The sequence below is a fragment of the Thunnus albacares genome, chromosome 21, assembly GCF_914725855.1.
Source record: "Thunnus albacares chromosome 21, fThuAlb1.1, whole genome shotgun sequence".
NCBI lineage: Eukaryota > Metazoa > Chordata > Actinopteri > Scombriformes > Scombridae > Thunnus > Thunnus albacares.
This window is the reverse complement of record NC_058126.1, coordinates 15238451-15360346: the sequence shown is the minus strand read 5'-3', so window position 1 is coordinate 15360346 and position 121896 is coordinate 15238451. Positions and strand designations below refer to the sequence as shown.

The following is a 121896-nucleotide window of genomic DNA, read 5'->3' as shown; positions in this document are numbered from 1 at the left end:
TGTTTTGTAAGTCTAAATAATTTCTTTAAACAGCTGGATGCTTTGGTTTTTAGCAAATGTTACCCAAACAGCAGTAAATAGTGCATTTTTGGGGGACTATTTTTTAGCAGCGGATTAATACAAATTTCATGCACAAGTGAATATTTACAACTGCAGGATGGTGTGTGTGGAGTCAAAAATTAACTAGTGCCCATGTTCATGGTAATGAAGTAATATGTCACCCATGGCAACAATGTGGCCCACTAATACTTTTTTTTATAGCTGTTTTGGACAGCAATAACACTGAATGGCAGAAAGGAATAAGCTGAATCAGGCTTTGGTTTAACAGGTCACTTGTTTTTCATGGGATTTGTTGACAATAACAAACATATAGACTATCACCAGACCTATCCTTAAAGTACAATTTTGATTACTTCTTTGTGGTACTTCTACTTTACTTTGAGTATTTATATTTAATGCTACTTGATAATTCAACTTCACTTGATTCAGCAGCAAACGTTCTTACTTCAAAATATTTGTGATTTCTGATCATCTTTTCTCAACAATATGAGTTATTGACTGCACTACTCAATAGTAATGAAGTAGGTAAAATCTGCTCTATCAAGACCAGCTGTAATATTAAAATGCTGCAAACATATTGATGTTTCAGTAATAAGCCAACAGTATATTATATGTAACCATACAGCACTAAAAGGGGTCAACTGATTTTACTTTTAATACTTTAAGTACATTTTCTGTACACTTCTGTAGTTTTGAATGCGCTTTGTTACTAATTGTAACAGTATTTTTTATATTATCATATTGCTACTTTCACACCAGCAAAGAATAAATAAGATTTATGTAACCATATTGTAGCTGTTGTTTCTCTGAAGTGCTGCTCGGAACACACGTCATACACAAGTCAAGGCAAAAGAAATAACACTTGCAAGATTATGAACAACAGTTTAATACAGAAGACGGATTTCCCCCAAATCAGAAAGAAAAAAAAAAAATTCCCCTTAACTCACAAAGCTACTCACTGGAGATCTGATATGTCAACCACTGTGGGAATGAATATGAAGTTAACGAACAGGACGTACATTACAGCAGAAGCCTGTGACACTGTGGTTTAGCTCATCGATCATCATGCTGCCACTATGTTAGTGATGTCAACTGAGTTCAAAGCTACATTTGTACCTTGCAGGCTCTTGGTTGCATCCTTCAGATTGTAAAAACCACAGGAACAATTTTCTAAAAGGCATCAGTGTCAGATGCTCCACAATTTATCATCACAATACAAAGGATTATCATTAAAACACATGACATTTTAACCTCTGATTCTCCAATCAAGACCCTGTTTACATGCTTCCCCGAAGTCCCAAAATACATTAACACAGCATTAATGTTGTTTTTCCTTTCTCTTTTTTTTTTTTCTTCATATGTTCAGAAACTGTACACAGATTATATTGTTGCTGAAACAAACATGGAAGGTGGATCGTTTGGGAGCATCTTCTTACAGTGCTATTTCCGGATTATCTGAAATGCAGTGACACAAAAAGCACACAGCACAGTAATAACCTTTCCCAAAGCAATACTATTCCAGAAAATACAACAAAGGTTGGCTGATTTCTACCAGCCTGTGGCAGATTAACATGAAGATTACAAGGAACAGAAGCTGTTGTTAAGAATGTTTTTTGGTTAGTCTTCATTTTGCAATATTTATGGAAAAAAAAAAATAAACAACTGAGTTTTGACACTGAATTCTTATCAACTGCATAAGCTGCAGCCTTTAGCTCCAAACATGTTTTGAGCCTTAGCTGTAACTATTTTTTACCCCGGGATTCTTCCACATTTTTCATTTCAAAATACATTTTTTCATCGCAGCCTTCAGCTCAACATTACAAATTAAAACATCAATTATCTGATTATCTTACAGCAGGGTGTACAACTACATCAAATGGGTTGTCAAGCGCTCAAGGACGGAACAATTTTCCCCATACTTCTGAACACCGTTTGTCTTAATTCTGGACTTATTTTAAAATTCATGTTAGCACAGGACCTTGCAATCTGGCATATATGTGCTAATGTAGAGCAGCAATAGACAGCAGTAAAAGTGATAATCAACAGAGAAGAATCTCTTGACTACTGCCGTAAAGTGTTTATTTCATTGTCTTCCCCTTTTCCTCAGTCACTTCCATTCACAGATCTAATAGGCACTTGAACTACCTAATGTCCCAGTATACTCACCATGATATAATAAACACAGCTAGTTACACTAACGAGGTCATTACTTAAGACAATTAGCACATTATCAAATACTTCTTTGTCAACACTCTTTGTCTTCACATAACACATGTGCAGTATTATTGAGTAATAACAGTTTGAAGAAGTTGAAACACTTACAATTTATTCAATATGCACTCCTAAACAGCAAGGTGCTCTGAAATCTAATTAGATTGTCTACTCTTTAAATTTTCTATCAGTCAATGCTGTTAAGTTACTGCAATCATAACAATGTCTATGGACCCATGTGCAAAGAAGCCATGTTGACAAAGTCATGTCCCACATACTTTGCATCACTGTAGCAGGAACTAAAAACAACATTTACTCATTTACAATGAATCAGTTGTTTTAGATCTGTGAGCGGAAGGACGTACAACGGGGGGAAAAAACTTAACAACACACACTTGAAAGTATCTGCCTCTCTGCTTATCTCCATCTCGCTGAATCCCTTTGAGCTTTAGAGGTCAGGGGTGTTATGCTCATCCTAGCTGGGGGGCAGGTTCTGCGGTCCTGGCTGAGGCACACAGGCTTGCGGATGTCATCTGTTATTGCCAAACTCATCAGATGACCACGTTTTAAACAATACAAAGTAGAAAAACAACTTGGTTCTAAAAACCACTGAACACACACGCATACACACATACACGCTTGCATCAAAATAAACATCTGCTCTCATGTGATAAGAGTTAGGCTGGCAACGATCACTGAGGTTGAATGTAGGAAGGCAGTGCATGGAAAAGGCAAACTGGCATCAGGGATTGATTAGACGGGCCTGTTCTCTGACTGGGACTCGCTGTGGCTCACAAGGCCTTCTTGTTGACTGACTTGTGTAGGAGGAGATGGTGTGTAAGGAGGTGGGGCTTCATTTACACTAATTGAGTCTCCTCCCTCAGAAATGAGAGGAGTGTGATATGAAGGACGAGGAGCGTCTGCCTCACCACCATGGGCACACTCGCTGTAGGGAGGGGGCTTCAGATCATCCTCTGAAAGGAAAGGAGAAGAGAGGTCAAACTGGTCCATCAGCTTTATTCAAGTCTAAATATATGCAAGAGGCCAAATGAAAGCTTCAACATAAAGAAAACAGTTTTTTAAAAAGGGAAATATCATAATTTTATGTGATTTTCTGTTGTTTTTTTTTACTGTTATAATGTCGGATGTCTATGTTAAACATGTCAAAGTTCTAAAACTTGAGGTGAACATATGTAAAAATGCTCCCTGAAAGTCAAAAGCCAGGATTTCAGCCTGCTTTGAATGCTTCTTTTGCAAAGTTACTTCTACTTCCTCCTCGTGATGACAAATTGTTTGTGCATGCCCAAAAATGGCCGTATCTTCCATAACCTTTATTGCTAAGGTTGTTTTATGGATTATTGGCATTGTCTACTTGCATATTTTGGATCGGATTCCAGCTCAAACATGTACGGATGTATTTGAGAAGTTTCATTTGAAGTAAATAAAGAGGAAAAAGAAGTGAAATCCGACTACTATTGGGCTCATCGGGAGGGGGGCCTTAAAGAAACAGGAGCTAAAATGGCCTGTTTCAGACAGAGGCTGAACTGAGGGGCTGCATAAATGTGTAGAACTGGAAATGTGCATGACATGTCCCATTTAAACAATATTGTATGGCTGCAAGAACTACCTTCTTATTACCATTTCATGCATGAACACAATCAAAATATGTCTATTAGAGCAAGTCCTGAAACACACACACATTACTATTTGAGATATTAAAAAAAAAGATCTGATGTGATGACGAAAATGAGGCTGTATTAAATAGTGTAAGGCTGTATTCAGACCAAATTAGGCAGTGCGCCCACCACCGCAGGGTTGAGCAGAGGTGTGTGGGGGTGTGTTTATTTGTGCTCCATCACGTATTATTTTCTGATTATTTCACAGCGGTTAAGTTCTAGAGAACAAATATCCACGCCCACTCCTCCACTTGATCCTGCAGTGGTGGGCTGCACTGGCTGATTTGGTCTGATACGGCCTCATACAGTTAGTGGTGAAATGTCCCCATTTCAACCCCTTATAACCACATCCTGCTGTCAGACTGAACAAGCACTTCAGATCAAATGAGATACTGTATGCAAAAGAGGAGACTGAAACTCAGAATGAAACATTTGGCCTCTGCTACTTTGTGCCCTGTAAGACAAACTCTTTCACAAACTTGCAATGCTATCGGACACACAAATCTATAGTTAGTCTTGTGAGAGACAGAGAAGGTTGAATGTAATGTGAGCACTATACCCAGCTCTGTTCTCATTTAAATATTACTGTGAAGAAGAAGGGAGAGCAACGGAGCGATTAGGAATAGAAATACAATATGAAAAATGGATTGGGGTGATGTAGGGGAAACATGGCGTAATAAAGAAAAAAAAAAAAAAAGTAGGCAAAATGTGACAGCTCCCCAAGTACAAGTAGTCTGCTGGGGGATGTGGGCTTTTCTTAGTTAAGAGACAATTTCCTCTTACAAGCTTTGTTTCTGCCTACACAGCCAAAAACAAGGAAGAGAAATTAGTTAACTTATACTGACACATGGTGTATAAAGAAAAACTGTTGAAACAGTTTGTTTCATTATGATTACATTATTTTTGCTTTATAAAGCAAATGGAGCACTGTGTTTGCATTCGTGTGAGACTAGTTTACAAATGTAAGTACTGTAGACTACTGTAATATTTTAGTTCAACCTGGTTGTGGTGATGACCACTATAAATCAGTACAGCACCAGGCTGACCATCATCACACTGATTCTGACAGAGTATTGATGCTCGCAGTGTTGGCGAAGGTGCATTTTGTTATGAGGCCCTTTGACCTGTACACTATAAGTGAAGCTAATTGGATTAGTCAAGTGTATGCCAATAAGTGAACAAGTCATAACTTTAGGCATACTTTACTGGATGCTGTGAACCATTTAAGAAACGCCTTTTATATTTTAACCGAGAGACAGTATGTGAATGTACTGCAGCCAAGAGCTGTGGCTTACAGGAAGTTATGAATGAAGAAGTGGAAGTGATCAGTTTGATGAATGAGGAAGCAAAGGACAACTGATATATTACTGGGTGAGAATGTGTGAAAGTGCTACCTCCAGAGACTGCCTCATATGGTGGTGGCATGTCCAGGTTGGAGAAGGATGCAGCTGGTGGCAGGGCTGTGGAGGGCTCCTCTATTGAGAGGTCATCCTGGACACCATACCAACTCGGCCAGACAGAGGTTTGCTACAGCGGAACAGAAACACAATTATGGTCAATGACGCATACAGAAAAGCAGAAGCATACATAAACACGAGCGCTTATACACGTACACTCACACTTGCAGCAAAAAGAGGCAGTTGAAACAGTCAGAAATCAATCAGGTAAAGCCAACTGCATAAATGTCAACACTGCTAACACAATAAGGACACCAACTAGGCTGGTTTTACTGTACACATCTCTGGAGAAGACACTGCTGCTGGTTATGATAATATTGAATTTCTTTGTCTGCCCCTCCAGTGAGCCTTCCCTTTAACTCTTTGCTTCTTTGCCTTGATCGACATACACCAGTTTAAACACACTTCAGTACAAACATCACTAAACAAACAGCAAGACAATATTCTTGGAAAAGACTGAGATCATGTGTGGTGATAAGGGCTGCCCCTCTTAAACTACTTCTCTGTATTTAAACAAGTGTTTTCCAACATGGGGCTGACCAGCATGGACATTTTCATCCAAAACCTGACGAACCGTGTAAACTCCCCATAAAGCCGTTTACACAAAACGCAAGAGTGAGACGTCAGCTAGTGCATCACATAAATAGGCAGCTGATGAACATGATACACTAGATTGTGACATTTGCAGTTTTAATTCTATTTTCAGTCTCTTTAAGTAAATAGGGAGACGGGGAAAAAAGATACAGCCTACATGACTAATATCGCACATAAACAAGGGTGTTTAATCACCTGAATAGATCTAATGTGTTGGTTGCTATAAACAGTTAGGCCTCTGATCCCACCTACATCTTCTGAAAAAGCCGTCTTAAACTCTCAGCTAGCTAATTGCAAAAGTAACAGGAAAAAGCCACATGAGGTTATCGAGTAGGGAAGTCAGCGATGATGGACAGATGACCTCGCAGCCTGATGACTTAATTAGTTCAAAATCAGCATCCTGTTGTGGGCGTGATGTGGAGAGATGAGGAAACACACAGCTCCGACAGACCACGCCAACCAAATCTATTTACTGCACCAAGCATATAGCGGTCTATACAGTTATATAAGTACTGTTACATGTTTATGGCAGATCGAATTGCATCCTTGCAGTCTGGCTAAAAAAAAAGAAAAGAAAAAAAAATGTTTTAAAGAAATGGTCCAAAAACAATTAAAATGAAATCTAATCATCTATAAACTATTAATCTCTTCCATCTCTCATCTCTCTCTCTCTCTCTCTCTTTCTCTCTCGAGGGCCTACATGCATCAAAAGTTTTTCCTTATAGCTCTTATGGGTACACTTTGTCTTTTCAGGTAACCATGAATAAGATTATCCGGGAGGCTTAGTAAGTGATACTATATCAAGACTTTTTCCCCCCACTATGTTTGATTCATTTAAGCCCAGAACTCGAGTCGTCTTGGCGTCTCTCCAGAAAACTTTCAGGGTGCCGGGTTATGGATGACCATGGGGCCTCCCTGCTGCACATTCCATTAAAATCTAAACAGGGAACATTATACACCAGAGACGGCAGAGGGAACAAGGGGGAGAGGTAAGAAGAGCAGGAAAAAGAAGGAAAAGGATTGAAGACAGGGATGCAGAAAAGGTAGGAGTAAACAGAAGAGTTGCAGGACAAGAATATATTAGGAAACAGAGTGTGAGGGAGAAAAGATGAGCACAGGAAGGTGGGAGGGTTTCAGTTATGAAATTAAGTCTGTGATTGTCATCATATGAGCAATGTGTCATTATAAATAACACCGGATCTGTAGCCAATAAATGTCTGATAAGAAATGACATCTGGCAAACTTAAGCTGGGCTGGACTTTCTCTCAAATCATGCAAACATTTCAGATAGCACACAGGATGTTATAACTGGTCTAAGGGAAATCCAAGGCCAAAAGCCCGGGCACCTCTCAGTTTCAATTGCATCATTTATATTTTTAAAAATGGGGCATTTCCTGTTGCACAAATATTCCAAACAATGCTAAAAATATCACAAGTTGGGCTCCTTAGATGTGACTAGTACAATGATAAAAACGCAAAAGCTGGGGCAGTGTGAAGACTAACAGGAGGTTTACTTTTTATACCAACTTCCACTTAAATTGAGTCAGTTCTTAGAAAAATGTGGTCATACTTTCATCATCCATAACACATCTTTTGCACTAAGTCATGATAAGTGGGCTATAGTTAAAAATGAGTTGGAAAAATGTCCAAAAATCTGTTTTATATGATTCACGGAGCATATTTTGGGCGGGTTCTGAATCATGGAGATTGCTTCCAGGTGTTTTAGAGAGGCAGTAAAGCATAAAGGCCCTGGGGGAAGCACAAACATGAGGACGGTCTAAACCTGTGGCATAGCCCACAGAAAGGACTCCATACAAACTGATGTTAAGGAAAGACATAACTGTTCTCGACGTATCACCGAAAACATCAACACAAATTAAACCACATTCAACTACCACTTGAAGGCAGCAATAAAAGAAGCCTGCACTCTTTAACAAACTTCGAAATATATAAGAAAAGCAAGTGTAACATCCACAAAATGTAAGAAGTGTTTTAAACTGAACAATTAATAATGATCTGTTAGAAAGCAGTGTAACAAGCTCCATAGACTTATCTCAATCTAAAGCAAATGAAAAGGCAAGAGGAGGATATCATTTGTTCCAGTTTACATGTGATAAGAGATTGCTATATCAAGATTTGGGCTATTACAAAAAAAACTCCAGTTACAGAAACATTTTTTAAATGTAGAGAAATATCGAGTCATTTGAGCAGCATGTATTGCTTTCTGTAAATCACTCTGCTCCTGTCTTGCTGTCAACATCTTTACTGATGATATTTGCACAAAAAGATCTCACATCTATTGGTGAAATTTTACAATCGTGCTTTAAAAAAAAAAAAAAAAAAAAAAAAAGGGGCCACCTACGCACTCAACCTTACATATTAACTGAAGAACTGTCAGACCTCTGATGTCAACAAGGTCAAACAAACTGAACAGAAAAATGCAAGCATGCACGTGCATGCAAACCAGCAGCATGTAACTATTAATGTCCACAAGCAAGCAGTACGTCACTGAAAGTGAAATGTGGCCTGTCTTGTCATTCTGTTTGAAGTGAGAGTGACTGACTCAAAACCACATGCCCTCTCCAAAGAGCAAACAACTCCTCTGCAAAAATGTAACACATCAGTGACCTTATTTGGCTTTTACTTACTCACCGTACCATACTCTAGTCTCTCAGCCTATGTAAAGCAATCCTCTTTATAACCAAAATCCTTAAACCCATGTATACATTGCCTCAGCCATAATGAAAACATGTCCTGGAGGCACAGAAACTTCTTCTTCTGTAGTTGACAGCTAGCTTATGTTTTACAAATGTAGGATGTGAGGGTTTACACTTACACTTTGTCTCTCACACATTTGATGAAGGTATGCCCTTCCTCCAACAATTACTATCTGAGCATTGCGTGGGTTGCTCAGGTATGCTGCCAGTTGCCTCTGTCTTGATCGGTACCAGCACACATAGAAGAATATCTTGATGATGATGAATATAATAACAACTCTGTGAAGCAGAAAAGGAAAGCAAGAAAGCAGATTAATGGGAAATGTGTGGGCAACTTTACAGATCAGTTCCAAAGTCCACCTCAGTTTCTAAAAAATGCTGTAATTATCCCACTAGACAGGTTATACTCACATGTACCAGTACAGCTCCATTTTTGTGAGATGTCGATCACTGGCCAGAGGCTCTCATAGTTGAGGAACAACTTGGCTGATACCTGGCCAAAAACACAACTTGTCAGAATTTTTGGAAATTTTCTAACTAAATGACGAAATCCATTACCTCACCTTTATTTAATCAGTTAATAAGATAAGTCACTTTTATAAACACAGAAGCTCAAAACATCCAACATGCCTTAACTGGCTAGGTTAAGTTAAATGTTTAACCACTTTCAGTAACTTGAAACAGATGTTTAGCACAACAGCTCCTCCGTTTAGTGAGTGAGTGAGCTAGCAACCAAAATTTGCTAAAAGCAAACATAAGAAAATGATGGTGGACTTACTTTTTCGCGACAACTTCGCCTTCTGACTTAGCTGGCGAGCTGTGCCATTTCCCTTGTCGTTCCGGGGATGTGATGCGAGTAGAGCTCCAGGAACCAGCTGAGGCTATAGGCTAGTTTAGCTCGGCTATCATGTAACGTTAGCAGGCCACAACAATAACAACAGCCGCTTCTCTATTCACCCACGCCGCCGAAAAAAAACTACTGTAACTGACCTGCTTTATTAACATGCCTTCTTGGGAGTATATACAAGGAAGAGCACTAGCTACTTATTCGGCAAGTTGTTTGTGAACTTTGTGAAAAATCTAAACTAGTCCTGAGTTTTAGCTAGCATTATAGGCTTCACCTAGCACATCCCTGTGCGTTCAATGCTGCCTTGGATTTTACAGTGGGCGGTGTTCTGCTCTTGTTGCCTTCTGTGCTTCCCCTAAACTACCCCCTCTCGCCACAGACGTCAATTACGTAATAATTACATTTTATCAGTTTCGTTGTAAGCTCAAATGCCGTCGTTGCTGTAAGAAATAACAGCGTTATCTCGAAACTGTTGTTGCTTTGTTACTTTGAACGTTGCTTTTATAACCAAGCGCCACAGAGCTACTTTGTAATGCCTTAGGATAATGTAAACGCGAAGAGCTATCTCAAGTAGGTTCATATTATTTTATTTTCTGTATGGCACCAAGAAAATTTTAATTCACCCCCCCAACCCAAGATTACATTTCAGCAACAGCGTTATCACACACACACACACACACACACACAAAAAAAAAGAAAAAAAAAGATCTTTCCGTGGTGACTTTGGGGTGCGTTTCTTTGGGCTCCATCACAAATGTTAACATTTCTGATGGTCATGGAAGGTAGCAAAGGCTCGTCGAACAAAAGGGTAAAAATAAACAAAATAACAGCATATTTCTATAAACTAAGCCATCATAATATCATACGCATACAAATACTGTTGTAGAATAAGCTTTGTGTTCATTGTTAATAATCTTCAATGATCATACATGTGTTTAGTTAATGTTGAGTCTTCAAAGTCAATTTCCCCGTGATACCTTTGATAAGCCATTCACAGACAGCCATTCAAATACTGATGATGGTGACAGGACTTTCACAGGACATAAAAGACGTAAATGAAACTGAAATCATTCAATAATCTAAAAGGTCATGTCAGGTTGTTCCTACATCCCCTGATGCTTTGCCGCCATCTAGTGGCCATTGTTGCATAATGCAATGAACCAAAGAGAGAATTAATTACAGATTGCGCAGGACACAAAAACTAAAATAAACGTGCAATAAAATAAAGGTGTAATTGATATAAATTGATGAAGTCAAAAAAACTCATCAGAATATAAAGGTGAATGTGATTGATCTAATTTCCAAGCAGAACACCAGTAATCAGCAACATCTCTCAAATGACAGAGATATGACATAGAGATGTGACATAGTACTTTAAACAAAAATATCTAAAGGTTTAAACAAAACAACCAACTAGCAACACCCAAATTTAACCACACATACAATTCAACAAAACTGAAAGATCAATCATTGTGTCATCCATAGTTTCAGTCCAACATTTTCAGAATAAAGAAAACACTGATATTTTTGTTGGATATTATGTTGCTGTGCACATAACAAAAACACTTTTTTATTTATTTATTTTAAAAAGTATTTCAGACCTGGCAAGAGTATTTGATTAGTTACTTCGAAATATGGATTATCTTTTAGTAAACACAAAACAAAACAAATCCATGCTACCTTATCCTGAATATGTGCATTTGCCCCTGCCATTGAAACCCTATTTGTAGCAAATTTGTGTGATTTGTAAAACAGTAACACATTAGAGTCAAATCATCATTTTATAATCAGTGAAAGTGATGCTTTGCAAAGCTCTTCACCAAATGCTGGTCAGTATACTGCTGTGTCAAAGTTTATATCAACTATACTTGTTGATATTTACCATAACAGCTTTTAATCGTAACTTAAATTTAAATTTACACCCTCAGCTATTTTTGCAATAACACAAACCTGCTTTTAAGAGACATTCTTCACATTATCAATATTTTGTCAATGACATAACACTTCTGAGTGGCTTAGTCCATTCTCTTTCTTATCGGTTATCTTCCACAATGATGGTGCGTCTTGGGTAGGTGTCCATTTCCACAAATATGTAACGGAACTCGTATTTTCCAGTTTCAGGATTCTGTAAAATGACAAGTAATTAGATATTTCTATGATAAAACAGTGTCTCAATATTGCCAGAGAAAAAAATTTGGAATTACATCTAACTCTCACCTCTGTAAATTTACAGTCTCTGCTTTACAATTTCTTTTACTGGCCTTTGGTATTTTACACATGTTTAATACATTGTCATGGACCAAAGGATTGGAGAAAGACCAACCTCTTTTGACTCTGAATGTACGGTTCCTTTGCGGCCTGGCTCTGAGCCTTCGATGTAAAACTTAAGTCTCATATGCTTCAGTCCGTCCTTCAGGTACTCCAAATGACTAAGTGGAAACACACACACAATTTAAAAATACTGTAATACCTCATTATTACCTCCACATACATATTTGCTTATGTGTAATGCAACCTATTTAAAACACTGATATATATAATATAATAATATTTTGCAATAGTGCTGAATGCTTTAACTTTTGACTTGACTGAAGGCACATATTGATACAAGGAATAAAAGCATATGACAACTAAAAATGTCATACCTATAAAGAAATGTGCAATTTATTCATTTACCCTCATGTACTAACAATCAGCAGCTTGCTTGGACATTCGCTTTCTAATCAATGTTCACAGTAAGAAAATTCAAACCTGACTTGCTGCCTCCTTCCTCGACGGGTCGTCTCACCATAACACTTGATTGGTTCTCCAAAAGCACCAATAACCTGCAAAAATGTTTTAATGCAGTTTACTTTACAACATAACATCAAGAATCGAATTACTGTCATCCTTAGCAGGCAACTCTTATGTAGCATTAGTTAAAGCCACCAGATTTAGAATTACTTTGTAAATTGTCAGATTAGGTATAGGTAGAGTACAGTAAATGTACAATATGTAGTTATGTACTGTTAGCGGGCAAGTTATCTGTATGTTGTTGAATTGTTTAGGAGAGAGATACTGTTTGGGCTCAACAACCTGTGATCTCATTCTTACCTCTGGGTGCAACCTGACTTTGTCGAAAGCTTTCCCATAGATTTTATTTGGACTCGAGGTGGAAAACAGCTCCTGGAAGACCACATATAACAGACCACCTGAAACACACACACATACAGGACAAAAACAAGTTAGGATGCACTATAACTGAACAAGAGCTTCAGTTTGAATGAGAAGCAATAAATCTGCAATTGTTTGTGATAGCATCTCTTGGCGTCTTGACGTACTCACCTGTCACTCCAAGCCCGATGAGTACAACTATCAGGTAGGTGAAGTCTCGGCCAGCATCTTTCACTGGAAGACATTTGGGAGTGCAAGGGTGTTATAGAAATTATAATTCTGACCCAAAATAATACAAATAATTTGTTTCTGAAATGATTAGCCAACTCTAACTAACTGTCCTGGTGCTTTATAAAGTCACTTGTGAAAGATATACGTCATGTTTGTCATGATATGTAGAGACTTGGAGGACAAAACACTGGATTAGTGAATAATGAAAACAGATGGTTACTGCTGTACTATAGTTCCTGGCATGAGCTGTGAGAGGTGCTAGGAAAAGGACAATCTTGCCACCTCCAATATATAGTAATATCATAAGTTTTACACTCATATTCATCTATGTGCAGTACATCATCATTACTGTTTTGTTGCTCATACTGTGCAGTTTCTTTGACTTTGATACCAATATTGATATCGGATACTGGTCCAACATTGACTCAAATATCATTGACTATGGGCTGATCAGGTATTGGATACCATTGTTTTAATAAATAACAATTCAGTAAATGTATATCTATGTATTTATTTGTTACATTTTGTTTTACAAAGTTAGGAAAGCAAATGTTTAAAGCTGGAATGCGGGACTTTTGTCTCCCCCTTCTGGCAGTGAGAACTTACACTTTTCCTAGACATTAATAAGCTGCATACAGCTTATTAATTAAACACTGGTATCGGTTTCGTTATCGGGACTTAAAAAGTCGGATCAGTGCATCCCTATTTAAGAGACGAATTAAATCAAATCTGTGTCAGTGTGATGTCTTACCTTTCTGTGCAGCTGAAGGCTTTGGGCTCCCACTCTGATACTTGGAAACTGATGTCTGCCCGCCGTCTCTCTCCTCAGGACTGCTTTTATTTCTGGTTGTAGAGTGCAGAGAAATGCCCCTCCGTGTCTGTGCCTGTGCGAAGCAGCTCAGTACTGGCAGGACAGAAGAAGGAGCCTGAACTCCTTTGTGAAAGCTCAGTCTCGACATTGTTGACACTGTCCTGTGTGTGTGCATGAGCAAGCTAACATGTGTCAGTTTGCATGTCTGTACAGCGTATTGTGTCGCTGTCTGTTGAAGATTCCGGTGTAAAGCTTTCAATATCTGCCTATAAGCCATGATAGTGTCCTCTGTGGGTCAGCTTAAAACTCTTATGTTGCCTACACAACCAGCTAGCAAAGTCGAGCTAGTGTTTTAGTGTTAGAAAGCAAAAACAGTAACCTACCGTAGTCTATAATAGTATGAAAAGCAAGTTATTATACATGAATGCGCAACTTACAACAGAAACTAACCCAAACAAACAGACTGTGCTACAACCATGGTCAAACCAACAGTGCTATTTGAAGTCTTTGAGGCGCATACTTGTGTCGTCACGCACAACGCACAGGATTCATGGGAGATTGAGTTTATGATGTGGCACCAAACCTGCTTGCACCACCCACAGTCTACACACCTTCACACGATTTTTAATCGTTGTTAATGACACTGAAAAGGTTCAATTATTTAAACTTAAGCTTTTAAATGAAAGAAACACACAAGAGTTATAGTTCCAGCTCATATTTTTTAAATTAATAATGGCAGCTATGTGCTGCACAATGATAACCAAATGGATATGGGAATCAATTTTAGGTAACACTTTATAATACTGTTACCATTTTTGGTAACACTTTATAATACAGCCCGCGTTTTACGGTGTAACTTCCTCGTATGAATCCGTACATATAAAATACTCTCCGGTTCTTACTCGTACTTAACTGTAGATACAGCGGACGAAAACAAAACAACGAGAAACAAGGGAGTAACAATTAGGGTTTTAAAGTGTAACTTCCCAACATTTACCATGTAACTTCCCGAAACTTATGGTGTAACTTCCTCGTATGAATCAGTACGTTACATGTGTATATGTGTACTAAGATCAAATATTTTTGCTCATGGCAGTTATGACAATCATTTTTTATGCATGTGTGTTTGACAGGCAAGCTTCACCCACTCTCAAGAGATTTATTATGCTTATGTCTTCTACTTCATTGTATGAATTTGAATAGAACAAGTCATGAAATGGGTCTATACTTTTGAAAATAAGCTCCTAGCACCCATGTTGGTCCAGCACTGCAGCAGCTCATAACAGGCAAACTTACCTCTCTCCAGTGCACAGCTATGAAAGGCTTGTATTGTCATCCGAGGATGAAAAAACAACAATAAAGTAATGTAATAATATACATAGTATATCTTTGATTACACAATAATAAGGTACGCAGGAAGTTATGAAAAATGATTTTATTCTTTAATTACACATAAATCACAACGTATGTGTTGTTCTCCCAGTCTTACTCTGTAGGTACAGACTACTTACCCTATAAGTACATGGTAACAACAGGGAGGAGGCTGGATTATTAAGTTCACACTGTTCCCCAGTCCTTACTCTGTAGGTACAGACTAGTTACCCTATAAGTACATGGTAACGACAGGGAGCGGGCTGGATTATGTTCTCCCGTCCTTACTGAGCTGTTTGGTTCTGTTACCTTTCATGTCACAATCTAACAACATGCAATGTGTCATTAACAACACACCAGACCAACATTTTGAACAGACAATGAGAAAACGTTATTGAACATGATTAAATAGAATATTTTTCATTTATAACTTCTTAACTATATAAACTACTATTATACAATATAAATATTCTATAAGAAGAACAAAACAGGAAACTATGTTTAAATTGTAAATGTAACAGACCAAGGAGACACCAAAGTTTTCCCCTCCTGAAGCTATATCCATCTGTAATTGCAATTATTGAAGTGTATTACAGTATAGTGAAGTCTAAAACACACATGCACACAATTGTTACATAACAGCATTCATTACATTAACCACACCCCCCCAATCCACACACCCACAATTAAAATTGATAGTTACATGTTATTCTGATGTTACGTAATTTGTAGTAGTGAATAACAGTTTAAAATAAAAAGCACAATGGCACCAGAAATACAGGTATAACATTTTCACGTACAGTGCACATACTGTACCTCGGCAATGATGCTTGTCAGAGCCATCGTTGTTCTGTCCACATGATCCATGGTTTCAAGGCCTGGGACACACAGATTGATTGATTTTGTTTTCAGATTTGATTCTGTATGTTTTTCAGGACGTACTCATACCTGTGTATGACCCGCTCAGGTGAAGTCAAGTGTTATATTTCTTTCCCATACTTGTTAGGTGTTAGGTAATAAACAGTACTGTGCTCTTGGTTTAATAAACAGTACAAACTATAACTCACTATATATTAAATAAAAACAGACATTAACGTTACTCCCTAAAGTAGAGTGAACTATGTAGAGTAAATGTGGGCTGTATTGTAAAGTGTTATCCAATTTTATTCACTATATTATTTTTGATTATGATAGGAAAATAATTAGGGCCATAGTTTTGCAAGTACTGTTGTCTCAAAAATACCAAATAAAATCTCTGAATTTTTAAAAATTATTTGTATTTGTTTTATGTTATTTAACTGTTTAATAATATTTTCTGTAGGTTTTATTTCCTAACATGAGGGTCTAAACAGGGTTTTAAAACCATCTTCACACTGGCCAGGAATACAGTTGTGGTGGGGAAATACCATGCCTTTAATGTCCGAATAATCATTTGCTAGCTTAAAAGCTGTCACCTTTAAACATGCCTAGTCTAAAAATATGGGAATCAGCATATACTAAAAAAACCCACATTAACTTGTGGAATATTTCCCCCAGATTGCTAAAACCCACAAATTCCCAGAGGAAATATTGAGGACATGATTTTGTGGTCCTTAGGTAGCTACGGCTCTGAATAAAAGAAGATGGAATAGAATAGAAAATTTGCCATTACTGACAAAATAAAACATCACAATAGAATCAGTAAACATTCGTTTATTGAAAACATTCTGTCCAGCATTTTCTTAATGTGTTATATGCAAATGACTTGAAAAAAAAGATAAAATGCAATGAAATTTGACAAAGAGAAAGACAGATAAACAAATAAATAATAATGCTCAGACATCTTTGAAAGTATAAATAAAGGTTAGTTGATGGGTCAGTAGGATCATGTATGCACCCATTGATGAAATTTAATCTCATTTTATTTCATACATCCTGTCATTTTGTCATCTCAACAGGGCTTTCAGCAATCATTTAGATATAAAAACAATCTGATATTCTACTGTAAAGACATCAATAAAAAGAAATGTAATGTGAATTCAGCAGCTGAAATATGGACTTTCATATCTTTGTGGTTACATGAAAATGATTTTAAAAAACCTGATTCTGTTTTTTTTTCTTCCATTAACAACTTTACATTAAAGGTATTCTATTTTTCAAAAGACAAAGTTTCAGTCCCATATCTGAAATTATCAGTGTTCCATGGCTCGTCAATCCTTGCCAGGTGTGGAGCACCGGTTGGGGAAATGCACCTCTGCGGTCCAAAGCAAAGAAAAAAACTTGATGCATACACCACAAACTTTTTAAAAAAATGTTTCTCATCACAACACTCTACATTGGTAAAGTTTCTCAGAGCAACAGTTCACTCAAGATGCACAAGGGGGAGAAACCTTAGCTCCGAATGTTGTCAAACTTGGCAAGATGCAGAGGAATGATGCATCTGTCTGATGTATCTGCAGAGAAATGAAAACACTATTACTTTAAGTCTGTTCTAGGTCCTACACTTTTCTCATCTGCTGCCTGGGCTGCTTGTGATCGAATTGGTTCAGACTTACTTAATTACTGATGTGTCTGCATCCATTTATTTACTGGCAGATGAGTTTGTGAGAGAGAAAGTGAAAAACAGAGTGAAAGATAGGAGTGTGCATGTGTGCATTGTTTTGGACAGTTTTAATACCTATAATAGAAGTGTTCACACAGTTGGAAAACAGAGAGACAACTCACAGACATCAGCACAATGTGTCTTAAGAAAAGAAAAATATTTTATTCAAAATCTGCAGGAATACGGTTCTGTGTATGGATTGTGTGAATGAAGAGGTAAAAGTGCAGAGAGTATGGATGTGAATAATACATATAGGGCATTGAATACAGAATAAATAATGTACACATAGATGGCATATACGTTGAAACTGACACAGAAAGAAGAAAATAAGTACTTGGACAAGAGAATTTGCAGAAGAGGAGTTGTACCAAAAATAAGCTCATGAATCTCAAACTTGGACCTAAAAAAGTGGGACATTTTTAGTAGTAATAGTAGGGTTTTTTTGTTTTTTGCCAGTGTTAGTGTAGACTAGAAAAGCTAGCAAAGTAAATAGTTAGCCTAGCTCCCCTTGGAGTAAACAAGTAAATAAGTGGTCACCATGGACACTGGTCAGCAGGCAGCTAACACCATGTCTTAACTGAATGTGACACGAGCGATCGTCAGCGACAAGATCAGTTTGTTCGCTTTGTTTTCTATTGGAATGTCCTTACTGGCCGTGAGCAATGAAGTGATGCAGTGCTGTGCAGCGTGATGCGGCATGCCGTTTTGAGCTGAACTTTTGTTGGATGCCCTGTTTCTATTTATTCCCTGTCGCTCATGTTGAAAGCGTGTCATGGATGAGGAACAGCTGATTCATTTAGTTGAAATGAGGAGTTATCTCTATGATACCTCTTCATTTCACTGCAAAAACCTAAATAAGGTAGCAGCTGGCTGGAGGGAGATTGCCAGGGAGCTGGTTAAGTTGCTGTTGGCTATATGTTGTCATTTCCAGTAAAGAAACATCTAAATATTACAATATAAAAGATGTGTTTTCTGTTTAAAAAGTACAAACGTAGGATAGCAAGGTCTCACCCATCTTTTACTTGAGTGGTTACGTCTCTAATCTGATCTTGAGTGCATAGCTAATAGATACGTGGTTTGTTAACTTGGCATAACAGAAGTGCATATTTAATGGATTCAGTGTGGATTCAGTGTATCTGATGTTACTTGATGCAATGTGATAGTCAGACGCTCGCTTGCTGTTAGGACACGGTGTAAGCACAGCACAACTCTCAGAGTGAAGAGCAGGGAGATTGAATACCCTGTTAAATGTAAGAGTGGAACAGCTAGGCAGAAACACAAGGAGAAGACACTGTGTGAAAACCCAGCGGTGCTTTTCACTGACTATGCCCAACAAAGGAAGGAAGACGAACAACCTCATAATCTTCTCTGATTCCATCTAAATCTGGAAAGATACTCTTTGCAGCAATCACGCATACATATTGAGCAAGGGTATCAGCTCAGGAGGCAGATTAAAGATCTGTAAAGATGAACAACTTGACAAGGATGACCCCCTGCTTAACATCACATATTACACCAAAGGAAAGGTCATGGTCCCAGGGAATGAAGCAAACCTGAAGTCCTTTGAAGAGGCTTTTCCCCTGTTGAAAACTAAGGTGAACACCAAGAGGATCAGTGTCCCTTCTGGCAGTGAAGATGATGAGAGCCCTGTAGAAAACCCCACCACCTTGTCCATCTCTGCCCCTCCCACACCTGCTAGCTCCACCAACCAGCTGAAGGAGAGAATAGCCGTGCTGGAACTGGACTTTGCTGAATTCAAAGAGCTGACCCACGCCAGGCTGTCTGACCCCTGAGACAATACTCTGAAGCACCTTTAAGAGGAACTCCAGCAGCTCAAGACAATCAGGCCTTGGCATCTGACTTCAGAGGAAGTCTAGAGGCACTCAAACAGGAGAACAGTGTGATCCTTACTCAGTTAGCCAAAGTGAAGGAGGATGCTGAAAAGAGAGAAGGGAGCTTCACCAGGCAAGTGCAATGCCTGACAAACTAACTTTAATCAGTCCCCACAATGACAAGTACAGAGACACAGACTCTCCCTGCCAGTGTCCCAAACTCCTACCTTTTCTCTGTCCCACCCTCTCTGCTCTGCACCCAGCCCAACAACACCCTGGCACCTCCTGATACATCCACACAGCCAGCTGCCAACTGCCACCCCCACAAATGGTCCTGCTGGGTGATTCTAATGGGAAACCAAGCCTTTTCTTGGTAAGAAAGTGCTGTCTAAATGCTGCAGTACCACAGTTAAGGCAATGAAGCTGTTGAAAGAGGAGACCCTCTGGAGCCCTCAGTGCCTGGTGATCCACACAAGAACAAATGACCCGCACAGTCTCCATAAGGACACTGCTGAGGCAGTGAGGAATATGGCTCAGCAGGCCAGTAGGGAGTTCCCTGACCCCTGTATGATGATCTCCACTCTGCTGCTTAGGACAGACACCCCTCCTCATGTCATCCATGACATTAATATGGAGATCAGAAGATGATGTGCCACCTTACCTAATGTCTACCTTTCCCTCCTCACAACCATTAGCACCTGGGACCTCTATGATGGACCTTCAAAGACATGGCCCATGGACACAGCCCTTTCACCCCCTCCTCTACTAAGAGATTTAGAGGTCATCCCTGACCTCCTCCTCCCCATCACCACCCCAGGATCATCCCCCCTGCTGTGAGGAGACACAACATTCCAGCCTGGATGTCCCACTCCCTATTTGCCCACCACCTCACCACTGTGAAACACAGCCAGAGGAGGCTACCTTCCCCCTCCTCAACCCCCCAGTCCCATTTACAGCATCAGCAGCAGAGATATGCAGCCACACCTGCCCCTTGTCCTCTTGTCCCACCCACAGCAGTGGAGCTATGAAGCAGTAGCTGCCCCTTGTCCCTCTCCCCACCTACAGCAGCAAAGCTATGCTGCAGTTGTAGCCCAGCCTACTGCCACAGTCCCTCTCCCTGCTACCTCTGAGCTGGGAGACATCAGGGAGATTCTGCACACCCTGTGCACCTAGATTCTGTTCAGCTAAGATGTACATACTCAATAAATAGTACATGCCTCCATGGAATTTATGCCATATTATTATTTAGTATTGTAAATGTATAGACAGTTGTAGGTGCTTTCATATTTGTCTCACTAATGTGTTCATTTCATATAAGCTGCTGGAATATTAAGGCTCTCCACCTCTGAACCTTTGAACTTAATGGTGGAAACTCTGAATTCATGAAATCTATCAAAGACATTGATATAATTGTGTTGACAGAAATATGGTGTCAAAATGCTCTGCTCACTCACTGCCCTCCAGGATATAATGAAGTCATGGTGCCCTTTTAAATTAAAAAAATATATGTAAGGGCAGAACATCGAGGGTGATCCTGTACCAATGAAATCTTAAGCAAATATAAAGGTACAATTAGGAACAAAAAACAAAATTATACCCACATGAAACTATCAAGATAATGAGAATGCCGTTAATCAAAATCAAATCTGGGATGTGGAACAATTTCAACACAAAGCAACCACAAGCATTACCCATCCAAAATGGTGACATCTGCAGAGCACATTTTGAAAATCTGTACAAAGACATACCAGTAAATCTAATTAATTCAGATCAATGGATTATAAAGAAAAACTCCAAACATTAAGAGAAATAATTAAAGACAACCCAAACCCCCTTGATTTCCCAATCACTTGGGAAGAATTGACCACACAGACAAAATCTCTCCAACCAAGGAAAACTTGTGGTCCAGACAGCATTAAATATGAAATGCTCAAATGCAGCATCCCAGAGATGCAGGGTGCAGTGTTGAAGTTATTCAATGTAGTATTACAGTCGGAATGTTTTCCTGACATCTGGTGCAAAAGGCTCACTTCCACCAATCACAAGAGTGAGGACAAATCAGAACCTAGTAACTACTGTGGCATCTGTGTCAGCAGTTGTTTAGGTAAATTATTCTGTAGTATTCTAAATAAAAGAATACCAGATTTCTTTGACCAACACTCCATCTAGAGTAAGAATTAAATTGGCTTCCTCCCAAAACACCGCACCACCGATCGATCATGTATATACCCTTCAGACTTTAATTAACATGTACACCAAACAAAAAGTGGTAAGATATTCACTAGTTTTATTGATTTAAAGAAAACTTTTGACTCTATTTAGCATGAAGGCTTCTACATTGTGATATGGGGGCAAAATGTATGATCTGGTTAAATCAACGTATTTGGAAAATAGGTGTGCTGTTAAAATTGGAGACAAACGAACTGAATTCTTCACCCAGAGAAGAGGTATTTGTCAGGGTTGCAATTTAAGTCTGGCTGTATTTAATGTGTATACAAATGAACTTGCTACTCAGTTGGATCAATGTGCTGTTCCTGGCCTCTCCCTCCTAGATAGAGAGGTGACGTCTCTGTTTTATGCTGATGACCTTGTTCTATTGTCTCCCGCTGAAGAAGGACTACAGCAACAGCTGAACATAGAAGAAAAGTACTGTCAGAACTGGGCCCTGGTAGTAAATATGAAAAAGAAAGAAAACTAATGTCGAATGACTAATGTAATGATTTTTCAAAAACGCTCCAGATGTCAGGAGAGAACAGTATGAATTATACCTACCTTGGAATAACCATCACAACATCAAGGAGTTTCAACTTGGCAGTTTATGCACTAAAAGAAAATGTTTGAAGAGCTCTCGATGCAATTAAGAGACAATTTTATAATTTCCAAATTCCAATTAAAATCTGCCTTATTATATTTGACAGTGTCATTCTGTCCATTGCGCTGTATGGTAGGGAAGTATGGAGTCCACTCAGTCTTCATAGCTCTACCCATTGGGACAAACATCCAACTGAATCTTTACATGCAGAATTCTGCAGATACATTTTACAAGTACACAGAAAAACACCAACAAATGCATGTAGATCAGAATCAGGAAGATACCCACCGATAATTAACATTCAAAGGAGAGCAATCAATTTTTTTAATCACCTTAAATCCAGCCCCTTAGACACCCTCTATTCCAAAGCCCTCTAAATCCAAGAGCTGAGCCCAGAAAAGAGTCCTCTATGTTGGTTGTTGCTGAGATTAACTGCCCTGTCTCAGACACACTCTGACCAGTCTCACACCAACACTGCCTTCCAAACACCAATCAGAGTAAACCAAATTATAGAAAATTAGAATGTGATCTGGCCCTAAAAAGAGATTATGAACTGGCAGAATATCTCTGTCAGAGATAAAAAGCAGAGACAGATCCTAACCAAGTACAGGCTCAGTGACCACAAATTGGCAATTGAAAAAGGACGACACAAAAAATCATGGCAACCAAAAGAAAACAGAATATGTGGTCACTGTTTGACAGGTGAGGCTGAGACAGAGATGCGCTTCATCCTACAACGTAAAACATTCAATGAAATAAGGAACATTTACTTTAACAAGTTCAACTCTGTAATTTCAGATTTCTTAATGAACTTAATGACTTCTCAAAATTAAAAATACTCCTTGGAGAAGGAGACAGGGCAAATCTTGCTGCCCGATATTTAGTAACATGCCACAACCTGAGGGACAGTGAATGACTTAGACTCACACTCTCTCTCTCTCACACACACACACAAATACATGAATAGGATATACTGTATATATATATATGTATAATTAATATATATCAATCTTAACTTTGTGTTAATGTTTCATTTAATCTTGATGCTTTGGCAATATTGTTGTTGTGATATTCATGCCAATAAAGCAAATTTTAATTTGAAGAAAAAAAAATTGAGTAAGAAAAAATTTGCATATGCAGTTATGTATGAATTGTATGTGTTTATGTCATGTGCTTGCAGCTCATCCACTCTTCCCACTCTTCACATGATGCAGCCTGTTTTTCGGTTTTAATTCCAAAACCCACCTCACAACATTGAGGGCTATTAGAGTGTGAGGCTAATTATTCCTTTCTGTAGTACCATAATGGGTTGATTTCATCAGGAGGGACACAAAAAGTGAATGAACTTGTCTGTCAGATACCTGTGATTATTTAAACTGTCTAGAAGTCATTGTATTCTCCTGACTGGTAAAACAAATCTCTCTGGCACTTACAATTCAGTTTGGGTCTGCTCTTCCTTCAAAGCAAATCAGCCACAACAAACAGACATCTAAAAAATATATGATTGTGAGACATGGATGGCATGTGCTGACAGTTTAATGACACACTTAAGGGACAGAGGAACTGCTGACCAAAAGCCAATAAATCAAAGAAAAAAGGTGAAGCTTTATTGTTATTTATTTTACAAAGCATCAGTAAAATCAGCCCTGAAAGATAATTTGATAACGTTAAAAATCATCTTTTCAATTTGCCCTAGTAGAAAAGTCTGATTTAATACAAAGATATTAAGCTTCTACAGTAGAAGACAGTTAGAAGACAAACAGACTTGAAGTAAATATGTTTGACAAAGAAAAAGGACTCTTTTTCAAAGAAAAGATGCCTGTCAAAAAGTTAGTCTGTGATAAAATGAAAATGGTGAAATTTATTTGAGCAGTGCCCTGTACCTAATGATTTAGCTAAGCAACAGCATGCAATGCAATTAATTAATTTCAACGAGGCTTTTTTCCCATTTCTTATGTCCATATGACTCATGTATTAGTAGATGGGGGACTTTCATATTTTAATGTTAGTATGTTAATGTTTTAATGGATATAAAAGAAGCATGCATAAGCCATACACCTGGGCCTTATATTGTTATTCAAATTAAATTGCCTTTGGATATTTCAACAATATTAAATTGGATTATGTTAGTAATTAGATTGAGTTCAATTCCAATTTTCACTAATAAAACAAAATATATTATCTTAAATTTGACAAACGGCAAGCATCTATAATTTGCTATTAAAATCATAATATGTATGCTACTAATTAGAAAAATGCATGCTTAAAAAGTAAATTGAAGATGTTTGATCACATTAATTTTGTTATCAGTGAGGAATCTATGACAATGACAATGTTTCTGACTATCATCCCAAATTCACTTCAGTAATCATTTTCATCTAAAGATCTATATCTTTCCACTGAGACAAAAAAATCTGGATTGACTACAGTACGTACAGTATAGAGCTGACTGATTTTCATAACTTCCCCTGTTCACAGCATAGCAGCTGGAGTATTTTCATCTAGTCCTTTGTGTTCATCTTTGCACATGAATACATATTTAATATCCTTTTCGTCAAAGTGTCCCTTCATCATCATCAGCAGCATCATGCTGGTGTAAATCTTCGCTCCGCTTTTTCATATGTCAGTGACGCCCGTTCGTACTGATCCAGGATTGCACTATTCTCAAGAAGTCTACATGATAGAGACAATGCAACGTAATGTAGAACATAAGCAGACACACACACGCACACACAACAGAACACATTTTTCACACTAAACGACAAAACAATAGGTAGCACTTTATGTGACTGCTCCATTATTTATAAGCATGAGCTTCTGCAGCTCTACTTTGCGTCAAACTTTTTAATTAACAGTTAAATCTCACATAAATATAATATATTGGGCTTATTATGTCCTCATGACAGCAGTATCGTGGAGCATACACATGAAATGTTACACACAGGCGTAAATACTATGCTTCACAATTAACCAAACACAAAATCAAACACTACAAGAGACATAAACCATGCAAAACTACAGAGGAATTCTGTATAAGTTTATGATCAATGAAGATTTGTATATTACAAAGAGATTAATAGGATATTTCAATTATCCCAGTGTGCTATCTTTAATTTTTGGTTCAGTGCAAAAATCCCACTGATGTTATATGATGAAAACATCAGGGATTTTGTCTGCTTTCAATTTTGTTCTTTGTGTGGAAGTTTCTTTACATTATTAATGTAATTTTTTGTTGTAGGCCTACTGGGAGAAAAGTGAAAAGGTTAGACATATTAACTGATAACAGCTTCAACTTAAGATGACTGAAAAAGTCCATGCCAATGAATATCCACTGAGTAATACAATGTATGTCCTCGGGAAAATAGGACATACAGTAAACTTGAGCATCACAGAGACTTCAAACAAACTCACTAGGAGGACAAGATGGCTGCAAGCAGGAAAACCATCTTGGTGAAAATGAACAATTAAAAAACATAAAAAAAATTATATATATAAGCCCGCGCAAAAATCACAGAAAAGGAAAAATAACTTACATAAAAGTATATACTGACTGGGCAAATGATGACTACACAATAACATATAAAGATGTTGATTGTTGGATAAGGGTGCTTACCTTGAGATTGTCTCTTAGACCCTAGTTGTGTTGTACTCTGATTCATGTTTGCTCAAAGAGCCAATGAGGCAGAACCTGAAATGTCATGGCTCTTTTGTTTAATATCAAATTCCTTTTGCATAGAGAGGTTATAATGCATAATGTGCTACATAACAGCAAAATATGTCATTAGTTATGTGCTAATCTCTAAGAGCCTTGCATGCAGACTTGTAGAAAATTAATAAACAGTCAAGAACACTCTGAAAGAGCACATTAAAAGTGCATGCAGGAGAAGGTTGAAGTATTTTTTTTTCCAAAAATGTACTCTGATACCTTCACATAGTGTTTTTGTAAACATATACAGTTACTTTTCAAGCAGTTATGATGCAAGTACACAGTAAAATACTTCTTTTTTTTTAATAGAAAATCTTGTTCATGCCAAAATATTGAGCTATATAGAATATAAGTCATATATTTTCAGTATAACAGTTGGGAATACAAATGCATATTTTATGATAATTTGCATTCATGTTCGTCATGTCTATGAATATCAGGCACCGATTCAAAGCCCTTGCGTTAACAGTCAAAATCAGACTGATTGCAGAAATAATATCTGCTAAAATGAGGTTTGTATTTGCTTAAAGTACTCTGACAAACCCCAATGTACAATAGAGTCTTAGATGTATGCTATACATCATCATTTGAGGAAAGCTAGCAGGGGGCTAATTTACATATTCAAGGCTGAGCATGCAAGAGGGGGCCAATTTGTCTATCATAATTTAGCCCTTTGTGAAAATTTGAAAAAAAAAGTTTTTAATGATAGAAAGAAGAGAAAGAACAAGGATCAAAGCAAAAAAGAAGCTTCATAATCTTGAAAATAATGAGAGGAAGAGGAAGAACAAAGCTAAAATAAGAGGTAAACAAAAATATAATGTAAACATCCCACACACATTTCAAACATCCCCATAGTTAACTCTAGGGTTGTTGCTCTTGTCTCATCAGAAATCTATGGATACTGACCGCTGTACTGCCTTCTCGTGGCGTGAAAGCCGGTGGCTGGTGGTGGGAACTTCTTCCAGGTCATCATCCAGGTCACATCCATTGTCCGCTGCCTCTTGTGAGTAGCTGTGCTTCATGACCAAAATGCTCCTGCGGTTTCCCGTGGCTGGCAGCAAGGGCCGCACTGCCATAGGCGGCTGTGGAAGGTCTGTGAGCAGAGTGGCGGCCGCTGCATCACGAGCGCTCAAGTTTCCACGGCTTCCTCGTCCACTGAGAGACAGCTGGGATATGTGGGCTGAGCCGGGGTTGGAGGATGAACCACAGTGGTGATCATGGACGCAGCGTGAGGAGGCACGTCGAAGGGCGTGGTAGTTCTCGAAGTCTTCCGCCAGGTCAACTAAGTCTGCTGAGGCTGCCGCTGCTGTGGTGGCACTACGTAAAGTACACAGCTCATAGTGAGGTGGCTCAAAGACCTCTTGAAACATGGTGGGGTCAAAGTCCTCACGCCGCAGGATGTACTTTTTACGTGGCTGCTTGATCTGGACAATGACGGAGACGATGAGGAGAATGAGGACGATGCAACAAGTGACACCAATTATGGTCCCGTTTGTGTTGTTCAGGTTGTCCAGGATGTTTGCTTTCCTTTTCTCTGTACAGGGTAGAGAAACATAAAGGGAACATTTATAAGAATATAACTTATATGGCCTTGTATGATGTCATGGAAGATGATTATTAGAAAACAAAATACATACAAGTGTGCTACAGAACTGTGAAAATCAACTGTATTCCCAGTTAACTGACTGTTTGCCAAACCTCTTTCTGCTTAGCAACTGTAATTAGGCACAGCAGGCCTGTCAAACAGATTTCTCTGCATGTTTAAGTGATCTGCATTGGGCAAAAGTTGAAGGAATGGATCAAACAGTGTGTCTATCTACTCTAATGTAAGTTGCAAATGATAGCATGTCCAGCTAACTAGCTTACCACATGCAGTAGAGAAGTTACCAAACCAAGCATTACTTCCAAGGCCAGGGGCATGTCGTGCTACATAATTTGGTGAGGTTGCGGGTTACGTTTCATAAAAGCCCCGATCATGACCAGCACATTTACCATGTAGTGCTCCTCCACTGTGTGGATGCTAGTCCTGGATGCTATTATATCATCTAGCTGTTTTGCTGTATTGTATTTTGGGAAGTTTTCACTAAAGCAAGGCCACTCATTTGTTACTCGAGATAGTGTTCACTAAACATATTGCTTAGTCCTCATCCTAAAAGCTTTTTCTCTCATTATGTTAAAAGTAATCATACTGTTTCAAAGTACATACTTTGAAGCAGGAACACCTGTCTTGCTTTGTTCAAGAATGTAAGTTAAGCAGCTAAACATGGTACAAAATAACAGCCTGGCCTTCCATTCTTCCTTTATACTTATAATACTACGATCAACTACCTCTAAACTGCAATACAAGAGCAACGTTTCTTTATTTCCATGTCTTGTAGGTGGGTCATGAACTGGTGAGGATGCTGACTTTTTTGGGACCTATCAGCTTTAGCATTGTTCTTTTATACGATATCATGAATCAACTGCATATTTAGGAACTCTTGACAGGATCCTTTTTTTAAGACGAGTCAGCTTGAAACATTAAAAAGTAAGCTGGCGACAATGTCCTCAATGAACTCAGGTAAGTAATGTTACCTTAATTTGTTAGCTAGCTACAGCTGATAAAATCTGCCACTGACAGTTGTCATTTCAGCTGAAAAAAATCACAGTATATCTATATGAAATAAAAGACCCAATCTTTCAAATGTTACCAAGAATTTCTAATGATAATCCACCACTATTATCACTGTAAACTGCATAGGTGCAAATAGTAAGCTTGACAGGCTTAGCACTTGGCGGTGAGCCTTAGTGAACAGTTAATTGTAAAAAAAAAATAAAAAATCCTTAGCACAAGCTAAAAGAAAGAAAAAGCATAGTTCCTAACAAATGGACCAAAATTAAGGCCACAACTTTCATGAGCTATCAAACGGACGGACGAAAAGGTCTTTCTGGGTTACAGCTATAGTCTATTTATCACAAGGGAAACTACAGAGAGCAGCAGAGACTAAGAGTGTGTAGAGAAGCAATCTGTGGGGAGATCTCTGACATTTAAATGCTGGATGAACTTGTAGCACAGCACACAAGGCTTCAGTGACAGTACATGGTTACATTCAGAAGCGTAAAGGAGACAGGAATAAAACTTGACATTTTACAGCTAATGAGGACAAATGTGGGCACTGCGTTGGCCCTATGCATTACTAGAGCGGAGAGAAGGCAGAAGACAGAGTAACATGATGAGAAACATGGTCCTCTCTTGCTGAGTTCTGCACAATTTCAAACTCAGACTGTAGGGTGAAAAGGTATCTTAGTCTGAGTGAGGAATAGGCCATGCGGAATTTAATTGATGCAATTTGTCATTGGCATACATACTACACAGGAATCTTCTCTGTACAACATTTCAATCTGATCTGGAAGAAGGAAAAACAAACTAGAACACATTTACTGAAAGACAAGCACAATGGCGTAATGGTCATCAAATACACATTGTATTTATTGACGAGAGTTCAGGGCAGCTGAAGTATAGATCTCATCTTATGTACTTGGAATACAGTGATGAAAGGTCAAATAACAGCAGACAAATTAATTGGCAATATAATACAATAAAAAAACTGGCTTATCCCCCTGGTCTTCAGACATCTCAGTTAATTATTGGAATGGCATCATATACGAATATGCTGCAATAAGGAAATCTCAGTCAGAGAAGTAGATAAATTATGAAGCTGCCAGTATCAAGACACTGGGGATCAATGCATAGATCAAGCGGAGTGAATGATTGAAGTACAAAACAAATTAAGAAATTGGCAGTATCTTCAGGGTCTTGCTTACTTCAGGGCCAAAAAAAGGGAAACGAAAACAAAGAGCATGAGAGACCAACTCTTGGACATCAACCTGGACCAAGACCAGGATCAGTTAGAGGGTGAATTCAGATTGTGAAAGTTTCATTCCTGTTTTACCTCAAACCACATCCAGGATAACTGATGGGTGTGGTTAAATGTAGTCAGAAGTGTGTTGTTATATCTATAACCACACCTGACAGTGATGTCACAGGGTCCTGGAGTACATCTGTATATCACTCCAGCAAGGTGAGAAGGTAAACCACTGGAGGACAGTAATATCAAGATTTTCAGGGGGTATTACGTTACTCTAGAATTTAAAAAAAGAAACTAAAAATTGTACAAAAATGATCACAATGATGTGGCTGCTTGGGTGCATGGTTGGTTGAAACGTTACTAATTAAATTAAAGGGAGCTTTGATTCTAGTGTGTGAGTACTCCTTGTATTGCAATTTAATTGATTTTTGTATCCATAACCCATCCCAGTGAGGTTTTGTTTTGTTTTAAATTCAAACTCAGCTGCTTTCTCTGTTTCTCTCCATGGTGCTGAAACATTCAAACACAAATGTAGTCTCTCCTCATATCTCTCTCCATGGTGCTAAAACTTGCTTTCATAAACCTACAAATGTTGCATCAGGAGGGACATGTAACATCTGTAAATGTAACATCTCACCTTTACATTGGTTCTCGTCCCAGGGGTAGACACAGTTCTGCACGCCATTGCACACCAGTGTGTTGTTTATGCACATGTTACTGTGACAGAAGAAGGCATCTGCATCACATGGAGCTGAAAAAGATTTAACACAATAGTTGTCACACAAGTCTACTGTATGTGTACTGACTTCACTCAACTGTAACATTCTCCTTTACTTGCTCACAGTTGAGTAAAAATCTAAACTACTTTTCTGCAGTGGATTTCCCATCATTAACTACAGCAAATCTGTGGGACACTTATATATGCAACAGCACAAATCAGTATTTGAAGGAAGGGAAGCTCCAGTGTGCCAGTCTTTGAGGAAATAAATTTGGATGGGCATTACTCAAATCAGACCTGTTTCCCCTGAACCCATCTGTTCTTCATGAATTTTCATCCTCACCCTCCTCTTCAAACATTTGCAGAGACAACTTGTGGATATGAATGAATTTCTTGGAATGCGCGTGTGTTGTATGTGTGTGTGTGTGTGTGTGTGTGTGGTGTCTGGAGAGACTGCCATGACATTTCACAATCATCCATGGTGCACAGCTCTTGTCAACACACATCTAAACCGAGCAATAAACACGAGCATGTCCTCAAACACATGATGCATCACGACACCTGCCCTCCCAGCGTGGCCCCACTGAGACATAACACTGCCATCCCATGTCTTCATCTTTCTATGACTACAGTGTGAGGGCAGAGCCACCCATCTGCAAGACATGCTCATAAAATCAGTGTGATAATGTTATGGGCTCCATGTCTTATAACTACATAATTTAAAGCCAAGGTGCCCTTGCTCTCAACACCCAATCATACTAATGCATAAGCCAGCTGATTGGCCAATTCATTGCTTCCCACTGTCACAGCAGAACAGTGTTATAGCAAGTGAACCACAAGCCAAAAGAGTTTGTCTTATGTAACGTATTGTTTATAGCAGGGGTCAGTAATTAGATTAACAATGGGCAAATTTTTTTTGTATTATTCAGTGGTACATTTTTAAATGTTTTTCTTCATTTGGGTGTTATTTTAATTAATTTAAGAAAAAAAGATGTAATTTTCCCCAGTATTAAGTGTCATTTGTTAAAAAAAAAAAAAGAAAGAAAAAGGAAAAAAAAGACTCATATACACAAATTCTTTATTGCAATATGAGATCGGGGACTTCATATATATTTTATCCACACTGGGTAAACAGTGGTCTGCTACAGCTATGGTTGTTTGAAAGTAATGTTGTTCTTGGTGTTGATGTCCTGGAAAAATAAAAGTTTCAAAGGGAATCTGTATTCAACAATCTATATACTACTCCAAGAGGCTTATCATCCTCCATAATCTACCTTCAACAATTCCTGCCTCAATCATGAAAAACTTCTTATTGAACATTGCACTGTTGATGCATATTGGAATAACCTATTGGATCAAGCACAAACCTTTTAAAATTACACAAAGAATGGACTAATTCAAATCAATACATTGCATAGAACTATACACTTCTTTAGTTAGTTTCTTTCCCTTTAATAAGAATCACATATGACATACTTTTTGTAACCTTATACTAATAACTCTGGACATACTTCCTCCTAAAATATATACAGATATTTACAAAAGATATATATATATATACAGCTACACACAATGTCACAACAGTATAAAATATTATTATACTGTTATTATACATACTATCCATTTTTCACATGGCCTTGTGGGAAAGTTGCTGAGGGTAAAAGTATTTTGAAACCACTTTCAACTCTGAATGTTCCAAAAGTTACTTATTTTGCCACTGACATGTGAATATAATGGATGGCTCTGTTAGGTAGCAGAGACGACGTCCTTCCCCTCTGTCTCCCATTCTCTCTCTTTATCTCTGACTCTCCCCCCTCTTACACACACCCACAGGCACACACACAAAGCACTGGCAGTGGGTACTAAAGCAGCTTGCCAGTGGTATGGCAGAGCTGGGGACTATTTGACAGTGTTACAACTGTGATGTATGGCTGTTTTCATCCTAGCACTCATCCCAAGTGAATAATAACACACCAAATTAGAGTGACTTAGCTCTATCTTTCTGTATCCCACCCTGTCTGGGCCTTTGCCAGCATTTCCTGAGTCATATTGGCTCTCTGTGTGTGTTCTGGTGCTCTTCTGTTTCTCCTTTTCTTTCATACTGTACTGCATATGCCAAAACTGTAACACTTCTTTTTTGCTAATAACCACCAGAGGGAGCCCACCCCCTCTCATTTTGCTGCTGAATCCTCCTCTCTCATGTACACACCACAGGGCGAGACCAGAGCGCGATCCACACTAATCCCTTGCGAAATTAATTTCAAGACATTCTGTAATAAAGTGCCCTTTTGACCACACATAAACGTTCCTAGTCACTGCTGGAGGCATAAATTAACTCCTAAATGAGTGCCTGATGAAAACAGTCTGGGTGTCTCTGCAGAGGGGGCTCCAAGAGGATAAGAGACTTCTGCAGTGAGGCACTAGAAGCAACACATCGTTATCATAGATTCTGAAAAATCAAACAACCATCAAAGATTTGTGTTTTGGCACTATAATTGCATAGTTAGGCTATTCTCAGAGATGATGATGTTGAGTCTTTATCCCTATTTTATCCAATAGGTTGTTTTCATCTTGCAATAATTATGTTTTTTCAAAAGTCTTGTATGCTCTAATTTGGGATGTTACTTCCATTACTGATTCCTGTGTTACATTTTAATCTGTTAAGTTAATTTTTTAATACTTTTTAATACTATATTTTTATTTTCCTGCTATCACCGTCTAGAAGTATTATGTACCGTTAACATACGTAAGTGTTGCTTTGGATGACATGGTGTATAGTGTAAAGACACGCAGCAAAATCATTGGGCTTTGTCAACAAATTAAGTATATTGCATTTATTACTTTTATGATCATGCTAGTAAATCCCAGTCAGTGGAATTTCTACAAAATGCATACTGCAAGAGCCTATCATCCATCCCTCCATTCCTCCATCCATACTTTGCTGCAATCTAATATCTGCACAGTACTCTTCTTAATCCCAAAGCAACCGAGATAACAAGTGTGCAGAGATGATATAATCTGATCTAAGATATATCAAAGATCCATATGTCTTCAGACATTAGCATACTGTGTTGTTCTCAAATGCTTTCATGCATACAGTAAAGAAGATTTGCAAGAAACAAGAAGTGATGTGTGTAGTGAAGCCGGAGCAAATCTCCATCTGCAACCCCCGAGACAGGAATCTGTTGATGAGGCGTAACAATGCTGACAGCTGAGGTGTCACACAAGCACATTTATCACCTAAGACATAATTGCTTTTTGGGTAAAGATAGGCTTCACTTTCTTATACTTCAAACATTTGTAATCTTACACTGTAGTTTTGCAGAGGACTGTGTGTGTCTGTGTGTGTGTGTCCCTAAGCCTGAAAACAGAGCGGGATCAGTAGTATCAGCAGGTGTGAACACTGCACAGATGATAACGGTGGATGTTTGCGTTTGGGAACATTGCACTCCCCACTGGAGCATCTCGCTGGGAGTCAGCAACTGCGAATGGTTCTCTAAAAACTGCTGTTCCCACTGGGAACTGGCAGATATGAACAAACATATAAAGGCTCAGGAGCTACTGTGGCTAGGGAGCACTTATTGTAAAAACTTCCCTATAAGCAGAGTTGGGTAACATTACTTTTAAAAATTACGTACTATGTTACAACATTGCTACCATTAAAAAGTAACTTGTTACTTGTTATGTAGCATGTTGATTATATATAGTGCAGAATGAGAGACAGGAGGTAGTTCTGAGCAATGTCAACCTTTATTGACACACAACACAGGAGACAGGATCTCAAACACAGTTGCAAATACAGCTGTGGTCAAAAAATGTAACAGCCACCTCGCTCAAGGTTGAAACTATAAACCAGCACAAAAATGACAATTACCAACATAAACCATCTTGATACAGTACTTAGCGATGGCTCTCATTTCCCATCATGTTTTAACCATGAGTAAGGTGGCTGTTACATTTCTTAACCACAGCTGTATTTTGCTGCTGTTTTGAGATCCTGTCCCCTTTTGTTGTATGTCAGTAAAGGGTTGACATTGCTGAGAGCTGCTTCCCGTCTCTCATTCCGTGCTGCTTGCCATAGTTACAAAACATAAGATAAGATTTCGTGTGAACGCAGAGCTTCATCCTGTCCGCTGTGGCCTCTCTGCTCTGCGTGTGTGTAGCTCAGCCCCGCCCTCAGACAAGCAGACACACAGACCTGCGGCTCTTTATATATCCATGACACAGAGACAGAGAGCAGAGTGGAGCAGAGGAGAGAGATGGAGACAGTGATGTTACCTGGCCGCTACGCTACCAGTCCCAAGATCACACCCTGCGCATTGTTCTTGGCTGGGGGCTACACACCCACTGCCTAAAGGTCGACGCCCAGAAACATCCTGAACATATGTCATAAGTCATAAGTGATGATTGAGAGGAATTAATGCCTCTACATTTACTAATTTAATTTACTTTTTTTTTTTTTTTTAGGAAAAAGCCTGCATAGCATACCATTAACCAACTTCAATTTCTTTGTGGCCTTAATGTGGCTCTTCGGGTTTGTGGTATTCTTACCAGCTATTTCATGGCCACATTGCTTCCATTCTTATTATTAACATTAACCTTGCTTTCTGTAAAATAGTTGTACTCCTCACTGTGCGCATTGTGCTGGTGTAGTCCTGATATGACATGCACAGCACAGAAAATGGAACTGCTGCACATGCCATCCAGTGAACAGGATATTTGGATTGTAATTTAGAATTTAAAAAAGTCTATAATATTTGTCTCCTGTTTTTTGTCAAAGAAATTAAAAAGAAATTTTGGTGAAGTTTTTATTTTTTAAACTATATTTTAGTCTCGTCTTTTTTCGTCAACAACATTGCATGTTGATATAGTCACAGTTAGTGTTTAACGACGTTGCTGCCGTCTCATCATCGTCTCGTCATCATCTTGTCATTGTCTCGTCTTAGTCATGGCAAAAATGGTCGTTCACCAACATATTTAGTCATAGTTTTTGTTAATGAAATGAACACTGGTGTGAAAGAGGGCTTATTCTTCTCACTAGAAGTCTGTTCAGTATAAACATACCTGGAATAAGTCAAGAGAAACAAGATGGACAGACTTTCTTCTCGTTAATACTGGCAACGGATGCCTAAAATTGGTACACTTTATCAGATCTAGGTAGTCTTAGGGTAGCACATGAATGTTTAGGGTGGATTTTTCCTTAAAAGTGATTAAATTGCATTAATTGGCTTTCAGTTTATTGGGGAGCATTAATGTTGCAAAATATTGTCGAATTATTTGTTTCCACTCTTTCTTTGTTTGTTTTATATTATGAAATCAACAAAATCACCTAACATTTTTCAGTGTTTTGTACTCATAAGAAAGACACTGACATAAACATATGCCTTGAGTTACATCTCATCACATCATGGAAATGAGTCATTTAATATAGTTTTGATTCTTAAAATGTTTTCCTTAAAAAAAAGGGGGAAATGTAATTTCACTTGCTGCATATCGACTGCAGTTTCCTGTTTTTTCTTGAAACAAATGACGATGCATATTGAAATAAGATGCATCATGCTCCCAGTACCAAAGAATAGCATTGTGTTTTACTTTTTGAAAATTGTTGAAACAAGTTGATCTGCAAGAGAAGTGAGTCAACACTGCACACTAGACTGAATTACTGCTGCCTCTGCTTCTCAGTGCTCTGGTACACCTGAACATTCACTGTTGATAGGGTTGGTGCAGTGCTGCTGAGCAGTGGTGGATGCTGCTCTAAAGGCTGAGGTCTGGCTGGGGATCGCCTGAGTGACTTAGGCAGAAGCGTTGCCCCGGCAACAGCACATCCTGGCTTTGCTTGGTGAAAAGGCCTTACAAAAGGGACGCAGATTTCACAACACAAACAACTCCGCTGCTACTGCTGTCACCTACTCTGTATAAGATTTTTGTAGCTAAAATATACAAATACAACCAGTGTGCATGTAAACATGTTTTAGGTATATTAGGAACATCAACGGATTGTCCTTCAGGGTTTGATGATTCCTTATGTGTGCGACTATAGTTTGTGACATTCATTAAATCCAATCAACCATGCAGCATGAAGGCAAAACAAATTCAGCACACTTTTAAATACCTATTCTAGGTACATCCCTTCATCCAAGATGCATTATTTCCTCTTCTAAATAACTATAATCCCAATATGACACACTGTGGCATTAATAGAGCATTGTGATTTTGGTAACACTTTACTTTAAGCCCTGCTATTTAGCATTTATAAGCAGTATGTAAACATTTAAGAAATGATTTATGACACACTAAAATCTACGTATAACCATATATAAGGACATTTAAAAGTTTTTATTATATATTATATTATTACAACTGGAGGAGTTATAGAGTTAACTACATTAGGAATTATAGCTGTTGACAGACACATTAATAAACACTACTACATGTATACTTGCAACTACATTATAGTATGTTATAAACCATAAATGTTATAAAATATAACATATAAAATAATATAAAATATACTACTTATAAACGCTAAATAGGGTTACTTATAGTAGTAGTGTTATCGTGTTTCCTAATAATAAAGAACAAAACACCTCTTTATAATTCCAGCAGAGCCACAAATACATCTTAAAATATTAGTTAATGAAATGTCATATTATTCTTATATGTAGATCATGTTATAATTAGTTGTTTTGCTAACCTTTTATTGTTCTTTTTTTAATCATACCCTGTTTGTTTTGAGATATTTTTCTTCAAATGCAGATGCAATGTTCATTGTGTGTGTGTGTGTTTGTGTGTGTGTGTGTGTGTGTGTACTATGTCCTTGTATCTATGGCATTAAAAGGCACTGACTGACAATGACATACTGTATACACACAAGCTTCTTCATCCACCTCACTAGTATAAAGAATGCCCTCTGCAACCCCTGTCAAACTACAAGCTCCATCAATAGGAAGCCAGTGAATGGAAGATGAAGACTATGTGTGTGCGTACTCTGTGTATTTCTGTGTGCATTTTAATCTCTCCCAGGTGTTTGGCTCAAAGAAAATGGGTAGATGCAAGCACACTATAGATCATTCTCATATTCCTTTCTCTCTCTCTTCCCTTTTACAATAAGGCATTGGCCAGTATAGATGCTCCACCTGTGGTGACGCTGCAGTTGAGCTCAAATCTGACAATACTGTCATCTTCACAATCACCTACAGGCAATATTCTCTATAATGGAAATCATATTCCTTGGTTTCCTGCTTGCTGCTATTTAAATGGTCATAAAACTAAATGGAAACCTCTGACAGCACCTTTCTTACGAGCAGCACCCGATATAACTCGCCATAAACGTGGTCACTGTGCCTCCATCTTCCTTTAATGGCTAACACTAAAGACAAACCCTCTTTTATTTTGGTGTCAATGTCGCTGTCATGGAGTAGTGGTCTGATTAATAAAGCTAATCAGTTTCCCTCAGTAGGTGGGTCATGTTGCAATAAAAATCTTTACAGTATGCTTCTCAGACAGAATATGTGTTTGAGTGTGAATGTAGGCATCTGCATTTTGAGTAGTGCCTTACGTTCTTGGTAGGTCGTGAAAAGGATGCGGAAGCGACTTTTCCGGCTGGCCTCGTCTGCCCACATACGTATGACGCCCAGTGTGGAGACCAACATGATGTCATTGGCCACCGTGGAGCAGAACTTGCTCTTCAGATCTTCCACCGAGCTGAGATGAGACAGGATGAGATAAGAATCCACATTATGTTATGAAGAGGAAATGTGCTATGCATCTCAATAATCTCTGAACACAAGCCCACAGCAGCCAATTTTTCAGGCCTGTTATCTTGTGATCACAGCTGAATATTGTGGTTATCTCAAGATAAGTTATAATGTTGAAGAGATCATATTTGTTTTTAGGCATATCATAGTTGATAATTCAATTACATCCTTATCTTAACATATCATGTTGATCATGATTTGAATATTTCATTATCTTGAGATAAAAATAAGTTATTGTTTTACAAGTGAAGTTGCTTATAAAGTTGTCGTCTGGCTATTCTATTGATTCTATTAATATGTCTGTTACAGTATGAAGCTACAGCCCAGCAACCGGTTAGCTTAGCTTAGCATAAAGGCTGGAAACAAGGGGAAAAAGAACCTGGCTCTGTTCAAAGGTAACAACATCTGCCTTGATTTTTGGACAGGTGCAGTATTTCCAGTCTTTGTGTTAAGCTAAGCTAATCTGCTGGCTGTAGCTGAATATTTACTGTGCAGACATACGAGTGGTCTAACTCTTGGCAAGATAGCAAGCATATTTCAGAAAATGTTAAACTTTTCCTTTTACTGACACTTTTGAATTTGTCTGGAATAGAGAGATACAATATTTCTCCTTGTGTCAGAAATTGATTCCTGTAATGTAAAATCTAATATGTTGATCAATCATGGTCTTTAGCTCTCAGTCTGTTACCCAGCAGGTCATCTGAGGCGAGCTGACATGAACAGACCAGGGCAAAAGAACCCTATACTGTTAAAATCCTTTATTTCTTGAATTAACTTAATGAAATATTTAATTCTTGTTCACAATAAAAAGCATACATTGTAAGTTGAGATCTCAAGGTGAAGAGATGATTAAGTCTCTGTCACAATATAAAGGACATAAAAAATTAATATGCAACTATGCAACTTTGAGCTTCTGTATGACTTATTAAATTAGAGAGAGTTTAAAAAATGTTGAGTATCCACACCTGCCACCGTCATACACTGCCACAAAGTTGCGCTTGCATTCATTGGAATTGGCCATCTCATAGTCGAGAAAACGCAGGTAGATCTGTAAAATGCAAGGATGCAGAGTGGAGGGAAAACACAAAGAGAATTAGAAGAATCAGTCAAGTGAGGAAATTTAAATGTGTGGACATGACAGAGGAAAGAGGTGAACAAAATAGAGCAGAGAGAGGTGAGAAGAAAAGATTTCAGCTCCTTCCTATTATGGCCTGTGCATCTTACTCATTATCCCAGTGCCAGACACAGCAGCCCTGTAATGAAATAAGACTGACAGACTGCAGCTTGTGTAAAGTCATTACATACGCATATCAAATGAGGAGACATACAGAGTCTATTAGCTTTAGACTCATTATTCATATCTGTTAGATAAAGTGTTATACAAAACCTACAACCTTGTTTAACTTTAAGAAGACCTTGGACATTTTGCGACAAGCTTTGGAAGAAAATGCACTCATGCACTTACAGTTCATTTCAAACAAAGATCATTTATTTCATTCAAAACCAAAATGCCAACATGCCTACAGTAGTATATAACAATGATGTAGCTAATGTCTTACTAATCATCAAACAACTTAATCTATGACAAACTCAAACTCTGACAGTATATGGGTTATTATAATATCCAAACAATCCCTTGTTGATTGAAATATCCACCTTGACTCTTCACAACAGCTAGGTGAACCTAACACTTCCTGCTTGGCCTCACATCATTGTCTGTCACTCATTCATCAGGTTGAGATCACCCAATCACAGCTATGGTTCTGGTCCACTGTGCACAGCACTCGCCATCATTGTGGTTAATGAGAGGACCGTTCCCGAACTGTGACAGGGAAATGTGAAACTTTAAATGCCCAAAGACGAAAGCTGCAGATGAAGCGGGATAATGGACTTCACAATGTCAACTTGGCTTCAACAACATGACAAGTGAAATGGATCGGAGGGGAAAAACAAGCTAGCCAATTCCCTTGAGGTTGCACATTGGTGTCAATGATCTTCCATCTAATAAAAATGTGTCATATTCTCTAACTTTGCTGGTTATATTGGCTTTGTCACAAGAAAAAGGACATTTTTTGTCTGCCAGGCTATGATAGTGGAATGAAATACTGCTCAGTGTCACTGCTGGCTTTACGATACAAAGATGAATATATGCACATGTGGTGTCTATGTGGTGTATATTCCCTTGCTAAAAATCAATTCGTCAAAGAGTGTTTTAACTTGTATTGATATTAATGTCTTAATCCCTGAAGGCAGGGCTGGAAGATGAAAAGAGGTTCTTAAGAAATTTTCTTAGCAGACGTTACTGGAGACTACTGTTGTGGTCTCCTCAATATTGCATCGATTTCCAGTACAGTGCTTTTTTATGTGATTGAAAGCTTTATTTTTATTTATTTTTTATTTGTTTACACATATGCAAAAGATACAAATTGATATAAACAGAAACAACAGAAAAATGTGATGGACAGTGCAAAAAACCCTCAGATGGGCTTGAACCTTACTCAATTAGAAAAGGAGAACAAATATTAAAAGGATGGGAAGAGAGAAAAATAAATCCAAAGATAAGATTGCACACAGTAGCAGACATCCATATATACAAGTACACAAAGTAATTAAAATAAAATAAAAATGACTAATTACTGGTGGGCAGTTTACAAAGATTATCTTGATAAACACTGAGGATGCCTGACTTGAGAAACAAAGGTTGAGATGAGATTCAGATGTACACAGTTAATGATTCTTAATGCTTGTGTCTGAAGATGAAAAATAAAGACAAGTTTGGTGGGATGAGCACACGCCCAGACTGAGTTACAGTTATGTATACATGGATAAACCATAGAGGAAGATAAAAGAGTGGCAACCTCAGTATTTATCATAGGTTGGATTTTTCCCAGAATTCCAACACTTTTAGTAGTAACTGTGCTAATTTGTTTTTTCCAAGATGAGGCTCATCAAACTGTACACCAAAATGTGTAGACTGCACATGTATAGTATGTATGTGTATATATGTGTAGCATATATAAGAGCTGGTCATCATTCCCTGGCCAAATATCACAGATAACGAAACATGTTTGTTTAATATTGAGAGATAATTTGTTATAGTTAAACCAATCACCTATCTTAATGAGTGGTTTATTTAATACTTTGTAAGGGTCTTTATGTGAATAAAAACTGTTGTGTCATCAGCAAATAGTATCTTAGCCAGTTTGTTAGATACATAAATCATTAATATAAATCAAAAATAATAATGGCCCGAGGACTGATCCTTGAGGTACACCACAAGTGATATAAAACAAGAACTAATATCATTGTAAGGGACAAACTGTTTTCTGTCTTTAAGGTAACTTAAAGACAGACAACAAGCAATGCAGATTTTTTTTTACTCCAAGATGGGAAAGTTTATGAAGAATAATGGGATGACTTACTGTATCGAAAGCTTTAGATAAGTCTAAGAAGATTCCAATGGTGCTTTCCTTTCTATCTCAAACTCTACAGATTTCATTAACAAGATACAAGACAGCCATAGAAGTAAAGTGGTTCTTTCTAAACTCATATTGCTGCGTATATGAAATATTATGCCTATCCAGATGATTCAACAATCTTTCATGAACAAGTTTTTCCAAGACTTTTGCTATTAAAGGTAGAACTGAAATTGGTTGGTAATGATAAAAAATAGCTGGGTCATCATCTTTGTATACCGGAATGATTTTTGCTATTTTCAGTTCAGCAGGGACAACATTGTTTTGTAAGGAAAGCTTGAGAATGTGAGTTAAAGGCTTTAGTATTGGATCCTGAACTAATTTCAATAGATTACCAGGGATATTGTCGAAACCAGGAAATTAATCATTTAGATTATATAGGACCTTCTGAATCTCAGCTTCCGTATCCAAAGAAAATTGAAAATCTTCTAGTACAGGAGAATTAATGAACTTTAGGGGATCATTTTTACTAGGTGGAATCTTAGAAGCCAAGTTGTCTCCTATTTCAGAAAAGACATGATTGAATTTATGAACAATCTCTTGAGGAGACCATAAACTGTCTTAAATAGAGATTGTGTCTAAAGTGTCTAAAAATTTAGCTTCTCAGCAGGGTGGATGAACTTGCTCAGTGGCAGAGCAGTTATGTCAATGACCTGAGAGGGACTAGTGTCAAATTCAAGCTCCTTTGCTGTGTAGCCACTTGAGAGACCTGAAAGCAATAACACCCCCTTAAAAGACACAGTATCACACTAAATTGATAGAACTTAACAAAAACAAACTTGGTGCTGAGGGTCACCAATTAATTGTGCTAAGAACACGTTAAGAACAGAGTAGTCATTATGGACAGATGCTGTATAAAAATGGCTCCATTCCATGTGGCAGGCTGTCAAACGCGTCTGATTTGATGTGTAATTGTTAAGGTTATAATCAAGGTTGAGGTTACAGTCAGGTGCTCTCGGCCAAATTTGTCTCCATTTGAGTTCAAGAGGCACATAATTGGAAAAAGTACCAACAAGCATGTTAATTAGGGACACTTGGCCCAGCCACTCCATCGTCAGCCAAATTACACATGATGTTTTCTATCCACAGCACAAAAATGCAATTAATTCAGCAGTCTGAAACAAATGAAATTAATTTAATCAGGGGAGACTAATGAAAATTGCAAAATGTTGTTGATAAAATGTAGGCCTACATTCAGTTTTATGAATGGACTTCATCTGGTGCTAATGGCTGATCAATGAACCTATAATCATTAAAGAGCTCGACCATCATAACTTTGCTATGGTTGGCTGGTGGTGTTGGTACATTACAGGTGGTGGCTGGATTTTTGTTTTGCATCAGGTGAAGGAGGCAGCTGACTAACTGACTTTATACTGACTTTGTCGTTCCTGTAAATATTATATTATGTAAATATGATACATTATATAGAACAAAAAAATGATGTAACACATTAAATTCCTATTATCAATAAGGGCTGCGCTTGAAACAGCCCACAATAAATCAAAGGTATCAGGCAAGTTTTTATGAGTTGCAAAAGCTGCCATTAACATCAGTGACAAGTTGTAGTTGTTGCAGACCCTGATACAGTTTCTAAAGAGATATGTAGATATGTCTAAAGCATCTGCCTCAAAATTGCATGAAATATTCTGGCAGGAGAATAGTAATTGTTTTTAAATGTATAATGTGTAAGAATTGGCCACCTGATTCAAACAAATAGGGGGCAGCATATCACCCCCCCAAACACACACACATACACACACACACACACGCACGTCACCCCACCATCATTATCACTCACTGAATATAGCATAAAGCTTACTGTTTACAGTGAATCTGTGCTATGGTGTTGTCAAGATATCATAATGCTACGGAGAAATTAGAGACAGTGGTAAATCACAAACGAACTGCACAGATCAGAAAGACGTACAGAGATAAGTTTCAACATAACTCTAAGTCACAACTAAATGGTTACACACATGCCTCTAGGGTAGGTGTAAATCATAAAATGTCACAGAACTCACTAATGGTAAGACAGCAGTTTTTCTGCATCACTTTTTCATTAATTGCATGCCATTTTACAACACAGTAATCCTGTAGAGACCTAATTTATTGATATGATATTTTAATATTGATCCAGATTATGTGCTACAATGCAAAATGGCTCATGCCAGCTTTCACATAGATGGTGCAACTCAGTGCAATTCGTCAGATCAGCTAACATGAACAGCTGATGTCTCCCCATCTGCAGCAGCAGCCGGATGCTCCAACGTTGGTGCAACTTTCCAAAGGATAAACCGACTACATATTAGGAGTCTGCATGGTTACTTTCTCACCTTAAAAAATCTTAAAACTTAACAAAGTGACATATTAAAAGTCATACAGCGAAAATTTCAGCAGCATTCAGTCTGGCTCCACCATTACTAGGCAGTGCCACTAGTTCTTCCTCTCATGTTGGACTGAGGGCAGACTAGACGCTACAGGGACTCACTATTGCCCCTCAGGTACAAATTGGTATTACAAGACAGTACGGGCCGAGGCTAGCTGGTTAGCATGCTAACTTCAATAGATATCTCTGCAACACAATACATATAGGTCTTTGACATAATGTCTAAACTGTTACTTCTTCACATTCTGTTGATAATTTTAGTTCATTTGGGAATGTTTTAAACTAAAACTCTGGCCAATTATTACACATTATACCTTTAAAGCAGATGGCAATAATGGATTCTCCTGCTTATATTGGTCATAAGAAAAAACACTTTTCTTGTGTAACTATAAAAAATGCAACATCAGTGCAGCACAAAGTGATATGGGACTTCTGGAAATGGCTGCCTGTGTAAATCTAAAAGCTGATTGTTGCAAGGTAAACTTAAAAACAAAACAAAACAACAACAACAAAACAAGATTATTTGGCCTTTGCACCATGCTGCCACATACAGCTATTTATACTGTAAAAGATGAGAGTCTTGGATAAAAAGTGTATCATTTTTATCACATGAGATGGTCTTAATGGTATCAAAGGCTGCAATTGTTTCCCTTTTGCCATTTCATATGCATCCTGCTGAGTTTAACTGTGGAAAAGTAATAACTGAAATTCTTCTTCTCTGTGATACCTTTGCTCACCTTTTGCATGCATTAAACCAGTGTCTGACACATGCCAATTACTCTTTGTGCAGACTGGAAAGACGATCAAGGATACCTCATTATTTAACAGCTAAATTCCTCATGCAGAAAGACATGCACCAACCTACAGATACATAAATAAAAGCTTGTGATGTTTTTCCATGTCTCCTGTTGCTGAAAGAACTGACCATGGATGAAGAAAAATCTGAGTGCAGATGGCATCACAAAGCCAAAAGACGGCAATGGATCAGATAGATACAATCACCAATTTGTAAGGCGAGAGATTGGCTCCAGCAGGGAAATTGGCTGCCTCTTCATTGATTCTGCAGCGCCCAATAATGACGCAGAATCCATCACTGACTGGGGAAGAATATGTTCTCACTGTTGCTAAAAGGTGCCTGTAACAGTGTTCGTGCTGTTCATTACAGTCAGAATGAATGTCCATATTTTGGCCATTACCTCCATGAAAAGATGCGGAAAGTGACAGACAGTGCAGGCAGGTGTGATGGAAAAATCCACGCCATGTAAAACAGACAGGACACAAATGATGTCTGTAGAAAATGTAATAGCTGTTATGAGTCAAAATGAGGCAACTGAAAGTATTCTGCAACAAATAACAGCTGTCAGCTGAATTTGGATAGCTGTCCAAACAGAAATATCAAGAGGAAAATCTTACTAGGAAAAAAACAGATTGCAGTTGACTAGAGCTGTTATTTTGTGAATATCAAAAAATATATTTTGTGTGATTAAAATGTGATTGTGTTGCTCAGACTTGCCAATTGCATGTTGCTTTTTTATCTTACTTTGGATACCAGTAAAAAATAAATTAATGCGGTTTTGGAGGTTGTTTCTGAGAAGCCCATTTATAGGAAAACCTGAGATTAAAATGACACATGGTGGTGTAAAGCAGTCACATTATGGCATTAAAAGTGCTGCAGTACTGTCACTTCTGGCAACAACACATGGTCATTATTGCTTATTTGTATCTTTCTGTCAGTCTACTCTTCCCTTACCTTTCATGCCTTCTCTCTCTGCCATCTGCCTTCTCACCCCTTAACCTAATCCCTATACATTTAGATCTTCGATAAAATGCATTATTAAGCACATTGTTCCCTTATCCCCTCCTTTCCCACTTTTCCTCCTCCTCTGTCCCCTTCTGCTCTCCTCTCTCTGGAGCGCTCCGGTGCAGTCTAATTAGAGCCTCCGGTATAGGATGTCATTATCTCTCTGCTTTTTCTGGCACACTGGGTACAGTGCAGTACTGTATCAGCATAGGGAAATGAAAGCCCTGCCCTACGCACGGCAAAACTTCACGCATGCACATACACAGTGAGGGTTGGAGGTAGGGGTGGGAGTGGGGTTGGGGTGGGGGGGTGGGGGGGTGGGGGGGCTGGAGGGGTGTCATCCTCTGCATCTCCTTCATTGCAGTAACATGTGAGCATGCGCATGTGTGCTTTAGAAAGAGAGTAGAAGTGAGAAACCAAAGGAGACAAAAAGAAACTAAGTTTTATAAATTTACTGTAATGTGTAACTGATTGTGAGCAGCAGTGGTGGAGGTGGAGGTGAGTGCGTCAGGACTGTGTGTGACTGAAGATAGATTTGTACTGAAAATTTTATTTGCTGGCTTGTCCATCAGAGCCAATGACTGTCAGACTTTGGTGCATGACTTGCCTTGCGAGACACTCCTGCAGGGCGAAATATGACACTGATCCAGACCAAGCAAAATACATCATACTGCCAGGCTCGCTCACCCTGTCGCTCTTTCATGCACACACACACATCCTTAGCCTCACACACACATGGATACACGCATGCAACGTGCACGCACACAAAATTGACTTATGGCTCTCTGGTGCTGTAGCCACGATGTACTAGCTGACCACTTATTGGGACTGAGGAATCAATGCGGCTTTTTTGAATCGACCTCAACATTTAACTGGGGCCAGGTCTCAATGTAGCTCTTATTGTATGGTTCCACGTGAGTGCTGATGATGAAAAGAATGGTGCTAGGTGGATGATGCAGCCTCATAGTTCCTGTGGCCTTGGGGCTTAAAGTAGCTGAAGCTGAAGGACATTTCTGAACTGAAACAAGGTCATTAGCTAGAAATATGCAATCCGACGAGTATGTCAGATAAGAGCTAAGCAACTGCTGTGGCCATGAATCACAGTCGCACCATTGCTATCAGCCAGTCATATCATAAGCTATTGTATGTGTGTGTGGTACAGTACGAGAGCCTGCGGCACAGTATTAAAAACATGCATGAAAAGCACTATGAACCAAATCATACTTTTCATCAGGGGTGGAACACAGCTTAATAGCTTTCCTAATTTGTACTATATGACTCTAAAAAGATCTCTGCGGTGTCCACAAAGGGAGATGATAATATCGTGTAACATTAAAAGGCGTTAAAAGGCAAATAGTGACGCAGTTAAGCTGACATTGCAGCCGCCTTATCTCACTCCTGCACTCCTGGGAGCAGTGGGACAATGCACGCATTCAGAGAAATGAACCCACCTAAACAAAACCTACAGTATACGGTAAGTCACTATTTCATATGTAATAACTTCAATTTTTGCAATAACCTACATTATGTCAGCACCAAAATTTTTTTTTTTTTAATTTAAATGTTGGATACATTCTCACAAATGCAAAAATGTAAAATGCTTAACCAGCTTTATGTACATCCTGAAGCCATTTTTTTAACACAAGATAAAAGTCTATTTCTCCTTAACATTTATAATGACAGTACTATAAATGTGACCAGACCCTTTAAATCCTCAGAACGTGAGCTGTGTAATAATTTCTATCCTTAAGTGAATTGTTCTAACCATAAAATTCTGAGCAAAAATGTAGTCTTATTCTGTGAATCAAACCTTGCAAATGCACCCACAACTGGGCCAACACTATTTTAGCAGATTTACTGCAGACTGTGTGCATGCTTATATGATGAAGCCATATAGACTCATATGAGAAGTTATAGCAATTTAAAATGTGGCCTTTTCCTGCACTGCTGCTCTACCCGCGGGGAACTTTTAATCCGGTAGCATTAATGCAGGTACCTCGGTAGATAAGGAAGCATGTCTAGTGTGTATTAGGGGATGTATTAGCAAAAGTGTGTATGTGTGTGTATGCATGTCTGTTTTTGTATATGCATGCAGGGAAGCATGGAGAACATGGGCAGGGAAAACAAATACAGGCTATAGCAGGCCTGAGAGTCAAACTGCATGGCAACACTATTTCATCAGCACTAACGCACCCTCCCCTCTCTCTGTCTGTCCGGTCTACCCCCACTCCCCACCCTCCCTCTCTCTCTTTTTTCTTCCATCCCTCTATTCCTCTTGGCAACAGCTCGCTGATTAAAAAAATGGGCCTGACCCCAAGTAAACCCTTCTGCCTATCTGTCTGACCCTAGCTGGGGAACAAGTCCCCCCGCAGCCAGAACACTCACATTGGGATACTGCTGACAGCTGCAGACAAACCCTCATATCAAAGCTTCCTGATGCAACCCTCAGACCCTGATCTGACAGCGTGTCTGGAGGAATGCTGAATAGAAACAGCAAATTAATAAGAAAAAGTACTAGATTAATACTAGAATAATAGATTCTTGAAGCTAAACATTTTACAATGAATACTGTTGAAGAGAGGAAATATTTGTCAAATGAACAACAGTCTCCTATATGTATTTTTCTTGTTGATTTGTTTTCTGATGTGATATTTCCATTTTATTTCATGTGACATTTCAAAATTTAGCTTAAAATCTAATTCACAGTTGGATGGGAACGTAGCTTATGTCACTAACCTTAGAGCGTGGCGGAGCACGGATGTACCATTTACAGTCGACGGCTTCGGTGGCGCCAGCCTTCCCGTCTCTGGTGATCTGATGAGACTCAACGATACCTTCTGGACCAACCATGTCATACTGACAGGCTGAAACACACACATATGCATAAACACACACAAACGCAAATACATATATACATTTGCAGTTCAAGAAAACACTCACAAATACCACACATGTACACATACATACATGAGACATCTACAGAATCAAAACAATATATATAAATAACTGGAAGCACTACAGTATTTATTGAGATAAAAAGAGAACTGAGAAAGAGAATGGATGTAAAAAGGAATGAGACAAAGAGAGAGAAAGGCAGAGAGAGAGCGAGAGAGAGAGAGGGAGTATACCTACAGGGCAGAGGTGGGGGTACTCCTAAGTCTGCAAAGTCCGGATCTGAGGAGAGAGCAGAAGAGGGGTGGGATATTCATTTTTAATACATGATTACAAAATCAGGATCTTCACAGAGCGCAGAGGAAAAAACAACCAGGTGTAACAATATACTGAGTAGCTTCCTGTGGAGAGAACTACAAATTGCTGCTCTAACTTCTAAATTATTTTGGCATCCTTAACCTCTTCCACTCCCCGAGGACGCCCGTGGATAGCCTTTCAGAGGCTATAGCGGGCTCACTTTTAAAGCTACTATGAAGATACTGGTATCACATGAAACTGGCCGACCTAGGAATCCATTGGTACCAACTATGTCATGATAGCTTGTCGGGAAGGGGGCTAAATAATGCTCTAAAGTTTGGTTATATTTTGGCGAGGGAAAAACTAGCATGGCCATTTTCAAAGGGGTCCATTGACCTCTCACCTCAAGATATCTGAATGAAAATGTATTTTATGCAGTTATGGGCACAAACTATGCAGTTTTTTGCATTCAGTATAAAGGTGTTTTTTCGCCTATTCTAAAAATGGTGTATTTTAATATTTCTGCACACTGGGGTCCCTAAAAAGTCTCGTAATTGCATACATTTGGTATGACTGGGAAGCTGAGACTTTTGTGGATTCAATGAGCCCAATTGTATTAATCTGTGATGATATTAGTCCCCAAAGAAGCCATTTCATTGTAGTGAGACCATTTTTTTGAAACGACCTCACTGTATAAAATGACTTATTGTGACCTCTAGGTAAAGTTTCATCACAGCCTCATGAAACTTTACAACCACCAACTGGAGACCTTGGTCATTCAGAGGATGTATGGCTTTCCTAGGTATATTGACAATAAGTTTCTGAGCAATTTCCAGAACAGAAGTGCTTGCCATCCAATTGCCAAAAACTGCAATTCTCAAATTGTCAAAACATTTTTGATAACAAATCACAGCATGAATTTTTCTATGGTGATCCTCGAGGTCTTGGTGTCTTAATATGGTATTTTGGACAGATTTTGACAATTTTTTGATCAATTTTCAAGTAGTCAAAAATAGTTTAATTTTGCACCAAATCTGTATAACAAATGGTATTAACCCAAAAATTGCTGCAACAACTTATGAGACATAACTGAACATGGGAAAGACCATCATATACTTCTGTCATAATGTTCTAAGCCTTTATACACTTTAAACTTTCAAAATTTGAATAGGCACCTAACCAAAACACAATGTTTATTACAGATTTATGAATAGAACAATTTGACACAATAGTGATCTCAAATTAATATTCAGATTCCCAGCTTTCAGATGATGTATACCACTTCTACGTGGCATATACTGTTGACCTACTATTACCCCCTAAAGATCACCCCAAAAATGGGTCTATGGTAGGGGGGCTGTAGTGGAAGAGGTTAAATGCTTTACTAACGTCTCCTCTTTGGAGTTAGCTGAAAGAAAGATGTTGGCATGTTAGCTGTCATCATCATCTCATTATCTGTAATGCCAACAAGTCCAAAATTTGTGGTAAAAGGTCATGAAGTCCTGAGTCAGAGTTCCTCTGTTTGAAATTCCCCTTATGCAACATTGTAGCACTGTATGGAGACATCTCTGCACTGCACATTTCCAAAATCCTCCCTATTAAACCAAACCATTTTGAAACTACTAGACCAGACCATTCGCATCTAAAAAAAAAACAGAAAGAAAATCAGACAATCAATTAAAAATCCATATTTACCTTCAGGACTGATTCCTTTTCACAACCCAAATCTAGCATATCCACTCAATAAAAATCAAGCATGAATTGACCAACAAGTTACCACAGTGTTGCATGTGCAAAAAGTCCTCTCCAGTAAATAATAAAACATAAAATTGTAGTCAAATGAAATTGCTCATGTGCTGAACTAATGAAGAGAATGCGTACAGCATCCTCATTCTTCTAAAATTATGTCACACGCCTTATCTACAGTCTGTGTATAAAACAACCTCATCAGAGCTTAATTGGTCAAAATATGGAATCAACCAGATTTAATGGCAATTAGAGCTATGCAAGCAAATTTAGAGGATCAAGGTCAAACTTTTAGGCAATAGCTGTTCTCTTGGGCTTTCATTCAACATACTAATCAGTAGAATTTGCAGCTGTATTCTACAGCAACTTTGATAGTAATTTGGTTTAATTAGGGTTAGTATAACTGATGATATATCTTTATTTAACAAAAAGTTAAAAAAAAAAAAACTTCATATGGTTTGAAACTAGAAAAAAAACAGTTGCATTTCCTTCTGTGGAAATAAGGACCAGTCCAATTAAAAATGTGAGCATGTTCCCTGCCAAAGAAAGTTAGTACATTACAGGTGTAGGATATCATAAATTCCTTACAATATGGTCACATCACTATTGACTTACAGTACCAATGACACAGTATAGGAATAGGAATACAACAGGGATATTTTTTTTGGATTGAGACCCTAAATATGAATAAAATCTCTGTTGAGTTTACCAAATAAGTTTAAGTCTTATCTTTGTTCCATTTTGCAGCATCAGAACAAAACAGAGTTAAAGCTTTACAGAGATAAATGTAAGAGCAAAAACATTAAAACTGTCCTTAAGAAAGGTTTTCAGAATATGTTAGTAGACCTTTGGAGACTATCAGTATAATCCTTAGCCAAACTTTTACGCAGTGAGAGAAAAAGAATAAACTTTAACAGAGCCAAGCCAAGACTATATGTTTCGTCCAACAGTTTTCTAATATGTCACCATGCACTCCAGAATGACCCATAATATGCTTTTCTAATATTTCTATCAGCAGCTTTCCAAAACCGTTACACATCACTGTTAAAAAAAATAGTTATATTTTATGGTGTGATAACGCTGCGTTTAAGGTCTGATTAAGTTTAGGCACAAAAATCACTTGGTTAGGATTAGAGAAAGATCATGGTTTGGGTTAAAACGTTCACTTGAAACGTGGTGTGGGTTAAAGTTCCTACTTCCTTAAAGTTAGGCAACATGTGTAAACAACACAACAATCGTGATTATGGTTTTTAAAAAACTGTCTCGATCCACGGTTGGAAACACTTGACACTTGCGGTTGAAAACGGGAAACTAACAGCAGTCTTCTGCAGTTAAGACCACTTTTTGCCATCTATCTATCTTGCCATCCATCCAACGTGCTACCTCCAAATATGGAAATTTGTCACCTAATATCATCTGAACTGCATCACTTCTCCAGCTACCTGTCATACTGACTCTGTCATTCAAACGTAACGTAAGGTCATTTTGGCTACTGAATTTATGACCAATACTGTCGTTTTTCTTGGGAGGATGGGCTGGTTCTGTGGCTAAATAAGATAGGGGAAGTGTCTGGTAAAGTTTTGAAAGTCACCTTGAAGCAAAAGGTTTTAAACAATTTTCTGTATAATGTTGCAATAACTTACATCAACAAGCCTGGCCTCACTGAGGTGCATTACCTCCTCTTGCTAGTGAAACATCATAGTCTCTTCTTCATCCCCAAAGATTCAATATCACTCCTCAGATAACTTCACACAAGACAGAAATTGACTCTTGAACAATCTCCACTGTACTTTCACGTATCAAATCTGTGTGTGCTGTGCCAGGATGTGTGTGGGTGTGTGTGTGTGTGTGTTGCCCACCACACTTCCACAGAATTTCAATATATAAATGAAGTTGAAATTAATGAGATTTGTAATCAGAATTAATTTCTGCAAAGACAAAGGAAATTATTTAATTATTATGAGCTTGCCTGTCACTTATTTAAAACTCAGTCCAAATGGTTCTTTCTCAGTTTTCAATATGATAAGTGGAAATAAAAGTGGAAACTATTGGTCCATAGAGGCAGAGGAGGTTGATCCTCCTCTATTTTTTGAGAGGCAAAAGGGAGATCAAAATATAAAAAAGAATATTTGGTTGAAATAAATCATTACCAAATCTCAGTATTTATAAAGTATTTTTTCTCTCTTTGGAAAAAATCCATTGCTGAAATTCTGTTTCAAATGCTTCAACAGCAACACCTGCAGGACAGGAGGAGAAAGAGCAGTGTGTGAAGTGATGGTGGTGGTGGTGGTGGAGGTGGAGTGGGGGGCAGAGGAGGACGGAGGGCGGGATCTCTTACATTGGACTCAGTGTATTTCATTTTTTTTTCATGCTAATCTGTGATTGGCCATGACACGTAAAATGATGCTCCAAGGGAGGACGTCCTCCCTTACCAATCAACAACCAGAATGCAATATTGACATCGAGTTGGTCCAATGATAGTTTCCAGAAAGAAGAAGACGTCAGATAACGTGAGTTGGATACAGCTTCCCCCTCTCTCTCTCTGTCTCTTTGGTCGCTAATTTCATCTCTGATGGTTAAATGTCTCTGTGTGGCTTTTTTGTGTTTTTTTATCTCCTTAACAAGAATGCAGCAGAGTGGGTAGCGTTAGTTTGCTTGTTGAAGTTACAGTGAGCTGTCTGGACTCATTCATTCATTCGTTTTTAATAGAGTGATTGTTCAGTCACCTGTTGATGTTGTATGATTAGTGTGCAGGAGGTCTGGCTGCTTGCTTTTGACAATTTCTTCAGTTCATTTTTAAGCTATGTCGTATATTGAGTAATAAGCTTAAAGTAACTAGAATAACAAGTGTTAACTAGTGGTGTAACTAATTGTAGTTGATCCGTGATCCGTACGGATCGCCCCCCACGTTTCGGCAGGCATATGAACTGCGGATTAATTGCATATTTAATGTCTCATTTAAGACAAAGTAAACAAACTGCTGTAAGTACAAGTCATGGACAGACAGCGTGCCGCTAACAGGGATTTTGAAGAGCAACGATCAAACCAGCATCTAACGGGTCCGATGTGACATGTTTACCTGCTGTTTAATGTGCTGCAGCTGAGCAGCTAATTAGCTAAATTTGGACTTATTTCAGTAAACTTAAAAGAGTAGTTAACTAGTGGTCCATTACCCATTATGTTAAATTGTAGTTTTTTTCAGTGAAGTTCGGTGTCAACATTACTCACTTCTTGAAAAGCACCGGTGAGGGGCTGGATGTAGCAGCCACAGGAATATGTCTTTAGTGACTGCGAAGGCACCGGAGTAGCATCTGCAATGCAGCCCGAGGCAGCAAAGGTGAGACTGGCCAGAGAGGCAGAGAGGGCCGCTACGCAGGCACAGCTCCTGCAGCAGTGCTGCACCAGTAGTGGGACATGGATATATCCTCTGGGTAGACCAGAGCTTTAACACCGACTGTACCTGTCAACGGACACTTCAGCTGGGTTTGAAATAACTCCTTGAGCACTACCGTTGACAGAAAATGGGCCCATTCACCAGTAACAGCAAATACCATGACACCAGCGGCTATAAACCAAGCTCTGCTGACCTTGAGGCAGCGTAAACAAACAGGGGAAGAGATGAGGGCCAAGGGTTAAGCTAAGCTAACTCCTCACTGGCTATTCCTACCCAGCATTTTCCTTGCCTATGTACAATCTCTGGTGAACAACATGGATAAACTGTGACTGTGGATCACCACTCATAAAAGGATTATGGACTGCAACTTCATGATTTTTACGGAAACATGGCTTAACAGCAGTGTCCCTGATAGCACCATTGAGCTACCGGGTGCTACATCCTCAAGGCAGATACAACTGTGCCATTATGCAAGCTTAGAATATTTCATAGTTAAGTTTAGACCTTTCTATCTGCCCAGAGAGTTTACATCTACTGTTGTGACTGCAGCATACATACCCCCAGATGCTAATGTTAAGCTTGCAATGAAAGTATTGCATACTGCCATTAGCAAACAACAGACTACACACCCATTTAATACCAAGGTGCTCTAGTTCTTATATAGTGTTAGAGGGGAGGGGTCATGCTAGTTGCCCCTCTACATCATCAATCCACCATTTCAGGCCCACTCAAAAAATCCTGAACTCAGAAATGGTGAAAAACAGTTTAACGGTCTAATTCCACAATTCAGTATTACATAGTTCACAGTCTTTTCACATGTTTTCAGCAATTATTTTCTGACATGTGTGTTTCAAAAGAATTTTTTTCCTTTACATGGACTATAAATACATTCCTGCTGATTCCATTTCATTCCATCCTAGTGACAGAGCAGTTGTGCTCTCAAAGATATGCCGTTACCTGCGAGCTTCGGGCTGCATTCATTTGGGGACAGAGCCTGCAGGAAATAGGAAACACAAAAAAGGCTTCACATTAAATCTGATTGTTCCTTGCCAACTCGAGACATGGTGACCACTGACTGAGCTCAGTGTGGAAAATGTGGTCTGATTGCACAGCATGAACACGTTGCCTAAATGTCACAGTTTTTTTGTCTGTATGTATGCCCTAATTTTTCAGTCTAGACATGAGTCAGAGCTTCAGTGTGTGTACGCTGGACATAGGGAGCAAGTCCCTTAACTGGCAACGCCACATGACTGGTGACAGCAGATGACAAAAAAACAAAACAAAACAAAAAACAGAATGAAATGGTGGGTGAGCATTCAGTGTGTTTGTTGATGACACTAACTGGATAAAACCTATAATCAAAGGAGAGAGATTCTTGGCCCAATTCCAGCTGCGTTCCAGCGGGGACTCAGAATAGGTGAACCTCCCCTTATGGTGACAAGAAGAATAGCCAGTTGAATACCTGTGACAAATCTTGTAAGGCCACAGAAAACCACTCTCTCTTTGGCACTTTCAACACCGACTGGGATGTAGTAAAACATTCAGATGAACACAAAAGCATCCAGGAAGGGTGCTTAGAGTCAGCTTGAGAGCTTCTCCCAAGGCTTACAATACATTTCCCTCCTGATTAATTGTTGCTTTCAATTAAGGCTCAAGTGATTCAATCTGTAAAAAGCTGAATAGGGAATACTGTGCAAGGTAAAAATACATGTGGTGCCTCTGGCCTTGGACAGCTAAGTGGTAGTGAACAACTTTTTTGGTCTTTTGGGGAAAGCAATGCTTTGCTTTTACAGTTCAAACAAATCCGACCACACAAGGAGCTCCATCTCTCCATCTGGAGAGATAGACAGAGGAGTGGTGTACTTCAGCACGGGAAGGTAGTGATTTTTTTCTTTTCAAGAGCAAAACACAAGCATTTACTGTAATTCCCCCTCTATTAGTTCCCACAGAAGTGAATCAAAGCTGTCCAGCCTCTTTCTTTTTTCAGACAAGTGCACGGACAATATAGATGACACTCTCTGATAAATGTGAACGTCACTCATGAGTCTTTGTATCAACACATACAACTTTATACGTGAGTGAAAAGCACAGAAGCTACTGTTGTTATAACCTTTTCAGCTTTGCAACTAACATTTTTCTCATTATTGATTAATCTATTGATTATTTTTTCTCAATTTTTTGGTCTATAATGTGTCATGAAATAGTAAAAAATATTAGGCTAATCAAAGTTTCAAAATCCAAAGATAATCTATTTACTACTATAAAAGACAGAAGCTATGTATACCAGTAAAATTGTAGTAAAATGATTGATTAATCATTTTTTAAAGCTACAAGCTGATTGATCAAAATCCTGTGATCGACTTAACGTTTCAGCTTTAAAACCATTTAAAGGAACCGTTTGACTAAGTTGTCAATAGGTAGATGAGAAGATAGATACCACTCAATTTGAAGCTTCATCCATGTTAAATTGCCTTCCATAGGCTGTTTGGGTTTGTGCAGCAGGCAGGTAGGCAGGCAGGGAAGCAGACAGGCATGAAGGATGAGAAAATCAAAGTGGAAGACAGTTAATGAAACAGTGACCTTCAGGTCATCTGTGCTGGTTGCGCCAGAGATTTATTATTGGGCTTTGGCATCACTTAACCCGCCACGATCACAAGGCCAAGCAACCTCTGAGGAAAACATGCATGTATGCAGGTGTACGCCCGCATACAAACATACACACGCACGTTCATGCAACTCGGATAAAGGCTATTCTTAACATGGCAACAAAGATCCTGCTAAGAGGCTGCAATGCCTATAAATGCCTCTTGTGCAACCCTTGACCTTTTTAGACTCTGGCTCCTGAATTTCAATCATGTAGGTGTCCATCCCCTTTGCCATCAATCACCTCCTCTCCTTCTCTGCTCTCCTTGATTAATCGATTCAATCAATTACATAGATTGATAAAATGATTGATGGGTTATATAAAGTACAATTTCTATAGCATGTGCTTTAACCGGTTCATTTTTAAGCTGGCTGCCTCAGCTCAGGCACACTGTAATATTTGAGGGGAAGGTGCACATCAAACTTCAAAAGCATCTCTGTATGTTGCTACAATGAATAATAAATACAATTTCCTGGGCAAACACATCCCAGTGTGCACAGAAAGACATTTCATCACTGAATAGTACTGCTGACATCTGGAATGTGTGTGTTCTGTGCTGCCATTGTGTTCATACTGCAGCTTCTCCATGGTGCTTGCTCTCTCCACTGCATTGTATAAATGCCTTTGCCTGAGCGAGCTGAATTCAGAGCACATCCACATACGGCCACACCCTCTCCTCTCTTCATAAAGCTCGACTAAGAGTGTAATCTTCTGGGGCTTACTGTATTTACCCTTTGCAACACAGAAAATGCTCACTTTAAAGCCTTGGACACAGATGTTTTATTGCCCCACAGCACAGTTCAGAAACGCACATATTGAGCTAGAAAAATGCTGTCATCATCCTGAAACATATAATCCTGTGCTCGCACCTATGTACTGCAGGCATTCACCTGTGGATGAAGACATTGCTAGCAAAACCAGAGATATTCACAGAGACAGAGCAGAGTTTGCAGAAGTTATGTACAAATGCCCCCAGAAGCATAAACAAGCAGCTTGCAAATGCCAGCTCAAATTTGCTCCTCACATTTCTTCAAAAACATGTTTATAATGCTAGAAGCACGGCAAACAAATGATGAGTAGGCCCTGATTATCCCTGTTTGGCTGTGTATGGGAAATTTCCTTTATTGAGAAAGCAAAGGCACACACACACAAATTAAACAGAGCATTGCAGAGCTGTCAGGAGATATAAATTTCTAATAACTGCACAATCCCATAAGTATTGTTTTGCTCTTCATAATACAGACACAACACTATGTTTTATTAATGAGACACAATATGTCTCATTTGGAATTGAACATTAGGCTTCATTGCTACACATCCCTTCAGTATTAGCTGCTGAGCCCAACGTATGTAAAACAGCATATAAATGAGGCTCATGGTTATCAGTGGGTGGCAATATTCGAGGAATCAAAGGACACAAACATGCAGAGTGTGAGCATGCGCGCGCATAAGCAGCCCACACACAAGAACTCAATTTCCCAGTAGCCTCATTTCCTCTCAGCTGCTCAGCAGTGACATTTAAATAAGCATCTGATTAATAATCTCTGCTAAAGTGGTTGATCAAGCTAATGAATGGCTGCCATTAATCACACCAGGCACAGCTGTGGATGGAGGTCGAGAGACAGACAGCAGAAGAAAGAGAAAGATAGAGAGAGAGAGAAAAAAAGAGATTTTCCTCAGTTTGATGACTTTCATCCCTTTCAATCACAACTAAAGAACTATTTTGCCAGAGGTGATTGTCTCTGTCATACTTTCACAGCTTCCTGTACTGAGCGCGCATCTGCAGTTTTCAATCCTGCAGTTCAACTCCCGAAACAAACGTAAGTGTTACATATTCAAAATCATTGCCTGAGCAAACAAAGCCTATTGTGGAAACTCTCCTTGATCAAACAGCTCCGTAAAGATTAGCCATATAGCTAATACCCACTCGACAGGGCTTTGTTGACCCCGTGGATGACAGCCCAACTATACAGAACAGTAGCTGTGAAAGGAGGAGGCCACAGGATCTGCCGGGGACTGATAGGATTCACCACACCCTGGGTGTCATGGCCAGTGAGCTGGGTCTGTGCCCCGAACAGCGATTAGCAGCGATGTGCACCCCAATGCCACGCCACGAGCATCACCAGCTACACACACCAACGATCCTGCTAAGAACTACTGAACAAGTCTGCAGTGGAAAAGAGAGAGAGAGAGAGAGAAAAAAAAGAACTGTGTCTTGTGCTTATGGTGTATAAAGTGACATGAATTACAATTTTTCTCTTATTTATCAAGGGAAGCTTAACTCACTGTGCTTTCATACTCATACAGGCATCAAACAGTCTGCCCTTGACCTGTATTTATGACAGAAGCCACCAAAACTAATACACTGAATGTAAATGAGTGGGGGAAAAAAAAAAAAACTACTGAGTAATCCTCACTTCTATCTCAACCATCAATGGTTCAAGTGCCCTTGAGCAAGGCAGTTGACCCCAATTAGTTCCAGTGGAGGTTTTCAGCGGTCACAAATATGAGTTTAAAAAAATGAGATTATCTGTCAGAGCTCAGAGGACGAGCTGTGACAGCATTTCAGAGGCATATAGATTACAAGAACTGTGTGATCTCTGCCCTTGTGTGTGAACGAATGATTCATGTGATACATTATTGATCCACATAGGAGAAGCAGCTACTGCATAGAAAAGCTCTTGGGATGGGCTGGGATACAGTGTCTTGCTCAAGGACACTTCAACAGGGAAAACACGTGACTCTCGTGGTCGTCTGGTTCACCTCTACCATCTACACCACTACACACTGATGTCTGTAATTGTGTGTTTTGTTTATTTACTTTCTTAATTAGTTTTGATTTCATGGACTGAAATGTCACTCTTGTCTCCAGCCCATTGAGCATATTAGTGTTGAAGGAGAAAACCTCTTATTTGTTAATTAATCTGCTCATCTGTCCATTCATCATCACTCTGACCGCGCCTGTATAGCTCAGCTGGGAGAGCTACTGTATAGTAACGCTTCTGCAGTTAGGAGCTGGATTCATACTGCAGTTTTCCGCACTCTCACTGTGTATACTGTAGCTGTAGCCACATCGGATAAAAGTGTCCATTAAATGGCAAAAGATTTTTGCTTTGAGAGGACAGCATGGAATTTGGTCTAGTTTCACTTCATTTTGCACCTTTATTCACAATGATAGATTTGAGAAATCTTTTTATGGCTGTGTAGGGAGGACAACTCTCTCTCTTTTGAATTTCGCCAAAGACATAACGGTGGGTTGAACAGACCTTTTCAGAGACTCCCAGGATCTACAAATTTGGTCTTTCACCTCTCAGTAGTAAAGGTGTCAGACTGGCCAGACCAAGCACCGGAGCCTGAAGAGATAACGAAATTAACAACAGGATGCAAAGACACTTATGTGACCCTTGGGTCATGTGAACTGAGGAACACACAAGTCAAGAGAACTCCGCATTCACATGGACAGAGTCTTGAGTTAAGAGACTGGAAGGCAATTTTTCACATTAGGATTAAGAAATTCATCAGAATTAAGAAACAACCCTCACCTCTCTCTCTCTCTCTCTCTCTCTCTCTCTCTCTCTCTCTCTCTCTCTCTCTCTGACACACACACACACACACACACACCTCCCCCTTTTCTCCTTCTCACTCTGAGTTTCGCTTATCTCCAGACCTCTGGCATAAATTGGAGGGTGCATTCCCAAAGTGATTCCACTATATTCTCTCTTTGTTTGAGCCAAGTCTGAATTAATTTGAATTAGCTGTCTAACTACTCAGTAACCCAGCTAGCCGTACTCAGCAAATGTTTTCTTGTAAGGTGGTCCAACTCCCACATCTGTCAGAATGACTGACTTAATAGAATCCAGTTTTAATGCATTCTTCACTGCTTGGCAACACTGCCAGCTGTTGACTATATAGCAAAATCTTTGACCACTAAGATACACAAGTAGTTTGTGTAAGGCTGTATTCTGTCTATATTGTGTGAACCACTAATTGCTGCTTTGACCTTTTGTGCATTTTCTAGTAATATTGGAAATAATTTTTGATAGTTAAAGCAGTGAGGAATGTTAGGCCACTGATTTAATGATGTTTGAGACATTGTCGTTTAATCTATGTGTTTTCTTTTCAAATGCTTATTCATCTGGCCAACGGAATGACTTGAGCCTAGCTAAAGAAGTTAGTGTAGCCAGATTAATGTTATTTGACATTCAGCCACCAATTACAAGGACCCAACAGAAGCTATATCATCAGCCCACATCTGCGGGCATCGGGAAGCGCGCCAGCAACGCATCAGCCTGGACCTCTGCCTGTCGGCCCTGAAGTGAGACCCACTGACTGGGAGGCCGTGCTGTCGGGCCGCTACTCAGTGTCCGAACTGCATCCATGGAGTTGCCTGGGAGTGTAGTGGACCCGAGAGGCCCTTGCGGCGAAGCGCTGCAGGCAGACAGGCCTGCGCCTCGTGCTTGACTCTACCACAGCAACTCCGGATTCAGCTGAAACGCTCTCAACTCTGCCAAGACGCTTCAACTTGTAGGCAAAATCCATGGCTTTTCTGTGATAGGAGTTGATGTCGAATCAAAATTATTATATCTTAGAGAAGTTGATTTTCCCCTAGCATCTCACTGTTTTCTTTGATAACCCTGACATTAAAATGTATTTTGAGTAAAATATATTTTGTGTTTTTTTGCTGTGTGTTTGTATATTTGTATTTGTGTGTTGTTACTTAAACTGTTTCTATCTTTGTTACCTGCCGAGGGACTATGGATGCAAATTAGCATTTTTTGCTATCTGTTCCTATCAAACGAATAAACAAACCACATACTTCACTTCACTATCACCCACTGAGTTAAGATTCATCTTATCGTTTCAAAATCTTTTATTCATTTGTTTGATTATTTTCTTCATCATGTATTCTTCAGACAGTTAGCTATAAATAAATGTCCTCATTTATCAGCAAGAAGTTGTTTGTTTTCTTTGGGAGCAGACGACAGAGGTCAATGTATCAGCAAGAACTACAATTCTTGGTTATGAGACTGATTAATTTGTTCATTTATTTATTCCTTTCAATACGGGTGGTGCCCCAGACTTTAACGAGTGCAAGATTTAATTTCCAAAAGTAGTTACTCCTACAGATGTGTGTTTTTGTGAGTGTATGGGTGTGACTGTGTGTATGTGTGTGTGTTCCTCCATCTCTTCCATTGATCAAGCTGTTAACTGCTCTCCTCCTTCTCTCCTCCTTCCTTCCTCTCAGAATGCCCCTGGGAAAACAATGCCAAGGACACAAAGCTGATACAGAAACAACGCTGCTCCCCCATCCTGTGTGAATACATATATATGGATAAGTGTTCCTATACTGATAATAAACAAATTTGTGCGAATGACTGTGCAGGTTTGTCAGTTTCAGGGTTATTTTGTGCTCTCAATTGTGTATCTGTGTAAACTTTTGTATGTGCGTCTGTGTAGGAAGTGTTGACGGCTGAGGCAGGAACCCATTCCTGATGGAGCAGTTAGTTGTCCTTAGGCATCACAGGTGTTTCTATCTAAGTGACACCCCAATGACAGACACATTCCATCCAGGTTCCATTTGGGCAACCATGCAATAAATCAACACAACATCGCTGCCCTGCCACTCATTACTGCACACAGTGTCTGAGAGCGAGTGAGAGAGAGAGAGAGAAAGAGAGAGAGATACACTGACATGAAGGGACAGAGGGAGGATAGTTCTGCTGATCTGCAAACAATGCCCCCCAAAGAAAGGTAATTTGAGAGTCTGATTGCTTTCTTGAGATAGTGTTTCATTTCACTGTCATGAAATTATGAGAGGTATCAGACTCCTGTTTCAATTTTCACTGCCGCTCTGCATCGGTTCCAGAGGACCCAGGGGGGAATCAGTGGCTCACAGACTTTTCTATGCCAACAACAGGCTACGATTTGACCCAGTAGGATGATGAACTGCAGTCAAAGACACTTTAGTTATAGTAGCCAATACAAATACAAATGGATTTAAGAGAGGAACGCAGAATAAATTGTTTGCCACGTTAGTGCAATGACAGTTTCGTCAACATGGATTAAGATTAGAAATAATGCGATTTCAAGGTGAAATTGTGTGAAATATTAGCCCTTAAATAAACTCTGAGTCGGTGACAAGCAAAAAATAAAGAAGGGTAAGGGGAAAACAGTATGTGTAAGAGAGAGCATTTAAATCTGTGGTTTTGGAGAGAGATGGAGAGAGGCAGAAAGAGGGATTATGAGAGAGAGATTAAGAAACTGAGAGAAAGAGAATGATGCAGACTGAGATTTTGGCCTCCAAGCACCATGGTTTCTTATACTTTTCCATCAGTAAAGTGACTGACAAATTGTTGAAAAGAACCGTAATAGGATTTACAGCTGCATTAAGAATATTACACCATCAGTGCAGCTGTGTAGCATAACAACAGCACTAAAGGGAACTGGTCATTAGACCAGAGGCAGAACAAGCAGTAAAACTCACATTTCTGGTAACAATCAGAAGTGTCAGCCATTGCTGGGTACATTTCCAACATTCATGTTCCCTTTGAGACCATAATCATTACTACACATGGGCTACTACACCAGCTACTTCTATAAACAACATTGTAGCTGTATGGAGTTAACTGATACACAAGTGGGGTATTTACAGAAAGGCACATCACATTTGGGAGTTACTGCATCAAAGAGAGACTTTAAACATTGGGCACTTGAGAAAATAACATGTTACTCAGAATTGAAATTGACATTTTTTGTATAATAAGGAATGAGACCATTAAAGTATACACTGGCTTTGGAAAAAGGCTGTTGACATCCACCATTATGACTCTGACGACTTTGTTACTATAAGTATTTTGCACTAGTGGTGTATAAATGAATGAGTGGTCCACTTTTTTTTTTTTTTTTTGGCATTTTTTGCCTTTATAGAGTTGACAGTAGGGATGCACGATAATATTGGCATCGGGCTCAGCCGATAAAGGCTTTAAGATGAAATATTGGCATCAGCCTGAAATGAACATGAAGAGGAGGGGGAGCAGAATTTTCCATTTCTTAATTCAATTTCCCCTTTCAAGTTATAATCCTTAAGATTTTCATGAAATCAAACCCCATTTTTGATACTATTCATGGTTGGCATTATATCAGTGATAGCCATTAAATCTATTTACATTCAGTAATTTACCCTCTGTATCGTAGGTTTCAGTGTTAGTGGTGGAGTCCGCCTACCTACACAGGAGGGATTCATAGGAAACAACACATGTATGTAATACACACTATTTATAATTTTATCTAATACAATAATAACCTCTAATAACACTGATTACTCACTGATTACTTTCACTCTACAGACATATTAGAGCTGTATTGAGTTACTGCTAATATAAAGTCCTACTGCTGCCGTTTCACATTAAAAGCATTCAAAAGCCTCGCAAAACACGGTGGGCCTTTTATTGTGAAACAGTCACAGGAATGTCCAAGAAACTATAAAAGAAGAAGGGTCATTACATCACTGTGTAGTGCGTGAACACACATTAGTGTCACACTTGAAAGCACTCAGCGCAGTTAGTGTAGTGGTGAATGGACAGACCACTCCTTCATCTCTCACCTCTCAGTTTCACAGGTTATCAATCAGGGAGATGGAGGCACCAGTATTATGATGTGCTGTTTTTTAGCTAATGTTTAATGTTTTCGAGGTACATTTCACATTGATAGTTATGTTATGTTAACGTTATGCTAGATTTATAATGGACTGGAACTTCTTATGCATATGTGATTGAGGTTATTCACTAACGTTAGTAAGTTAACTGAACTGTGATAATACATGTGATTTGTGAATGTGTCAGATCATATTCACAAATTGCTCCATTTATAATTACAATGCATTCTTTTCTTATGATCAAGTTTGTTGTTGAAAGTTTTTCTAAAAGTTTCTGATAGCCATGAAATGTATGTTGTTGTTGTTTTATAGCTAAGGGTTAGTTCATAGCCTACCAATGCACAATGCACAATTAAGAATGCTCAGTTCTTAATGCGTGATATTCCCATAACATTAGCTATTATTAGCCCTGTCAATCATTGTAATAAAAGGAGGAGAGAAGGAATGAAGAATACAGATTTTGTTAACAATATTTATTTATCCTGAACATCAATATTTTCAAGGGACACTTCACTTGCAACTTTTTAATTTGACTCGCCATGAGACCTTTAAAGTATGCCTATGATCATCTTTGGATACTATTTGGAAACCAATGGCAAATAAACAAATGTGCACATTTGGAAAAATCAGTCAATATTCTCTGAAGTGTGTTCTTTCATTTGGTAGAGGCATTTCTTCATCAAAAGTCATATGATGTAGATATGTTGGGTTTTAGTGTGCTTCCATGCACCTCCCTATAGGCTTCAATAGAAGTGGCACCAACGTTTGGCACCAAGCAGAGCATTAGAGTGCTGGTATTATGACGTACTGACCCTTCTTTCTTTTATAGTTTCCTTGAGGGATGTCAGATGGTGTTTGTCAGGAAGTGAATTCAGGGACCTGTTACCACAAGAAACCACAGAACTGAAATCTAAAGTACTAAACCCATAGACTTATTGCTCTGTATCATCCACCATAAAAATAGGGGTAAGATCTTATGTTTAGCTTCCAGCTTTAAAACTCTTTCTGGTTCAGACAAGATATAGCTGAAGTCTCAGAGTGGTTAGATCAAAAAAACCTTTACCTTCAAAAAACCTCACAAGCTAGAACATCCATCACACATTTCCCTATAGCTTCTTCCCACCTATATGGCTAATTAGATGCTAAGCTGAGAGTATACTTCTTAGAGACTTTTTTCCTCAGCAATTCCTCTTATGGCTTGCAGCTAATAACCACCACACTTTCTTTACATGTCAGCCAATCTCTGTCTGACGATGATTTAGCATCTGGGGGCAACGGCCAATATTTTGGGGGTTCTAACGTAGCAAGCGGATATCCATATAATGGATATCCAGGCCAAGATTTCCTCTTCCATGTGCCGGTTATTGTTTACAGTCCGATTAGCAACTTGAGACACTCCAGGCAACATTGTGGCTAATCTCTATAAGCAGATATATGCATATGAATGCAGATAAATTAAAAAAAAAAAAAGCTAATAAAAAGCTAAATCGTTGTCAGATGATAGGAGATGGGTTCCAAAATTACATTTTGGCCAGTGTGTTCCGCCTCTTTTTCTCTCCACATGGACTGTTTACCTACATGCAACCAAAATCTGCTCAATGTGATTGGTCAGTACCTCTCAGACTACACAGACTACAAATGGAAACCACAACGCTTCCGGTACCAAAATCTTATCCCATTGCCTACATACTCTGCATTCATATGCAAGTATCTATTTATAAAGATTACATGTCAGCAAGCTGCAGCTTTCTCTTGTCACCAAGGAGATGCAACTTCTGTTAACACCACAACACTGGCTTCACTGACCACACAAACACTATAGGTAACTAGGTCAAGTGAGCATGTCATGGGAAAGATGAAGTGAAGCTCCTAAACCCTGACACTCACAAACCCACAAGCTTCGACCTCCTGCCTTATTTACTTTGACCCCTGTCCATATGGTTAAATTGGCTGAATCAGAACAGAAATATTCGGTGTGGTGGGCTACCTGTGTTAGGTCTGACTGAGTCTCTCTCCATTGAGGCCTGAGGATAATCCATGCAAGGCTGCTGTCTCTTCAACCAGTATTGGAAACAGCAGCTGTATGGGGACACAGAAGGCCATTTTTGACCCTCTTGTTAATTCATTCCATTATTCTCATTTGATAAAACTGGAGCTGGATTAATTTCCTCTTCTATGTACAGTATTTTAACATAATCACTGCTTCATAAACAATAAAAGTAGGTTTGACCAGTTTGAATTAGATTAGGTTGGATTAATTTCCTCTCTACAGAATCATAAGCTCATAATAAAAGTAATATAGAACTAAACTATCTGCCATTGTCTCTATCCCCCTCTCACCCTCCCTGACTCTCTCTATGCAGTCTATTTCCAAAACACTTAAGCCTGCTAAATATAGCCAACCAATCCTGATTGTGCATTAAGGCTATAACACGCAGAAAATATTTACGCCAGTCAGCAAATTATTTTTGGAGAGACTATTCGACAGAGTGACTGGCAGCGAACTGCCAAATTTGGCTTCACACCCACCAGAACGCTCATTTCATTGGATGTCATTTCAAGGAAAAAAAAATCCATTTGTGTGTATCTGAGATTGTGTCAGTTCTCCCAAAATGTCACATTAAGTATGAAATTGCCAGGTAAGTAATCACCCAGAGTGGTTCAACATAATGATGGCAAATATCCAGCCTGAGTGCTTTCCATTCAGAATAGCATATTCTCAAGCTATGCCCATTACATCTAAAATAAGTATATGCAATCATCTGAGGGAGGGAGGGAGAGATGGTACTGTAGTCACAAACTAATAGAAATCAAATTTCTATCTGCACACAGAAAACTACATTTACCTTAGATTTTACTGTTCTAAACAACTCCCACAAGAGCAGACTGGAAGGTAATGGAGGGTGACCGCAATGTTGGACTTCATTTTGCCAACTATTTGGAAATAATGGCTGAAATGCCTGAACACTGAAAATAAATAGGGCTTGCTTTAGAAATTCACACCCTTAAAGATCCCCTCCAGATATATTTAAGATGTATATAAAATAATCTACCTTTAATTGTAATTTGTCTGATTTTTTTTCCCACAGAAAATTAAATTAAAATCCTTAAATTTACATCTACACATTCAACCTCATTAAAAATTCCAGAATCTATAACTATGCAAATATTTTTAATTTCAAAAGTTGAACTGCTGGACACAAGATGTCTCCTACTTCACTGTAAAGTCCATTCTCAGTGTGCACTGGAGGCTTCAAGTTTCCACATCATTGGAATATTGGACCAGAATTGGCTTCCAAACTAGTTGTGATGTCATAAATCCTGCTCGTAGGCCCGCCCTGTAAAACTGGATTTTCACTGAGCTCAGAGAAACTTTCCACTTTCAGTAGATGAATGTGAAAACAGCCTTCTAGTTTCATACACTGAACATGTATCATTCTGCACAGTGAAGCTCAAATATTCAACTGTAGGAACAAGAAGAAAAACATATTTTTGAGTGGAAGGGGACTTAAAGTATTTCAATAATTTGAACCCCTCTACTATTTGCATTTTATTGCTTAATATGGGCAATGCTGGTTTTGTCTGCTTGGCAACAGTTTTGTTCATCAAAGTTTGTGAGCAAGAAAAGGCAAGGCACTTTTCTTGTTTCACCTTGCCTTACACATTATGTGCCTCTGAAGGCAAGGTAACAGCAAAAACAGCAGCACTCAAGCATGCATCCACCGTATTATGAATTCATTTGGGGTATCTGAGATAAATACTGGATGTGCTGAACGTCCACTGAGAGCTTTTTCTCTCATTTAACACAGAAACTATAAAATGAAGAGGCCACTGCAGAAGTCCCACATTTTACATGCTTTTCTTAACTGTTGCTGTACACTCAAGACGACCTGTCTGGAAAATCCCGCAAATGTTTTCTCAAGGGACAAACTGCAGAGACACTGTGTAAAAAAAAAAGAGAGAGAAAGAAAAAAAAAAGCTGACTAAAGCTGTTCCTACCTGGACTCACTCTGGAGCAGAGCAGGTCAGAATGTTTGAGTATCTGTCAGTTCTTATATTATATTGATCCAGGTCTAAAAGCTCAGCAGCTCTGCACTTTAACAGTCATAGTTACTCTACCTTCATCTGCCTAGACTGCAATATCACTTACTGATGCAGGAAGCCTATATAATCACTGCCATGGTATTGAGATATTAGCATCAGTTTCAAAGCCAGTGCATGCCAACATGCAAACATACAAATGTCTGGGGTTTTATGCAGGGTGTGAATATGTATTTAATTTTTATATTTGTAAAGTATAGAATGCATATCAACAGCAATAGCATATCCTGCCTATTAACAGAAATATTTAGTCTCTTTTCTAAGGAATACAACAACATTTTGGGGGAAGTGCTTATTTGCTTTCCTTACTAGAGTTAGATAAGAATCATCTAACTCTCAGCAAGAGAGTGTAACTCCCAAAATGTCGAACTATTCCTTTAAATCAACACCCTCACAGTAAAAAAGTCTTTCGAGATTTACTCACTACAACTAAACAAGATGTTAAATCCCCCCACTTTCTCAAACAGACACAAATAGGTTCACATACATAAATATACTTCCACTCACTGCAGTGACACTTTATTAAGTCCCTGTTGGCACAGCAACAGATATCAGCATGCATACTGAGATACTGATGAACTATCACCTGAAACCAACGCCTGCGACAACATCCATCTTTCCTCCTCACACTCCAATCTCACCACCATCATGCAACGGGAGAGAGTCACACAAAACATTTAATCACACCCTCATCCCGGCACATGACTGATCACTGTCAGCACCGACAGATTTCATTGAGAGGAGGGTGAGATATGAGGTTGTTATGGTGTTGTGGTCGATCATACTGCAGGTAAGAGATCCTGAAGGGAGAGTTCATACAGGACATTGTATTGTCCATATATGTGCGGGTGTGAATGTGATTCATATACCATGTTCATACAAGTATGTGTGTGAATACATTAGTACCCACATCCAATTATGTGGCTGCATGTGTACATCCAAGATTTGCATGCATGCTCGGCTCTGAGTGTCCAGATGTTCCATTTTGTCGTACTGCACGCTGTTGTTGCCTTTATGACTGCTCTGACATACTCCCATATGGACACATCTTTAGTGACAGGCCCATCATTTCAGACAGGGAAGGCCACTGAAATGCCTTCTAACAAGACTGGATTGCTGCCAGAGTCTGTACTGTAACCACTGATGGACAATCACATCTATCTCTGCTTGGTGTTGTCATACTAACAAAGTGATAAGTGCTCATACAAAGAAAAAACCCTTTACTAGATTGTGAAACAGCCTCTCTTTTATTTCCTCAAGTACTATAGCATGTTGCTATTTGTATGCAGAAAGTCCATGATGAGATATGGTCTTTAAACTACAATGAAGGGGTTTAAGCTTTTGTGTCAGCAAGGATACCGGTCAAGACATTGATTCAACCATCCCAAGCCTGCACTCTGACCTGCATTTGGAGGAAGAAAAAGATTTCAAAAGGACATTTTTCTTGGAACAAGTAAGTAAGAACTCAATTCAAATCGATATAGTGTTCACTGAAATGCAGAAAAGAAATATTTTGTCATTAGTGGCCATAGCTATATCATACATTTTTATTGGTTTAATGTTTCTCTTCTCATGGGAAGCAATGTCAAGATACAGGATGGAGTTTTAAAAAAAAGCATTGGTTCACACACTGGTCTAAAAGTTAGATAGGCAGGCTGGAGGGCTGCTTATTCAAATCTGAGAAAGACAGTGAATAGGTAACACTCCTGCCATACCTCACTCTCTCGCTACTCTACACTGAACTCAAACTAGAGCTGCACAGTGCAGTGGAAGACTGCTTGTAGTGAATCTAAAATGGGGTTGTCGAAAAAACCTTGTCAGAAAGGGGTGAACAGTGACTTGGTTTCTGTAGGACACCAATGATAGCATTTGTTGAAATATTTACTGGAGCCAAGCATCCAGTGGCATTGAGTTTTGTCTCCTTCTGCTGATATCTTAGTCTAAGCAGGAGCAGAACAGTCAAGCTGAATCTATAATCAGTCAGTACCAATGGGCTCAGTAGGAGCCTGCCCTTGAGGGCTAATCTATATGTGTCCCTTGTGCTTAGGATGACCATGAAATGTGCATCAACCTGGACACTCAGAGGACTCAGGGGCTTGAGAGTAAGGGGAAACCATATTCATATCCTGTTTTTTTTTTCCATCTGTCTTATCTTCTATTTTTCTCCATATGTCTTTTGTCAATCTCCATTGTAAGCTACTATACACAACCCCTGGCATCTCACTGAAATATCCGCTTCTTCTATGGATATGGAATGGACTGAATTTATATAGCACCTTCCCAGTCTTATTGACCACTCAAAGCACTTTACAATACATGCCAACATTCACCAATTCACACATACATTCATACACTGATGGCAGTGTCTGCCATGCAAGGTGCCAACCTGCTCGTCAGGAGCCACCCCGGATAAAAGGAGAGAAACTGTCCAGTAATCTTTTTGTGCAGGTATATTAAGATTGAATGATATTTATTATAACCCATGCTGTGCAGGCAGTTTATTGTTAGACAATTGTATAAAACTTACAAAATAAAAGTGCTTAAGTTGTATTTTGTCTTTTTATACATGTTTTGGATTTGTTTAAAACCACTATCAGCCACAAACAACACACAGCAACACTGTATCATCGGGATCATTGCAGTAAAGCTTTGGTTGATTTTAATCTAGAAAACAATAATAAAAAAAAGAAAATAATACCTGCCAAATCCACTCTATGGGCTCTGTGTACTTTTAGTTTTGATGGCTTTGCCCTCTATCAGATCCTGCAGGACACTTACAATATTATCCTGCTAAGATATTTTAACAATGCTCTTCAGGGAGCTTCTGGCACACTTTGCATCCTAAAACCTAACTTTATAGTTCACTTGTCAAGGTGATAGTGTTGACAGGGCACCTACTTTTTAAAAAAAAACAAATTATGATGGGAGGAGACATACACACGACCTCTAATAGGAGTTACACAGTACAGTCAAGGGAGTTAGACCTCATATATCTTATCTGTATTCAAATCAGCTGCTATTCTCTATGTATACATGCATGCTTGTGTGTCTGAGAGAGAGAGAGAGTTCAATGTCAATGTGCCAAACTCTCCCTCTCTTGTCCTGTCAACCTCTCCCCACTTGTCCTCTCTATCCCATGATGCAGAACAGAGAGGGGTTAGGAAAGCCTCTCTTTCCCTCCCTCTCCCCCTTCATCTTTCTGCCTCTGTCCATCATTCTTGAGTTGGAAATGTCAAACAGACAGTCATTGCACCATTGCTTGACATACTGTCAATGTCTTCAACCCATCAAATCGAGTGGCCAGTGCACGCATTGTATTGGTTACTGTTAAACATCCGAGCTCCATATCTTGGAGTTCATGTGTTTGACATAAACAGTTTCCGCATAAGTTTCTGGTATCTGCAGTCTCCATGTGCTGCTGTCATTGCGAGGTTCGAAGGTCACTACTCTTGGACTCTCGAGAGTGATGACAGCCCAGAAAGACAAAACAAAGATGCCAGACGTAGACCCAGAGGTTTGCATCATTTCAACATGTCTCACACGCCTAACATCACTTTGCATCAGGGATGTTGAGTGCAGGCCTTAGTAATGCGACATCTGTGTCAGACATCCAACTTGATGGGCAACAATGTCAGCAAGATACACCTCAAGGCTGAAATGGGTTTTCGTCTCAAGTTTAGTCCTACATTCACTGTTTCACTCACTCACACATCGATATTATATGCAAATGAGCCTGTGCACATACTGTATGTATGCACAATCACAAATTTTGGGGTACTACAAAATACAGTACACATAAAACATATGCTGTAACCATCAACTATATGGAGTTAAAAGTGTTTCAAAAGTAGGTTTACATATTCACTATAGTGTTGAAGCTCTGCATCTCTCAAACATTGCCTTTCCCAAACAGAAAGTACTTCTCTTCATCTTTAAATATAGGAGTATTTTTTTATTTTTAAATCGCTATGCATTAAACCACACCACAAGCATGATTCATTTCAGTATGGCAAGTGGGTGAATTAAAGGTCATAATAAGTTATTTGGACTTGGTTTGTAATTATGAAATTATGATTATACACACAATATAACGAAAATAACTCCACAAATTGGGCAAAATAACATTTTGAGAATTCAAATTCAAATCAAGGCACGTGGTTTGTCTTTTTCACGTTTGATAACATCTCATGCACTCCATGTAATTGTGCTCTTAACATAGTTGCTCTTTTGGCTCTTCATAGGCTCTGTATCTGTGTAATTATATCTTGCAGCTAAACTGTCTGATTGAGTGACTGCAAATGTAATGTCAGTTTCATTTTTAAAATATCTGTAGCCAAGCATCTTTATTCCAGTCTCATATTTACCGCTGTCAGATGTGTGATTAAGATTGTCATGGTATACCTTAGTATATCTTGTTTTGGCGACACCTAATGGACATTTCATAATGTTGCATTGCATTTATTGCACCTAGCGGCTGGCGGACCTGTCACTCAAAGCAGCCATGTCTTTCATTATGCATAACTTTACGGCTTAATAAAATTTAAACGGGTGAGTTATAAAAAAATTCACCCCCCGTACAGTTGGCATGAAAGGGGAAATTAGCTATAGAGACCAAAACCGTTTTTTGTACCAGGCTGTAAACATGTTTATTTCTGCTGTAAAGTTGGGCATTTTATACATCCATAGTGACAGCAGTTAGTTTACAAGGTGAAATCATCTTTTCTTACCCTTGGAAAGGTTTTGCCTGTAAGTTTGCTTATAAGTTTCTTACTTCTTTCATAACTACATTGTATGATGTATATGCTTGACGTAAATGTTATTTTAAGTGTAATAGTGTAAATATTTCAATACTGCATGTATACATTACTCTGTGTTACATGCTATTCATGCTAAAGGCTATTAGTGTTAGCTACAGATGCTAATGGAAATATAACAGCATAATTTTAAGCACATTAATTGTACTCTTGTGTTTATTTCCAGTTTTACAACATAAATGACAATGTTTCTGAAGACAACAACAGGAAACATTCAAACATTACGTCAGCGTCTGAGGATTCATTGATTTTTCATCTGTGTCCGCTATCTGTTGAAGTTGTGCCCTGTTTATGCGCAATGGGAACAGAATAAAGATGATGATCAGTGACATTGAATCAAAGATGGTTAGCAGACTACATAAACAACAAGGTTTCCAAATGACCTCTAAAACCACTTAGACTATTTGCTTTCAGGTCATTTATCTCATATCACAGTGAGATAAATGAACTGTATGTGCTTACTTGCTGGAAGTGCCTCAAGTTTCCTGCTATGGCAAACTCCCAACTTACTGTTCAGACATGGGTCTCACAAACAAAGTCCATTAAGACATATTGTTATGACAAAGATATGAGCACTTCATAAAATTTCATCACAAATAAACAATTTTATATTAGTGTTTGTTCCGTGATGAGCTTTATGAGGTCATATTAGTCAGCTCTGTTGTATTACAGTAGAAAGAGTGTGTGTGTGAGTAATGTGCGTATTTTACAGTACATATAGTATGTATACACTGTAACTCTACACATAAAGATGTGAATACTTGCAGGTTAGTACATAAATTCACCGTGTGAGTATTACTGTGTGTTATAGTGTCCATTAAATGCATCCCCAGTTCCCCTTGCCTCCACAGGAGAGATCAACAGTAGCGTGAAGTTTACACTTTCCTCTTTATTCCAGCTGAGACCTCCAACAGAAAGATGCCAGTAAAATCTATTTGAAGTAAAAAAACATGTATAACCTCCTCCACTGAGAGAAACACATACGTACCATGGCTAACACAAGCTCTGCAAATATGTCAGTGCCAATTCTCTTGCAAATTTTGTGACAGGCTGTCCTCCCTGTGTGTGTGTGTGTGTGTGTGTTTTACTGCAGGTGTGTCTGCATGTGTGCACATGTGTATGCTTGTCTATCAGGCAAGTAGTAGGATGTACAGATGTACAAAAGTGTCAAGAGCAGCTATTTCCCAGTTGAAGCTTGTGGGTAAGTACAACTGAAGTGTTTTCCTCCTTAGGCTTTCTTGAACATTTGGCTTCATACATTCAAATTAGACTTAGTTTCCTCATACTGTCATTGGACATTCAATTTTGTTAGCAGTCACTATTTGAAATAGGAGGTGTTGGTTTCTTGAATTGCACCTTTTTTTTAATCAGCATTCATCAGAACTTGGAGAACATGCAAGTTAGAACTTTGCTTGTGATGATTTTCCAACAAAATGTATGCATTTTCAACACTTTTGCTCGAGTTTCCATCTATCTACAATTTGAGTATGAAAGAGTTAAAACTCTCCAACCTCATTTGTCAGCAGTGATGGTGCCTTTTTCCCCCTCCAAATAATACTTTGCAGATTAGGAAGGATAAGGCCTACTCGGCAGTGGGACACTTGCCTGCCACTAGCACAATAAGAAGGCAACAGGAAGCTAGCCAAGCACTAGCTTTCAGCACTAGCTGTAGGGGTCTAAGCAGCAGGGAAGTTGTACCGCAACACAGCTTTTTCTACATGTCTGCCAGATTTGAACATGAATAAATAAACACAGCAAGATCTGTCCAATTTTCCCTCAGCCCCTAGGCTTTAAACCAGAATACTTCTGACACCTGCTATGATCATTCATTATCCTTCCCTCACATGCATTATTTCACAGGTGCAAAGTTAAAAATAGTTCTATCTATTTTTGATGGGTGCCAACGAATAAGTGAAATAAAGCCCACTTGTGCATCGTGCCAGATCAGGAGATTACTGCTGGTTAAGCTGTTCCAACTGTGGTCCCTAAGACCAAATTACTCAACAGGTCACAGTTCACTTGTTAGAAAAGAGAGCCTTCTGGGAACTAGAGGAATGCCTAAATAATTTACTGCTCTGTTGATGGTCAGGTTCAACAGAGAGTTTTTTCCATATGCAAAATGGTTCTGGAATAACGCAATAATGCCACATGTGTTGTGTTTATGACTCCATTAAGACCAAAAAAATGCAAATTTCCTGAACACTGACCGGCAGGGCTATCTTACTGGGAACACCGAGTGGTGCACACCTGGGCTACTGTTAGCTACTTTAGCTAAATTGTGCTAACAGGGCAGGTATTGTAATCAACTAACATTAAACCTACTGAAATATTGCAACAATACTCTCAATACGAGTCCTGGAGCCAGCAGCAGGTGAGTGAACTGTCAATCACTGCTGTCAATCAACACCCACATGGCAGACATCAAAGGCTACTATATGTCTTTAATATTATCAATGGAGCAATAATTTCCAAAATGACCACCAGCACACTTATTAGAGAGCCTGAATTTAGCGATTGAGACCATACTGACTAGCTGAAAAAAAAATATTGAATTATTATTTCTAGAAAGAAAAAGGGGAATTGGATGGAAGTCTATTGGAGCCAGGGAGTTTTTGGAGCCAACATCTAGTGGCTGTTGGTGGCATTGCTGCTTACTCACTGCTTGTTTTACTCAACAAGTCCTGAAGCTCAGTTTCTGTGCTAAAACATACCTGTATGCTACATATTTATTAACCAAACAAATGCCTATATTTTCCATGTATTTATTATAAGTTAAAGTGCTGGTTCAGTTGAGTATAACACAAACAATGCCAGATGCACAGAAGCGCTCAGTAACACCTTGCTGAACCAAGTGAAAGGTACACTTGAGTCTGTATGTGCTTGTCAAAAGCATGCCAATCAGGGCTATTTTTTTTCCCGCATTTTCTGCCATTTTAGCGTAAACAATTAATCAATTAAATAATAAAATAAACAACAGATAAATCAATAATGAAAATAATCATGAGTTGCAGCCCTGATTTACATAATAATCAGTTCATAACAATCATGATTTGTAAGACATTATTTTTCTAAGTGCTGCAAACCGTGAAGGTGATTGGCAATAAAGCATTTGTGCCATGGTAAAGGAGAAGGACAAAAAGCTCAGCAGCTTAGCAAAGATCTAGCAAGACACAGATAAGCCAAGGGTGAGTTGGTAAGTCAGCAAGATGCCCAGCATGGTGCTAAGAGATGGAGGCAGGGTACAACCTGTCCACTGGAAAGTGGCATGAATAACAGGCTGACACACAACGACTGACACAGTTGGTGCTGGCTGTCAAGATAGTAAGAGAAGGAGGGAGACAGAGACACCAAGGGGTTTTGGAGTAGAAAGAGAATAAGGAAAAGTCAGATTGTGGAGAAATAGTGGGGGCTGGAAGAAAGAAGGAATTCATGCTATTAAACAGTATTGAATGGGAAGGGCAAGCGAGAGCAGAGAAAGATGGGGCATAAAAGACGAACGTGAAGAACTAAGCTGTCTAAATTCAGAAGAGAGAGGCAGGTGATTAGCAGTGATGTGATGAATGATGCTGATGAAGGATAGCTATCTAGCAAGAAAGAGAGAGAGGCAAAGGGGTAGAGAAAAAGGCCACCAGCCAAGTGGTCTAGTACCATCCTGGGAGAAACAGCATCTGTCTCAGCAAAATAGAGAGGAGCAATCAATAACTATACAGTTAAGGTGTGTGGGCAGGCTTGTGTGCATGTGTGTGTGTATTACTGGTGCATTGGCCATTGTGGCTTGCTTACACTGCATCTATGTGGCTGCATTTTTTTATAGAAATATGTGAATGTGTATTCTTTTTCTTGTTAAGGTACCATGCCTTCTTTACTTGTCGTTGATTTGTTAGCACTTTCTAGGAATCATTTTAATTGATTATGGCAGATTACATTGCTTCTCATCAAGATTGTGCAGCATACCAGAAACCAAAGCACATGGTCAATGCGGTGCCTTTATCTCATCTCTAACCTTTCCTCTCACAATATTACAGCCATAAATACACCCAAGAAGGAGGGCTGTAATCTCACTGAGCGAAAGCATTACACCGAAATTCATTTCTATTTGATGTCCAACCCTAACTAGAAAGCTCCATTTTAAGAGTGAGCAAATTATGGCAGCTGAGAAGATGATCTGTCACTGTGCAATTCAAAGTGAAGCGTGATCAGCTTTATGCAAATGTCTGTCTCTGTGACCTGTGGAGAATGTAAAATGCACTTCACATAATGGATTTTTTCATTCCTTACATGCGTTCATGGCGCAAGGCGTCAATGTTTGTTTATTATGAAAATAGAATTCCATCTATCACTGAGAGGGAAGTATATAAATATTACTCTGCATCCAAGTGGACATACGCCACCACTGACACAGGCTGACTTGCACACAACACAACACACAGATTCGTGATGGATTAAAGTGTGACCACAGCTATCAAAAAGATGAATATATATACTGTATATACACTGCATTTATTTCTGTATGTAACCTTTGAAGTGTAATAAAAAATGGGGAGAAACACTCTGATCTCCCAGAGAGAATAACCCTGTTGGTCAGATTCACTGCAATCAAAGGGACCGTCTGTTTCTCAATGCGTGTCAGGGGGAATTAAGACCCCTGAATGAGAAATCAAATCACACAGCATTTCCTTTCATCTCTCATCTTGAATCGATAGCATGTCATAAAGTATGTTGGAGAAGACCTTGCAGCATTCTGGCACAATCTACGGATGGGGATGACTTGAACTGCTTCTTCATTTTTTTTTGTTTTTTTTTCACACACTTTCAAATAGAAAGGAGATTCTTGCAACACCTTCAAGCCAACTCCCCAACATGTCAGGTTTATTCAGTCACATTGACATGCTGGCATTAGACATTCATCAGAGTATCTGTCTTTACAATACAAACATTTCCGTCATCCAATTTAGTCAATTTAGGCCTACCCCTGCTTGGGTGTTTGATGGATGTCCAGAATAGTTGGCAGTGGAGTGGAGACTAGGCTTTGATGTTCAGGCCCAGACTGTTAGGGTATTCAGGTTGACTTTGATAAACCTCATTAGAGTGTCGCTATCTCTCCCTCTCTCTTTCTCGCACGCACTTACAGGCTACGAGCCTCAGAGGAATGAGTGTGAGGGCAAAAATACAAGGTTGCCTCGACACCATATTAAACCTGGTTAAGTGAGTGAAGAAGGGTCGGAAGAGTGGATTAAGGAAAAGATGAATAATTGGCATCTGTTTACAGAAAGGAGAAGGAAATTAATTGCAATGACTGAGAATGAGTGAAAAAAATCAGATACAGAAACGTGGTTGGGATACAAAAGATTTACATATGCAATTTCAGGCTTTAGTCACTATAAAAAATTGATGTATATCTCATATAACGTCACAGGAGACAGCTGGATCTGTGAATGTGCAGGCAGAGTAGCTGCAGTAGTTGAACATCAACTTAATCATAAAAAGAATGAATGATTCGTCAAGAAGTCTGGCGGATGTCGGTACTCTACATGCACGCCAACGCAATGCCCCATTCACCACACGCCACTATCTAAATTGAAAAGAGTATTTATACCAACTAAGGGATCAGAAGTTAATGGAAGCAGTCATGCATCAATTGAGTTACATAAAAATGTCCGTTGGGAAAGGGTGAGATAACTACATCCTTTTAAAAGATTTTTAATTTTCTCAAATTGGCTTTTTGTGTCTGATAGAGGGTGTGTGTGTGAGTGTGTGTATGTGGGTGGGGGTGGGGGTTGTAGGCACATTTCTGTGAGAGTTTAATCAGACATCAGAAGGGGTATTAACAGGAAAATGTGCTAAAAGAGTAGGATCAAATAAAGATCTCACTCCAATGTAATGAAACGCTGCTCTTTGATGCGCTGGCTAATCACGCCGGCCAAGTTGCAGCACAGATTGCTCAAAGCAGAAAAAAAAGGTGCAATGACAGAGGTGGGAAAGTGATTAAGATGGAGATAGCAATGGTAACTCACTGTCCCTCTGTCATAACACATGTAATGAAACCTTTGACACAAAATAAACACTCTTACGTTGACTTGCCCTACCCCCACATAAACTCTTTAGTCACTAAGTATCTAATGCCTCTCTTATAATCCCATCTGTTAGTTTATACGTGGAAAACACTATCATTTCTGTTGCTTCACCCCTCTGAACCCCAGGCAAACTGTTGCCTCTAGCTGATGAAATCCCTCTCACATTTAATGAACTGAAAAACCCCAATCCTAATCAGGATTGCCCTGAGAACACCAAAAAGAGATTTTGAGGCATGTTGACAAAACACAAGCTGCACCAAAAAAATCACATTACACTCATTGTTAAAAAGCAACTAGAATTTCTCATGACTGGGGCATATTGAACTACTTGTATCTGCAGTGTTGTTTAATGAAGTAATAGATCATTGGTTGAGGAGCACCAAACTGAAAAATGGCACACTCAACAAGGATGGGACTTAATACTCTGACAATTACTTAAGGCTGTTCAAAACTAACCCAGCACACTGACAGCAAATTACAACATGTTTGTACTGTATTTAATGCATCATTAGTTCAAAGCCCTGACAACAACTAAACAACTGCCATCTTTGTTGTACATCAAATAATAGCAACATCATTACAATTAACCTTGATGCTAAACAGGGTAAGAATATGTGGAAAGTTACAGATTTCACCTTTAAATAAAGCTTAATAAGAGGCCCAGGGGAAAATTCTTCAACACAGAGAGTCAATTTTCTGGCAGCAGTACCTCAGGATTGGCTGTGCATATCAACGAACAACACAGGACGTGTTAACACGTTGGGAAGCCAGTGAGGGATCATGTCCTTGGCATTACACTAGCAACTTCTATTGGTTGGTTGGGGTATCTCCTTGTAAGAGGGGGTGGGATCTGGGTGGATAGTGTGAACCCTTTAAACATTACACTGTCTGAGAGAAAGGAATTGGTTTGCCACACCATGTATCACACAGGTAGCATGCTTTCACCAGATAGACAGTAGCTTAGAGCTGACACTGACAATGAAAACAATTTCAGGGATTGGCTTGTTTGTAGTCTCACTGGGAGTTTGATGGAGGGTTGATATCAGTTCATTTGGTATCTCCAAAGTCACCGTATATACATGTTTGCAAGTCTACATGCAGGAATCACCTGGATTTGTTCGCAGTTGGGGAATGTGAAAACCCTGACTTCTGAAGCGCTGTGGGCAGTTACTTTAGCTAATGTTAAGCTAGCTGTTGATTGTCAGTAACTACCTCCTACCTATCTTGAAGTTGTTTAAGACACGTTTGATTGAACTGTGCTGAGTAATGAAAATAATGTAATGAACAAGGCTGTAACTAATTACTTTTGCTATTAATTTTTTAAGTGTATATTATATTTTAATGAGCAATATCTAATGACTAGTTGATTCCATTTTTTCAGTGAAATTCCCCAACACTATTGTCCACTACATAAGCTTGATGCTAGCATCCTTATTAACACGCCAAGGGATTTTTCAAAAAAAGAACAACTTCCTCATTCCTACAGTAAGAGAAAAACACTGAAATACCAGATTTTTCAGTCAGTTTTGGTTCAGTCAAACGGGTGAAACCACAGATGTTTGACAAGCACTATGTCAAGAGATCCACTGCTAGGAGCTAAAACCTCACTCCAGAGCTAGAGCCACCAGCAAATGAATATTTAAGCCACACCAAAGCCCTAGTCTCCACACACTCAATTTAAGCATTTTCTCTGAGCTCTTTCTACCACAATCTAAGTTTCCACAAAGCCTTGCCTCTTCAGAGGCACAGCGCGATAAAATCAATGACTCAGACTTCCCTCCTGATCACAGTCAATCTCTCCTATAAGCCACAAACACACAATGAGTTTTTTTTAGGGGGGTTTAAACCTAATCCCACCCCACACTTTTCTTTATTTCTCTGTCTGATGTATGACCGTGTGATTCTGTTTCAGGCATTCTTGTACCTTGTGCTGTGTTCAAATGAATGCTGTGGCAGTGGAGATTAGTTCATGATGTGTGATTGCAAATGCTCGGTGTGGTGGGTTGGCCTTGCATGTGGTTTTAGAGGGAATTAATAGCTCTGATCTGGAGGCTGGCATGTTTTAGTACTTCACTCAAATGTCAAACAACAAACTGGAGCAAGTTAAAGGTTTAAAATGATAAGTGATGTACATTTCGCACAAAAAGAAAAATTCTTTTCCTGTCTTAAATCACTGGTGCAGCGGGCAACCCACACACATATTTTCACCTTCTACAACAAAAAGAGAGAGTTAAAAAGAGACTGTGAAAAATCAACTAAATCGGAAGGCAAAGTTGGCAGACTTTTGAAACACTATGAAATAAAGTGTTGCCCAAGGGGCCACAAAATTCTCAACCGTGCCACATAGATTCAACCTAATCTTTTCTAATTTAAGGAAAAGAAAATTATGTCCTTGTGGCACACAGCTATCTAGGGAAGGAATGTTGATTTCAATCTCACTTGAATTCTACATCTTACCAGAAGGAGCTCCAAAAGGAATATTTAAGATTGCTGTAGATGGTGAGGTTGGTTATGAGTAAGGACAAAATATGTGCAATACTGACAAAAGGTAAAGCGCAGTAATCATATACTGTACTGTTCCATGTGAAGATACATTTCTGCAAGTTCACATTATTTTACTGTTTTCTTTTCCTGACAAACATGCCTGTTTTTACTGCCAGCATACAAACTAAGAACCAACATCATCCCTACAAACAAACTGGACTACAAAATGAAAAGGATTTTTTGATCTGAGGGTTCAGATGTAGCCGCTCAGTGGAGGTCTAGTGTGTATGTCTGTGTTTGTGTGCAGGGATTAGGAGTAGCATACAGATTTGAGTAGTTTCCCCCAGCTAAAATCCAGCTTGACTCAAGCGTCAGATGAGAACTGTCCACACACTAAGACACAGAAATCAAAGCATCCTTGTGTCTGCATCTGCAGGACTCCACATATGTGCGTATCAAAAGATTACTTTCTCCACCAGAAAGTAGAACTCAACTGCTACTTGTCTTGTTTACACAGACGAACTCTACTCTAGGCAGCTCGGCAATGGTGATCATTTCAGAACGCTGTATCTGCAGAGTGTAGATTTTCTTTTTCAACAGATTCAGGCTCAATACTGTCACCAAGGATCTGTCAGATCAGACAGATCTATCATCTGTCCTGTGCAACATAGAATTTTATAAAAGTTGCTTTACTGTGAATCTGACAATCCAGGATCATAACTGAATAACAATTATATAAATGTGCTGAATGGATGACTTTTTGACAAACAGTTTTTGACAAACTGAAGGATTCATCATCCAGGGTTTTTTCCTCATAGAGAATTTTGAGGCAGCTGCCTCGATCAGTTTCCAGGCTCTGTCAAAATCAGGGTCCCGACAGATCCTTAAAAAGTCTTAAAATGTCTTAAAATATATTTTAATAATATATTTCAATATATTGTATTCGTAGTTCAAGGTCCAAATATATCTTAAAATGTCTTTATTTTGAGAGGGGAGGCATTGAATTTTGTTATGTACAAAAACAATGAAGATAAATATTGTAACGTTTTTAACAATGGGACAAGACCACAAAAAATAAAAACAATGAAGTCCAGCCCTCTGCAGAGCAACCACAGCTTACATTTACATGTAAACGCAAGTTCATAGAAGAGCGATGTGAACTTTGTGAAGCTTCCCTATTCAGCAAAATGCAGGTATTTTTATTATTTCCGCTGTATGGATGCTTGTATGATTAAATTGACTGGAAAGTCCTCTTTATGAACAAAATTAGGTGTAGCACTCCATGGTTTTATAGAAATGTGATTGACTGAACAGATGTTCTAATCATAAATGATTGTGATTCTGTAGAGCTACACGCAGGAAAATCGCATCAAAATTTAGAAATACTCTTGGAATTATCTTTGCACTGTGTAGTCTATAAGTTACTCTGTGAAGATTTCAAGGAGGAAAAACACAAGTAGGCCTGTGTGAAGAGGATTGTCACTGTTTGCACCCTTCCACTGTTCCAGCAGCCATGTTCATATTCAGCCATGTCTGCCTGAGGGCTTGAGACTAACGGTGTCCCATTGTCCCGGGATAAAAGGGATTTTATATGTATTTTTTTATTTATTTATTTTAAACTATCTCTTAGCAAATGACAAACTGAACCAAGTGCTGACTACAACGCAATGCGTCTTCTCATGCTGTTAAAATAGTTACAATCACTGGCTAAAGCATAGGCTACATTTAGACGATTTAAATATATTATTGTGGTCTTTTTTGTTAGAATCTAAGCCTTAAACACTTATCAAATCGGGCGTGTTGGGTCATCAAAAATTATATTCTGATTAATAGCGGATGGGTCACGGGTAGTGAAATCATACATCATTAATGAAGAAAATATTAATATTAATACTATATTACATTCTCTTAAATATGAGCAGAGCAGAGCTGCTGCTCAGCTTCATTTTTCGTCAGGCAAGAATTATTGACTCACAACAAAGCAAACTAACAATGGGGAATACTACAGGGAACACTAAAGAATTATTTCTACAATTATACAAGAGAGATTGCTGGAGAAATTGATGCACTCAGCATGCTACAGTCTTTCCAGACCGCATGAGTTATAAGGAGTTAACGGGACCGCAGCAGGCAGCATACATTGTAGGCTACATAAATATGAAACTATTGCAAAGGATGAAAACATTCACAATTACTGAAAGCAGCATCTCTAATCTTTAAAGTAAATCATTAAAGAAAACTCATACATCAACAGGAGCAGATTTAGTGATGTGGAGGCCCCAGGCAAACTCTTTATTGCTTTACAAAGTAAAGAAACAACAGTGTGATTTTGGGACTGTTCCAGGACGTTGGTGAAAAAAGTACTCTGGAACCCTGCCTGATGTTATTCATCATACCATTTAATGTAATATCAGACCTATAGTACCACCATATTGTCAACCATGTAGACCTATAGGGATGTGTTTGCACCCTTCCACTGTTTCAGCAGCTATGTTCATATTCAGCCATGTCTGCCTGATGATATTCAACATACCGTTTATTGTAATCTCAAACATACAGTGAGACAGTTTTGGTAGTATTTTGGCAACAGATGTTATTTTGGTTGAGCTTAGGCTTTTATAGTATCAAGGAAAAGGCCTACATTGGCATCATCTTTTCAAATTGGCTGAACATCTTTTGGAGATAATTTTAAATACACCATCATCCCTATTTAAATCAAAAGTTTGATTGAGGAGTTGTAAACAATGTAAACCATTAAGCCTAAATGCAGCAGTAGTAGTAAGCTACATCACTTGGAGGATATGTAGCCTATTTGACATTGTGCTCCTTGAAACACAGGTATCAACAACTTACCATCTGTATTGGAAAATTGGCACGTACACGCACGCACAAATGGTTTTAAAACTATTCGGTACCACCTTCACCTGATTTAAAACCCTGCTCATCCCCCTGTAGCTGATCAGATATTTAATTATACAGAATGAATAAACAATCATAGTGCACGCATGAAAGAAGATGAAGTCAGTCAGCATGTTTCTGTTTCAATCCTGGAGATATGAATCCAAACAACTGTCACAGAAAAGCTGTTATCTAGTAATTTAAACACACTGAGGGCAAACTGTTTGAGCAGTTGAAAAGGAAGTAAAGGAATCACTATGTGTGTGCATGTGTAGCGTTGTATAATGAGCAGTCGTTTGCATGCATGTTAGGCACAGAGGCTTATTAGAAGCCACAAGGTAAAAGCCAATTGGCATCCTTTTATAGATGGTGGTGAGAAAAGCCAGTGTCAGCTCAATGAATATTCAGATAGAAGCAGAGCCTTGAGGGGACATGGAGCAGCCCCAATCTTTTATCAGTCTTCCTCACAGCATGGCCATAACCTATTCACAGCAATCCAAATCTTTCCCTGTATCGCTGAATCTCTCTATCCTTTCTTCCGTCTTTGTCTCTTGTTATGTTTTGCTTTCCTGTAACATATACAGTATGCAGCACTATACTGTAGCTTTGGCATTCTTCTTGCTCTTTCTCTGCCTCAGTTTCCCCTAGCTGTACATTTTCCTGCATAGGGGAATAATGAGAGCCAGCAGTGGTGGGTGGCCATGTGCGTCGCATTGTATAGGAGTGCTGTGATTAATCGAGCTTGCCAAATGGAAAATGAAATGCCAGCAAGGCCATGCTGTTCAGCAGGCTGTCAGTGTTTGTTTGAGAGTGAAACAGAGATGAACACATATGATCGACTTCCTGACTTTTCCGGGTCCGTGCTCTCGGCAATCTGCCACAAGGAATTCGGTCGTCCAATGGAAGAAGACGTTCTTAATTGACTTGCTGGACTCTATTGGTATACAATCAGTGGTCTGAGAAGAAAATAAAAATGTTCTCTCGCACACCCCTGCACCTCAATAATCACAGATGGATGAGCAATTTGAGCTTTGACAAGAATGAGAGAAGACGAGATGTGTGAGAAAGCTGAGGGAAACCAACACCTCGCTAAAGGCGTGTTTATGTTTGTTATACTGTCATCCTGACAGTTCCTTCAGCTTTTGTGACTCAAGGTTTCAGTGCTGAGTAAATGCTTGACACCTTCGGCAAAATGGCGGAAAATGAACTGAAACAACTGCACAGAACATTGCTCAATCTGTTTCACACCCACCAGAAACCAAATGTCACACACACCTTCAGGACGACAAACAGTAAACATTCAAATTTAACCTGGTCTCTCCTGTAGGAGCTGTTTAGCAGCCTGCAAGCTCACATAATGGATCCTTTGGGTGCAATAGCAATCCTTCAAACAGACAGGAGAAAACAAGGGGAGGCAGGCAAAGTGTGTAAAATTTAGGCTTGGCCTGGCTGAAATTCTACCATTATGGTTATGAATGAGCTTTCCTCTTCCACTTCAACATCAGACATCACTTCAACCATCTCTCTCCAAATTCAGCACAGATACAGACTGATATACATTTTTCTATTCTGCCCTGCTTTGTACATAAATTTTATTCCATTATTATTACTTTGAATATTTCTACATTGGCTGGACCTAGGGAACCCTAGAATAAATAAAATATGGTGGACTGCTAGGAGCTGGAGAATTACAGTCAGTTACAAACCATAAACCACTTTTCATGACTTTTCTATAAACCTATCAAATGGTAATAATATGCATTAGCCCTCCAACACAGTCACAACAATATATAGAACGGGACAGCCGGTATATGACCCAAGCTGCACTTTCATTTCATAAAATGTACCATCATCTCATTTTACTGTCATTTCCTAAGAGGGGATATTATATGTTGTCGTGGGCATCAGCTTGAATTCACAACTGCTTTATCATTCTGAAATGTTGTGAGAATTACTCAAATTCCACATTTCATAATCCCATCATGGTCTTGCCTTTCTTCATTGTAGAACCCAAATGTTGACATCATTCTCCCAGCTGCAAAACAAAAGCTTGCTATTACCTATTAGATTACCCTGATGCCAAATGGGATTTAGGTCCCTTTGAAATCAGACATTTGCTCTTAGATGATAAGCTGGGACTGCAGAGTCCAATCCACTGCCAAAAAGGATATAAGGAAATGGGAGAGCAAAGCGTAGATGATGAAAACAGAACATTCATCATTCATACTCCTATTGAGGCAGTTATTAGACTTTTTATCCCTGCGTGTTAATACACCAACACCCAAAGGAGGTATCCCACTGATGAGGAGATGAAAACAAAAGCAAAACTCGTCAAGCGTAGAAAGCAATCTGCTCTACGATGTCCTTTGAAATCAGAGATACAATCAGGAGCGATGAGCAAACAAAAGTCATTCATCTCCCAAAAATGAAAAGACCTTTTCAATCAACCTTTAAGAGAATAATTCTCTAAGACGTTTTCGATGGGTTGAGGCCTTAATGTGTGCAGAGATAAAACACACAGCTCAATCTCATTGCTGTCTAATACAGCATAATGGAGAGAGTCAGGCTCTCAGCATGACAGCCAAGGATCCACCACAGTGATAGGCTAATGAAACAAAGAGCCCTAGGCGAGCTGTTATGCCTACAGAGGAAGGGAGTGGGGAAAAAAACACACTTACAACAGCCCAGCTAATTTCCAATGCAATTCTGAGAGCGACGACCACATGCATCATGTGTACAATGTAGCAAACACTGCGTGAATACACAATGGGGCGCTCCATTGTGGATGCGGCAGAGGAAGGACACAGGGGTTTGAATAGGGAAGCAGCCAAGATTACGTTACAGATTGTAGAGATGCATGGTTTAGACAAATACACATGTTCCAGTATACTGTATGTACACGCAGGTTAATACATATGGTGTATGTATACAGTACAGAGAAACACAACCGTTGTACTCCAATTCCCAAAGCAGGCCACAAATAAACCCCCACAGCCAGCATGGTTTACATTACTGCAGACTTCCAGCTACAACAGAGTGCTGCCCTGACCCCCACAGCATCTGTAGCTGAACAGCAGGCCTGGCTAACAAACTGCCACAGAGGATAGAGGCAGGAGGCAGGCTGAGCCACTGATTGATCTGCAGGGTAATTGGCTAGGAGTGACTGAAACAGCCAAAGGACATAAATATCAGCCATCCTGCTGGATAGTGAGTTAAGTTCCAAGGGGCGACTGGCTGTCCCCTGAGTGAAGGCTCATTGTCTGATAAGCTGGTGAACATTCTGTGCCGGGCTTCCTCCACTAAGCAGGAAAGAGGAAGGTGTGAAATCAGAGCAGGGATGGGAGAGGAGTCAAGTGGAGTAGAAGTGGGGCTGAATGAGAAAAAAAAGACGAAGATCCAGGTACTCTAGAAGGTGGTGGAGCAACGTTGTTTTGCACGTCTTTGAAATGTATGTAGTTATAGAGGCTTGGTGATGTAGGGACCGTCACTCAGAGACTAATGTAGCGGAGCAGCAAATTCCAGCAGTAACAAAGGAGACCAGCTGACTAACACACACCGCAACATTAAACAACTTAAACCAACTCTGAGGCGAAGAAAGTAAACCGGTGCTCAGTCTGTTTCACCTCAAAAACCCTGCACCTGCTCAGCGTGTTGGATAGCGATGTCTTTCCCCGGAGCAGCAGAGAGGCTGCTCTCCACTGCTGGAGACATAACGTTAATAACAACACAGTGGATCACTCTGCCCAGGGGCGGATTCAGTGATTTGGGGGCCCCATGATATTATGGCTGGGGCCCCCAACTATAGCTTTTAGCTGGGGGGCCAGGACAGTTGCCTACATTACTTAATGGTAAAGTCTGCGACTGACTCTGCGTCCCACTCATTTTGTTGTTCTCATACAAGCATGAGACTGTAAGATGCTTTCAAATTGATTAATTCATTAATTAATGCAGTTAACTTTTTAAATAAAAAGGCTGTGGGCCATTTATCTTAATTGCCAGTTATGTTTCATATTGTATTTCAGTGGACTGAGGACACTAGTGAATGGTTTGGCACCCAGTATTCTGGAGCAAGAGACTGAAAATAGTGCCTCCTTCATTCATTCAATCAAGAATGGGTTTTGAATCAAGAATCGAGCCAAAAAGCACCACAGGTTGGATGCAAACTCTTATAACAACAGAAATGTCAGACAATAGGCTGTTGGGAAACAAACTTAGATCATTTCAGACAGCAATGAATAAAGTTATTCATAAACCTTTGTTTGACTAGTTTATTAGGCTACTGAACCTGGTTGTCTGTCATCGTCTGTCACACGCCACACCACCCACCACTACAAGTAAATTCTCAACCTGTGGGAAACACTGTATTATTACCAACAGAAACCAAAACTATGGCAAATAAGACCCAGGATGTAATAAACCAGAATTATATTTTAACATGAAAGTATGGATTTGCATTTCTGAATTTTCCTGGAGAGCCACTGAAAACATAAAAAACATGTATACCAAGCAAAGTGAATGCCACCTTTGCCTTCACATGGATCTGTTGTGCAACACATAGAGCATGAACCAGGCATGGCAGGGGGAGAGGCGAGGAGAGAAGAAATGAGGTAGTGTTAGCTGAAAAAAGAGGGGAACAGAGAGATGAGTGAGGGGAGCGAGGGTGCTACTGACCTCTTCCACAGCTGCAAGAGGTGTGCCTGCAATGCTAACTTGCTCCATCCATCTAGATTTCCTAAAACAGAGGCAGTGTGGAGGGAGGGTATCTTCAGCTGAGCTCAAACGTAGAAACTGTCATTCTTCCTAACCACATACAAGCAGAGAAGATTTTTTTTTTTATTATGATATGAGATTGGTGTGGGCAGCAAGGACTTAAAAACATATGGCTGAATGACAGACTAAAGCCAAAAGAGAGAGCCTGTTCTCCAAATGCAGCTCTGCTTCTTTGTCTAGACCACTATCAGCTTTTTAACACTGAAATGAGTCATCTGAAAATAAACAGACCTGGTTATTTTCTCTTTGCCAAAGCCCTTCAGCTGATGGCATTACTTTGGGGAAATTGCATCACACATGAGGAGCATACCCTCACTGTGAGTAATATACACCTACACATTTTCCCAGAAGAGAAAAGACAGACCCATTACAATCAGAGAAACAGTCGGCAGTGCTGAACAATCAAGGAAAAAACTCCCAGAGACTGGCACGGTAGGGAGTACTAATGACAATAAGCATTCGAGCAAAACATTGGGTGGAGGATCTTTTTTTTGTGATTTATGAGATGTGACTATATGCAAGCAGCCCATTCAGGCAAACATTCACTGAGATCTTGGGAGGACACCAGAAAATGCACCACAGGAGATTTTTCTCACTATTTCTACTCATGAATTTCATCTTTCTCTCCTCTGTGCTCCTCTGAGAATCTGAGCCCCTACCAGTATTGTGCGATGGAAAATGAAATTTTACTCCCACGGCCTTAGGTGCTATATCAGTGTGGGACAAAGTTTTGACAATGTTTTTATTGGATTTAAGTTGAGAGGTATCCCAGTAGAAAAAGCCAGACCATATGGGCTGAGCTCAGTTTTCATTATGAGAATTACATCTATTTAAACTAGGATTCTGCTACTGCATGGCCTGTTTCTCAATCTCGCCTAAAAGTGGTTAAGATATTGGGAAATAGTTGAACAGAAATTTGGCATTTCCATGTTTTTTGTTTTTGAAAATCAGAAGAAACGCCCCATGTCACCTATGTCTTGTTTCCTTCCTACACAGGAAGGAAACAGGAAAGAATCAGTCATCTGATTGAAATGTGTGTCTCAAGCAAATGCTTGTCGAGCTTTTCCATGCTGCAATGAAAGAAGCAGAATCTTGAACTGATGTTTAAGGCTACAGTGACTGTTCTTTGCCATCTATATTTTTACCCTCTTTCTCTTTATAGTTTAACACCCTGTCTCTGCACAGAGTTTTAAAAAGTACATGCCATGTTGTTCAATAAAGTAAATGCCAATGATCAGTGAATAACATTCAACTAGAAAGAAAAGTGCGTCAAAAATTAGGCACTTTGCTGTCAAATGTATTATAATTGTTTGAATTCTTCTATTGCTCATTTTCTCAGATTTTGACTGCTCATAAAACATCTCCAGATCAAGAGCACTTTCAACTCTCAATATTTTCTTGTCTGTTTGCACACTACAGTCTTTGGTTCCTACTGCAACTTCTGTTGCTTACTTACTCTAAAATACAAAAATTATGCAGCCTGTCCTCACAAGAAAAACGACAGTATAGGTCTAAAATTCAGGCCGGCAAAAACAACCTATAGTTACGCTTGAGTGACAGACGCTGTCTAGCAGCCATAGCAATTAAGACCCAGGAAAGTGATGCAGTTCAGATGACATCAATACAAGGTGACTTCCATATTAGGAGGGGGCGGGTTGGGTGGATGGTGGATGGCTAGATAGTTAGTTAGATGGCAAAAAGTGGACTTGGCTGCGGGAGACTGCTGATAGACCACTGTTCGCTTCCTGTTTCCAACCGTTGGTGTCATGTTTCCAACTGCAAGTCAGGACATTTAAAAAAAAACTATAACAACATCACAGTTTTGTTTACTAAATGGTAGATGGCTGCGTTTATATGGCGCTTTTATCCAAAGCACTTACAATGTTTCTGCTGCTCAATCACCAATTCACACACACACACACTCACACCCCGATGGCGACAAGCTACCACGCAGGGTGCTGGTGCAACCATTGGGAGCAATTTGGGATTCAGTATCTTGCCCAAGTACACTTTGATGTAGGCAGGAGGAGTTGGGGTTCGAACCACTGACCTTCTGATTAGTGGACAACTCGTTCTACCTTCTGAGCCACAGCTGCCCATTTTACTGTTGCCATGACGATGACGGTTGCGTAACTAGATAGTTAGTTACATGGCAAAAAGTGAACTTAGCTTCAGGAGGCCGCTGTTAGACCGCTTTTCGCTTCCCATTTCCAACCGTGAGTGTCATGTTTCCAACCAGTAGTCGAAACATATGGTTTTGTTTACTGTTGCCATGACGACGAAGGTTACATAACTTAAAGTACTGACTTCGTTTCAGGTGATAGTTTTAATCCAAACCATCTTTCCCTTAACCACAGCATTGTCACACCATAAAACATAATTATCTTTTAATAGTGATTTGTAACAGTTTTGGAAAGCAGCATTTTATATTCCTATTTTGGAAAGCGGAATATTACACTATTATGGGTCGTTCTGGAGTGCAGGTACAATCGACCTGTGTAGTAATTTATTCATGGGGATATGTTGAAATTATGAATTACTATATGCCTCTCTCTGCCAATCTGGTGAATGTCAGTATCTTTGGAAACTTGATTCTGAGAGTTTAGTGGATACAATTGAACAAAAAGCAATCAAACATTTAAATGTCGGGTGTTGCCACTGGCAAATGACTTTGGAGATAGATGTGAAACTGGGAAGTAGCTGAACTTTCTGTCCAGCCCCTGAAATGGTGCTGTCGCAGTCAGTTCCTTCCAAGAGCGACGAGTCGATCTCTTCGGTTCAATTTTCAATTTTCCAGTTTGAGCCCATCTAGGTTCAATCTTATGGCCCTGCCTCCTTTATGAGAGGCTCATATATCCTATTCCAGCTGTAATATTAAATATCATTTGACTCATTTCATTCCAAAATGATTCTCAGTCCAGTTCGAGCTTGGTTGGGCTATAAGGCACTTAGATCAATCAGTGTCATCTTGATTATAGATTTATTAGACATGGCCTGAATTCTAAATAGTAAAAAAACATTAAGTAGCAGTGCTACTATAGGTAAAATATGAGGCTATCTGCCATGTTGACCACTTTATATTATGATGTTCCAGGGATCAATTTTTTTTGGCATAAATTAGCATAATTTTCACATTTAAAATACAAACGTTTGATTAAAGGTTCAAGTAATTTTCCAATCTTGACAACAAAAGATATGATAACAAAATACATTAAAACAAAAAAACCCTCTATAAACTCAAAACTACACAAATCCAATTCAGCATATAATTTTTCATGAAACAACTCACAATTCCACTGTAATGACAAAAAAGTCTTCATATTTCATCTTTAAACTTATTCACACACCAACAAAGGAAATCTACATCATATCTAAGACACAGCAGAAAAGCAAATGAGCCACATGAGTATGCTGCACATATATTTTTTTCACTTCCCCACAATATTTTCATTAAAGGAACAACATATTGCTGGTATAAAGATCAAGGAAATGCACAAAGACTTCCTGAGTCTCTCATACAGCAGCATCTGCCTTACCTCCAGGTCTTGGCTCTACAAACAGCCAATGATCAGAGTGTAGGGAGCAAGAGAGGGGGGAACTTGCAGCTTTTATTTGCTCTGGCTTTGGCTTAAGGTGCTGAAACACCACTTAATCTACCAGTCCAGAGGGTTCTAAGGTCACTGCGCCCTAGGATGACCTGAATAGCAGAATGCTGCTCAAATCCCCCAAACACTGTTGTACACACGTACACACAGAAATATACACACCAAAGTTCTTCCACTCAATAATTTTCCCAGCTGCACATGCTGTATCCAACTACTCCACTTGCAATTTTGTGTTATGTATAAGGCTTCCTGTCACAGTGTAACATTTTTGCTTTGTTACTAACCTCCTGTTTGATACTGTGTGAACTGTACTGGCTTTATTGACAGCTGAATTTTACTCATTATGCTTCTATTCCATTTGTATCACCAAACCTCTGAAATTAGCACAGAGACAATGGCTCAACTTCACACTTTCAAAAATGTCCACTATTTCAATAATTAATTATTTTTCTACAGTGAATATATTGGGCAGAATAAAGACAGAAAGGATGAAACAAAAATAAAAATCTAATTTTCTGCATATTCATACATAGTCTTGCTTTACATGGCCTGAGGCTTTCAAGCTTTTTCCCAAACCAGTTCTTCTAGTGGGTGGTTTGGTGTTTACGCCTCTGTCCCATGCTTCCCTCTCTTAATTGATTGAACTGGCTTTTATATATGGACTTGATTGTTAGGCAGTAGAACATGATGACTTCTGGGATACACTTACAGTAAGCTGTGCATGCTGCTTGGAGGTGGTATTAAGATAACAGGATATGGTAAAGTGTATTGTATCTTGTCATTTTTGAGACACTGTTGTGCATTAGTATGCACCTTATTTGAATAAAACAGAATAAAATACCCCTAGTATAAGATTAAAAATAATAATTTTCATAAAACAATAGAACAACACTAGTAATACAATAGATAAGACATGTTGGAAATAAAACAATGTGGTATCATTTAAATGATGGCCTTTCTAAAAAGCTAAGTTTTGACAAGTGATTTAAAAGATGTCACTGAGTCTGCAAGCCGCAAATCTTCAGGCAGAGAGTTCCAGAGCTGAGGGGCCTTGACTGCAAAAGCCCGGTCACTTTTATTCGAGCTGTGACTTAGGAACAGCCAGAAGGGTCCTGTCTGATGATCTAAAGCTGCACTCTGGATTGTTGGGGAGTAATAACTCGGCAATGTAGCTGGGCGCTAAGCCATGAAGTGCTTTAAAGGTAATCAGTAAAATCTTACAATCAATTCTAAAACTGACTGGTAACCAGTGAAGAGAGGCTAAAATAGGAGTGATACGATTTTGTCCTCTAGTATTTGTTAAAAGCCTTGCAGCTGCGTTTTGTACCAACTGATGGCGTGAAATCGTTATTTGGCTTAACCTCGAATACAGTGAAATACAATAATCCAACCAAGATGAAATAAAAACATGTATCTCCTTCTTAAGATCAGGTCAGGAGAGAAAGGACTTGATTTTTGAGATGCTTGATAAAAACATGACTGAACGACTTTTGTAACTTGCTTTTCAAATGTGAAGTCACTGTCACATATTACACCCAGGTTTCTGGCTGCAGGTTTGACATTTGTAGATAGGGAGCCAAGATGTTTCTGTAACATTTGTGTGGACTTTAGAGGACCAAAAATAATTATCTTTGTTTTCCTTTAGCTGGAGAAAGTTTTGGGACATTCAGCCTGTTATTTTTGACAGACAAGATAATAAATGATGAAAGTTGCCTTCTTCGCTGGTCTTTAATGGCAAATAAATTTGTATGTCATCTGCATCACAATGGTATTGAATACTGTGTTTATGAATTATATGTCCCAAAGACAGCATATACACACAGAATAGGAGAGGGCCAAGGTAGAGCCTTGGGGAACACCACATGTCAGAGGGGCCACTGAGGAAGAGGCATAATTGATCATTACTGAGAAAATTCTGTTTTCTTGGACCAGTCTAGGACAGTATCCCTGATGCCAACCCACTTTTCCAACAGAATAGAGTGATCAACTGTATCAAATGCTGAGCTGAGATCAAGACGAATTAAAATTGAACAGTCACCTGCAACAGCTGACAGTAAAAGATCATTTTATACTTTTATGAGGGCAGTTTCTGTACTATGATTGAAATTTAACAAAGATGTTATGATTATTCATAAAATAAATCAACTTTGAATAAACAACCTTCTCTAAATCTTTCAAGACGATCAAGGCTAGGTATTTTGAGAAGTGGGTGAACTACTGCATGCTTAAGACAGGAGGGAACACAGCCAGTAGACAAAGAACTATTTACAATGGATAAAATAGTGAGACCAACACTATCAAAAACCTCCATCAGAAATTTCGTAGGTATAATAGGTTCATCACTACGAGTGACGCCACTGACAAATATTGATTCTAGCCGCTTTAAGTCAATATTAGGACAGGATCTACAGTATGTAATGGCTGTATGAGCTGTGACTTTGGTTCATCTTGGAGCCCACATACAGTACTATGTGCTAGGATTAAGAAGTGGGCAGAGGTATTTCCTGACTACAGTGCAAGGTACACTCATTCAGTCAGGTAACTAAAGTGAATCACACATTCAGCCTGCCAGATGGACTCCACGGCCTGGTAAGCTTTCCTGTAATAATCCCTATACAGGTGATTGACAGTGTCATAAATGAAATGCTGTCTTTGTAGCTGAATTCATTCAGTAGACAAGAGTTCGACACTAGATTTTCAAATATATCTTTTGTCAAACTCCTTCCACAGCTTTGATGTCCCTGTAAAAATGAGCTACAGTGTATTTTGCAGAAGTCAAAAAAGGCTGCTGTAAAAGTTCTCTCTGACGCAAGCAGAGCCTAAGTATGAGGCATCTGGGTGTAATTTGTCCGACAAATAAATGTGCATGACATCACTGGGACAGCCAAGTTCATTTAGTCACTGTTCTGAGTGAATCTCTAGTGCCTGTTAGACCAACATTTCTTACTTCCTCTGATGCCACATACAGTATATTGAGTATATTACAGCCGCAGACTATCAGCGCTTCATTGAAGTACCTCAACATGTGATATGATATTAGATATTGTGAGATTCAAGTCACTGCTTCATTCACTGGCAGCTGTACTAACCGCATTAGTCATCAAGAGCATGAGGCTCTGAAAGGACATTGGCAGAATGTGAAGGAGAGGCATAAGAGTTTTTATCTCAATGCTACTAAAATGACTGAGGAAAGAGAGTAAGAGGAGCTGATTCATGTCACCTTTGTTTCCTCTTTTTTCTCTCTCTCATTCATCAGAGGAGGGCTGTGTGAATTAGCATGGTTAGCAGAGCAGCTGCAGATGTGAGACACTGTTCACATCACCAGATTTCAGAGTATCAAGTCGAGTGAATTCAGGACTTTTATCTTCTTTAATTATGTAAATCATATGCCACAGATATTTCCTATCAAGTCGAGAGGCAGAGCTTTTTTCTTTCCTCTCAGCAAATTTTCAATGAGACTCCCAAGAGAAGCAGGGTGAAGAAACAATACTTCAATTGCACATTACAGAAAATGTGGTCTGGATTCTAACTATGACTATCAGGGCTGGAAATAACAAGCTATCCTTCCTGGATATTTTTTTTCTGAGTATATATTTACATTAGTAATGTTTCTTATAATGTATACTGTACATCAGTTTTTATAAACATCCACTAGGGAAGACAATTTTTACAGAAATTTTACCTAGACAAGCATGTATAGTAGATGTCAATACAGCCAGAAATATTGTTATATTAAATGCTCAGATGTAATAAATGAATAGTTCAACATTTTCAGAAATGCCTTTTATTTCTTTTTTGCTCAGAGATAACTGAAAAGACTTCAATCTCATGTCTGTAATTATGAAGCTACTGCCAGCAGCTGGTTAGCTTTGCCGGTTAGCCAAGCAAAAAATGAACTTAAGTTTTGTAGAAATTAAACAAACGAGCTAGGCTTGGCAGATTTTGTTACTTTTTTTCATAGAGCCTGGCTAGCTGTTTCCCCCTTTTTCCAGTCTTTATGCTAGGCTAAGCTAACCAGCTGCTGGCGGTAGCTTCATATTTACTGAACAGATGTAAGAGTAGTGTTGATCACCACATCTAACTCTGGGCAAGAGAGAGAATATGCCTATTTCCCAAAATGTCGAAGTGTTCTTTTAACGGTAGCACAGTTAACATGAACTGAAAATCCATCTATCGAGTGATATTATTGCCTGGTAAATGTTTAGCTACTCAACTAACCATGCTGCTGAAATAACACGTTTGCAGTATCACAAGTGCATTTCTTCAGAGAAAAACTTAAATCGAAGTTCATAGAGCAACTGATGTGTATAACACTGCTGCAGGATAAGAGATTCATGCCTCAGCAGAGAGCAATCTCTATGGCACAGCACATAACCGAGCCTGACACTTCCTTGAAATTTGTGTCGATTCATGTTTTACTTTTCATGCACTTTGTTTTTTTTTCTTTCCAACTGCTTTCTGAATAGCAAGCAAAATATTATATTTGACAGTGTAACTCTCAGTAACTTTAACAGTGATTTCACAGAATACATTGAGCTACAGCAGTGTTTTACATCAGCTTTAACTTCTACTTACAAATCTCAGACAAGTAACCGTACTTCTGCTTAACAAACCATGGTGTGAAATCCATCACAACTATTCCTCACTTGATTTCATCGCTACTGACTGCATTTCTTCACTGTAATTTCCTGTGAAGAGCTTCACCACCATCCTCACTTCTCAGTAACAACACACACAAAGCCTTTAGAGATCAATCTATTCCCTGTTCACCTCGATAGCTTTGTTTTCAGTGGCCCGTAGCCAGTAGCATGTTTTTTTTTTTTTTTTTTTTGATGGAACATCAATGTTCAGCATATGTTTTCATCATATAAACAAAGGCACACTCAAATCTCCAATGGTAAAAATGCCCCTGGAGGTGGAGTTGATGCAGAGACAAATTGGCATACTGTTCGTGTTTCCTGGCACTCTGCCTTTCAAGCTTCAAACACCCTAAAAAGTTGACAGCGTTATTAAACCCAGTCAAGTGTAGGTGAAGGAATATTAAATCATGGTTATGCCCTGATTCCTTGTCATCAATCCTCACGCTGCCTCAGTAATGGAATCTCAACTAAAGATGAGGCAAATTAAGAAAGCCAAGGTTTTACACATAACCATAATTGCCCACGATTGTGTTCGACAATACATATTAGTTTGCTACGCTTACTCAGCTTCTTCCAGCCCTGTAAAGTGACGAGTGGTGCTGCAGAACTGAATTAAAATTTGACAAATATTCCACATCACTCCAGATATAGAGAAGAGAAATAACAGCCTAGCCTAGTCACAAGAGTGTCCCAGCCAATGACAGTATATTGCCAATGGAGATACTGAGTGTGTGCAGACAGACAATCAATAAAACTGCAAGAAGCTCCCACAAGGCAGAGTTCCCTGGATGATGTTTGTTATTCATTCTGAGCCTTGCTGTTCAAGCTGTAAAGCACGGGTATGCTTACAAAGGAAGAAATGAATTTGGCAAGATCAGTAAGGCAAAACAGCTGCAAAAAAAACAACATACCTGCAGTGAAGTTGTAATTTGCGGAAAATCCCACCGCTTCCAGTTCACCATCTGTAACAAATTTTATCCACAGATATCGGCCACTACTCCTGATATCAGGCGGGTGGTGCTGACCGCAATACCGTCCGAGCATTGGAGAGAAGCCAAACGGTCCATCCCGAACCTCAATGTTGTCAAATTTACATTCCCAAGAGGACTCGATTGAATAATTCTCCTCAAAGTGTAGATCAATACACTGCCTTGGGGGGGCTGGAAGACACAATGAATATAATTACCACCTACAACAATGCAGGGAGTAGAATATGAGTCATACTTTCATTGATGAGCATTCAACCTGTTTCATTATCAACACACCCACACCTTCAATACACATCTTCAGTCCTGGCTGTTAAGTCATTTTCATCTCTAAAACACCAGAGCTGCAATAGTCTCTCTGTAGACTTCCATATTCACTTTGATGATATTTTAACCTGAACATCTGCACTGATTCACCAAAGATCACCTTCTAATGTGAAAAAATAAGTAGCTACTCACTGTCCAATACATCTCATAATTCACCATAGCCGTTACTGTGATCCCCCTCCTCAAGGATAACCCGAGGAATGACTGAGCTGAGAATAAATGGCTGGAAATGGCTAAAGAGAATATTTACCTTCAAGGATGTAAACACACTCTGTGTCTGGGGGGTATTTGTTCGGGTAATTGGGAGATGTGAAAAGCCCTCCTTCTGATTCTTTCACCCACGTTCCACATTGACCTGCAGGCTTCACTCCAGAATTGTTTTTCACTGAAATATATAGAGCGTAGTAAAAAAGAAAAGTCAGAGATTAAAGCTTGGAAGAGAGGATAGCCAAGCAGAAAAAAGAAAAAAAATGTGTGGTTGTGGTGAGATTACCTGCTGTATCCTTCTTTGTTGCCCCAGACAACCCAAGTATGAGGAGACTTGCAACAACTGTAAGAACACAAATAAAAAGACAAATGCATATTTAATGGAAGACTGTGATGTGAGCATCTTGGGTTTTTCTCCCTGTTTTTTGTGCACAGCTTGACTGAAAGAGGGTTGAGTCAGCAAGGAATACCTTTCAGGTTTTGGATTTCATGTATTTCACATTAGCATTATGCTAATGCTAAACCTGTCCAGAGTGTAACCATAAAGATCCCCCAAACAGCATAGAATACCTAAAATAATGATTAACATAACAGTTATGAAAGTACATTATCAATTATGATGATTCACATGTTTTGGGGTGTAAAAAACAGAAATCCTGCATAATGCTGATACACTCTTAATACCTCAGAACATCTGGGCCTGTACTGTAACTTTGTGCTAAAAAATATTTGACTCCAATGTAGAGCATTTCTTTTGGCCAAACCTTTCTTAAAAAAATGGAATTACAAAAAAAGAAAAGTGATTAAATTGACTGTAAACCAAAGCACCTTATAGGGAATGGCTGTCTTGTCACAAATCAGTTTTCTTAAAGTGTATTTCACAAAAAATGAGAATAAATCCAACATGAACTTACAATGTGAGTTTCAACACTGAGTTTTAGGTTGTGGGATGCAGAATAAATCTGCTTCTCATCTCATGCTGTTTATTTTATCCCAAGAAATCCTCATTCTGTTCTGTTGTTTTATCTGTTGCTCTCATATTTAGCGTCTTTCCAAACTGATTAAAGAAGCATTATGGTAGGTTATAGGGTAAGACTTGTTCAGGCAAGAAATCAGAGCTTTTTGGCCAAGTAGGCTCCAGCTGATGAATACGGATGTTCTTACCGTGATGGAAGCTGTGCCCATGTACCATGTCTGTTCCTTTCACAAACGGCTTCAGACTCAACTAATTCCATTTAGATTTGGGAATACTTGAAGAGAAAAAAAAGATTGAGATGAGAGTTTCTGAAAATTCACGCCGGGAAACCGCTCATACCATACATATACAACCTTTCGGTGAAAAACCAAATTTACTCCTTAGAATAAAATCTTGAATGTGTGGGGGGGAAAAATCCTTGCGGATGTGTCACAACAACTAATCACCAGTTTCATATAACATCAAAAACAGTTCTAAACACTCGCCCGATTTCCATCCAAACGTTTCTAATACCCTTTGGTGCTTTTGATGCACTGAAAGGATTAATAGTCCCGTCATCAGCCCTTCTCTAATCGCTCCACCTTTGCGATCTTCTTTTTGAAAATATCATGGACAGGCTTGTTTTGTCCTCTTTGGTCCCTGTATCAGGAGCGGGGATCCTTCAGAAGCACGCCGAACCGCGCAACACTCATCTCTGCAGCGTTATCTTTACTCTTTTGCGGTGCGTAAAAATTCCCGGGTTGTCAAAACAGTCAAGTGGATTTTCGCTTGGGTTTCATTTGTCGTTTCTGGGGGGGAAAAAGCTGTCAGTGTTGTTCTGAGTGCATCCCTCTGTCTTGTCTTCTATCAACTGGAGAGTCCCCGCAGCCAGCAGGAGTTAATGTATAATCTCCCTCCTCCTTCCGCTCATTCAACACTACAGCCGTCCAATGCGCCACAATCCTCGCGCACTTTAGACGCACGTATTGAAAACTTCTCCAGGACACGACTTCATCCCTCCATCCCACCCGCCCCCCTTCACGCACACATGAGCAGGCACCGGGAAAAGTAGAGGTGGAAGTGCTAATAGGTGTATATGATTCTGTATGTTTGTTTGAACAATAAGCACGAGCTGCAGAATTCATTTCAGCTCGTGCAACGAAAATGGAAAGGTAAGCAGAAAAGGCAATGGGATAGGAAATGGAATAAACAAGCAAAAGCAGGTACCTGTCAGAGACTGAGCTCTATCAGCGTGATCAGAAATGGAAAACCTGCAGAATGAAATAGCCTCAATTAGAAAGGCTGAAGAAAAACAGCATTATCTTGCATAAACAACTGGAAGCTCAAAATCATGTCTTTTATTCTTCTCTTGGCCATCCAGAGTCATACTGTAGCTTCTTTTAAAAAGGATCACCACGATATTCCTGTTGTAATAGGGATACTTAGCCCTTCAGTATGGTACAAGTACACCTGCCACCCACTTCAAGGTTATCATGAGTGGCATCCTCAGATTTTCTTCAGATTTATTTCCCTTTTTTTCTCCAGTATCTAGAAGAAATGGAGAGGTAAAGTGAAATGGGCACAGAAGCTACGCATTTTCTCTTTTCCTTCTTTGTTTTTTTTTTGCTTCCCAGAAAAGTGACAAGGAACCATTCATTTTCTGAGGTGTGAGTGTCAGGATGTATCCACGCTTATCCACCAAGTGTGTAGTCGCTCTCACACCTGATGACAAAGCTGATCAGAGGGTGCCCAGGGACAAGTCAGGGGCTCAGGCTCCGAAAATAGTCTTGGCACCCAGCAGACAATATCCATCTTCAGATACTCTTTGCTGCAGAGGCATTCTTGGATTCAGTCCCTCTGTGTGTATGATAATGCTACTGGTTAGTGTGTGCAGGACAATTTGGATCAGCTTAAAATATACTGTTAATGAACCACCCTGAAGTCCTTTGTAGCGATGTTATGCCCATGACAGACTTAAGTACAGTGACTTTGTCTGTTCTCTGTCTCTTTCACTTCCTCTTTGTGTGTGTTTTTTCTGGTACACAAACCCTCTTGAGATTTCTAAGATAAAGACTTATTATCGTCTCTGCTGTCCTCCTCTTAATTACATCCTGTCCTAGAGATTGGTCTTTTACTCACCACTCTAAAAGTGTTTGGTTTCATGGCAGGTAATGCAGACTTTGCAGGTGCCACGCTGACTTTCAGAATACGTGTGGGAATGGGAAATCTCAGAACTCTTTTAATAGGCTCCTGCTAATCTGTTATACAGAGTGATTTAATGGACTTGGGATTTAGACCCCCAACCAACACAAGAACCAAAGCTTAGCCAGTCACTTTCTTGCTATAGGATGATCAACTTCCTTGAAGCTCAGTGCAGCATAGCTTGCTCTGCTTTCTCTAAAATTTCACAAACACAACAAAGAAACGGCAGAAAAGAATTTGAAATGTCAATTTCTCTGCGAAGCTAAAGCCTATTATTGATCTTACTGAGGGGTATGTCAATAATATCTGCGCCAAAATACAATGCAGTCCCCAAAGCTTGTTATTGATTAACAGTGGTGCTGCGTCGTCTGACAACTTTATAAGCACAACACCACACGTTTCTGATGGGTAAACTCTGAGATAAAGCAGCAAAGCTATATGGGAATTATTCAAATGAGGCTTATCTGGCCCACTGTATGCAACAGTAGCCCTGGTGAATTTAACAGCAGCCTCCAGTTTAGCACTCCAGCATGTATAAACTGTTTGACTGAATAGCAGTGAGGCAGTGGGAGCATCTCAGAGAAATAATTCATTCCACAGCAGTCTCAAAGTCTGCCATTTTTAATTAAGGAAGTCTATCATTTGGCCGGAGATAACTATTGTGCTGTGTCGGCCTCACCTAAATTTGTAATTGTAATCAGTTTGGGGAAATGGGACATCCAGGTCAGGAACCATACATTTTACATACAGCACACACATAACTGAACAGGCAAGTAAGCAGATCAGTCGTCGTGCTGTTTAATCCAATTAAAGCTCAGGATTGCTCATTGTCCACCTGCAATTTAATTACTGCAGTTTCTCTAGCTTGTTTTCCACAACATCAAGGCTCATGAGCACTTAAAACACACAAAAAAACAGTCACAACAAGTATATTATCCTGTTACATATACAAAACAGCAAGTAATTCGTGATTGCATCCTGTTCATTTGGCTTAGACCTGATGAGTAAATTGGGCATTCACCTTCCACTTAGTGTCATTCTAATGACACTGCCAGAACTGTTTCTTTTTGTGAGTCTAACAGGGGACAGCGCTAAAGCGGATAAACACTTAGGCTAATGCCTGCTGCCCGGTGGGACTCAAATTAACCTTATTAGTGATGCATCGAGCAGTTTGTTGGCCCAAAAAAACTCCATTTATTTGTCATTCAAGGTGCCTTGTAGTTCATTAAGCAGGACCCAGTTACAAGAAAGGGTCGCTGCGACCACTGGCAAATTTTGAGCTGTTTTTTATGCTACATTAGCAGTCTGGGTCTCTGGTGATAGGCTGTCTTTATCCTGGTCCTGCACCTGGAGCCAGTGAGAAAATAATTCCATCAGATGATAGCCCATAAACTACCTGTGGCTTCATTTTTGTTGAGGTGCCTTTGTTAGTTTGCAATACAGCATGCCACTCTGAGCCCTGTGCTCTCGCTCTCGCTTGCTGGCTTTCCAAATAAAGGTATTTGAAATTTTTACATTATGCAAAATGGGGAAAACTGTGAAAAAACAGATAATGCTGTTAAAGGACATTTCAGAGTAGACAATATAATGTATTTGTCACTTGTGTAACTATGTAGAGTCAAAATCATAATCTTGGTGGATGGCTGTGAGATTATACTGTTGGGCAATCACTAAAGATTATTTTCATTATCGCTTAATTTACGGATGTTGTTGATTAATCTATTGTTTGGTCTAAAAATGTCAGAAAATAGAGAAAGAGGCCTATCATGGTTTCCCTAAGCCCGTGTTGATGTCTTCAAATAGCTTTTTTATCCAATCAACAATCCAAAACCCAAATATATTCAATTTACTATCATACAGGTTTAAGAAAACCAGCAAATAGTCACATTTAAGTCAGATTCAGTGGAATTTTGGCATTTTTGCTTAAAGACTCAACATCACTATGCAAATAATTATACCAAATTAAACATTTATTACCTCATAAATATAAAATTCGTGGCTATCCGTGAGGTGTTAGCTGAAATGCTGTGATATAGATGGAAAAAGCTGTAATTACTTTACAATGAACTTGCGATGAAGAGTTAGGAAATATTAAGAACAGTTGATGCTTTATTTCACTGGAGTAATAATGTCCTTTTTTAAAGCACAAAGGCTCCTGTTTGTGTCCAATAGTCCATATGTGTTTTACAACATCTACTGTAGAAAGTCAAATGTGCTTAGTTATCTGTGCAGGTTCTCACATTTAGAGATGGAAGTAACATGAGCTACATGATGTTCAGATTCAATATTTAAAAAGCAAGAACACACAGTACTCACATTTGTAAATTAGTACAATAGCATCACTTTCAATAGAGTACTTAGTATGGAGCAAGAATACAAAGCAGAACAGGCTGATGCATTTTAGATGTCAGTTTCAAAAATGGCCTGAATACCTGTGACATCCATCAATCGCCCAGTGTTGCTGATGTTGGTTAATGATTCCTTGTGAACTAAAATCATATTTTTGCATATGTGAAAGTACAAATCTTTGGTTCTAGCATGCTCTCTTTTGAAGAATTCAGAGCACTTAATGCTAATTTTACTTTGAACTTCTCCAAACTCATGACTCTCATGTCTCTTCAATGCTGTAACTCATATGTCAATCAAAATGGCTTTATCCATCCAGCAATTCATCTCAGCCCAGGAGGGGCAGCTGCACTGTCTGTGAACCTCAACGTCTGCTGACATTGCTACGCCTGGTCTGCAGATTTCTCTTCTCTAGTTATATAATATTGAGGGTATATGAGAGTGAAATTTTCTTTAGCACAGTTCAGCAGATCTTTTGTTTTCATGTTTCCTCTGCATGCTTCTCACTCTGCCCTCCTGTCCATATGATCAGGCATGAAAGGAACTGTGATTTGCTGCTTCACAGGTGTCCTGGATTTGGGCTAACATACCCTCTGCAATCTGTTCTGTGTATGAAGTCCCAAACCCCCGGGTTAAACTGACTGTGTAATTCGTCATTTGACCTCATTAGCCACTTGGTGGGGGGAGCAGGGGTGCCATGAACACTGTGGGGTGACACTCTGTGGGCCATAACACCCCTGATGGGGGATTTAGAGTCACCGGTGTCAAAACAGCCTCAAACACGGATTTGTTTGGACTACTTAGGTGGAGGGAATGAAGCCAGAATCATAGCTGACACTGATACAGCCCTCTGTTCACCGCGTCCAAGAAACCATGGTTAGATATATTTCAAAACAGTAGATTTTCGTACATGTTGCATGTACTGAATTTAATTTGCATGTATTAGAAATTTCATAGCAAACACATATGTTGAGGTTAATAACCACAGAAATTCTGTATTCTTATTATTTTTTTTTAATTCACACCTCTCACTTCCTTTTGTGGTGGTGTAAAAATGTTACTCGTCCTTGTCCTGTGTTCAAGAAGCCACGCTGGCAGGGAGAGAGATCATTTTCACTGAAATGCCAGGTGGGCTCTGTGTAGTGGGGAGAGATGACCTTTCATATTGGCCCCAGTATTTGAAGACTGAAGCTAGCTGCTGAGATCCTCTCACCCTTAAACATCCCCGCTCCGTTTCCACATTGTCAGTTACCTCAGTGTTTGTGCGTGGTACATTTCATTCGGTTGAACTGCAGTCAGTGGTTTTGCTTTTGAAAATGTCACAGTGAAGCATATGTTCTCTTTGGAGAAGTAAATCTGGATTATATAGGAGATGAGGATTTTCAAGACTAAGACTGTTGATAAAATCAAAAATGTAATCAAGCCAGCATGAATAGAAGATTAACTCCTCTTCCATTCAATTTTTTTTTGTTCTTGTTCCCATATTTTTGTATATATTTGAGCTTCACAGTACATAATGATGTATGTGCAGAGTTTGACACTTGAAGGCTGTGTTCACATTCATCTGAAGGAGGAATGTTTATTTGTGCTCACATTAAATCTGAGTTTAAGATGTGTACCTATGAGCATGATTTGTGACATCACAACTAGCTTAAAAAACAATCGTGGTCCAGTATACAACTTATACAAGTGTGATGTGGAAACTTGAAGTCTTCACTGCACATACAATGAGAAAAGACTCATCAGTGATGAAAGAGACATTATTTCTAACAGTTAAACCTTTGAAATGAAAAATATTTGTATTTTTATAGATTCATGATTTTTTATTGAAAGATTTCATTTCAAGGATTTCTAACCAGGCAATTTAACTTTTTTGTGGAAAAAACATATTAAACACAAATTATTATTTCAAGCAGAGTGTTTTTATATGTCTTAATACATGTGTGGAGGGGGTTTTTAATTTCTGATCATCAAAAAACTACACTATTTTGTAAAAAATTGTAACTTGACATTTTTCACTGAAACCAAAAACTGGACATGAGCATGAATTAGAAATATGAGAAACCTAGTTATATAACATAACTTGACTCTCCAACAAGAGCTTTCTCATCTTCCTTAGAGGCACTGCTGGGGTACAAGCTGTGTGATGTGAAAAAGTCCTAACTATACTCATTGATATGTGAAGTCAAACCATTGATGTGTGACAAATTCATTTTTCTGGGGTACAGGGCACCAGTTAATGTCTATAATGGAAGAAATGATGAAATGATTTTGTCTAAGTGAGAGAGGAAAGTTTTATACAAACTTTGAAGTTTAATTTTGTTGGGAAGAATATCTGAATCCATACAGTGGAATGCACCATTTTCCCATCATTACTGTATATGTTATGTTAATCTTTAATGTACCTGCATTTATAGGACCAAGTTTATTTCAGAAATATCCAATATTGGCATAAGTTCCACTTTTTTGCTGAAGTCCTCAAATGTTCATGCAAGGCCAGTATTCAATATGAACACTGCATATTTTATTACAGTATACAACAACTGATCAATGGCTACTTTTGTGCAGTAATGCCAGTCAAAACAATCAACATCCAGATACCTGTGATAGCAGCGAACACACTGTGCTGGAAAAAGCATGTGAACAAGAGTTGGATCATAACAAGAAGAAATCATAAACTAACCAACTCTGGAAACAGGAAAAAATAATATTAGAAGACAACTTCTCTCAAATTGTTGCTGGTGTCAATTGTTTCTTTTATTTTATGATTAAAAAAGTTTCCAGCCCCCTGTTGTCACACACAGCTGCATTGTCTGCTTGCCAATGCACTTTGCTGTAGAAGGAATAGTTTGACATTTTATGAAATATGCTTATTCGCTTTCCAACTGTTTCAAGCTAACAGGCTCCTGGCTGTAGCTTCATATTTAACAAACCTAAGAGTGATATCAATCTTCTCATCTAACTCTTGACAAGAAAGCAGACAAGCATATTTCCTAAAAGGTTGAATAGTGAATGCATAGTGTAAACAACTGAGACTTTTTGTGTAATGTAACATTATCTTCAATCATAATGGCAAATTTCACAAGAAATTTTTCAAATGAATTGAAAACAGGCTTTGTTTAAATGCGTATACGGTATTTCTCACAAAAAAACAAAAGGACAAAGTAGCATATGGATTCATCAGAGAATCATAGTCCTGCCCAAATGTTGCAATATGGCAGTTAAATAATTTATCTCAGAGGAAGCTCTTGCCATATTGCCTTAATCTTGTATCATAAACACTTCATGAGACACTGATAATAATTATTTTTCTGTGATCTCTCTCAGCTGAATGAACTGATTTCCATTTCCTCTGCTGTAAAGCATCTGTTCATTCAGTGTGAATAATAGCTGTGATTATCAAAGAAGATTCAACCCAAAAGACCAAATGAATGGTATTATGTCATAATGGGTGACAGTAAATTGTTCTTAATGTTTAGTTTATGATCTCTGCGCTACCATCATTGAATACCAGTCTGACTCATTGCATGAGCTGACCTCTACAAGAACCTGAGAGAAGAAAACTAGCAGAAAATGTAATTATCATGAATAAGAAAGAAACTCGTATTTACTGTATGTGTACTGGTCAAAATTTTAGTCTGCAGAGCTATTTTTGAAACTTGCATCATAAAATATATTTTAAAAGAAATATATTTTATATTTTTGGTGTACATGGTTTATAGCACTTCCTAGTTCCACAGTAGTGTAGCAGCACATTATCTGAATAATTTCTATGTACCATTCCTTGTCAACTTTATTGCATTCTTGCCATTGGGCCTGTTATCTCATCATTGCAGCTCTTACACAAATGCTGAAGCACTAAAGCAGCAAAAGAGAGGAGAAAAGATACTGAAGAGGAGGAAAATAAAGGAGAGGATGTGGGGGAAGGGTATAGAGAGTAGAGCAGAGAAGAGGAAAGGGAAGGAGAGGAGAGAGATGATTAATGATGACTGTAGAGAAGATGGCTAAGGTGGTTAGTGAAATTAACAGAGGCTTAGCCAGCAGCAGACCACAGGGAGTAGAAGATGCTTCACAGGCCCTTACCACCCCATATGGAACTTGTGTGTGAGTGCATGTGTGTGTTTGTACTTCGTTCTACATCCATGCAGTTAGATGCAAATACAGGCCCCTTAGTTACTGTTGCTGCGCCTGTAAAGCTTTCCATTCTCACACGATACAAAGAAAAAAAAATGTTTACAATGACAACATTAACAATTTTTTAAACTATTGTTCCTTGATTTCACATAGACAAAAGAAGGCTTCTCAATTCTACCTGGCAACCATCAATTTTGCCCCATGAAATGACAACAGTCAAAATTCACAAATACAATGGGCAAGGTGTATAAAATCTTACAAGGGAAAGAAGAAATAACAATTGGTACTATAGAGATAAAATGGGAAGAAGAGTTGGGGAACACAAATAACAGATGAATAATGGAAAAAGATATCTAATGATATTCACAAAACTAACAATTCCTTATTTTGGAGAGAATTTGCTTGGAAAATAAATATGATGTATTTCTTGACCCCAGAAATGATTTCTAAATATAAAAGAATATTAAGGTCTCACTGCTACACTGCTCACTACATGTCTTCTATTCATGCAAACTATTAAATACATTTGCGTTAGTTTTTAAGTTTATAGGAGAGGTTTTTAAGCAGTATACTGGGAAAACCTCCAACTGGTCTTAGTCAAGATGAACATTATTTATTCAGAATCCTGAGAATCACAACAATGAAGCAAATAACAAAAGGGTGGAAAAAAAAATACACCCCCAGACTTAACAAAATGGAAAAGTATGATTCAAGAAGTGCAAGTTGTGGAGAAAGTGAGTCATAAAATAAAGAATATGAAAGATGTGTTTGAGAAAAGGTGGACTTAAGGTGGATATATACATATATATATGTATACATATATATATATATATGGGTGTGTATATATATATATATATATATATATATATATATATATATATATATATTGGGGGGGTAATTTTGTTTCTCCTGGAAGGCATTCATAGTGTTGCACTTGGTTGCTCATATGAAAAGTGACAGATATATACAATAATAGTTGTGTCAAGAATGAAAAAGAGAGGTAGAGAGAGAGCTTCAAACCCTGGCTCCTTTCTCTCGTGCACACAGCTGGCCAATCACAGCGTGAAGCAGGTGTGAATGTCAAATCGTCAGTTTTGGAAAGTTACAGAAATGGCTGTACAGAGTTTCCCAGACTGTGTACTAGGGGGAGGTGGTTTGGAAGCAGTTCTGGCCCCTTAAATACAAGGCAAAAAGTCTGCATCCTCACCATAGACTGTAACAAATATGGACGTAGCCACTGTGACGTCACTCATTGGTTTCTGAAGAGTGGGTGCCTGACTCCGCCTCAATCCCAGCTCATCCAAAATGGGCAAAAAAGTGGAGCTGAGGTGGGCTGAATGAAGACTGGTTGCTGAAACAAGCCACCTAGCGGCTAGCGACCTGTCACTCAAAGCAGCCACATCCTTAAATTGTATATTTATATTTATTAACAGGTGAATTATGATAAAATTCACCCCACGTACAATTGTCATGAAAAGGGAAATTAGCTATAGAAACCAAAACCATTATTTGTACCAGACTGTAAACATGTTTATTTCTGCTTTAAAGTTAGGCATTTTAACATGGGGGTCTACGGAGATTGACTCGCTTTTGGAGCCAGCCTCAAGTGGCCATTTGAGGAACTGCAGTTTTTGGCACTTCCGCATTGGCTTCATTTTTCAGCCCCAGAGGTTGCCGCTAGGTCCTCACCAGTTTATAATCCATCTAAAAGACATAAAAATAAGGGGGTAGCATTGTTTTTGTCCTGCAGGGTATAATTAGCTCTTACATACAGTATGTACATTACTGTATGTAACAGTTATTTTGTTCTGACATAACTGTTTGGATACTTAGCTTACAGAAAAACATACTTGGGCCAGAAGCACAGAGGTTATGATGGTTATGAGATTAATGTTTAATTGTTCTTACTTTTAAACTTTATGATTTACTTATATGAGAAAAGGTTTTGAAGATGAAGACAAACCGATGTGTTTGGACTGGGAGTCACCAAAGTGGGGCTTTTTCTTACTTAATATGTAACCCTTCAGAATAATGTAGTTGGCTAATGATATGCTGGTCAGAAGTTTGTTACCGCTGTAGGTACAATTTTATCACCTAGTGAATATTATATTATATTATTTAATATTTTTATGTCATTTATCTACTTTTACTTTTTATAGTACAATTGTATTATTGTCTCTCATGTCCTTTGTTAGAGCACTTTGCCAGTGGGTTAAGAAAAAATGCTATACAAATAATGTTACTATTATTATTATTATTATTATTATTATTATTATTATTATTATTATTATTATTATTATTATTATTATTATTATTATTATTATTATTATTATTATCAAAGGTACTGTGTAGTGTGGTGGATATGCTGATGTTTACAGCTTAAATCAAAGCAGACAAACACACTGTTCCATTGTTTTGGAGAGGTTAAAAACAAGACACACTACAAACTCTTGAGACAGCAAGTATCACTCTTACTACACCCTCAAGCACACCTCTTCAAATGTGGAGAAATCCAAAAGTTGACAGGCCTGCTGTCACTGGTTATGGTTGCAAAGCTACGATTGGACCATCGCTGTTCAGGAGACGAGTTTAGCAAATGGTCAATCGAGACACCTTTGACTCTTTGACACATTTAAGCATGTTGACATGTCTATGTTTCTTAATGTTTATGCTTCTCTTTGTATAGATTTGATGAGTCTAATGTAAAAAAAAAGTGCACTTACCTTGGAGAGGTGTCATCACACCAAAGCTTCAAATCAATTGAAATAATCAACAAATTGGAACAGACAAACAATCAATGAGGGCAGAAATCCCTTTTAGCCGCCCTCTAGAAAATCAATGATTTTAATTGTGCTGCGAGACACATAATTCTGGTGTTTTAATCAATCTTTTCAGCATTCAACGAAAGCTCATCATGAAAGCAGCTGAACCCCCTCGGAGTGGAGGACGATAGTGCTGTGTCAGTAACAGATAAGATTTCTGCACGCTAATAGAACACATTAATTGCTCAGAGGCAACACTGATGTTAGAACAAAACCCACACATCAGACAGCTAATGAACATCTGAGCTGTTAAGTGGAAAACATTTATAATTATGTTTTTAACCCTCACATACTGTTCATATTCTGACCCCTCGCAGTATCTCCTCAAAATTAGTCTCTATACCAAATTAATCATTCATAAACACCTCATCAGTCAATAATAAATGTGTATTTAATCCTTAATGAAACTTGCATAGAGCAGAGAGAGTGTATTCTTTAGTTTTTATGCTTTTTGTATATGGAGAAAAAACATTCACTATCACACTGTTTTATGTGTCCGATGTTACATAAAACAGGAAAATGATGAATTATATTAAATGTTAAGAATGCAACATTATTTTTGAATGGTGTGATTTTTTAATTTTTTAAATAAATATTGGCCAAACACTCTACAAACATGTGTATCAGCTGCACAAAAGTGTTGAAATATTTCATGTTTGTCTATTCTAAAAGAAATGAATTTGAGTGTTTTTACTGCTCTCAAATGTGTCACTCCAGTCTAGTGATACAGATTGGCAGCTTTACATCATTGAAAGTTTGTCTACATATTAAGCCTTTAGCCGTAGGAAATCAAATTTAAGACTTTCTACAGCACACGCTCACACATTACTCATGTTACTGTAAAATCCCTTCAATCCATTGCTCCAATGCTGCAAGTGACATTAAATTTCACATTCATCAAAGCAATAAAAGGCATTTATGATGCCAGTTTGATTTAAGACTTGTCCCTAAATCTGTGTAAAAGGTTATTTGTTAATTGCTTATTTGGGCTGACTGTTGCTGTTTCTCTGTCCTTCACATTGACAGCTCAGGACTCAGGAGAAACAGCTCTGGCCTCAGTGGTCCCCAGCACTGCCTATCTGTAATGAATTGACTGAATGTTTCCAGTAGCTGAATACTGATATACAGGTCAGGCCACGGGCCATAGGGGACTCTGTATGACAATTTGGAGGCAAGCAGTCAGAAATTTCTAATTAAATGTTTAGGCATAGACAAACAACCTGTTTACTGCTTAATTCATTGCCTTCAGTGTCATGGGCACTGAAAGGGAACAAGCACATAACATTGTCAGCTGCCACTCTTGGCCTGGCTGTTCACAGTCACTGACTCCAGCATTGGCAGCAGGTACAGGAGGACACAGTAGAATAAGTAGAAATATACACAGACAGAAACACACATACAGATACAGTACACAAACTCAAAGAAAGACCAGAATGTTAACACATTATCGCATCATGACCTCACAGAAGGCAGTGATGATTTTTTGTGATTGAATTTACCATGGGTTATCTGGAAAAAAAATAAACTTTGTTGTTATTTTGCCATAAAGGCCTGAAAAAAATCATAATATGATATCAGTTCCAACAAGAGTACACATCTTTTAATGGCTTTTATACAGAATGTTGTATTGTTAGCAGTTGGTGAGAAACCACAGCAATAGTTTGTGCAGACAGACACAATTTTAACATTTTTGGCTCTAAATTGAATTAAGCCTGTGAGGTAGCTCCTGTTACTGGGTCTTATATGGCTCCCATCAAGCTCCACAAATGAAATGAGGAGTCTTAAGTGTGGTGGAGATTGTGAAGTGCAGGTATAAGCTTACAAATAATTTTCTGACATCTTAATTGGTTGTTGGGAGTTGAGCAATCAGTCCTTGCAAAGCCCATTTTGGGGTGAAAATAGAGTCTAGCAAATTAACCAAATGTAGGGAAGTTTGTTGATGTTACAGTTGATTTTATTTAACCTATGATCATAATAATGGTTCTAAAATGGGACATTTTATGTAGAAATTGGTAATAATTTATACAATCATTTAGACCATTTATTGCAGTAATATTGTGAGAATGGGACAGATTGCAATCTTTCTCAAATAATGTAGAAATTTATGACATAAAATGTATGGAGGTGCTGCCATAGGGCTCCTTAAAGAAGAGAGGAAGAAAGAAAACCAAGACTTGACATTCAGCTACTTTTCTTGCACTTGCTGCCCGTCTAGTAGAACTGATTTAAAGATTATATGGATTACTTTTAAAGCTCAACACACCCAAGCCTTGAGCAAGATTACTGACATATTTTACTTCCTGCATGTCAGACAGTACCTGGTCTCTCTCCACATGCAGGTACAGACCAAAGGAGACCAAACCTTATTTAGCTACAGAAGGAGCCTCCATTTCCGGCTTGAATATGTTTATTCAGTTCTGGAGACTCTTTGGCTGTGATCAGCTTGCATAAATCTCTTTGATGATAGCCACTAGAACATCTGCTGGAGCAATAAAAAAAATCCAGGGAGGCAATAAAATGTCTGGCTGAACATATGCTAATGGAAATGTGAGTTGTTCTGAAAAGTTTGTCCCAAAGTAATTGCTACAATATAACTATGTCATTTATGAATTCATATAAGCATCATATTGGATTTAGAATAATGTTATTCCAGTTTCTGCAGTGTGATGATCACCCCAAAGCATGATGAGGTTAACTAGTTGAGGTTACTGGGAGTTTCAGAGTGCTGAGCCAGCTTTGCTGGTATGTCTTTCCCTCTCCTCCAATACGTCTCATTCCTTTCCCATCACAAAGTCCCTAACACCCATGCACACAAGCATACACTTCTCACAAGGGTTGAACGATGGAGGATTGCACACTCTTTACCTTTACCTGAAAAATCAGGGTGGAAAGTAACAATTCATCAGAGGTATGTATGTTTGTATGCGTCTGCAGATGAATGTCTGAGGGTAACTTTATCAGTGTTGGGCAAGTTACTTGAAAAATGTAATCAATTACTCATTGAAAAAGTAATAACATTACTAATTACAGCAACAGTCACATTTCTCATGACTTTACCTGTGTTCCTTAGCCCAGCTCCATCAAAGCCTTTAATGGGGACATATCATGCTTTTTGTGATTTTCTATTATTTATATCCTGCTATAATGTCAAATGTCTATGTTAAAGCCATACTATGCAGGATTTTCCTAAAAAAAACAAACAATGTATAGACTCATACAAAATAATCCCTCTCAATTATCACTTATGACTCACTAGAAGTGTGGCAGTGTATTTATCTGCAGAAACCCTGCCCTCTGCATGTGTTTTCTTATTTTGTTATTATTTTGCTGTGTTTGGGACGTTTCTGGGTATTAACCTTTGGGCAGTGGGTGTGCAGTCCCGAGCAAGTAACAGCGCACAGGGTGTGAGGTTGGGATTTGTAGTGTAGTGACCAGGTTACATCGCAGTTTTTTATATGCTTCAGTGTTTCCCCTGCATTCTCCATCTCTCTCCTCTGCTGTGTGCTGCTCCCCTGCTGTCTGTGTGTCTGTTTGACCGAGGGTGGGGCCAAGCTACATACACACACATGAAGAGCAGAGAGTTGTTGTTGTTGCTGAGGTCATTTACGTTACCCACTCGCATATTTCAAATTGGATTAAGGCTCGAACTTGTACGGATGTGTTTGAGAAGTTTCCATTTCCAGGAAAGAATGAGAAAAAGAAGTGAAATCCTACAACTACTTTGTTCATGTTGCCTCCAGAACTGCTGGCCAATCAGAACAGAATGGGCTCATCAGGAGGGGGCTAAAACGGCCTGTTTCAGACTGAGGCTGAATTGAGGTAAACTGTAAACTGTAAATCATGCAAATATATATCAGTAGAGCCCCAGAATATAAATATAGATGTGGAAATGTTCATGATACGTCTATTCCCCTACATGTTGCATATTCTGCATTGAACACATGTAGAAATAGAAAACAAGTCTTGCATGCACATATTACCCACAGAGCACTAAGTCTTACTATCCTGTCCTGTCCTCACAGTGAAGCTGTGCAGTTCAAAAACCCAGGATTAAACAAAACCAGCTGAATCCTTAAAATAGCCTTACAAGTGTGTAATGTTAGCAAGCCAGCTAACATATAAATACAACAACTTTGGAGTGGCCAACATAGTGGTGCAGTTGTTAACACTGTCATCTCAAAGCAAGAAGGTTCTGGGGTTGAACCCATCTTTGATAAGGTAAGGATAATTCCCCCACAAATCTTTTTTATCTGTTTGCTGTGGAAAATAATCCTCGAGTGGTTAGTTTATTTAGGCCGAGCAGGACAAATTAAGTCAAAAATTATGACACTGTCTAAACACTGGTCTGTGTAATGTCTCCCTGCCTCCCTCTCTGTTTTCTCTGCATCTTGGCACAGAATAAAACAGCAATTAAAGCAACATCGTTTTCTCTGTCAACCATATGAGGAGAACCATGGGGGGCATTCATATTCAGAGCATATCGCTTTGTTACAAATATGATTTTGCCAATTGGGTCAGTGCTGGAGACTGTGCAAACAACTGTATCTCAGACTTGGAGCTTTGCTTGTGTCTAATTAAGTCTAAACAGTTTGATAGTCACATTTCTACATATGCCAGAGTTAAGGGAGCAGTGACTCCACTGTTACAACATGAGGTAACCACAGATGGGCTCTGCTGTGATTGAAAGAGAGCTGGAGTAAAATAGAAAAAATACAGATTTGTTATTTTTGGAGACAGTTGAGAGGGTATGCACTTAGATCGATTTTACGACTGAGGAAGCTGTCCCCAAATCATCCAGTCCTCTTGTTGTGTGTCAGGCTGAGTTAATTGTGCAGGGGTGGTGTGGATGGGTGTCTGTGACTGGATAATTGATCCATTTTGTGGGTGTGAAAACCACACGCATAGCAGGGTGAAGATACGGCTTCAGACAGCATACACAATGCTGAAATCTCCCTCTCTATTATCCAGGGTGTAGCATGGAGCTATGGAATTTCTGCCATGTAGCAGCAGAAGCCCTGCTGAGGGCTGAGGAACAATTTGGATGCCTTGCTTTCAATTTCAGTGCTGAGTTCTCTCAAGAGAATTGCTAGTGCACCTCTGTGCAAGACCCCTACAAAAAAATTGAATTAAAAAAAAAAAGCTTGTTCCATTGTTAACTAATCCAGCACAATACATTATACAAACACGCCGTGTAAATTGTGGAATATGTTGGTGTCTTGTGTGAAATATTAAAGGTGCAGTATGTAACAATCAGAAATTCATTCTCATTAATGACACCGGTGGCCATTACATGAGCTGCAGTCAGAATCCTGTCGCTCGCGCTTGCACTCGAACTCCATCAGCACGAGCGAGCAGTGGTGCTAATATTAGCCTGCTAAAACCACAATATCACAATATATTTCACATGTTTTGCAATTAGCTTACCTGTCCAATAGGAAGAAAGCCAGCTCAGGATTGGACGTCAGCATACTCTATTTCTAAGCTAGCGTTAACTAGTGTTGCACCCTGGGGGAATGGGAGAGATGCAAGGCATTCAGTAGCGCGCATAAACGTCACATCCTTTGGATTTTCAAGGCAAAACCACCCTGAGTTCTTTACATAGAAATCAGTCCACAGGCTGAGAAGGTTTCATTTTCTTATTTCTTCACATTCTGTTGATAATTTTAGTCAATTTTTGAATGTTTTAAACTAATATTCTTAAATAATTCTTACATATTGCACCTTTAATTCACTTTGTATTTCACAAACACAATCGCCTCCCATGACACTGGGCAGCTTCTGAATGTGCAGTATTTTTTGCTGAGATGTATTTTCTAAATTTCAGTTGAGTGTTCATCAAAGAGGGTTGCTGCAGTGTTGTGTCAGTCTGCCCTGGTTCTAACAGGATATTTTGCTTCCATGTGTTTAATGTCTCCGCCACAACAAGCCCCCCCTTAGTGGCTTTGGAGAGGGTTAGAGAGAAAGAGGGTGTGTGTTCACGTTTGTGTGTGTGTATGTGGATGTGTGAGAGACAGCAAGAGAAACAAAAGTACTGAGGGAGGTGTGTAGATTTTGTGCATGGGCATGCATGTGAATGAAAAGGCGTTAGAGAGGGGGACACGGGCAGATAAAAAATCGTGTGTGCACAGAAAGTGAGTGATGTACATGTGAGCTGTGGCAGTGTTTTCTTGGAGAGCTGCAGACAGCTGTGTAATGGATGGTTGATTAGGGAGGCAGGAGGGGAGACTTCAGATTACTCACTGACGCTGGGTGACACTGTGCTAGGCTGCCTCCCAGGTTGATGTCCAGGTGCCAGATTAGGAGGAGAAACAGCATGAGAACCTTATGTACCAAAACCAAAATTACACATATGATCTGTCAATTGACATTACAATTTTCAGTGGGCATTTCAGCAATTGTAGCTCAGCCTGCCGTAAATCTGCCTCATCTGTATAGATGTCTTTGGTGTTAAGCTGACATCTCCACAAGTACCAACTAACCTGTTCTGATTATTCCATTACATAGTTTCGCTAATTCTTGTTTATAAGCTGGTGTTATATTTTATCTGTTATGGCATATGTGCTGTGCCAACCTACGCACCACCATCTCAAATTTCCACTAACATGCTGATTTGCTCAAGGGGTTCCTGTGATTGATTCAAACCGAGCCAGACTGGGTGTTGTGTGTTTTAGTCAGTTCTCTGTGTACGCACGCACACAGAACATGTGTGCGTGCGTTTGCATGCATGCATATTTGAGCCTATTCCTCTGCATGCCAGTCTCAAGGCCACATCATTAGAGTAAGAGGGCTGTAATTAGCGAGTCCATGCATATTAAACAGCACCCCGCATCTCCAGACCCGGCAGCCTTGAAAAACAGCACTCTGCTGTCACTTGCAGCCAATAAGCCACTGTTAATGTCCAGAAGGTTGCAGATATTACCCACAGAGCACTAAGGGTGATTAGCTACCAAAATCAGTAGTCAGGGATTCTTCTTTTTGCCCTTCGCCATTTATTGTGTGATGTGGAATATGTGATTACAGTAAGAATAAAAGAGAAAAAAGAAATGGAAGAAAGTCCTTTGATAGCTCATGTTAGATGTAACACTTAACAATATAGATGACTACATAAAAGCAGAGATATGACAGCTAAAACAGCAATCAGAAGGTGCTGTCAGTCTGTCAAGTTATGAGAGAGGTATGTCCATCAGTGGTTTGTTTTTCTCTCTGGCTGCACTCAACATAATAGAGAGGGAATGAGAGGCTCCACTTTCAATCTGATCTCACAGAAATAAGTGAAATGACCACAACCTCTTAACACTGTATTACGTGGTGGTGGCATGTAATGTGTTAAAATTACGTGCTGGTACCATGGAAACAACGCCAATGGAAAGTCAATTAGGATTCTTTGTTGTGGTACACACGAATGCCCTGGTTCAACAACGTCATGCAATGGGCGGTGGTTAACGCTGTTTACTAGTCTAGAAAACCTTATTTTACTATTTTTATTGTCATTTTACTTAATTTATTATTGTTCCTTAGTTATGAGTTTTTGTTCTCTAAAACTTTGTAACGTGTGTGATATAACCATTTTGATATAATGAGGTAGGTTTGGATTGAATGCCAGAGCTTCAGTCTCAAATAGATTGTTCCCTTTAATTTATTAGAAAAGCAATCATATTCCTCTTTTATCATTTTCCCCCTAATAATAATAATTAAAAATGATGATGATAATAATTGTGAAGACCACTCCCTCTGCACTGGAATGATGAATTTGTTAAATATATGATGACAATGCTCATCTGTGGTTAACATGGCTTTTTGTTTCATTGTGAATTTGCATATAATCCAGTTTTATATGATTTGAAATGAGGAGAATACTAGAGCTCCAACATCATCTGTGTTAGATAAATATTTGCAGTTGCCTGGACGTTGTTGCAAGGCTGATATACCCGCCATCCGGAAGTATTTTCCCCTCTTTCAGTTCCCATGTTGAGATTTTCTTTTAATGATATGATATCCTCAACATTTCTCAACACAAAAACACAAAAGTCCACTTGACAATTCAGCAATATGACAGGTTAATGTTATGGTGATTATAACACCTTATACGCTGATATTGATGTTCCTGATTTGATAAGGCTATGGCATTTTGTTGACAGCTGGCCATGGCATAGGCAAAGCGTGATAAATAAGTTCATAATAATGAATTATAAAAATAAAATTCATGTATAAATCATTCATTCATACTGCTTGTTTTTGTTTATTTACATGCAATTAGAATTAGAAGTACATTTGTACCTTAATAGCACATATTGTGTCCAGATGCTTATAAAACAAGTTTGTCAGTTTTAGATAGCGGAAGCCTCTACAATGCCCATGAGCCTCAGCCACCGTTGCTATGGAGAAGAGCCAGTCTATAATGTGGAAACTTTTTTCACTTTTAAGGTGAAATTGGCTGTAGCATGACATGAATACAGAAGACATGTTTCAACCTAGAAATTCTCATATGTCACAACTGAGGTTATCCTTTTAACCTGTATTTTGTGTAGGTGTTTTTTCTTTCATTTCCTGGCAGTGGAAAAATGTGGGATGACACCTGGGAACCAGCACAACAATATACAGAGCCGACAACAAGCCCACAATAACTACACAAGCTGGAGTTCACATTTATATTTCTGTTCTGGTGGTTCACAGTGGCCCAATGGTGGTTTATGTTTCTGTTTTTCTGTTTTGTCACCTGTGTCGTCATCTATCATGTTTTTATACAATTACATTAATTACACATTCGGAGTTCCTTTCATATTTCAAAAATGTTTTTTTAATAAGTTGAAAAATAAATATTCAAACACTTTTATTGATTAATTTCTTTTTGTGTACTTTTTTTCCACAAAATTTCATATTGATTTCAACAGGAATTCAAAAAAGTTGAATTGAAAACTAGAAATATTATTTAGGTTTGTACTTTAGCTTTATTCATGGAAAACAGATTTTAACAAATCATTTTACAAATCATTTATTCTTGCTTTTGTTTATTCACACTATATAAATATAATGCCTGTGGATCCTCATGTGTTGTAGAATTACAGATACATGTAGTATGTTGCTTTTGAAACAAGATGTAAGAAGTACATTTGTATCTTAATTGCACATATTGAGTTCCAGATGCTTATAAAAGTGTAGCCACACAACTGAAGGTCCTCAACCAATAAAGTTATGGCAGTTAGTTAAGTTGTTTGTAATTTGTTGTTAATAGCCTGTGTGCTCTGTGAGGTCAACTTAGATTATCGTCAAGGGAGGAAACCAGGCAACAAACCTGCCTGAGCATATAAGCATATCCATTAGGCTTCTATACGCCACAGTTGGGTTAACATTAGAGTCAATGGACGGCCAGAGCAGTTGCTTTAATAAAGTAAAGGGAAAATCTACTTGACATAGCTGAAGCTCTCTATGACAGTTATATCACACACAGTACACTGTTTTAGAGAACAAAAAATCGTGACTAAGGCACTATAATAAATTCAGTCAAATAACAATAAAAATAAAGATAAAATCAACCGCCACCCATTGCCTGCCGTTGTTGAACCAGGGCATTCATGTGTCCACCATAACAAAAGGATCCTAATTGACTTTCCATTGGCATTGTTTCCATGGTGCCAGCATGTAATTTTAACACATTACCTGCCAGCACCACGTAATGCAGTGTTAAGAGGTCGTGGTCATTTCACGTATTTCTGTGAGATCAGGTTACCACTTTTGACTTGATGTGTTTCAAATCACAAGGTGACTTGCAGACATTTAAAAGTGGTTGGCCATAGGAGACAACGGCAGGATAAAACATACTTGTGCACTGCAGTTATGACCATGTGGGAGACAAATTAAA

General features: G+C 38.9%; 2 protein-coding genes across 4 annotated transcripts; both read right to left on the bottom strand.

Moving 5' to 3' along the window:
• Window positions 1-930: 930 nt before the first annotated feature.
• timm21 (translocase of inner mitochondrial membrane 21) lies at window positions 931-14278 on the bottom strand. The gene is made up of 10 exons (XM_044339518.1): window positions 13698-14278; window positions 12887-12949; window positions 12656-12753; window positions 12314-12387; window positions 11886-11991; window positions 9494-11687; window positions 9127-9208; window positions 8835-8994; window positions 5342-5474; window positions 931-3245 (listed from the first exon to the last, which is right to left on the bottom strand). The coding sequence occupies exons 1-6, from the start codon at window positions 14032-14034 to the stop codon at window positions 11595-11597; spliced, it is 771 nt and encodes a 256-aa protein (XP_044195453.1). The 5' UTR covers window positions 14035-14278; the 3' UTR covers window positions 931-3245; window positions 5342-5474; window positions 8835-8994; window positions 9127-9208; window positions 9494-11594.
• A 2580-nt stretch (window positions 14279-16858) lies between these two features.
• Window positions 16859-101453, bottom strand: neto1l (neuropilin (NRP) and tolloid (TLL)-like 1, like). 3 transcript variants are annotated; one of them, XM_044340480.1, is made up of 12 exons: window positions 100743-101453; window positions 99865-99921; window positions 99622-99756; window positions 98970-99218; window positions 49178-49219; window positions 48782-48909; window positions 39348-39430; window positions 38184-38329; window positions 30545-30658; window positions 26966-27593; window positions 25967-26041; window positions 16859-17560 (listed from the first exon to the last, which is right to left on the bottom strand). In XM_044340480.1, exons 1-11 carry the CDS (start codon window positions 100768-100770, stop codon window positions 25981-25983), a joined length of 1671 nt encoding a protein of 556 aa, XP_044196415.1. In that variant the 5' UTR covers window positions 100771-101453; the 3' UTR covers window positions 16859-17560; window positions 25967-25980. The 3 variants fall into 3 exon arrangements, with proteins under 3 accessions (XP_044196415.1, XP_044196413.1, XP_044196414.1); XM_044340479.1 differs by lacking the exon at window positions 16859-17560 and adding an exon at window positions 24939-25026; XM_044340478.1 differs by lacking the exons at window positions 16859-17560; window positions 25967-26041 and adding an exon at window positions 24003-25026.
• Between the last annotated feature and the right edge of the window lie 20443 nt (window positions 101454-121896).

Excerpts from the sequence above, each read along its gene's own strand:
- timm21 (XM_044339518.1), bottom strand. The coding sequence starts at position 14,034 with ATGGCTTATAGGCAGATATTGAAAGCTTTACACCGGAATCTTCAACAG. Across the intron at positions 12,388-12,655 it reads AAGTCAGGTTGCACCCAGAG|GTTATTGGTGCTTTTGGAGA; the intron begins GTAAGAATGAGA and ends ACATTTTTGCAG. Across the intron at positions 11,992-12,313 it reads GGAAGGAGGCAGCAAGTCAG|TCATTTGGAGTACCTGAAGG; the intron begins GTTTGAATTTTC and ends GTTTCCACTTAG.
- neto1l (XM_044340478.1), bottom strand. The coding sequence starts at position 100,770 with ATGGTACATGGGCACAGCTTCCATCACG. Across the intron at positions 99,922-100,742 it reads TGGGCACAGCTTCCATCACG|TTGTTGCAAGTCTCCTCATA; the intron begins GTAAGAACATCC and ends GTGTTCTTACAG. Across the intron at positions 49,220-98,969 it reads AAATTACAACTTCACTGCAG|ATCCGGACTTTGCAGACTTA; the intron begins GTATGTTGTTTT and ends CTCTCTCCTCAG.